Source organism: Xenopus laevis, chromosome 1L (assembly GCF_017654675.1).
Source record: "Xenopus laevis strain J_2021 chromosome 1L, Xenopus_laevis_v10.1, whole genome shotgun sequence".
Lineage (NCBI taxonomy): Eukaryota > Metazoa > Chordata > Amphibia > Anura > Pipidae > Xenopus > Xenopus laevis.
The window spans coordinates 125,108,005-125,252,183 of NC_054371.1; the positions used below are offsets into that span (position 1 = coordinate 125,108,005).

Consider the following 144,179-nt stretch of genomic DNA (forward strand, 5'->3'; position numbering starts at 1 on the left):
AATCATTTTCTCATATTTCATTGTTAGCCTTTGTTCTACCCAGCTTTCTTAGAGCCCCAAGCAAATGTACAAAAATAGATTTTTTAAATAATTTTTTTGACATTTGCACTTGTTTAGGCTCTTCATCTATATTATATCTGCACAGGTGCAGTAACCTGCAGCAAGCAATCAGCATCTTGCTTTGATCTGTCTAGTGTTATTAAAAGGAAAGCAATGTCAAAGTGGTTGCTATTGGTTACCAAACCCATGGAGCACTTATGTTTTTTTCACCTATGTTAAAAAAATTAGCTTCCATAAATTCAGTTTTAGAGTCTCACTGGGTCTTTGTGCACAATTGGGGACTGAGTTAAAACTTTTTACAGAAATACTGTCAATCATGGGATAATAGCAGATGACAATATGCACCTCTGTTTTTTATATACTTATGCTGAGCAAACCTGTCCCCGTGTAGTTACCCTTAGCATCCAATCAGTAAACTGCATTAATCTGTGCACTGCAGGTTAGAAAATGAAAAATGAAAGAAATGCTATGGATTACTGCCACAGGCGATCCTGGCCCCTTCACCACCTGAGGCAGTTTACTGCGGTCCCCCTTCCCCCCCGTGCGCTCCTTTTTGCACTGGCGGGGGTCGAAGGGGGTGCATGATGTCAGCAGAGGGGTCCACTGGGGCAAGTGTAGTCTCCGCCTAGAAGATCTGAATTTCCGGTTTGAAAACTGGAAATTTTTGCCACTCCTGGTAACTAGCCAGGTGCTTCTGCCTGAGTTGTGTTTCTTATCCTACCTCATTGGTGCAGGGTCCCTGGTTACTGCACTGGAGCAATTTGCCCAGTGTTAGTACATGGCCCTAGTACTACAAGCAAATTATAATACATAATAATACATAGCAAATTATTTCATTATTCTGTATGAAGTAAACCGATATCACCCCACCCAAAACCACACATAAATGTATTTTACCTGACCATGAAAAATAAGAAAGTACCACAATTTTTAAGCAGTCATTTGTCATTTACAGACAGGAGGGTAGGATGCAAAGTGCAAGAAACAGACAGAATCCACAATTTTTTTGCAAATGCCTAAATGATTTTCAGCATCTCTGCCCTCTGTCCTCGCTTACTTAAACGCAGTAAACACAACTATATTTTTCCGCAAGTTATCATTTCAAATATTTTCCAGCCAAATACGGCAGTCTGCTTGGAAATCATTGCGATCTTTGACGTTAACTTCATGTTAACGTACCAGCTTACGTTAATATTAATTTCAGTGTGTTTTGAATTTTCTGGCAACAAAATAAGTTTGCGAATATTTCTGCTATGAAATTGTTTTGTTTTATGACGTTTATTATGCCATTTTTTACTGGCACATTTATGGCCAGATATGCATCTTCAAAACTGATAAACTTTATTGAGTGATGTTCTATGAAGATACCAACAACAGCATACTAACAGAATAAACACATTTTATCCAATCAAACCTTTATCATATAAATCCACAATCATAAACAAGTTTTACCAATCAATCTGTTTGCATCATATAAATGCACAGTTTAATGTAGCCAATCACAAGAGCATTGATATCAGCAGCTGCACCCATGAATACAGCACTGCATTAATTTGGTAATGATGAATTCATGGCGGTGGAAGGGGGAGCCATGTAGATATATCAACCATCCTCTAAATTGTATGTCATTCAGATGCACAGTTATTGAGCAGCCAAGGACACAGGCCACAACAGGGCTTACCTCTTGCCCTTGGACAGGACTAATATGCACACAATTATGCTGCCTTCTGCAGGTCGCACCAGATTTTTTTTTATCCAGAGTTGCTCTTCGCATGAACACTGAGGGTTCATGCCCCTAAGTACTCTTGCACTTCTGCCTGGGGTCTTAGTACATTTTATGTTTTTTAATCTATTATAATGGAGACAAGTCAACTAAATGGTCTGATCTTTGTGAATTCATTTTTTGTAGTGTCAACACATTTTATATTGCTTTATTTATGTAATATAACTTTGCTTATAGAAAATATAATAAGCACTACATAAAACAAAAGTGCCCTTTTCTGCCTCTTCAATGCATGAATCACAAAACAAGTGTACTTACCATGAAGGACAGAGGACAAGAGTGAATATTGGCATGGTGAACACAGCAGTTGTCTCCATTTGCATCTTTCCAGTTGGATGGACACTCTTGCTCCTCACAAAATCTTTTAGCAGATGCTGCATCTCTAATCAACAGAGAGAAAGGATTTTGTGACCATTCTACTGTATAATATCTGGCAGTAGTGACTGATGGCTTACCGTTTGTTATACATAGAGGTTTAACAGTGCATACAGATGAAAGGAACGGAAAATGAACATGAAACTTGCACTGACTTTAAAAAAATGTTTGTTTGTGTAAATATCATGGAATGTCAAGTAATTATTATGACATGAAATATGTTTATATCATCTAGATAGGTGCCTTCAGTTTATAGTCAAACGTAAGTTTAACATTTTCTCTTTTCTAGTTGTTGCAGAACTTTACACAATTTTTTTGTTCTAATGCAGTTCAGTTTATGACTAACTTGGATTTTACATCTCATTTTTCTACATCTTACAGCAAAATTGTAACACCTTTCCCCAAATATGCCTTAAACCTTGTCATTAACACAATAAACTCCTCTTTTAAAGAAAATGGACTTATTTGCTTATATTGTTTGTATAGCTAGAGCTCAAGTTGCTTTAACACATTTCACATTTCCCTGTATTTTACACCATTTTTCTAGTGCCCTGAAAATTGTAATGTAGGGATTCTAATACATTTCTTCATTCTAATACAACTGTAAATACTTTTGTGAATAATTTTATTCAGAGCAATTGTAAATGGGGTACGTCAGGGCATTTTGTTGTCCAAGTGACTTTCAGCTGTCCAGGCAAAGCAACAAAATGCTTACCACTTATTCATTTCCTGGACCCAGGTGTGCCATTGAGAGATGATTGCTGTTCCAATTGCTGATTACTACATTAAATGAACAAAGGCCAAATCTGAGGATATTGTCACCAACCTACAGCTGGAAATCGCAAGGGTGGCAAAATGGTCCCAGGGTCCCATTGCCCTTACAAAAGAACATGACTTAATAGGTGAATTAGTATTTTTCACATTCCCATTTGTATTAGTTTAGGTGCACTGTTCCACTTCTGCTAATAATGCACGGTTTAGTCACCACTTCTGTAAATATTACATTTTATTTGGAAAGAGAAAAAAACACAGTAAACTTCGCTAACCAGTAATTTAAGATACAGATAATCCATAATAAAGCTAAATATCGGACAAGCCTACCTTTGATAAAAGATCCCGTTTGTTACAGCATAGTTATAAAAGTCATCAGATACAGTGACCGAGTAGGTCACATCAAAGGTTTCTCCACTAATGATTCTCTCTGGTGGCCTATGTACCCAAGCCATTTCCAAACCTAGGAAATACAGAAAAAGATTTGAAGAGACGTGTAACTAAACTGGTTAGGGGTGCGGAAGACTTAAATTATGAGGGTAGACTGTCAAGGTTGGGGTTGTTTTCTCTGGAAAAAAGACACTTGCAGAGGACATGATTACACTTTACAAGTACATGAGAGGACATTATAGACAAATAGCAGGGGACCTTTTTACCCATAAAGAGAATCACCGTACCAGAGGCCACCCCTTCAGACTAGAGGAAAATAACTTTCATTTGAAGCAACGTAGGGGGTTCTTCACAGTCAGGACAGTGAGGTTGTGGAATGCACTGACGGGTGATGTTGTGATGGTTGATTCAGTTAATGCCTTTAAGAATGGCTTGGATGATTTTTGGACAGACAGAATATCAAAGACTATTGTGATTCTAAACTCTATAGTAAGTATAGATATGGGTATATAGAATTTGTGTGAAAGTAGGGAGGGGTGTGTGTATGGATGCTGGGTTATCATTTGGAGGGGTTGAACTTGATGGACTTTGTCTTTTTTCAACCCAATTTAACTATGTAACTATGAAAACTACAGTTTGTTTTGCTTTTATAAAGGTCATATTTTTTAAGTTGCCTTGGACTACACTTATTTTATAGTGTCTGAATTACATAGATATTTTATATGAAAGGGATTGTTTACCTCTGTGTTAACTTTTATCATGATGTTGAGAATAATATTCTAAGACAATTTGCAATTGGATTTAATTTTTTATTATTTGTTTTTGTTTGCAACTCCCAGTTTGGAATTTCAGCGGTTATCTGGTTATTAGGGTTCAAATTACCTTAGCAACCAGGCAGTGATTTAAATGAGAGACTAGTATAAGCATAAGAGAGGACCTGGACAGAAAAAATGTTCAAGCACATGCATTCCCCTGTGCTAAAGATATTTCAGCAGGCAGGAGCAGATTAATGCACAGGCTCCCCTAGGCTATAGCTAGTGGCCCAGTGTGATCAGGGACCCATGTAGCTTGTTTCAGTTAATATTTCTATTTTCTTTTAATATTAGTTTTATTTGCGCTGCTGGTTCTGGTCGGGTATGGCTGTGAGAAGGTGGCAGATGAGGTACGCATAGATGATCCACTGACACACTGGTGCATGCACAGGGTCAGACTGGGGGGCCCGGGGTCCACCGGAGCTGATGTCTTAGGGCCCCCAACCCCTGCAGCAAAGCCCCCTCCACCTTGCGCGCTTGCATGTGTGATTCTGTGTACCTTCTTTTGCCACAACCAAAAGGATTTTCGGGGCAGCAAGGGCAGGGGGGACTTTGTTGGCAGGGCCCACAAGAGCTGGGGCCCACCAGGTTTTTTCCCCAGTGTCCCACTAATCCAGTCTGACCCTGTGCATGCCGCACCAGATATTCAAGCAAACAATCACGTGCACACCCGAGCCCTATGGAATGCTTACCCCCGGTGCTCGGACCCTAGGAAGTCGGCACTTCCTCAACACAGCCAGGAACAAAGAAAACAGGTACCGGCACACAGGGCGAATTCAAGTAGGGGACTAGCCCCTTAAGTGTTTATTAGTCAACACAACGTTTCGGGGGCAGTTCCCCCTTCGTCAGGTGACTTGTGTGCCGGTACCTGTTTTCTTTGTTCATGCCGCACCACACACAGCATAGAGAACTTGGGTGCATGCGTATCTGCACGCTTGGATCCAGCAGTAGCCTGGAAGGGGGGCTGTGGATGTAGCCTATGGGCCCCACATCTCATTAATCTGTCACTGTCAGCAGGACAGTTAACGTGGACCATTACAGAAACAATTTTCTGCTTATATGAAAGTGGATTTTTATCAAATCAAACAGAAGCACATGTATCTACTTTTGCTTATTAGCAAAATGGGGTATATTTATCTCTGGGCCAATAATACACTGTACACACTAGGGCATATTTATCAAAGTGTCACCACAGTCCACTAGTGTGAAATTCCACCACTCTCCACTCATTTCTATAGGATTTTATAGATACTATATATATATATATATATATATATATATATATATATATATATATATATATATATATATATATATATATACAGTATATATATATATATATATATATATATATATATATATAGATAGATAGATACGTTACAGCTAACTTTATTCTTTGATAAATATGCCCTAGTGTGTACAGTGTATTATTGGCCCAGAGACTGATGACAAGGTCCTGTCACACTTCAGTATTGTGCTGGACAGAGGGTGGGTCTTCAACATTTGCCTTTCACTCCAGGAGGGAGTGGATTCACTGGGAGCTTTGAGCTTAGGCCCACAATGGAATTCCGCCACTTTCCATTCATTTCTATGGGATTTTTAAAAGAGAATTTATCAATGGGTGAAAGTTCATCCTTTCAAAATCCCATAGAAATTAATGGAGAGTGGTGGGATTTAACTCTAGGTGACTGTGGCGATCTCTAAATTCACTTTTTGATAAATATACCCGTAGGAGAGATAGCAAGTGGGTAGCTCTCCCCTCAGGAATGGGCTGTAATGTAAGGATCACAGCCTAATAGGGATTAGGTTTAGTGATTTTGCTGATCCAACGTGTGGGGATCCAGGTCACGTTAAAGAGATCCTGAGGGTGCATCATTGTGGTATGCTATCTCCCCAGGGATGTCATAAGGTGCTGGCTCTGAAATGCGGTGGCATGTATGTGATAAACCTCAAAGGATTGTGAGTATGAAAAACCAGATTTGCTCTTTAAGAGAATAAATCCTGTTGCAATTTGTTTTGAACCTTCTGGCATCCAATTCCTTTATTTAATCACGCAGCACAAATGAGATGTAGTTGCACAATACCATCCTTCACCCTTTCATGTGGCAAAGGTCCATTCTGTGGAGATAGGATTAATTATAACCAGTGCTCTGCTGGTTTCCTAGCTAAACAGGGTCTAGCCTAGCCTAGATGAGGTTACAGCTGTTTTGTTTATTACACAAGTCAACAAATGTTTTGCCAGTTTGTTCAGGAAAGGCTTAATTGGCCAGCAATATCTGCCCATGCTTGTGACCAGATTTAACACAGCAAATGCAGACTGTTCCTAGTTAAATGCTCCACATGGATTTAAAAGATTTCAAATGTCTTAAGGGCACAAAGAAACAGAAACTTTAAAAAGAAATGTTATACAAGTTACAAAATAATCTTTACAGTGCTGAATATTTCTCAGGGGGGCAAAGCTCCAAACGATTGTTCTAACTGTCTAAAGAGTCTGCTGAAATTAATTACCTGTCATTTCAAGACACAGCATTATTATGATCTTGTATCTGAGCTGTCTGCCTCTTTGCAGAGCTCTGCTGTGACAAAAGTTGGGGTTTATATCATGACACCTTACAGTATACAAGACCCCAATGTTACTAAGCAATGAGTGCCTAGGGGACGCCAAAAATAAATTTAGAAGAGACCACAGCAGACCTGTGACATTCCAGCTTCTTACTGTAATTTCTTTTCTTCAAAAGTCTAGGTTTGTATGTTCTGTGCTTTGCAGCTTAACATGGTATTATTTTGTAAGAAGTTCATAATATGTATTTAGTCTGTGGCATTATAGGTTAATAGGCAAAAGCTATCAAAGTAGGGGTAATGATTGGATTTAGCATTTTTCATTTTAATTAAGTCTTGTATGTACTTGTAGGAAATATTGTAGGGAAAATTATCATTTTATATTTATTTATTTGCTTAGAGGTACAATGTTGCATTCTTTACATGTTTGTCAAAGGCAGTAATTGTAATGACTTGCTTTATACGGAGTACCACAGTGCATCTTTTAAAATGATTTTTGTAAGATAATTATAATAACAGTTAGAGAAAATTAAAAAAAAAAACGAACAGCTTGGTTTCCGTATGACTTGTTCCATATTAAAGTTGAGGTTCCTGTTGTGGTTACCCATACCCTTCCACGTACTCCCCATGGAACAAAATTATACATGGTTAATTAGGCTGTACAGCATGTCAGTGACAAAAAAGAAAGCATGAAGATTTCAATACACTCAAGGGGTGCTATTTAATCACATCAAAATTATGGATACATCACGCCCATATGGTCTAAGGTTCCGAGATACAGTATGCAAAAATTGGTCATGTTCATTATATTACTTATAAAAGCTATCTGAACAACAAAAATCTGATTATCGTTTCCTTTGATGAAGAAAATATAAATGTAATTTCGTTTCCATTTTGTTTATCATAGAGATTTTTATTTAACAAAGTACTGTAACCTAGTGAACTATTTTCTTTCTTATTTTTTTGAAAGGGGAGGGAGCTGGTGCTGGTGTTTATGGTCAAATTTTATCATTTAGCAGTATCCTCATCTATTTAGTGCTTTTGATTGACTCCTTAAAATAACTGTTATTGCTCTTAATTGTGTGTACCACATCTGTTATAATTGCTTACTTATAGATTGGACCCAGGCTGCCCATGTTTTTTCATATAGTTTAACTTTTCCTTGTTTTAGAGTTGTCTTCTATTTAGTTTGTGTTTCCGATTTCTTTTATCCATTCTTTTTTTGAGGTGGTTCAGGGTTCTTCCAATATTTCGGTATTACTGCTCTTGTGGCCTGTAACATGTGTATGACTTGCTTGTCTAAACTGAATAGAACTGTTTCTATTCAGTTTGTATATACCTCGGGCCTCAATATTTCTATTGTCTCAAACAATCCCTTCCAATAAGGTTTAATTTTCCCATAGGTATCAAATATTGTATATCTTAGGTACATTGTCGTAAATCATATGTAAAAAGTACGGATCCTGTACCATCTGCTTATCAGTTTAAAATTTGCCTCCTGGATTCTGGTTGTTCTTGTGCCTCTATGGGATGTCATCATTATTTTGTTGCAGGTGCTGTATTGTAAATCTGTATTGAGCTCTTTTTCATAGAGCATATATGATGTTTTTTCTCTGTGTTTCTCTGCAATCAATTTTTTATAAAGCTTTGAAATTGGGTGTGGTAGATTAGGTTGTTGCAATAAATTGTGTGAGGGGTCTGAATCTTTTGAAATAAATAGACATTAACATAATTTTTAAAACATTGAGTCTGCCAAACCGCGATTTAGACTTAGACTGCCATTGACTTAACATAATGTTAATTTTGTTTAAAATGGTCCTTTTTCAAATGAATCAGGGTGTCTAAGAAAAACACGGCACCAATAACAATTCCACCAAATATGGACCAATCAAACTTTCTTTCCATAATCTCTCCAGGGGGAATATATACTATTAGCTCAGCACTTATTAAAAGTTTGGTGGTATCATTCCAGATGTTTCTTCTACTCTAAGGTCTGGGATTTGTCTAATTTCTGTTTGGTAAAATGAAACATAATTATGTGCTTGGTCTGACAAGATTATTTCTTTTCAAAATCATACCTCATTATAATTATAATTAATAATAATTTGAATAACACATTTATAAAGCACCAACATGTTCTGTAACACTGTACAATTAATAGGTTTATACATTTAACAAACGGGTCAGAAGACCTTGCTCAAAAGAGCAACATTTTGCATGTAGCAGCATATAGTCTAAACTAAATCTACGCTAGGCTAGACAAGGGAAAGCTTCTTTACTGACACATTTAAGAGATCACTTAAAGGTAGAGAGATTAGGAAAAAGTCAGAAGGAAACTGGGAAGGAGAGCCAGTAAGTGAGTACTTGGAGGAAAGCTCGGAGATGTAGGTGCTGGGAAGTTAACACATTAGGAAAGAATATCCCAGATAGGCCATACAAATTGTTGAAAAAAAAATTGTTAAATAAAATGTATTGTGAAATATGGAATTGCAATTTTTATGAATTTTTTATTTAGACATTATCAGTATTCCTTCAAAATATCGCAGGTTTTATTACTATAGGTATGGGCTCTGTTATCCAGAATGCTGGGGACCTGGGGTTTTCTGGATAACGGATCCATAAAATGGATCTTCATACCTTCAGTCTACTAGAAAATCATTTAAACATTAATTGACTGGTTTTACTTCCAATAAGGATGAATTATATCTTAGTTTGGATCAAGTACAGGGTACTGTTTTATTATTATAGAGAAAAAGGAAATCATTCTTAAAAATTTGAATTATTTGTATAAAATTGAGTCTATGGGAGATGGCCTTTCTGTAATACAGAGCTTTCTGGATAACGGAAACTTGTACCATGTCTATAACAATAAAGCATTAGATAATAATTCATTATAATATGTTCTAAGACACCATCAAAAATTAGACATTAGATTGTGCTTTAATAATCTCTTCTGGTCGCAAAGAAAGATTATTTGTTACAAAATAAGAGACATTTTGAAATGCCATAAAGGTAATGCATTTATAAAAATAAATGCAATAGCTGCTATGTATGCTGAAGACAACACTATCCAACAAAAATATTACAATAACAAAACATTTACATTGGGGCAAATGAATTATTCATTTCTTTTTTTTAATCAAAGCAGTAACTTATCTCTGAGAAAAAAAAACATTTTAAGTGGCAAATGATTTGTACAAACACAGTAAGTTCCCCATAAATAGGCACAACTTTAATCTATACATAGTAATAATTGGGCACTGCTTCTGAACTCAAGCCATAGGAAACAAGTACATCCAGCTGCTCAAAGTGGTCAAATCAATTTTGCCCAATTGGCACATTTAAGAAAGTCAAAAAGGCTAGTAGTTGAAATGTTAATAACTGTGATAAAATTTGAAATGCTGAAAATCCATCAATGATACATGGTTCAAAGTTCAAATAAATATGTCATAAAGAGGATTCTGGATAATTGTTTCCTTTATAAAGAATCCTGTACCTGCATGGGTTCATAAATATATACCTGTTATTCAGAATACTTGGGACCTGAGGTTTTACAGATAAAGGGTATTTTCATAATTTGGATCACCATACTTTTAAAAAACCCAGTAGGATTGTTTTGACAGCAATAAGTACAAGGTACTGTGTTATTATAGAGAAAAGGGAAATCATTTTAAAATATTTGAATTATATGTTTAAAATGAACTCTATGGGAGATGATCTTCCTGTTATTCAGAGCTTTTTGAATAATGGTTTGCTGATATCGGATGCCATCCCTGTATGTTATACCTGCACAACTGCTGAATACAAACAAAAAAAAAACTACTTAAATTGTCATACCTGTACATTTCTAATATTTACCGGTAAATGTCGACCTTGCAGCATAAAGGGCCTATGTTTTACTCTGTAACTTGTTAAATTGTATTAAGACCCCTGTTCATTATAAATTAATACAAAGGGCAGTGTAAGGCCGTGGCTATATAAATAAAGGATGATGATGATGATGATATGGCTACTCTCACAGGACTGCATTTCCTACTTGATTACTTCAGCCTCACCTCCACAATCTATCATGTTGGCTTCATCAGGTTTCTCCAGTGGCCAGCAATCATATTCTGTATTATCCAGATCATGCCATCCTCTGGTAACCTAAAATAGAAAAGCATATTCTGAGTTATCCCAAGTAATTGCTGCCAATGAGCTATTTATTTCGTAGTGTATTACAAATCAACAAAAAAAGTTACAAATGGGCGTTTTTTTCCATTTACATGGTAGTTTAAGTAGAAAAAGGACATTGCATTCAGTCTCAAGCTCATTTAATTTCTTCTTAACCTCATTCAATAACTTTCTAACCTTAGAAACATTAGAGAATGTTTTCGATCAATTAATATAATGCTGTATCTAAAAAAGATGCAACTTAAGTTGTATATTAAACCTGCTTAAACACTGTAAAGGACAAACAAAAAGTGTGTTTGTTATAATTGTGCCACATTACTGGGGGGCTGTATTTTACTGTAAACTAAAGAGTTTAAAGGAATACTAATTAAAATATGCCCAATTAGTGGGTTCCGGCATTCTAAAAAAAAAAAAAAAGTATTTAAATGACTTTTAAATATCTGCTAAATTTATTTTATTGGTTACCCTGCTACTCTATGGATTGTCTTTGCTTGCAGTGTGTTTTGCAGCATGTGCAGAATACCGGCTAAAAAATAAATCGTTGCCACCTACCAGTAAACTCCCAGTGAAATGGAACAGAAAGAAGAATGATTTGAAGGCTTTCATAGTTGAAGAGATTATTACATCCCAGATTCAGCTCTTTAATTCAAGGTCTCTGGGGAGCTTTTCAGCATGGATACTATGCCTTAGGATCACCACCAGATGTTATATCATTTTGCTGCAGCTGCAGTTTGTCCCTGATGACTTGCAATTGGATGGTACAAAGAAGAGAGGTGGATATACTCAGCTCTTAAATCAATTTACTTTCAAAGAGTAAGAAATTCATTAATTCAGTTTAAGCTTTTGACTAAGGCTCCATCTGGTGGTTGTATGCTTAAATGCATACTTTGTTTTTTTTGTTCGCTGATGAGCATTGAATTTTTTTCATAATTTAGATAAATGTAATGTTAAGACTCTAAGGTTTCACTTCTTTATGGCCACCCAATAGCTCTTTGCTAAGTTTGTAAGGCTAGATTTGTTTTACTCTTATTTCTATAATTTTTATTAGCTATCTTTCTATTCCAGTCCCCTCTAATTCTAAAAACATTATGTGATTTATAGTGACAGAGACCCTAGTGACCAGGTAGTAGGTACAGTTATGGGACCTGTAATACAGAATGCTTGGGACCTGGGGCTTTCTGGATAATGGATCTTTCTGTTATTTGAATCTTCATACCTTAAGTCTACTAGAAAATCAAATAAACATTAAAGGGATACTGTCATAGGGAAATTTTTTTTCCCCAAAATGAATCAGTTAATAGTGCTGCTCCAGCAGAATTCTGCACTGAAATCCATTTCTCAAAAGAGCAAACAGATTTTTTATATTCAAATTTGAAATCTGACATGGGGCTAGACATATTGTCAATTTCCCAGCTGCCCCAAGTCATGTGACTTGTGCTCTGATAAACTTCAATCACTCTTTACTGCTGTACTGCAAATTGGAGTGATATCAACCCCTCCCTTCCACCCCCCAGCAGCCAAACAAAAGAACAATGGGAAGGTAACCAGATAGCAGCCCCCTAACCCAAGATAACAGCTGCCTGGTAGATCTAAGAACAGCACTTAATAGTATAAACCCATGTCCCACTGAGACACATTCAGTTACATTGAGAAGGAAAAACAGCAGCCTGCCAGAAAGCATTTCTCTCCTAAAGTGCAGGCACAAGTCACATGACTGGGGGCAGCTGGGAAATTGACAAAATGTCTAGCCCCATGTCAGATTTTAAAATTGAATATAAAAAATTCTGTTTGCTCTTTTGAGAAATGGATTTCAGCGCAGAATTCTGCTGGAGTAGCACTATTAACTGATTCATTTTGAAAAAGATTTTTTTTCCCATGACAGTATCCCATTAAATATACCCAAAAGGCCTACTTCTGCTTCCAATTAGGATTAATTTCATCTTAGCTGAGATCACGTACAAGGTACTGTTTTATTATTACAGAGAAAAAAAAAATCATTTTTAAAAATTTGGATTATTTGAATAAAATGGAGTCTATGGGAGATGGCCTTTCCGTATCCGTAACGGGTTTCCGGATAATAAATCCCATACCTGTACAAAGAAATGATGTGGCAGAATGAATTCAAGTCCCCACTTGGTACACTTCCACATGTCACTGCTGGAATTTTATTGGGATTCTTGGGAAAAATCCACTTGCAGAATCCAATAGGCAATTAAACCTGTGGCTATTTATAAATTAGAAATGTCATTTGCACCTCAAAAGTGGTGTAATGCCTTTATTCCTATGTGACACTCTACAGTCCAAATAAATTTAGTAATTTGGGTAGCTATAGGAATGGTATACCTTAAAAAAAATATTTTACATAACAAATGAACCCAGTAAGAGTGTTTTTTCACCAATATGGATTAGTGAGGCCTGGTGCTACCCCCCCCCCCCACCAATGTGCCCTAGGTATGCACCTCTTCTACTTACCCATAGTTTCGGTCCAAATATGGACTCAATGTGAGATGGCCTTCCTGTAATTCCAGCTAGAGGAACATGGCTGTGGCAAATGTAACAACGTAATATCAATGTCACGGTCGGCACCCAACACCAGAACAAACACCAGGCACCCTGGTCTCGGCTCGTGCTTCACCAGTAGTGTGACCGCCTTTGGGCCTCGGGAGGAGCCCTCGGCTTACTTGGATGCCACCTGGACTTAAACGAGAGGTGCAAGATGAGGGTTCTGGATAGGCAGAGGGGCACGACAGTAAAGCAAAGTCTTTGTACAGAAGATCGCAGTACAAGGCGTTAGGCAAAAGAGTAGTCAGATCAGGTCGGGTCGAGGCAGGCAGAGAATAAACGTTATCAGACAGGCAAGGGTCATACCAGGGAGTCAATCAGAGGGTTAATCAGAAGCGGTAGTCAATAATCAGGAAAGGGTCAGAATCCAGAAGTCAGAATAGTCAAATAGCCAGGCAGGGGTCAAAAACAGGAATCAAAACAGGTTCAGAACATAGCACAAAGCTCAGAAGCACCAGGAACTAAATCCTATCACGGGCAATGATAAAAATCCAAACTGTGCCTTTAATACTTTTAAATTTCGCGCCACTGCGCGCTGACGTCACACGCCAGCACGCATGCGCACATAAACCAGGAAGAGATGCGCCGCGCGCGCCCTAACTTTTCCCCATTTGCGGCCCAGAGGAGCAACGATGCGGGCGTCCCCGCCGAGGGGGCTGCAGGCGTCCCTGCAGACCCCCTCCCACTAGACCACCAGGTAACGTTGTTACAATCAAGTATAACAGCACAATGCAGCCATAGAAACATTTCTGAACCAAGGATTCAATTTAATTGTGCTTTGTAGTGATTTGTAATTATTATTGTATTGACCCCTGTTTCTTATATTTATTGTTCTGCTGTACAGTGCTATATAAAATTTACATACATACTAGTAATACACTGAATCCTGGATTCAGTTTGGGAGTCTTCTTTTTTCAGCAGGATCCGGTTGAATCCAAGTACCAGGCCTAAAAGAATCCTTAAAATCATGTCACTTTTCATCACACAAACAAGGAAGTACAACTTTTTTTGCCCATGCACTGCACATGTGGTTCTCTTTTGTCCTTCCTAGCCCTAATTTGAATATGCAAATTAGGGTTCAGATTCAGTTCGGTTTTCTGCCAAATCCTTCACAAAGGATCCGCTATCCAAAAATAGTGTATCTGGTGCATCCCTATTACATACTGTGACAAGCTGGCTGCCTGTACACGTAATTTTTGGGGGAAGTTAGCTATGGTAAGCAGGCAAGCAGAGGTTCAGAAGCATAAAGACAGGGACACCAGGTCTTCAAGCAAAACACAGGTTTAGTCAGGCAAACTCTTACCAACTTAAAGATAACACAGTCCAATAACGCTTAAATAGCATGCATTCAAGACTTTTCCCCACTCTGGGTTCTCGCCATTCTGGGTGGCTTCTACACTCAGGAATATTTTGGGCTTCTCACTAAGCCCTGCTGACTCTTCCCACCTGGGATATCAGCTCACCCAGGCCCGGATTTGTGGAAAGGCCACCTAGGCCCGGGCCTAGGGCAGCAGGATTTTAGGGGGGCGGCATGCTGCCCAACCACACCCACATTGGTTCAAAAACACTGGGGATGCACTGGAGATACAATAATTTTTTTAATTTCCCGTGCACCAATCTCCATTTCTCCTGTTCCCCTGGAGGGGACAGGGGCGACGAACGGTAGTGGGCCTAGGGGCGCCCACTATGTAAATCCGGCCCTGAGCTCACCAGCCTCTGGCCTGTCTCACCTTCTGGCAGCACCCCAATCACTTTAGACTCTCATTCACCAGTCACATCTCCCTCTGCTCCTTGCAATGGCAGGCAGCATCCCCAGCCCCTCTGGGAGTTGCTAACACAGACAGGTAACCTTCCTGTTCCGTGCCCTGCTCAGAGAAACCTTCCTAACATTTTCACTACAATTAAATACCTTCCACAGGACAGCCTTCTTGTGGAAAGTGAGCTCCAACATGAGAATTGGACCACAATATTCTTCAAAAAGAGAAACCATTGCCTGTTTAGTAACATCTCTTTTACAGCTTACATGTCCAATTGGAGAGAAATTAAAGGCAAAACTCATCTTTTTACACATTTCTTTGGTAACTACCACAATACATACACTATCAGGTATAACACTGCAAAATGCAGCTATAGGAAGATGGCTGTGCCAAGTGTAACATAATATTAGGTGTGACACAGCAGAGCAAAGGTAAAAGAACACAGGTGTGCCACGTGTAACAATGTAATATCAGATGTGACACAGCAGAATGCAGATAGAGGAACATGGCTGTGCTGAGTTTCACATAATATTAGGTGTGACACAGCATAATGCAGGCACATACCTCCCAACATTTGAAAAATTGAAAGAGGGAAGAAAAGATTTTATGGCCACACCCCCTAAATGCCACATCCATTTTACAACACCAGTATTTGCGTTTTTCAGCACAAACGCCAATACGCCGAGGAAACACCATATTATTGAACTCTATGGGATCCGCAGGTTCGGAAATACACTTTGCTGGAATATTTTTTAAATATTTTCAATATGGTGTCCATACTCTTGTGAGATTGATTGCACATATTCGTATTTTCCTGCATTGTATGCTGATGACGTAATTACGTTGCATATTGACTGCTACATTTTGCATGTAAATTGCTTTTCCACTTGGCTTGTGGAATTGAGGGGAGTGAGAAAAAACAGAAAAGCATCATGGGAAAAGAAAACTACAGAATGAAAAACACATACTGTATAATCATGCCTGTGTGGTTTCATTTGCGTATTTACACTCAACCTCACGTTTTTAAAAACCCAAAGTAAAGATGCCACATGTGACCTCGTCCATAAGCTGCAGGTCACAGTTTCCTCAAGAGACCTGCTTATCTTAAGTAGTTACAATTGCTTATCTTCAATTGTTACAAATGTGTCTAAGTGCAGCTGCTGAGTATTCTGAGTTCTCTGCCAAAGGCCTCTTAATTACATTTCAGAAACATTTAAAAGTAATTTTCTGGCTGTTCAGTGCAGGAGATCAAACAGAAACTGGCATATGACTGTGCTAAGTGTAACATATCAGGTGTGACACAGCAGAATGCAGGTACAGGAACATGGCTGTGCCAAGCATAACATAATGTCAGGTGTAACCAGGGTTGGACTGGGCAGGGACACTGGAAAAAAACCTGGTGGGCCCCAGCTTTCATGGGCCCGCTCCCCTGATCGGTCATTCTCTCAAAGTTAAGGAAGGCTACAGTAACACTACTGTGCCAAATGTAACAATATAATATCAGGTGCAGAAGGCTGTGTCCACTGCAAGAAACTATCAGGTGGAACACAACTGTGCCCAACAATATCAAAATCATATATATTCCTGCAGAATGCTGCTAGAGTAACATGGCTTTGCTAAATGTAATGACGTAATAGGGGTGACAAAGCAGAATACAACTGGAGGAACAAGGCTGTGCCAAGCGTAAATATATAATATAAGGTGTGACACAACAGAATACAGTTATAGGAATATGACAGTGTCAAGTGTAAATATATAATATCAGGTGTGACACAGCAGAATGCAGCAATAGGAAAACTTCTCTGCCCAGTGTAAAATAATACCAGGTAGTTATTATAGTACATGTAAGGGATCTGTTATCCAGAATGCACGGAACCTGGGTTTTTCGTGATAACCGATCTCTCCTTAATTTGGAACGGTGCCTTGGAATACAAATAGATTAATGTTTTGGCGCTTTACTTGGGGGTTATTTCATTTGTCAAAGGTCGAGTTTGGAAGGTTTCAGGAAAAACACAACTCAAACTTTAATAAATTACTCCTTTAGCTTTGTAATGAATAGGAATGAATTGGAGTGGAGTTTACAGTGTTTAGCAAAAGTCAACCAACTGGTTAATTTAAACAGTGGCAGACAGGGATAAATAACTTCCAGTCAGGGGATAATTATTAAATTTATATGGTGTTATCATATTGCATTCAACAGTTGCCAGATCACAGATCTCCAAATCAGTCAGGCTTTTGGAGAAAGCTGTCTGTGGTTTGTAGTTCAGCTAAGCCCCCAGAGAGCAATGATAGAAAGTACAGCAGGCAATGAGGAGAGAGCAAACCTTTTCTCTTTCTATGCAATGGAAGCTGAGGGGCGGGACGTAAGTGGGATGGGGAAGTGGGCAGATCGCCGTTACACTGTGTGGCTGTATAAAGGTTTTTTAAAAGCAGAAGCTTCAGATCTTGCTGAGGAAACAGCTTTCCTTCTACTACAAACCAGGCCCAGAAGCAGAGGAGTAAACCCTAGCAGGTAAAGCAATGCTGGAGGGTCTGAATGGTAGTAAATCGCATTGTGGTGCTGAGAAAACAAAATAAGTAGATCAGTTTATTCCTCAAGCTGCTGCACCGCACGTGATCACTTGCCCACTAAATATGCGACACATGAGTGAGATAATTAATCCTTACTGGAAGCAGAACAAACCTATTGGGTTTATTTAAAGGGGAGGTTCACCTTTAAGTAAACTTTTAGTATGTTATTTAATGGCCAATTCTAAGCAACTTTTCAATTGATCTTCATTATTTGTTTTTTTTATTATTTTTTAATTATTTGCCTTCTTCTTCTGACACTTTCCAGCTTTCAAATGGTAGTCACTGACCCCCATCTTAAAACAAATGCTCTGTAAGGCTACAAATGTATTGTTATTGCTACTTTTTATTACTCATCTTTCTATTCAGGCCTCTTCTATTCATATTCTAGTATCTTATTCAATTCAGTGCATTGTTGGTAGGGTCATTTGGGTATTGCTGAAATTGCAAACAACCTAGGTGTAAAGCAACCCTACATACTGTAGCAATGTAAAGCAAGATTGGACATACCTGGTGACATTATTAACCTTATAGACTGTATTGACCTAATTCCTATGGTTTTTAGTGACCCACTGGACCTACCTCTTAGTACATTACATTTCTTTGTCTCAGTTTACAGTGTTCCCTATGACTTAAATTGTAACCATGGTACACGTATATTGTACAAAGATACAAAATGATACAAAAAAATGTTGTATAAATGTCATTATTATGTGCAAAACTGCTACTTGAAATAAAGAGAAGCTTAATATAAAAAAAGTGAACAAACTCTTTAATGGTTACGTTATTTTCTAGCAGAGAAGGTATGAAGATCCAAATTATGGAAACATCCGTTATCTGGAAAACTCCAGGTCCCAAGCATTCTTGATAAGAGGTCCCATACCTGTATATAATTTGTTTTAATGAGCAGCCGCACCGTGCACACATGAATGGCAGAATGGCAGATATATCTGTGTGTGAGTTGTTTCCATTGGGTGGATGATGGAAAGCAGGCCCGGACTGGCAATCTGTGGGTTCTGGCAAATACCAGAGGGGCTGCTATACGGTCCCATAGAAAGTCCGTATTTAGTGGGCTGATGGAGGCTGTTTGGGCCTCTATGTGGGCTGATTGGGCCTCTGTGTACCTGAAATGCCAGGGCCTATTTTTAATTCTCAGTCCGGACCTGATGCAAAGGGTATTTTACCTCATTAATCTGTACCAAGACTCCTTACTCCCAGAAGTGCTGATATGTTGCATATTTTATACAGTATGATGAGATAATGGAACACTTGGATTATATGGTTTCATATATTTTGCACCAGTTTTGTTCCCAGTTAATGTGCACATTACTATTTTAATGCAGACATGGCCATTTATGAGTTGTGTATATTATATTATTAACATCATACAAGACCATGAAATTTAGGGCAACAGAATTTGTATTTTTTATTTTTTAAATATGTGACATGAAGCTGATTGTGCCACTCAGGTTGCCTTGGCAGAGTATTTCCCATCAAATGCTTCAAAACTATCATGAACTAGATATGACCTGTTGGTTGTTGTTATACTGAAAGGCAACTATTTTTGGATACTGGATGTTGTAATTGGTTCGCGTTAAGGTTAACATTTAGTATATTACAGCATGTTGTATTTCTTTTTTGTGTAGTTATTTAAATTATTAAATTTACATTCCTCTTCTGCCTCCTTCCAGATTTTAAATGGGGGAGGGGGTCACAGTATCTTGTGCTTGATCCCAATTAAGATATATCTAATCCTTATTGTTAAGAAAACAATTTTGTTTGGGTTGATTAAATGTTTAAATTATTTTTACATAGGCTTAAAGTATGGAGATCCAAATTATGGATACATCCCTTATCCAGAAAACTCCAGATCCCGAGCATTCTGGATAACTGATCCCATACATGTACTGCTATCATGTCATTCTTCAACTTTCCCTCCCCCCAGGTAAAAAGGATGGTGGTAGCTAAATCATGGACTATGGTGAGGCACTTTGAGGGTGCACCAAAACCTGAGGATTTTAAGCTGATAGAGAAAGAGTTGCCACCCCTAAAAGATGGAGGTAAGTCTTGATTATTCAGTGTTTCCTACATATAGTGCACTTGGAAAACCAATTTAGAGGTCAGTTAGAGACAGATTTGGAGTAAACGTTTCCACGTTGTCCTAGATTTTCTGATAACTATGAACTTTATGAATGGCTGAAACAGTGTATTCATAAGTTTGCAACTTTATTAAGTAAGCAAATTTTGGCCATTAAAAAAGGGGGCTTTAACAGGGTAAGTCCAACTACCACTGCCTTATGGTGTAGTCCTATGGGTTTGCAGAAATGGAAGAGTTAAAATAAATCTTAGGTTTCCACATGGGTTCGTACCCAAGTGAATGGAGATCAGAGTTCAGAGTACATTTAGTAAAACCAGCATGAAGTCCTCTTATTTGGCTACAGATCCATGGGGAAACCTGAGATTGATTGACTTGTGTGGTAAAGACTTTACTGCATGGCACTATGGCATGTTATGGGTTAATAGTCTGTGATCCAAGCAGAATTTAGAAATATATAAAAAATATTCGGGAAGGATACATTTATTTGTTTTTTCTAAACTTTATTTCAGAGGTGCTACTGGAATCTGAGTTCTGGAGTGTCGACCCATACATGAGGTAATTTGAATCTGTATAATATGTTAAAAAAAAAAAGAAAAAAAAAAGAAACATTATACACTAGGTTTCTATTTTAATAACATATCCTGAAAATTGTTCTCTTACAGGGCTCTCTTGTATTGGTTTCTGCTATAGGGGTGCTGTTACAACTGTTGCAAATATTGCCCATTTTCTAGTAACCCATAGGAGCCAACATCAGGTGACCTTTGCTGGTCTGCTAGTCACTAGGGCAAACATAGACCTTATATTTAATATTACCCTATATGTCTGTGAACAAAGTTACATTATCAGTCTGGATGTGTAACCTAGTCGTATAGTAAAATTTGCAATTAAATATGGCACTCTTGTTGATATACCTCCTCTTGCACATTGCTCAGGAGTAGATTGGCCTTTTCTCCAATGACATAGATAAGACAATGTGTGGTAGTAGCCTGTCGGTTATGGCCCAAATGTTCCCCAAACATAACTTCTAGCCTCTACTGACATGGGAAATGTTATGGTCTGAATTCATGACACTTTCCCTCAGTTTCCTTAAATCTGAGCCATGTGTAATTCTTGTTTTCTGGGCCTCCATACTGTACTGAATGTGATCCAGAAGAATAACAGGACATGCTAATGCATTGGTGGGGCTCCATTTTAAAGCCCTATGTCTGTTGATATTACCATCTGAGAAAATATCTATGTAACCTTTTGTAATATTTATGCTTCACAGGCCATATAGTAAACAGAAGTTAAAGGAGGGAGATGTTATGATGGGATCACAGGTTGCCAGGTAAATGTTGCTTTCTGACGTTTTGCTTTGTATGCCATAGTTACGGCTGATTTCTGAAATCACGAATTAAGTTACAGTTGAACAGTATTTTCCCATAATAATTTAGCAGTCTCAAGCAACGCTCAACAATTCTTTAATGGTTTAAATGGTTGTATCTACAGTTGCCTTCCAGAATGCGTTTGTCTTTAAAAAACTTACTGGGTATATTCTAGCAAGTACTGGAAATTATGTGTATGTGATATTGAAGCAGGGAAGTGTCCCTAAAAAGAAAAATGTAGGGAAGTATGTAGCCTTGTCTCAGATTTATTTCCTTATGGATTTGAACCATGTAACTTGTGGCACACGTGTGGTGTTATTACTAATCTGTGAATAGTATTCCTTTTCACTGCTTAATAAAAATGTCCAAATAAAGCTTTCAAAAGGGGACATGACTCGTGCTCAGAAATGGAGGATCAGACATAACAAAACCTTTCACAAAAGAAAATAAATAAATCAATAAAAATAAAATGAATTATATGTGGTTTGTTCTGATGATTGACACGACAATTTCTAATTAATTCTTTGTTTTTCTACGGATATCTGCATCACTGATGGCATTTGTGTTTTTTTCTGTTTATATTTCCTTTTATCAGGGTGATGGAGAGCAAGAATCCTGCTTTCCCAGTAGGTGGCTATTATGTTGCCTATGCAGGATGGACAACACATTTCATATCAGATGGCAAAGGACTTGCTCCGTTGCCTTCCAACTGGCCTGAGAACCTACCCAAATCACTGGCACTGGGGGCTGCTGGCATGCCAGGGTAGGTTACGAAATGGCTGTTAGCTGTGAAAATTATGCATCAAGCTTTTTTTTTTGTGTGTGTGTGCCTGTGATCCTCCTAGCGGCTGCCCTGTGATTGCAACAGCTCTCCTCCTCCTGTAGTGGCCAGTAATATTATGCTCTAATACAGTTCCTTTGGATTAGCCCGCACGTAGACGTGGTCTGTCTCCAACATTTCAATTTGTAGTCAGTGCACGGGTATGGGCATCAGGTGCCCCGTTTTGTTGCATGATTTTAATTTCATAAGTGTCCACAAAATGGCTGCTGCCAGCTTGATGTAATTGTGATTTACAAGACTAAAAGAAAGAAGCTTGAAATCATGTATATAGTGTAGGTGAGGTTTATTTTGCTTGACTAACATCATAAAACAGGATTTGTAATTATTTTTTAGGGTGACAGGTGCCAAGTAGAGGAAGTGGAAATCCTTAAATATTTCAAAGATATAAAGCCTTAATAGGTGTCTGCACAATAACAGCAACCGTTTATTTTACTACCTGAATTATTCCTCTCACAGTTCCTCCCCTACAAAGTGTGCTTCTAGATTCAATACAGACTACATTCCCCAGAATTCCCTTTTCTGGACCCCCCCCATCAACAAGCACATAACATTTGAAAAAAAATGGAAGGAATACAAAAGTAACTTGCAAAGATCTGTATGGTGGTGCCAAAAGTTCAGCTTTATAACCTGATTTATTCAATTACATTTTTAAACTTTATTCTAGAATATTTGAATTGTGTTTTGTTCTCTGACAGATTGACAGCATATTTTGGCCTTTTGGACCTTTGCAATCCGAAGGAAGGGGATGTTGTCCTTGTTAACGCTGCTGCTGGCGCTGTTGGCTCAATCGTGGGTCAGATTGCAAAAATCAAAGTAAGTGAAGTGATGGGAAGTTAACAGGAAAGCACAGTAAGTTGCATTTGTTAAATTAGAGCTACCAAACTTGGTACTTTCCCAATTACTTTCCCAATTTCAAAGGTTACCACTTAGAATCCGCAAAGCTATATATTAGGCTATGGGCACACAGGCAGGCTCTGGATGTTGTCAGACTGCATATTTTTGCAGGCTGAGAGAAATTGCTCCTGCTCTATTTATCTGAATGTGATCAGCTTGTGTGTGCTCCCACTTAGCGGAGCTGAAGCTGAGTTCAGCCCGAAGATGCCTCCTTTTGCTATTTTGGGCTGACCTCAGCTTCAGCTCTGGTGTGTGTGAGCGCACACAGGCTGATCACATTTAAATCAATGGAACAGGGTCACTGAGCAGATCTGTTCTCTGAGCCTGCAAAAATACGAATGTAGATAACAAAGCCTTCAGTTTGTGTGCCTATAGCCGCATTGTTACTGACACAGTATAATTAGCTTTCCTAACCTTATGACATATGGACTGCTTTGCTACATATTATTAATTGTTTGTCTTTCATAGCATGCAACTCATGTGTTTTCGTTGTTTTTTTTTCTACTTACGTCCGATAAACGTATTGACTTATGAGAGAATAATAAAGTGTTTTTGATTTGAATTGATGCTTGAGATATTTAGCTTTTTTCTTTCTCACAAAATAACATATTTAATAATATAAATGAATTTTTCCAACAGGGCTGCAAAGCAGTTGGATCTGCTGGCTCAGATGACAAACTTGGCTTTTTAAAAGAAATTGGATTTGATGAAGTATTCAACTACAAGACTGTAAGCTCCTTGGCAGAAGCTCTAAAAAAGGCCTCACCAGATGGATATGACTGCTACTTTGAGAATGTAAGCTCCCCCCTCATGTAAAAAAATAACTTGGTGCAAATTTTTCCCACTCATAAAAACACATATAATATAAACCTACTAACTGTTTTTTGCTTATTCATGAAGTGGAAACACATGATTAGTAATTATTGTCATACGATGTAAAATTACGAAAGGTGGCCATACACCTAGAGATCTGCTCGTTTGATTTCGTCAAGCGAGCGGATCTCTCCTTGATTTGCCCACATTGAGGTGGGCAATATTGGGCTGATCCAATTGTGGGCCCTAGGGCCCAACGGTCGGATCATAATGTAGGCAAACCTGGCGGTTGGATCGCGGGACTGCATCAACGAACAAATGCGGCCGTGATCCAATGTGATTTTCTACCCTGCCCGATCGACATCTGGCCGACTTTAGGCCAGATATCGATCGGGGAAGCCCATCTGAGGGCCCCGCTCATGTGCCGATAAGCTGCCAACTTAGTCTGTCGGCAGCTTTTATCGGCCAGTGTATGGCCATCTTAAGTTTGGCCATGCAAATCAGCAGGAAGCATTTACTGGTCACTTGTTTGAAAGCAAACCTCTTATTGGTTGCTATGAGATACTGCACCTGAACCAACTTAGTGCCTTTATATTACATATGATGGCTAGGCTTTTAAAGGAGAAGGAAACCCAGTCGGCGCAAAAACCCTCCCCCCTGGCCTACCGACGCGATCTTCTTCCTGCTTTGACCAGCGCATGCGCAGTAGGAGCATTTCGCCGGTACAGATCTACTGCGCCAAAAGTCACGAAGAAATCGGAAAACTTCGTGACTTTTGGCGCATGCGCAGTAGATCTGTACCGGCGAAATGCTCTTACTGCGCATGCGCCAAAACGCCGGTCAAAGCAGGAAGAAGATCGCTTGGAAGAAGGTGACGTCGGTGAACTCCGTAGACTGGACCTGCGCAGTAGGGTAAGTTACAAGTTAGGGGCATTTGCCCAGCGGGACAGGTAGGCCAGGAGGGAGGGGAAGCAACACAGGGGAGGGGGGGAGGGTTTTTGCGACAACTGGGTTTCCTTCTCCTTTAATTAACACACTAAAGTAATAATTTCATAATGTATGTCCCATATTAAAACTAGTGTTTCAATATTTTATAGGGACACCTATTGCAGAATCAAATGCTTTAACACCCTTTGCACTAGTATGAATTTCAGCATGCTAAGTATACAGCAACACTGGGCACCTATAGATTATGGAGGAACCCAGAAAAGTCTAATCAACAGTATATATATATTTATTGTATATAGCAGATTTGCTAGTGGTTTTGGTTCCAGTAAGGGATGTGGCTGTACATGTTAAAAGGAATATATACCCCCCACCATTCTGACATGAGCCTATTAAGCATGGCTCGTGAAAAAAATATACCTGATTCCATTGTTTAAAAGGAACAATGTAAGGTAAGAAATACCTCAATTCTGACCCTAATGGTCCATATTCAATGCCCAGCAGCTCTGAGTCCTCCACCCTCTCCTTGTTCCAAGTGAGGGACTGAATTGCCCACCCTTCCTCCTTAAATTTACTATCTGGTCTGAAGCTCCCCTATTTTTTTACAGAGATGTTTTCAATAAAAAGGAAAGGTTAATATCAATAAAAAATAATGATATTTTTTTCCCAAGTATTGTAGCCTTTTGATCTAGATTCTCAAATATAATTTTTTAAGGTTGGGGGAAAGTTTGCAGATGCTGCTCTGCAACAAATGAAAGATTTTGGAAGAATTGCTGTTTGTGGTGCCATCTCTTTGTATAATGATTCGGTACCCTCAACCGGTAAATATTCTTTATTATTCTGTATCTAGTACCATTACTGATTTTTTTTGGGGGATATTTCATGTGTGTACAGTTGCCAAGTAAATAATTTTATTTGTTCAAGGATATACAAGAGCTTATTTAGAAACCAAACTTTTAATGCTTTATATGTTTCTGGGCATCACCAGGGGCAGTGTAGATCAGGCCTATGCATTATTTCAGACCTACCTATAAGGCTATATGACTATAGCCTTTGACCCTGTAAAGCATGGCAGCAGGCATTAGGACTCTTTTGTATTGCATGAGGCTCATAGTCACCAAGAGTTTGTTCTAACTGGTGGAGAAATGCCTGTGACTACTTGAGATTGCTGCTACTGAATGAGACTTAATACTTTGTTAAACAAGTTAATTTGTTGTTAGGCAATATGTTATCTATTAGATTGATATTGCCATATATAAATGTAACCAAATAATTTTTGTAGGGCCCTACATTCAACCCTATATTCTGTTCAAACAACTCCGTATGGAAGGATTTATTGTAACCCGCTGGCAAGATCGATTCCCAGAAGGGCAGAAGCAGCTCTTGCAGTGGATTATAGAGGTAAGGGACAGCCTGTGTCCTCGTTTAGTACAACCCTTGAACATACATATTACTATCCATATTATAGATTTTTGTATGTGCAGGTATGGGACTTGTTATCCAGAATGCTTGCGACCTGGGGTTTTCCGGATAATAGATCTATCCGCAATTTGGATCTTCATACCATAAGTCTACTAGAAAATCATGTAAACATTAAATAAACCCAATAGTCTGGTTTTACTTCCAAAAAAGATCAATTTTATCTTAGCTTTGATCAAGTACAAGGTACTGTTTTATTATTACAGAGGAAAAAAACGAAATAATCATTATACATTTGGATAACATGGAGTCAATGGGAGATGGCCTTTCTGTAATTCTGGTTTACAGATAACAGATCCTGTACCTGTATTACTTTTCATTAGACACGTTTATCTGCATGGCTGCATCTCTTGTAAACTTAACATGAAACATGAGAAATTTTTTCTTTTTTCTTTTTTCTTTTCTTACAGGGAAAGCTAAAGTACCACGAACACATCACAAATGGATTTGAGAACATGCCAGCAGGCTTTATGGGGATGCTTAAAGGAGAAAATATTGGCAAAGCTATTATTAAAGTTTAAAAAGCTACTAAAGAATTGGATTTTCAGATGAAGACACTGGTTTCCCATTAGTATATTTCCCAGCCTCACTGCAATAGTGAGTTCTACTAATTTGATCTGAAGAACTAAACAATAAAATGTTCCTTTTCAAATTGCTGTCCTGTTACTTTTCTTCAGTCTTATTACTGGACAAAATGTTAGACTAGAGTGTTTGTAAAAGGCCCCGTAAGGAAAAGCACTTTGTCCTTAACACTTAAGCCTTGTTTTATGATGGGTGCATTGCATAAATACACTTGTGCCTGTTTTTTTAAGTTTTGAATTGATTTTTGCTGTGCATAGTTAACAGAATTTACAAAGAGGTTGTGAAGGTCAGTTCTTATTCTTCCACAAATACCAGAGGTTATATTTAAACATTCTGAACTGCCAGTCATAAACCCCAGTTGGCTTTAAAATCTTCATCCTCTTGCCAAATTAACTTTTTACTTCAAGAACCTATAGAATCACTTGACCGGGTTAAAGGATGTGAGGAGCCAACTCCAGTCTAGCATTTTGGGCATTGATCTGACCGTGTCAGGTTATACTAATAATAATAATTAACAGCAGTCAAAGGCATACCGTTGCAGTGTCCCCCAGCATAAAATATTTTTTTTACACCCTCCGCCATGTTAGCAATCTCCAACCCTACTCCTTACATTCCATTAATACGTTCTGTGGCATGGGCCCAGGGAAAGAACCTCTTGCCATTTTGGAGTTCTTTTTTTCTTAGTGTGTTTTATTCGTGTTATTTCTGCTATTTCCTCTGTTATGCCAATATTTTTGTTTTTTCTTCAATGTACTTTATCTTGTGTAGGGTTTTGGCATAGGTCTTAAGAGCTCAATCATCACTTTGTACTGTAAATACTGATTTCTGTGTGAAGGAACTTGTTGCAATCAACTATTTATGGTACAAAGTCTTTTAGGGTATGTATCTCAATGAAACAATGAAAAGGTATATTGTAATGAATAGGGATGCACCGAATCCATGATTCGGGTTGGTATTTGGCCTGAATTCGGATACGGCTGAATCTACGTGCCTGGCCGAACCATATTAGAATCAGGTGACTTTTCCTCACACAAACAAGAAAGTGAATATTGTTCAACCCTCCGCTACGCATATGTTGCATATGTTAACTAGGGTTCAGATTCGGCCCAATTGTTCACAAAGGATTCAGGGTTTGGCCAAATTCAAAAACAGTGGATTCAGTGCATTTTGTGGTGAACCATATTTAAATAATATACTGTATATCTGCTTTAAAGTCAGATGTGTGACACACACAAACTAGAGTGGGATAAACCAAAGGATGGAGTGAATAGACTAACTTTGGGGCAGTTGGTAAAAAGAAAAGACAGAACTAGTTAATGAATACCTAGTGAATAAAGACTCCCGGGAAGTTGAATTTTTGCACCCCTATCCCAAAAAACTTCCATTGTTGTTAAATTCTTCAGTAATTAGAATTTTAAGCATGTTAAATGTGTTAGAGTTTTGAATGTGTGTGGGTCTGCATGTGAGGAACTTTTTGTTAATACTGAAAGGATTTCTATTTTCTGTGCTGAGCAGGAAATTTGCAAGATCATTAGGCTATATTACAGAACATTACTATAATTCATGCTCAATCATACTTAAGATTCCATGTAAAAGTTCTGCCTGTCTGAAGGCTTTCCAGATGTTAGTGTCAAGAAAAAAACAAACCAGAACCCCTGAGCTACAGGATTTACAGGATCATCATCAGTTTATGTAGTCAGTGCATAGACATGCATATCAGGTGCCCCATTCTGGCACATAAACAAGATTTTGGCATGGTGCGAAGCTAGTATTAAAGGAAAACTATACCCCCAAAATGAATACTTAAGCAACAGATAGTTTATATCAAATTGAATGACATATTAAAGAATCTTACCAAACTGGAATATATATTTACATAAATATTGCCCTTTTACATCTCTTGCCTTGAACCACCATTTTGTGACTCTATCTGTGCTGCCTCAGAGATCACCTGACCAGAAATACTACAACACTAACTGTAACAGGAAGAAGTGTGGAAGCAAAAGGCAGATCTCTGTCTGTTAATTGGCTCATGTGACCTTACATGTGGTTTGTATGTGTGCACAGTGAATCTTACGATCTCAGGGGGCGGCCCTTTTTTTTTTAAAATGGCAATTTTCTATTTATGATTACCCAATCGCACATACTACTAAAAAAGTATATTATTATGATAATGGTTCATTTACATGAACCAGGGTTTTACACATGAGCTGTTTTACTCAGTATATTTTAATAGAGACCTACATTGTTTGGGGGGCAGGCCCGGACTGACCATGTGCCCATACGGGCAATTGCCCGAGGGGCCGCTCTGTTTCTAGCTAAGTGGGCCGGGGCGCTCCTGATCTGCTGTCCGGGAGTCACTGATGCAAGTCCCCTTCCCTCGCCCTTTTCCCTGACTGTGTGGAGCAGTGAAACAGACCTCTCTGCAGCCGTGCTGTCTCCTGTTGTATTTCTCCTAATAATCCGCTCTCTGCTGGCAAGTCTGCAGGCTGCAGACAGCAGACATGATCAGTGGATTGCAGAGTGAGCATCAATTAGAAACGGTCTGCTGTTTGCAGCCTGCCAGCAGAGAGCTGATTATTAGGAGAAGTACAGGAGACAGCACGGCTGCAGAAATGTCTGTTTCACTGCTTCACATTTAATTTAATGACATTAAACTGGCGATTCTTCTATTGATTTGTTCTGTCTGTAATACGATGGTTCTCCACAGGCCACAATAGATGATCCAATCCTAGTGCCAATGATTGATCAGTTAGAAGTACAAGGACAGTTTCTGTACTGATAATAAAAGACAGTTGCAGTTAAGGATTGGTATACTTTCAGGGTGGGGGGTATGCTTAGGGCAAACAGCACGACTGCAGAAAGGTCTGTTTCACTGCTTCACACAGTGAGTGAAAAGGGTGAGGGAAGGGGACTTGCTGGGGCATTTCTCAGAGTACTGAAAATTACAAGTTGGCAATACAACGAAAAGGGTGTGGGGCTTGGGTGGGCTGAATAGTGAATCAGAACATTACTGTGTCTATTAAAAATCACATTTGAACATTTTGCCACCCACTCGGCTGGGAATCATACATGTGTTAAACTGCTGGAACTGGCACTGTGTCCTTTAGGTGATTACTTATTTACTGTTCTGGATTCTCATGGAACTACAGCACTTAGGGGCAAATTCACTAAGATGCGAAGTTGCGCCGCGCGCAACTTCGCCGCACTTCGCCAGGCGTAGTTTCGCCAGCGCTCCGCAAATTCACTAAAATCCGAAGTTGCGCACAGGGCTAGCGTAAGGTTGCGAAGTTGCGCTAGCGTTGATTCGCTATGTATAGCGAAGTTACGCTAGCGAAGGCTAATTTGCATACGGCGCGAAATTCAAATTTCAATGGAGGAACACGTATCAGCACTACAAATGCCTAGAAAACCTTCAAATCTGCAAATAAAAAAATTATTTTGCCCTACACATGTGCCCACTGTCTAGGTAAGTTGCCATGAGTCAGGAAATGTAGGGGGGAGGAAGGGGAGCCCCAAAAATATTTTTGATCTTTTTCAGCCTATCACCCATCATGTAGAAAACACGCCAGCGTTTTTTGGGACTTAGAAAAAAAATTTACTTTTTTTGAAACAATCCCTATCTACTCTATTGCGCTTCGCCTGGTCTGAGGTGGCGAAGGAAGTGTAGCGTAAAAGGTAGCGTTCAGTACACTGCGCAAGTTAGTGAATTTGCGTAGTTACATCGCTAGCGAAAATTCGTAAAAAATGTTACTGTACTATAATGTAATAATAATAGTTTGTTAATGACTGTAATATTTTACATTAAAGGAGAAGGAAAGGTTAAAACTAAGTAAGCCTTATCAGAAAGGTCCATCTAAATACACCATTAAACGCCCAAAGTAGTGCTGCTCTGAGTCCCCTGTCAAAAGAAACACTGCATTTCTTTCCTTCTATTGTGTACACATGGGCTTCTGTATCAGACTTCCTGCCTTCAGCTTAAACCTCATTGCCCTGGGCAAGAGCATGCTCAGTTTGCTCCTCTTCCCCCACCCCTCCCTTCTCTACTGTAATCTGAGCCCAGAGCAGGGAGAGACTCAGGCAGGAAGTGATGTCACACCACATTAATTCTGAAGCTCCTATTCTAAACAAACAGAGAGTTTCTAGAGCTTTTTACTCAGGTATGGTAAAACATTCTACAGAATAAGTATAGCATTCTAGCTTGCACTATTGCAGCTAATCTATTGGCAATAAAATGCCTCCGTAGCTTTCCTTCTCCTTTAAGTACCGTTAAGCGAGAAAGGCAGCTCTTTATGCACATAATTTTTGCAGTTTTACCCCAATATATGTGTGAATGAGTATAAAACCATTGTGTGTTTACATGTGGGCTGCTTTGATTTTTTTTGCCCGGGCTGCTTTTTACTCCCAGTCCGGCCCTGTTGGGGGGTATAGTTTTCCTTTAATAACAGTGTCCACAAAATGGTGCCTTCTTGCTTGCTGTGATTATGCAATTCTAAGACGAAAAGAAACAAGTATTTAATTTACACAGTGTAAGTGAAGATTTGGAATTATTTCTTTGGGTGGCAGGTACCCTTTAAAGTTACAGAGATTGAGAAAATGTCAGAAGTAATCTGGGAGGGAGTTCCCGAGAAGAGGTGCAGCCCTAGTAAAGTCTTGATTGTAATGTGAAGTGTTATTGAGTGAGGTGTGGAGAAGCAAATCAGTAAAGGATGTAGAAAGTGATTTGGCGAGTACCTGGAGAAAAGTTCAGAGATGTAGGCTGAGTAGTTAATACATAATAAAAACGCCCCATTAAATTATTCCAGATAGGCCATAGAAATTGTTGGGAAAAAAATGACATTTTAAATAAAATGTATTTCTTTAGGTGACAGTATCAGCATCCCTTTAAAATATTATCGATTTTATTACTACCATCGATATCTATAACATAATGAGAGAGCACATAATGCTTTCTGTAAAATATTGTTTTCATTACAATATGTTCTAAGACAGCATCAAAACTGTGCTCTAATCTGCAAGTTTATATGTGGGCTGCTTTGATTCTTTTTCTGCCAGCGTTGCTTTTTACTCCCAGTCCTTTTTATTTCTACAGTATTAGCGATGGGCTTTTTATTTTAGTCCCAGTATTACGATTGATTCCTCAAGGGAGTTGCACATGCAGCCAGATTCCCATTACAATTGTGACCACTGTGGCAAGAATATGTTGCTAGCAGCATTATTCTCCAAACCAAAGGTCTGCAGAGCCTATGACTACACTAGATTGTGGGCTAATCTGGGCATGTTAATGCCACAACAATACTTGTGATAAATACTCCTCTATACTAGCTGATGCATTAAAACAGAATTCATTGCATTTTGCTGAACAATGTGCAATGTAAAAGAGTAAAGGGTGCAGAAACAAAAGGGACCCAAGGAATTAACACCTGCAAAGTGCAATTTCTAGGACTTATTTACTGTACATGTTTCTCCTAAACAAAGAGCAACCTTGCACCTAATACATCTGGCACCGAAAATATTGCCACAATGGAAATAACAGGCATCATTGCCAGAGGAAACACCAATGCAACTTGCCACTGAGATACAAACATTTGTTTATTTGTACCTGCATTACTAAATTGTTTGCAGGTTGTGGTGAATGCTGCTTTGCAGGTACCTGCTATTATGCTAGAATTCTCGGGGGGGGGGGAACTCTGCATTATTGGTAAAAACATTTTGTGTTTTGCATTAATTTTTTGAGTCTACTTCATACAGTATAATTAAGTTACTTTTTACTTGGAGGGTTTTGGAAAGTAAAAATTGTGTTTGTGTTTCAAGTTGGTGCTTGGCAGTTTTGTACTCTCAAATGCTGGCTGGACTTCTTCCATTTCTAATGACAAAGAGTTAACACCAACTGGCCTGCCCACATTCCCAAATCACAGGTTCTTGGGACAATAGGAATGCCTAAGTGAGTATATACTTGCACAGGCAGAATTATCCACTTCTGTAATAGGTGTAACAGCTTTATGATATGGACATGTCATAGATTATAATAATGTATCCTACCTGTGGGGTGTGTAGTTTGAAAGTAATTATTCTGATAAGTCTTTCAGTTTATATGAAATATTGTATTTAGTGACAAGGACATACTCTAAGGACTCCCACTGAAATATAGGTAGACTGCAAAGATATTGCAGGAAATAGTCATATATGAAGCAATTTGACCTTGTAGTTTTAGTCAATTTGGCTAAATTACCTGACATTTGCTCCTTGCCCCTGGAGTTGCAGTTCCATGGCACAATACTAATAGATCACAACCCAACTGTCCAAAAAGAACACTCAAGGAGTCATTCTCTTGAAATCTGAACAAGGTTTTTATTCAACTAGCCAAATTGTATGGTTTAATCAGACTAGTCCAGGTTTGACTGCCTTATTGGTGGTACTCGGCATGACTGTGCCTCTCCATACAGCTTAGAATTTTTCAGTAAGTTGTTCTGCACCTTTTGGCACTCAATATTTGCCTGGAAAAGGACAGTGGTTTATCTAAATAAGATTTTTTTACATTACCATCTTCCCAGGGCTAACACAGCATTTTACACTGCTCTTATCTATTTCAAAATATGTCACAAGTGTTGGGCATTCTATTTATACTAAAAGCACTGGTTTTATTAGTGAAGATATATGTTGGAGCTTGTTATGTATTTCATGAATGTACGTTCCTAATTAGAGATGTCGCGAACTGTTCGCCGGCGAACTTGTTCGCGCGAACATCGGGTGTTCGCGCTCGCCGGAAGTTCGCGAACGTCGCGCGACGTTCGCCATTTTGGGTTCGCCATTGTTGGCGCTTTTTTTTGCCCTCTCACCCAGACCAGCAGGTACATGGCAGCCAATCAGGAAGCTCTCCCCTGGACCACTCCCCTTCCCTATAAAAACCGAAGCCCTGCAGCGTTTTTTCACTCTGCCTGTGTGTGCTGAAGAGATAGTGTAGGGAGAGAGCTGCTGCCTGTTAGTGATTTCAGGGACAGTTGAAAGTTTGCTGGCTAGTAATCGTTTTGATACTGCTCTGTTATTGGAGGGACAGAAGTCTGCAGGGGTTTGAGGGACATTTAAGCTTAGGTAGCTTTGCTGGCTAGTAATCTACCTTCTACTGCAGTGCTCTGTATGTAGCTGCAGTGGGCAGCTGTCCTGCTTCTGATCTCATCTGCTGACTGCTGCAATAACAGTAGTCCTTGTAAGGACTGCTTTTATTTATTTTTTTGTTGTTTTACTACTACTACTACTACTACTATAAGAGCCCAGTGCTATTAGTCTAGCAGTGTTGGGGAGTGGGACTGGTGTGCTAATCTGCTGCTCCTAGTAGTTCAGCAGCACCAACTTTAATTTTTTTTTTTTAATATTCATTTTTTTTTATTTTACTTTTTTTTATTTTACTACCGCTGTAGTAGTGTATAAGTTGACCTTTTAGGCATTATTTGCCCTGTAGGCATTATTTGCACACTGTTTTCTTCAACCCGCCATCTAGCTGTGTGACCTTGTTCACATTCTGTCTAAATATCCATAATATTACCGTCTCCAGAAAAAACACCGGAGTGACTTTTTTCAAGCAGCCATAATATATTTTACGTAATCCGTATCCACCGCTGTAGTAGTGTATACGTTGACCTTGTAGGCATTATTTGCACACTGTTTTCTTCAACCCGCCATCTAGCTGTGTGACCTTGTTCACATTCTGTCTAAATATCCATAATATTACCGTCTCCAGAAAAAACACCGGAGTGACTTTTTTCAAGCAGCCATAATATATTTTACGTAATCCGTATCCACCGCTGTAGTAGTGTATACGTTGACCTTGTAGGCATTATTTGCACACTGTTTTCTTCAACCCGCCATCTAGCTGTGTGACCTTGTTCACATTCTGTCTAAATATCCATAATATTACCGTCTCCAGAAAAAACACCGGAGTGACTTTTTTCAAGCAGCCATAATATATTTTACGTAATCCGTATCCACCGCTGTAGTAGTGTATACGTTGACCTTGTAGGCATTATTTGCACACTGTTTTCTTCAACCCGCCATCTAGCTGTGTGACCTTGTTCACATTCTGTCTAAATATCCATAATATTACCGTCTCCAGAAAAAACACCGGAGTGACTTTTTTCAAGCAGCCATCATATATTTTACGTAATCCGTATCCACCGCTGTAGTAGTGTATACGTTGACCTTGTAGGCATTATTTGCACACTGTTTTCTTCAACCCGCCATCTAGCTGTGTGAGCTTGTTCACATTTTGTCTAAATATTGATAATATTATCGTCTCTAGAAAAACCACTTGAGTTACTTTTTTTCAAGCAGCATTCATATATTTTACGTAATCCGTATCCACCGCTGTAGTAGTGTATACGTTGACCTTTTAGGCATTATTTGCACACTGTTTTCTTCAACCCGCCATCTAGCTGTGTGACCTTGTTTCACATTTCCTGTCTAAATATCCATAATATTACCGTCTCCAGAAAAAACACCGGAGTGACTTTTTTCAAGCAGCCATAATATATTTTACGTAATCCGTAATCCACCGCTGTAGTAGTGTATACGTTGACCTTGTAGGCATTATTTGCACACTGTTTTCTTCAACCCGCCATCTAGCTGTGTGACCTTGTTCACATTCTGTCTAAATATCCATAATATTACCGTCTCCAGAAAAAACACGCGGAGTGACTTTTTTCAAGCAGCCATAATATATTTTAACGGGTAATCCGTATCCACCGCTGTAGTAGTGTATACGTTGACCTTGTAGGCATTTATTTTGCACACCTGTTTTCTTCAACCCGCCATCTAGCTGTGTGACCTTGTTCACATTCTGTCTAAATATCCATAATATTACCGTCTCCAGAAAAAACACCGGGAGTGACTTTTTCAAGCAGCCATAATATATTTTACGTAATCCGTATCCACCGCTGTAGTAGTGTATACGTTGACCTTTGTAGGCATTATTTGCACACTGTTTTCTTCAACCCGCCATCTAGCTGTGTGACCTTGTTCACATTCTGTCTAAATATCCATAATATTACCGTCTCCAGAAAAAACACCGGAGTGACTTTTTTCAAGCAGCATTCATATATTTTACGTAATCCGTATCCACCGCTGTAGTAGTGTATACGTTGACCTTGTAGGCATTATTTGCACACTGTTTTCTTCAACCCGCCATCTAGCTGTGTGACCTTGTTCACATTCTGTCTAAATATCCATAATATTACCGTCTCCAGAAAAAACACTTGAGTTACTTTTTTTCAAGCAGCATTCATATATTTTACGTAATCCGTATCCACCGCTGTAGTAGTGTATACGTTGACCTTGTAGGCATTATTTGCACACTGTTTTCTTCAACCCGCCATCTAGCTGTGTGTATTATCGTTTCCAGAAAAACCAACTGAGTTTTTTGTTGTTTGTTGTTGTTTTTTAAAAATAATGCCAGGCAAAGGCAGGCCGCCACGCAGAGGCTGTGCTAGGGGCCGTGCTGCTATGCAATCCTGTGGCCCTAGCAAATTGCCCAGTTTTAAAAAGCCAATGACCCTGAACTCCCAAAATGCTGAAGAGGTAGTTGACTGGCTTACACAGCACACCCCATCCTCTACCGTTTCTAACTTTACCACAACATCCTCCTCATCCTCCACTGCTATGGCCACCCCACGTAACACTTCCTCCACCACCGGTGCCCCTTCTTCACTGGGGTCAGAGGAAGTTATTTTCCCATGAGTTTCTTGAAACTGAGTAATGCGCAACCATTATTGCCAGAAGAAGATGAAGGAGATGAGGACCTTACACCCAGATTTAATTCTGGCAGAGACACGATAGAGATGGACATAATGAGTGATGAGGAGGAGGTCCCCGCTGCTGCTTCTTCTGTGATGTGTCAGAAGAAATTGATGCATCTGAGGAGAATGATGATGAGGAGATTGATGTTTTGTGGGTGCCTAGTAGAAGAGAGCAAGAGGAGGGTAGTTCAGATGGAGAGACGGAGAGTCAGAGAGGCAGTAGGAGAATAAGACTTAGAAGAAGCAGGGAGGACAGCCCGCAGGGATCAGTAGGGCAACAACATGTATCGGCACCTGTGTTCAGCCGGCCAACGCACCCGCCATTGCCGCCAATGGCCGCCAATTCTACTGTTACCGCCAGATCGCACACTTCCAAAAAGTCAGCAGTGTGGGATTTTTTAATGTGTGTGCCTCTGACAAAAGCATTGTAATTTGCAATGAGTGCAGTCAGAAACTGAGCCTTGGTAAGCCCAACAGCCACATAGGTACAACTTCTATGCAAAGGCACATGAGCGGCAAGCACAAAAGCACTTTGGGAGCAACACCCTCAAAGGCAACAGGCAAACTAAAAGCCACACTCCTTCTGGTCCAGCATCTTACTGCTCCTACCTCTGCTCTCCTTGACCCGTCTGAACCACCCTCCACTCCGCCTTCCACCTTGACCACCTGTTCCCATTCCCAGTCATCTGCCACCAGCCAAGTTTTCTGTGAAGGCCATGTTTGAGCGTAAGAAGCCAATGTCTGACTGTCACCCCCTTGCCCGGCGTCTGACAGCTGGCTTGTCTGCACTCTTAGCCCGCCAGCTTTTTACCATACCAGCTGGTGGACTCTGAGGCCTTCCGCAAATTTGTAAGCAATTGGGCACACCGCAGTGGAAGGTACCCAGCCGCAATTTTTTTTCTAAAAAGGGAATACCACACCTGTACCAACATGTGCAGAGCCAAGTTACCGGCATCTCTGTCACTTAGTGTTGGGCCAAAGGTCCATATGACTACTGACGCATGGTCCTCCAAGCATGGTCAGGGCAGGTATGTCACCTACACTGCCCACTGGGTGAACTTGGTAATGGCTGGGAAGCAGGGAATGGGTAGCTCAACAACAACAGTGGAGTTGGTGTCACCGCCGACGGATTGCACGCGGTTCTGCCACCACCTCTACTCCTCCATCGCTCTCTACCTCGTCTTTCTTCTTCTTCTACTCTGCTGCTGGGTCCTCCTTCTCCTCCTCCACACCTGTGCACCCCCAGCTCCCCCTAGGCTATTCGACGTGCCAGGTACGCCGTTGTCACGCTGTCTTGGGAATGACGTGCCTGGAAAGCAAAAACCATACCGGATCTGTACTCCTGTCATCTCTGCAGTCACAGGCCGATCGGTGGCTGACCCCACACCAACTGCAGATCGGAAAAGTGGTGTGTGACAATGGAAGCAATCTGTTGGCAGCGTTGAGACTAGGCAATTTAACACATGTGCCCTGCATGGCACATGTGTTAAATTTAATAGTCCAACGTTTTGTCTCCAAGTACCCAGGATTCCAGGACGTTCTCACCCAGTCCAGAAAGGTGTCGGCCCATTTCAGACGTTCCTACACAGCCATGGCACGCCTTGCTGACATTCAGCAGCGCTACAACATGCCAGTCAGGCGTTTGATTTCTGACAGCCAGACTCGCTGGAATTCAACGCTCCTTATGTTGGAACGTCTGCTGCAACAACAAAGGGCCGTCAACGGTACCTTTTTGAACTGGGTGGTAGGACTGGATCTGCACAGCTGGGGATTTTTTTCCCCCGTTACTGGGTGCTTATGCGCGATGCCTGCAGGCTCATGCGACCTTTTGAAGAGGTGACAAATATGGTCAGTCGCACCGAAGGCACCATCAGCGACCTAATACCCTTCGCTTTCTTCCTGGAGCGTGCCGTGCGACGAGTGACAGATGAGGCTGTAGACCAGCGTGACGAGGAGCTGGAAGCGCACGATTTCTGGTCGGAATCACCAGAACGAACCCAGGCACCTGCTGCAACGCAGGGAGAGGTGCCAGAAGTGGAGTCAGAGGAGGAAGGTGGCTTTGTGGAGGAGGAGGAGGAGGACCAACAGGAGCAGGCTTCCCAGGGGGCTAGTGGTGACCTTTTGGGGACCCCTGGTCTTGTACGTGGCTGGGGGAGGAGACCGTGGATGATGCAGTCCTTGATAATGAGGAAGCGGAGATGGATAGCTCTGCATCCAACCTTGTGAGAATGGGGTCTTTCATGCTGTCATGCCTGTTGAAGGACCCCCGTATCAAGAGGCTTAAGGAGAAGGACCTGTACTGGGTCGCAACGCTACTAGACCCTCGGTACAAGCATAAAGTGTCAGAAATGTTACCAACATACCACAAGTCCGAAAAGATGCGGCATTTACAAACCAGCCTGCAAAACATGTTGTACAATGCTTTTAAGGGTGATGTCACTTCAGGAACTCATTTAACATTCCAGGGGCAGAGGTGCCAGTAATCCTGCCACGAGCACACCTGCAAGGACAAAGCCCTTTGGCCAGTCTGTAACGTCAGACATGCAAATGTTTTTCTGTCCAAGGCAGCGCCACAACCCTTCTGGATCCACCCTCAAAGAACGCCTCGACCGGCAGGTAGCGGACTACCTGGCATTAACTGCAGATATCGACACTCTGAGGAGCGATGAACCCCTGGACTACTGGGTGCGCAGGCTTGATCTGTGGCCAGAGCTGTCACAATTTGCCATGAACCTCTTGTCTTGCCCAGCCTCAAGTGTGCTCTCAGAAAGGACCTTCAGTGCAGCAGGAGGGATTGTAACTGAGAAGAGAACTCGCCTAGGTCACAAAAGTGTCGATTACCTGACCTTTATTAAAATGAATGAGGGGTGGATCTCGGAGGGTTACTGCACGCCGGAAGACTTGTTCTGACTTCTATGCAGCTGTCCTTCTCTTCAAGCCTCATGACTCCACACACAGCTGTCCTTTAGCGTCCTCCTCCTCCCTCCGCCACCGTTACAAACTAGGGTGCAAACCCTACTGGTTTAATTTTTTCTGGCCTCTGTGCTTCAGTGGCTGCAACCAAAAAAACTGGGCAAACAATGTCTACAAGGTCAACGTATGGCAAAAAATGACTATTTTCAGCATTTATATGGCATATTTTTTCTGGCAACTGTGCTTCAGTGGCTGCGTCCAAAAAAAATGCATATTTTCTGCATTTATATGGCATAATTTTTCTGGCCTCTGTGCTTCAGTGGCTGCAACCAAAAAAATGCATATTTTCAGCATTTATATGGCATAATTTTTCTGGCCTCTGTGCTTCAGTGGCTGCAACCAAAAAAATTTATATTTTCAGCATTTATATGGCATAATTTTTCTGGCAACTGTGCTTCAGTGGCTGCGACCAAAAAAATGCATATTTTCAGCATTTATATGGCATAATTTTTCTGGCCTCTGTGCTTCAGTGGCTGCAACCAAAAAAATTTATATTTTCAGCATTTATATGGCATAATTTTTCTGGCAACTGTGCTTCAGTGGCTGCGACCAAAAAAATGCATATTTTCTGCATTTATATGGCATAATTTTTCTGGCCTCTGTGCTTCAGTGGCTGCAACCAAAAAAATTTATATTTTCAGCATTTATATGGCATAATTTTTCTGGCCTCTGTGCTTCAGTGGCTGCAACCAAAAAAATGCATATTTTCAGCATTTATATGGCATAATTTTTCTGGCAACTCTGCTTCAGTGGCTGCGACCAAAAAAATGACTATTTTCAGCATTTATATGGCATATTTTTTCTGGCCTCTGTGCTTCAGTGGCTGCGGCCAAAAAAACTGGGCAAACAATGCCTACAAGGTCAACGACGTTGACCTTGTAGGCATTGTTTGCCCAGTTTTTTTTGGCCGCAGCCACTGAGAGGCCAGAAAAAATATGCCATATAAATGCTGAAAATAGTCATTTTTTGCCATACGTTGACTCAACGTATATGGCAAAAAATTACTATTTTCAGCATTTATATGGCATATTTTTTCTGGCAACTGTGCTTCAGTGGCTGCGACCAAAAAAACTGGGCAAACAATGCCTACAAGGTCAACGTATGGCAAAAAATGACTATTTTCAGCATTTATATGGCATATTTTTTCTGGCAACTGTGCTTCAGTGGCTGCAACCAAAAAAACTGGGCAAACAATGTCTACAAGGTCAACGTATGGCGAAAAATTACTATTTTCAGCATTTATATGGCATATTTTTTATGGCAACTGTGCTTCAGTGGCTGCGTCCAAAAAAACTGGGCAAACAATGCCTACAAGGTCAACGTATGGCAGTTGTTTAAAGAGAACAGTAGATTACTAGCCAGCAAAGCTACCTAAGCTAAAATGTCCCTCAAATCCCTGCAGACTTCTGTCCCTCCAATACAGAGCAGTATCAAGCAGATTACTAGCCAGCAAACTTACTATCATCTGTCCCTGAAATCACTAACAGCTCTCCCCCTACACTATCTCTTCCAAGCACACACAGGCAGATTTTTCAGATACATTTTTGCCTTGATCCCCCTCTGGCATGCCACTGTCCAGGTCGTTGCACCCTTTAAACAACTTTAAAATCATTTTTCTGGCCAGAAATGTCTTTTCTAGATGTTAAAGTTCGCCTTCCCATTGAAGTCTATGGGGTTCGCGAACCGTTCGCGAACCGCTCGCATTTTTGCGCAAGTTCGCGAATATGTTCGCGAACTTTTTTTCCGACGTTCGCTACATCCCTATTCCTAATCACTGGTGAAAATACAAACTGGGTTATTTCAGTCTTATATCAGTAAGGCCATACTACCTAGTAAAATAAGATAAAGAATGAAATAGTTGACTCGTTGCTATATTTCATATGAGTTCGTATGACTGACGGCTGAGAAGGGAGGGTAGAGGACGGAGGTGTGATTGCAGATTTGGACGATGACTGACGGTAAAAGCAACCGATGCGCCACTCTGAAGTCATAGGACATCACATGAAGGATAGGGATTTCGCTGCAGGATGTCCTAAAATGCGTTACGTACTCACGTTTTGTGCTGGCTGTAGATTATAATGAATAATGCACCCCCTACTGTAATTTATAAAGATATTAAAAGTCACCGAGGAGTTACGTGACCTGTATAAAAGCACTCGGCCTGCGGGGGTGCATTATTCATTATAATCTACAGTGTTTCTATGTGCAGCATTTCAAGGAGTTCTCTGCCTCAGCTATATATTAGTCTACCCAATGCCACACTTTGTTCCCCTTGTGGTTTTGCATTTTATTATTCTGTCTCCCTGTAGCCCCTCTGTACCCTGTGAGGTATTTTTGCATGATTCTCATACCTCCCAACTGGCCCTTTTTCGGAGGGACAGTCCCTCTTTTGACAGCTCAACCCGCAGTCCCTCATTTGTACTGGAAAGTACCTCTTTTCTATGCACTGAACAGCCAGAAAAAGAAACAAACTTAATTGGCTTTTAGCAGAGAGCCCAGAACAGCTAAACAGGTGCAAATAAGATACTTTGTAACAAAACACAGTTTAGATAAGGAGAAATATTTTCAAACTTTCATAACCTGCCAAATTTTGTAAAACAAACATGGTAATTAGGGGGTGTGGCCACAGAAAGGGGTGTGGTCAAAGTAGCAAAATACAACCAACCAGCTAGTTTGAACAGTGCTATAGTGCATTTGTTTTATGTAACATGAATACCTTCCAGTCAGGGGATAGCTGCTATTTTACTGTTGGTGTGTTATATTGCATTCAACAGTTAACAAATCAAAGGTATCCACCCAGTCAGGCTTTTGGTGGATGGCGTGGTTTGTAGTGCAGCTTAATGAATTACAGCTAAATGATAAAGTCCGCAGATAGCCATGATAGAGAGTACAGCAGGCAGTGAAGAAAGAGCAGCCAGTCTCTTCTTTCATGCAATGGTCGCTGAAGGGAGCTGAGGGGCGGGATCTGAGTGGGATGGGGAAGTGGGCAGATTGGCTGTTACACTGTGTGGCTGTACAAAGGTCCCTGCATTTTAAAAGCAGAGGCTTCAGATTGTGCTTCTACTACAGACCAGGCCCAGAAGCAGAGGAGTAATATCCTTCTAGTAGGTAAAGCAATGCTGGTTTCTGAATGGTAGGCATACGGGGAGGGAAATTACACTGTGGTGATGTTGCTGAGAAAACTAACTTATTCATCACCTGCTGCATGTGATCTTTTGATCTCTGAAGTAAATGTGTGACACATGCACACCTATACTCCTGCCCTTTTTGGTACAGCCCTTAACACCACCTGTGAATGATGTACCTAAACTATTTGGTTTTTTACTTTGTATGTTCTTACCGCGCAAACATGAATGCCAAATTTGCCAATCTGCATGTGGCTTTTGCAAGAGCTGTTTGATGGCAGATAATGGCAAAAGTGTTGTTTCATTTTGTACCATGACTCCTCACTCCCAGAACTGCAAATTTGCAGTATATTCACTTTATGTAGTGTGATCAAATAATAAAACACTTGGATTATAAGATTTTGCTACTTTTGCTCCAGAGTTTTGTTCCCCGATAAATGGACATGCACATTTTTTAAAATGCTGGCATGACCATTTATAAGTAGGGGTTATTTTCAATCATATAAACGACATCATACATGAGTAGTATCCGGTTTTGACCCAAACAGCCCGGCTTTTTGAAGGAATGCCTGCCCAGTTTCCAAATAGGAAAACCAGGCAGTATTCCTGAGACTGATCAGCCAATCACTGATTGACATTTCATAGCCCCATCCCTGACATCACAGCCCACCCCTGCTACATTGCGGCACTGCCTCCCAGCCCGGAGTTAGTTGGGGTAAAGATGGCAACCCTATACATGAGCATGGCATGTAGGGCTACAGAATTTTGTGTCACATCATTTAAAAAAAATTGTTTCATTGTACCAGGAAACTGGCAGATCCGTCCAGCCATTTCCCATCTCGCTCCCCCAGTGTGCAGCCATGAGCCATGATGTCACAGAGGCAGGTGCCTCTTCTTCCTACCCCTAGTTCCGGCCCTTGTCTGTTTATAAACTAGATACTGCTGCTGAATTTATTGAAGGCAAGCATGCAATATGACAACACTCGCAAATACTTTAATTTATACAATGCAGAAAATAAATATTCAGGGTACACAGTGTGATGTCACACTTATCTGAAAAGCTAGATAAGATACTAGCAAGAAACTAGATCAAAGTGCACCAGCAAGCCTTTGCTGTCATATATTCATTGGGGATGTACTTAAGGCCTTAAAGTTGCTTTGAGCAGGGAAACATCACAAATTCAGCAGAGTCTACAAAGACCTTACTGACATCTGTGAAAAATAGCACGGCTATTACTGTAAATTTTATTACTTATATAACATACTTGGATAAAACAAAATGAAGTGTGTCGTTCTTTAACTTTCTGTTGTTTTTGCAGATAATAACAATGGTGGTAACTAAGTCATGGACCATGGTGAGGCATTTTGAGGGTGCACCAAAAGCTGAAGATTTTAAGTTGATAGAGAAAGAGTTGCCAACCCTAAAAGATGGTGGTAAGGCCTGCTTAATCAGTGGTCTTCTAGTAGGTTTGCCTATAACCCAGGTGCTAACAAAGATTTGTAAATACCATTTAACTTTTTTTCTGAATGCTTTCAAAGAAGGTCATAGTACAACTATGGGACCTGTTATCCAGAATGCTTGATTGGGGGGGGGCACAGCCTGAAGTCCAGTTAAGGACGAGAGAATAGTGAGAAGAAGAGAATGCCTTTTTGCTTTCCTTCATACAGTACCAACAAAAAAAAACAACTTAGGTCAGCTTGAGAAATATTTAGTATAAATATTTACTTGATGCCCCAGACATTCTGGTAATGGTAACTACGAAATATACGAATGGCTGATACAGCAATGTTTGTCATCAGTGGTAGCCTTTTGATGGAGTCACATGGGGGCATAAAAAGTAGTAGTAAAGGCCAGAATAAATTCCCATATGGAAACATAAGATTATTTGAATTGGATGATGAAGACACTGAACTATACTGCATGTCACTATGGCAGGGGTCCCCTACCTTTTTTACCCGTGAGCCACATTCAATGGGTGAAAAGAGTTGGTTAGCAACGCAAGGTAGAAAATAAGAGCTGTGATTGGCTATGAGGTAGCCCCTACATGGAATGGCTGTCTAAAGGCAGTTGTTTGGCAGTGTACCTGGTTTCTATGCAAATAAAACTTCCTTCTAAGTCCGCAATTCAAAAATATGCTCCTTCTTTGAGGCCACTGGGAGTAACAGCCAATAGATTTGGTGATGTTGCTCGTGAGCCACTAGTTGGAGACTACACTATGGCATGTATTTTATTAAAAAACTATAATACACTAGAATTTACAAATAAATATATATATATATATATATATATATATATATATATATATATATTATATATATATATATATATATATATACTGTATATATTTTGATTGTGAAGCAGAGATTTAACTGCTGTCTTTAAATTTTACTTTATTTTTAGAGGTGCTACTCGAATCTGAGTTCTTAAGTGTCGACCCATACATGAGGTAATTTGAATTCATGCAAGTATATGGTGTGTATACCTTACAGAGATGCTGGGAGTTGTAGCTCGACAGATTTCACACTCCAGGTGTTTCTATCTCTGGATTCACTTTTTCTTTTATTCATAGGCAGGACAAACCATAGAGTCTCCATTTGAAGCTTAAACAAATCGGGTAAATAAATAGGTTATGCAAAATAGAAAACATTTTCAATATAGTAAGTTAGCCAAAAATGTAACGTATAAAGGCTGGAGTGACTGGATGTCTAACATAATAACTAGAACACTACTTCCTGCTTTGCAGCTCTCTTGGTTTCCACCAGAAACCAATCAGTGGCTTGAGGGGAGGCCACATGGGTAATAACTGTTTGCATTTGAATCTGAGCTGCATGCTAAGGATCAATTGCAAAGTCACTGAACAGTTATGTCCCATGTGGCCCCCATTCAAGTCGCTGACTAACTCACAGTTAGAGAGCTGAAAAGCAGGAAGAAGTGTTCTGGCTATTATGTTAGACACCCAGTAACTCCAGCCTTTATACATTATTTTGCACAGCATATCTATTTACCATTTTTTATTTTAACACTGAACTGTTCCTAACAATTTCACTGTGTGCAAGGAAAACCTGATTTAATCTGCATATTAATCTCGTGTGTTTTTCTGTCCTGAAACAGCTCTCAGCTGCTAAATTTAGTCTTTTTACATTAATGGGGTTGTGTACCTTTGAGTTAACATTTAGCATGATTTAGAGAGTTTTGGTTAGTTTTGGTTAGAGAGACAATTGGTTTGCATTTTTTAATATTTGTAGTTTTTGAGCTATTTCGATTTTTATTCAGCAGCTCTCCAGGTTCCAATTTCCATCTCCAGCAATGTGGTTGCCAGGGTCCAAATTATCCTAGCAACCATTCATTGATTTGATTAAGAGATTAGAATATAAGTAGTAGAGGGGCTGAATAGAAAGATGAGTATTAAAAAGTAGCAATAACAAGACATTTGTAGCTTCACAGAGCATTTGTTTTTTAGATGGGGTGACTCCACATGAAAGCAGCAAAGAGTAACAAGTAAAAGGCAAATAATTTAAAAACTATAAAAATAAATAGTGAAGACCAATTGAAAAGTTGCTTAGAATTGGCAATTCTATACCATACTAAAAGTGAACCACCCCTTTAATCTTTAAAGGACAAGGGAAGGTAGAGTCACTGGGGGTTGCAATTTAGACTCTACTTTCTTTGTCCTTCAACTTCACCACAGCTTTTATGTTATAGCAGCCCATAGGACCTAAACATTAGGTGACCTTTGCTGCTTTTTGAAAACACATAACTGGTTGGTTGCTGTGGGTTACTATGCCTAAAGCAAACATACGTCTTTTATTTCATTTTACCCTGCCTGCAAATAGCTAGGGCACACTTGTTGATATTCCTCCTCATTAGAGTCTGTGCACTTCCATACTGTCCTGAATGTAATCCTGAAGAATAACATTCTAATGCACTGGTGTGCTGCTTTTTTCATTTTAAAGCCCTGTGAAATTGTTAAAGGGGTGTTTCACCCCATCAGTTAACTTTTCAGTTGGTCTTCATTATTTATTATATATAGGTTTTTAATTTGCTTTCTTCTTCTGACTCTTTCCAGCTTTCAGATGGGTGGTCATTGACCCCATCTGTAAGGCAACAATTCATTGTTATTGCTACTTTTTTTTTACCCGTCTTTCTGTTCAGCTTCCTCTCCTATTCATATTCCAGTCTCTTATTCAAATCAATGCATGGTTGCTAGGGTAATTTGGACCCTAGCAACCATATTGCTGAAAATGCAAACCGGAGAACTGCTTAATAAAAAGCTAAATAACTCAAAAACCACACATAAAAATGAAAACCATCTGCAAAATGTCTCAGAATATCACTCTCTGCATCATACTAAAAGTTTATAACCCCTTTAAGCTATAGCTATTGACATCAACATTAAGCAGAAACATTTGATTAACTTTTTGTAATATTTATGCTTCACAGACCTTATAGTAAACAGCAGTTAAAGGAGGGAGATGTTATGATGGGATCACAGGTTGCCAGGTAAATGTTTTCTGCCATTTGCTTTGTATGTATTAGACATGGCTAAAATTTAAGGACACAATTCATGGCATACTTTGTATTCATTATTTATTTGAATAATGGTACTTTGGCACTATTCATTTTACTGTTTCATAAAAATAGCTATATGAGGCTTGGAGTGGTGACTCTGCTCAGGAGTGGAGGATTAGCCATATTAAAACTTTTCCAATGAATTATTTGTTTTTGGCAGGATGTCTGCATCACTGATGGTATTTGTGTTTTTTTTGGTTATTTTATTGCATATCAGGGTGGTGGAGAGCAAGAATTCTGCCTTCCCAGTAGGTGGCTATTATGTTGCCTATGCAGGATGGACAACACATTTCATATCGGATGGCAAAGGACTTGATGCTTTACCCTCAAACTGGCCTGACAATCTACCTAGATCATTGGCACTGGGAGCTGTAGGCATGCCTGGGTAGGATACCCAATGGTTGATAGTTTTATAATATTTGGTGTGAAAATTATGCATGTATTCCTTTTGTCTGTGTTGTCTGTTGCTTTACAGCTACTATGTGCACCACTTTTTTAATTATTTGAAATGGTTTGGCACCTCCAGTTAATAGAACAACTTTCTCTTAAATCATGTCTTAGTTCTTTTATTTGAAGAACAACCTGCTGGTATACTGAGCAGCATTAGAAGGAACAGACTGAGTATATGCTATAATCCACAAATAAACCTTTGGTGCCTTTTTTTTTACCAAAAACTATATTTTAGAATATTTGAAATGTATTTGGTTTCCTGACAGATTGACAGCATATTTTGGCCTTTTGGAAGTTTGCAATCCAAAGCAAGGGGAAGTTGTCCTCGTCAATGCTGCTGCTGGTGCTGTTGGCTCAGTCGTGGGTCAGATTGCAAAAATCAAAGTAAGTGAACTGTTGGAAAGGTAACAGCTAAATGAAAGCACAAAAGTAACATTTGTTTGATTATAGCTACCAAACTTGCGGTCCTGCAGACACCTTACAATTAGCTTAAAATATATGCTCTGCTTCTCCAGATATTATTTAATTGTCTCTACTTCATAGCATGAAACTCATAGATCTTTCTGGTTGTGCTACAGAGTGTTTATTTTACGTCTAGAAAATGTTATATTTGAAAGCAAGATAAAGTTATTGCCTTAAATTATCAGACTAATGGGGTTATGTAATAAACTACACCAACCTTACCCATAGCAGCCAATCAGCAGGTAGCATTTACTGGTCACCTTATTGGTTGCTATGGTTTACTACTCCTGGGCAAACGTAGTGCATTTTATTACATATGGGGGTAATTCTTGTTAGGGAATAATAAAGTTACAGAGACTTAAATTGATGCTTGGGATATTAAGCTGTTTTTTTTAAATGAATATAAATGAATGCCGCCAACAGGGCTGCAAAGCAGTTGGATCTGCTGGTTCTGATGACAAACTTGGATTTTTAAAAGAGATTGGATTTGATGAAGTCTTTAACTACAAGACTGTAAGCTCCTTGGCAGAAGCTCTGAAAAAGGCCTCACCAGAAGGATATGAATGCTTCTTTGACAATGTAAGATCTCATATAAAGTATTTTATAAATAACAGTGCAAATGTTATACTCTCTCATCAAAACTGATATAATCTTACTAACTGTGCTGGTGTTTGTTTATTTACCAAGCAGAAAAGTATGATTAGCAATTTTTGCCATATTTGTATGGCCAAATACAGCAATTGTTATTAAATAGCCCTTCCAGCAGTAAACCAAACTACTAAATCATTTGCCAACTTGACCAGGATCAGAATGCTAGTTCAGAACTAGTCAAAATGGCAATAATGGCCCATGCATGGCTAGTTTGCCCTGGGGAGCTCAAATTCAGATCATGCCTACCTGGGTCTTAGATCAATGGCTTTACTATAAACTCCCTTATGAACTGAAAGGCACAATCATTTATTTTATTTTATTTTTTTAAGGTTGGGGGGAAGTTTACAGATGCTGCTCTGCAACAAATGAAAGATTTTGGAAGAATTGCGGTCTGTGGTGCCATCTCTTTGTACAATGATTCAGTACCATCAACAGGTAAATATCCTTAATTAACATTCAGTAAGATGATATTTTTGCATCTTACCGTAATTGGGTGAATATCTAATGTGTTTGCCAAGGTTAGAACATACAGGAGCTTATTTAGAAACAGAAGTCTCATTGCATTCTATGTTCCTGGGCAGCAGCAGCAGCATGGCAGCAGGAATTAGGACTCATTATTATTGCATAAGGCTCATAATCAACAAGAGTTTGCTCTTTAAATTGGTTGAGAAATGCTTCTGACTACTTGAGCTTGCTGCCATTGTCATTGCTGCCTTAAAACGCCTAGTATGTCGTGAGCCTAATGCTTTGGTCAGCAAGTTATTACAGTGTCAGGAGATATATGAATTACTGGTTTGATATTGCCTGAGGTAAATTTAACCAGATATTTTTTTATAGGGCCCTACATTCAACCCTATATTCTTTTCAAACAACTCCGTATGGAAGGATTCTTTGATAGTCGCTGGCAAGATCGATTCCCAGAAGCACTGAAACAGCTGTTGCAGTGGGTTGTAGAGGTAAGAGTGAGTCTGTGTCCTGGTCTGGACACATATTACTAGCCATGTAATATATTTTTTGTTTGTATTACTTTTCACAAGACCAGGCCCTTGTGAGTTTTACGAAAACATTAGTTTTAACTTATTATAACTTATTTCCTTTTTATTGCTTTATTTCCTTTTTATTGCTTTATTTCCTTTTTATTGCTTTATTCCAGGGAAAGCTGAAGTACCGTGAGCACATCACAAATGGCTTTGAGAACATGCCAGCAGGCTTTATAGGGATGCTTAAAGGAGAAAATATTGGCAAAGCTATTATTAAAAGTTAAAAAGATGCCAAAGAATTAACCAGTTTATCACATTTTCAGATAAAGGCGCTGGTACCTCATTACTAATCTAATCTGAAGTACTGGACAATAAAAGGTTTGTTTTCTAAATGTTGTCCTGTTATTTTTACTGTACAATGACAAAATGCTAGACTAGAGTGTTTATGACGTATTTTATACGGAAAGTTCAGTTTGAGTTAACTTTTAGTTTGAGGTAGAGAGTGATATTTTGAGACAATTTGCAATTGGTTTGAATTTTTTATTATTTGTTGTTTTTGAGTTATTTAACTTTTCATTTTTATTTTATTATTATTTTATATTTTTTATCTGGTTTGCAATTTCATCTTTCTGGTTGCTAGGGTCCAAATTACCCTAGCAACCATGCACTGATTTGAATAAGAGACTGGTATATGAATAGGAGAGGGCAGAATAGAATGATGAGTAATAGAGAGTAATAATAACAATGTATTAGTAGCCTATGGGTGAAGACACACAGCGCTAGTAGTAGCAGGAGCTACTTTTTTGTGGCTGCAAAATACCCTGCCATAGTCAATACTTAGAATTGCCTCTGCTAAAACACACTTACCTCCATATGTAATGAAAGGCACTAAGTTTGCCCAGAGCAACCAATAAGATGTTTGCTTTTAAACAGATGACCAGTAAACTCTACTTGCTGATTGGTTGCTATGGGTTACTGCTCCTGAGCAAACTTAGTGCCTTTTATTACATAACCCTCGCAGTCTCTTAGTAAAGCCAATGATCAGTTTTTGTCTATTTTGTAGCCGTGACAAGTAGCTGCTATCCCAATTTGATGCGGATAAACGCCATTGCCGCAATCGACAGGGAGACGGTGTAGCCTGCTGTGGAGATGCCTCCCACAGATCCGCTCAGGCTGTGGCCATTCACATATGGAAGAAACTTAGTTGTATCAGAGGTGCAATGAAGCAGGATGCCGGGGAGACCAAGCTTGGTATAAAACATAGAATCTTTATTAGTCCTGGACCTGGTTAAAACACAAAGTAGAAGTGCGGGCAGGGGAACCAGCTGCCCTCTTCTGGTTCCCCTGCCCGCACTTCTACTTTGTGTTTTAACCAGGACTAATAAAGATTCTATGTTTTATACCAAGCTTGGTCTCCCCGGCATCCTGCTTCATTGGTGCCTCTGACACAACTAAGTTTCTTCCATACTAGTAGCTGCTACTAAGAGCTCTGTGTGCCTTTCCTTTAAGGAGTATTTGTTTTTAGATGGGGTCAGGGACACTTATTTTAAAGTTGGAAAGAGTCAAAAGAAGAAGGCAGATAGTTAAAAATAGTTAAAAAAAAACCTTTAATAAACTAATAAGTAGAACTGGCAAATCTATAACATACTAAAGGTTCATTTGAAGGTGAACCACCCCTTTAAAGTAGTGTTTCACCTTTGACTTAACTTTTAGTATGATGTAGAGAGTGATATTCTGCGACACTGGGTAAATAGATAGCCTTTGTAAAATAAAAAATATTTTGAATATAGTTAATTAGCCAAAATGTAATCTATAAAGACTGGAGTGAGCAGATATAACAGAACAGAACCCAACTTCCTGCTTTTCAGCTCTCTAACTTGCGCATATACGTATATACAAGATATGCGCATATACATGCAGGCACAAGGAGACGGGGAGGACGACGTGGAGGTGACACAGAAGGGGAGCAACTTACTTGAATGCGGCTGGGCTGCATACCACCCCTTAATTTCTGCCGCCCTAGGCCCAGGCCTTTGTGTTCTGGCCCTGAACAGGTTATATTATATAATATTGAAATAGTTCCTGCTCAATCATACTTAAGATTCATGTGACAGTTCTGCCTGCCTGACAGCTTCCCAGAAGTCAATGGCAAGAACAACACAAACCAGAAGGATCTTCCAAAGTTTGGTCCAGGTTGTTTGGGGTGAATATACAGCACTTGATAATTTTGTCATCTGAAAGTATATCATAAAATATCTCAAACAGACACAAGGATTCAAAAACAAATATTTAATTCGTTCTTTTGAAATCTTGTGATGCTGGGTATGATGTGATTAATTTGATACGATAACTGTTATTGTCATTCATTTGTATGCTTAAAGGCTAGTTGGTTTTAAACAAGAGAGAAATCTTATACTTGGCAAGACAGACCTGTGAATCAGGACTCCCATACCTGTGACTTCTCATGCCATGATTATGTTAGTTGGGCATTATCTTGAGGTCAGACAACAAGGCTATGCTACATGGTCTTATGCCACATTTATCTTTAAAATAGGTATGGTGTAAATTAGGCATAAATATATATCCCTAACTGTCACATCATCTTTCTGTCTCATAAACCCCATCTTTAATACAGGTAAGAACACCACTCACCCTTTCACCACTAGGAAACAGTGGTTCAGTCATTCAGTGTGATCTAAGTGTGAGGCATTTAGAGAATGTAGGATTTTCTGGGATACAGGGAAAGGGAGACATGGCGAGTTCTATAAAGGTGGGGTGAGAGTAAAGTGACAAGGAAGAAGTGAGTGAGTGGTGTCAGTATAGTAGAAAGGATTGCTGTTATATATCAATGTAACAATTATAAGAATCGGTAGAATGAAGGATGGAAGGTTATTAAAGGAGAACTAAACCCTAAAAACTAATATTACTAGAAATGCCATATACTTAACATACTGCACCTACTATTATAGTAAACAATTTTAAAATTTGTAACAAGAGCTTGTGTCAGAGACACTTATATGCTCTGTGTGCTCTGGGAAGCATTTGAGAAGCTAAGCCTGGAGGTTGTAGCAAATCAATTAGAAAATGAGGTTGATCTGTCATAGAAGCTGATTCTACAGGGTTGATTTTTAAATGCAGGTGCAAAAATGCAATGGTTTCAGAACTGCGATAATTACTAAGCCTTGTATTGTGACTTTTGTAACCAACATTGAGGATCACAGAGGGTACTACAGAAAGATTTTAGTGCTTTAGGAGGAGAGGTTTAATGCAAAGTGCTGCATAGTAGCATTCTTACAGCTATCAACTGGTAAAAAGAAAAACCTCCATTTCCCACCTCCTCGGAAAACAAAACCAAACAATGCAAAAAAACTGGTTTATCAGCATCAGGGTTATTTGCATTAACTGTAAACCAGGCATAGGCAGCTTTTAGCAACTTTTACTGACATGACACAATACTACCGTCCCTCTCTCTGTGTCTCTGCTAACAGGTGGTTCTGGCAGCCCTAAAGGTGATAATTGAAAGGTGAACCACCTCGTTTTGTGCATTACATAAATACTTACAGCCTTGTGCTGTTTATTGATTATAACACTTGTGTTGCTAGTGTTATTTTTGTTTTGCATAGTTAACAGAACATACAAAAGAGAAAAAAGGACAAGGAGAAACAGAGAGAAGGTTGTGAGTTAAGGTGGTCATACATGAAAAGATCTGCTCGCTCACCATAAGAAATTACACCCATTGACTTTCATGAATTTGAACAAAAAAGTTGCTGAGAAAAAAAAGTTGCCACAAGAAAAAACTCCCGTTAACTTTAATGCATTTGGAGTGAGAAAAATTGTTTTTGACTTTTAATGGGTTCTGTGAATTTTTTGCAATTTCACAAAATTATTCAGGGGCAAATTCGCTCATCACTAAAGGGCAGAGTGTGTATGGATTTCACACAGTGTCAGGTTATAGCACTTGTTGAATTAAAATATATTCATAATTAACAGTATTCAAGTAAAAACTTTGCCGCATCCCCCAGCAAAACATTTATTATCTTATCTCTGGCCTAATTTTTGTTTACATGAATATTATCTGCTATCGCTTGTAGGGTTTTTGCATAGGTCTGAAGAGCTCAATCACCTTTTAAATACTGATTTCTGTGTGAAGGAACTTGTTGCGATCAACAGTCTATTTATGATGCAAAGCCTCCTTAAGGCATGAATCTTATGAAAAGGTATATTATAATAAATAAGAAGAATGCTGAGTACAATTTGTGGCAAACAGTATTTAAAAGCACTTGGCCTTTGGTTTTGTGTCTTTATATGGTCATGGAAATCCTGTGGGACTTGAAAAAATCCTTATATTTTACAATAGGGGGTACATTATTCACTATATAAATCTTATATCAGCTGGTTCATTTTATCCCAAGAATAAATATATAATCTCTTATTTAAAGCTAGATGTATGCCAGACACAAACACACTAAAATAGAGTGGGTCATACCTAAGGATGGAGTAAATGGATTAAGCTTGGTGCAGTTGGTAAAGAGAGAAGACAGAAATGGACACTGTTATGTAAATGAATGAGCCCCCAAAAATTACCATTGTGGTAAAACTCTTCAGTGATTGTAGCTGCAAGCAGGGCTATTAAAAGAGAGGTTGTGTGTGTGTGTCTCTGAGGAACATTTTTGTTAAGGGACAGTTCAGTGTAAAAATAAAAACTGTAATAGATAGCCTTTGTAAAATAAAAAAAATGTTTTTTTAAAATAGTTATGTTATGTTTAGGGTAGCCGAGGATGAGTAGAGTATAACAGTGCTTTATTAGCAGAGTCATGAAGGCATTACACAACAGTAAGCTTTTACTTTTAAGCTGACAGGAAGTATGCACGGTATGTTTGAGCACAGTGACATCTACAGGCCATTTGTATAAACATCACAAGTTAGTTGGGCAAAAATGTAATGTATAAAGGCTGCAGTGACTGTATATCTAACATAATAGCCAGAACACTACTTTCTGCTATTCAGCTCTCTAACTCTGAGTTAGTCAGCCAATTTAAGGGGGGCCACATGGGACATAACTGTTCAGTGAGTTTGCAATTGATCCTCAGCATGCAGCTCAGATTCAAAAGCAATAGTTATGGCCCATGTGGCCCTCCCTCAAATCACTGATTGGTCACTGCCTGATCACCAGGGTAACCAGTCAGTGGAAACCAAGAGAGCTGAAAAGCAGGAAGTAGTGTTCTGGCTATTATGTTAGACATCCAGTCACTCCAGCCTTTATACATTTTTGGCTTACTAACTATATTGGAAACATTTAGTATTTTGCGTATTTTACCCAGTTTTTATTTTTACACTGAACAATTCCTTTATCATGGGTGCAGCATTTGTAGCACTTGTACTGAGCAGCAAATTTGCAGTCAGCAGAAAATTTGCAAAGTCACCAGGTTACATTACATAACATTACAATAGTTCATGCTCAATCATACTTAATTCCATGAGAAAGTTCTGCCTGCCTTCCCAGAAGTCACTGGCAAGAAAAACACAAGCCAGAAGCATCTTCCAAAGTTTGGTCCGGGTTGTTTGGGGTGAATATATATATATATATATATATATATATATATATATATATATATATATATATATATATATATATATAAAGGGCAGCCAAGTTTGGGAGTTTTACTTTGAAAGCAGCTAGTAAGTTGCAGGTAAAACGTATTCGTCCCTTTTATAAAATGTATAATTAAACCATAGAATTCTTAATGAATCAGATGAAAATTGAGCATAGGACTGGCCAGAGATGGGATGACTTTGACGTAGTTGGCCAGCTTAAATATATTGCAATATATGGACAAACAATCCCTGTTTTGTTTAAAGGGTAAGGCATTTTTCAGTAGCAGTATGCACAAAATGTCGCTGTCTTAAATATATTGATAATGGGTTGAGTGCAGAGGAATCTTGTATTTGTCTATATGTATTTGTGGTGCACACCCTCATTGCACCCCGCCTAATGTTTTTAAAAACTAGTGGTGAGCACAACTTTCCCTTGTTTGTTATAGTTCTACAAGAGCAGTGACCAGCTCCATGTTGTAGCTCCCACCCCCTCCAACTATAGTCAGGTGATCCCACTGGTGTCTAATAAAAGGGCAGCCAAGTTTGGGAGTTTTACTTTGAAAGCAGCTAGTAAGTTGCAGGTAAAACGTATTCGTCCCTTTTATAAAATGTATAATTAAACCATAGAATTCTTAATGAATCAGATGAAAATTGAGCATAGGACTGGCCAGAGATGGGATGACTTTGACGTAGTTGGCCAGCTTAAATATATTGCAATATATGGACAAACAATCCCTGTTTTGTTTAAAGGGTAAGGCATTTTTCAGTAGCAGTATGCACAAAATGTCGCTGTCTTAAATATATTGATAATGGGTTGAGTGCAGAGGAATCTTGTATTTGTCTATATGTATTTTGTGGTCACACCCTCATTGCACCCCCGCCTAATGTTTTTAAAAACTAGTGGTGAGCACAACTTTCCCTTGTTTGTTATATATATATATATATATATATATAAACAAATCCCAATAAACCGCACAACACAGGACTTATTGATGCAAAAAGATGTATTCAACGTTTCGGTTCAAATACAAGAACCTTCCTCAGGTGGGGTACAAAGTGCACAGCAAACAAACTGAATTTAAACACAAAAATGGCGCCAAACACCCAGTCAGTGACGTCATTTAATCATTAGTGAGTCATGGTAGGAGTGTATAAGTATATCTACCACTGGGGCCACTTCCCCTTATAGTGCCACAACGCATATCCAATTATCAATGTTGGTAAGCAGTGATTATATACTGTTCATATAACCAGTGAATATGACGGTGCTCATATCATTAGTCTGACTGTAATTGCTTAAAACATAGTGGTGTTTAAAATATGTCAGGGGAGCCAAGCGCCATGGGTTAGCCTTGTTCAACTTTGGCCGTCCTTCTGTTTCTCCTCCTCCACTAGCTCCCCCTGCTGTTGTCAGTGAAAAACAAAAAAATCAGAGGTGGTTAAAAACATAAGAACTAACAGTATCGTAACAGCCCATTCATTATAGAGAAAGGTTACACAATATTGTTGATGTCAAATCAGTACTTGCAACTGTTTCAACTGACACGTGTTCTAATGTATCCTTATGTTACAGACCTGGGGGTACTATATTCCCAATTTCTCAGGGTGATCAGGAATAACTCAAACCGAGAGACAGCGGAAACGCAACTTGGCATACTAGCCACACAATTTTCCTCGAGGGGTTATACAGACTCTATGATAATGGAACAACTTGAGAGGGCTCGGACACACAAACAGGAAGACTTACTCCAGGAGAAGGTGACACGTCAGAGGGATAATACAGATCCGATTTTTGTGACACAATGGACTGATGTTTGCCCTAATGTGAAAAGGGCATTAAGAGAGAGATGGGACATAATTAAAACAGAAACTGACTTACCTTTTTTTGGCAAAAAAGAGCCAATGATGGCTTACAGAAGAGGACGCAATCTAAGTGATATTCTAGTTGTGAGAAACCTAACAAAAAGTCCCAAAACCACATGGTTGGATCGCCCACTGAAAGCAGGGTGCTACAAGTGTGCTTCCTGTTTGACCTGTGGTGGTATGAACCAAGGCACCCATTTCGTACATCCTAGGACTGGGACAAGATACAAAATACAGCATAGGGTCACATGTACCTCAGATCACATAGTTTATATGGCCTGGTGCCCCTGTGGACTTTATTACGTTGGCAAAGCTACTACAACTTACCGAGAGAGAATGAACAACCACCAGAGTGCCATACGGAATGCTCTAGCTACAGGGAAAGCAGATCAACCAGTGCCTAGACATTGGCTCAAGGAGCGACACACATTGCCACAGTTTTGACACATGATCATTGATCATGTGCCGGCCCCGAAGAGAGGTGGAAATAGAAACCTTCTACTACTTAGGAGGGAAAGCATGTGGATATTTACCTTGGATACTTTGTCCCCTAAAGGCTTGAACGAAACCTTACCGATGTTCCCATTTTTTTAGGACAACGGCTGGCCTTCTGGAACTGTGTGGACGGGGGGTTGACTGAGGGATGGTGCATTGGTGGAGGAATGTCTTTGGTGGATACGGATTACGACTTGAACAAACACAGGACACACACCATGTTTTCCTTGAATTATATTTTATTTTATTTTTATGTTTGATGTGTATTGTTTATGGAGTCTTTCGAATTTTATTCTGTCGACCGTCTTTCCTCAAATACTTTGGGACATATGTGGCAGTCAGAGTTATAACCTTGTCCATGTGTTTTCTTCAACAGCAGGTCTGTAACATAAGGATACATTAGAAAACGTGTCAGTTGAAACAGTTGCTAGTACTGATTTGACATCAATGATATTGTGTAACCTTTCTCTATAATGAATGGGCTGTTACGATACTGTTAGTTCTTATGTTTTTAACCACCTCTGATTTTTTCATTTTTCACTGACAACAGCAGGGGGAGCTAGTGGAGGAGGAGAAACAGAAGGACGGCCAAAGTTGAGGAAGGTTCTTGTATTTGAACCGAAACGTCGAATAATTTTTTTACCACTTTTTGCATCAATAAGTCCTGTGTTGTGCGGTTTATTGGGATCTGTTTGTATGCATGTAATTTAACCAGCACCCAGGCAGTTGCTCTATATGAATAGTGTGCTCCAGTCCAGGACTTATATATATATATATATATATATATATATATATATATATATATATATATATATATATATATATATCTCAAACAGACACAAGGATTCAAAAACAAATATTTAACTAGTTCTTTTGAAATCTTGTGATGCTGGGTATGATGTGATTAATTTGATACGGTAACAGTCATGCTTAAAGGCTAGTTAGTTTAAAACAAGATAGAAATCTTGCCAAGACTGACCTGTAAATCAGTGTTCCCATACCTGTGACTTCTCATGCCATGATTTTGTTAGTTGGGCATTATCTTGAGGTCAGACAACACTGCTTCAAGGCTATGCTACATGGTCTTATGCCACATTTATCTTTAAAATAGGTTTGGTGTAAACTAGGCATAAATATATATCCCTAACTGTGACACCAACTTTCTGTCTCATAAATCCCATCTTTAATATAGGTATGAACACCACTTACCCTTTCAACTAGGAAACAGCGGGGGGAAACAGGGGTGGCCCGAGCCGCGGGGTCTGCAGCACTAAAATCAGCACTCTTTAAAAGAAAATTCTGCATTCACACTGCATAGACCGGACGCGCAACCTCAAGCAACATGGTGGGGGCGGGGAGCAGAGGGGGACTGTGTTACTATGCGCGCTGGGCCCCTTACAAGATTTTTGGAAGGGGGGCCAGGCAAGCACTTGTTATGCCACTGGCTGGGACCCTACACTCAGCTAAGTTACAGCAGCACAGAGCATGTGCAGTGAATCAGCAGTAAAGAAGATGGGGAGCTATTTAGAAAATACAAAAATATTGCCCTGTTAGCAGATCTCCGTAGCTTGATCACATTTGCAACCAACATTGAGGATCACAGAGGGTACTACAGAAAGATGTTAGTGCTTTAGGAGGAGAGGTTTATTGCAAAGTCCACTTCCCACCTCCTCGGAAAACAAAACCAAAGAATGCAAAAATACTGGTTTATCAGTATCATGCTTATGGTACATGTTTGAAATTCTTAGTTATTATTTGTATGAACTGTAAAGGCATAGGCAGCATTTAGCAGCTGTTATTGATATGACACAATATTACCTTCCCTCTCTCCATGTCTCTGCTAACAGGTGATTCTGGCAGAACTACCCCCCTCCCACAGCTAAAAGCCCCCATTCGCCTTCTCCACTGGCCCCCTCCCTGCTTCCTCCCTGTATAGTGTTCAGCAAGTGTCCCATCCAGCCACACTGACCTAAATTTGCAGAGCAGCACAGCAGAGCTCAGATGCCCCATGTTCTGTTGGTTCTATATCATACAGTATATGAATAGGATAATTCCATGGTATTGTTCAGTCTTTTCTCCCATTCTGGTTTGATCATTTCTTGGTTGATTATCATTTTTTGGATAGTTTTAGGTGTTCTCCTTTCTCTCCTACCGCTTCCCAGCTTGCCTTTTTAAATATCTGGTTGTTGAAAGTCAGTGACCTAACAGCCAAAACACTGTTGATTTTATTATGCATTATTTTTAGGTAGGCCTCAGATTTTGTATTATTTTAGGTTCAATTTGTTTAAAAGGCAGTGAAATCGATTCGAACTGCAGTTCTGCAAGACATGTTGAAGACAGTATAATTACTGCTGGAGGAGGGAGTAGAGATGGGCGGAATCACAGGACATAGAGTGAAGGGGAGGTGGGAAAAGAGGTTGATCATTGTCCCAGTACAAAAGTTTCTGTTTTTCTCAAGCTAAAGCTACAGTACACAATAAGAAGTGCTGGGAAAATATTGCCTTCTACAGCTGACCCAGAAAGAATACAATCTATCCAACAATCAGGTAAATCAATGGAAACCTATAGCTAACCACTGATGGCAAGGGAGGAAATCATAAAGTGATACTGCAAATTACATGCTAGTTGCTGCAGAAAATTGTCTGTGGTCTGTCCTAGTAGATCTGTGTGTACTATTATATTTTGAGATATGCATTGTTATTTAAACATCTGCCATCATATATAGAAACATATTCTGAAATAAAGTACACTGACAAGGCTTTCCTTTAGAAAGAAATGTAAGACATGGACATTGCTTGAAAACAAATTCCATACATTGCAGTGAGGTCTTAAAGGAATTGTTCAGTGTAAAAATAAAAACTGGGTAAATAGATAGGCTGTGCAAAATAAAAAATGTTTCTAATATAGTTAGTTAGCCAAAAATGTAATGTATAAAGGCTGGAGTGATTTGATGTATAACATGTCAGTCAGATCACTACTTCCTGCTTTTCAGCTCTCTTGGTTTACACTGACTGGTTACCCTGACTACCAGGCAGGAACCAATCAGAGACTTGAGGGGGGGCACATGGGTCATTTCTGTTGCTTTTGAATCTGAGCTGAATGCTGAAGATCAATTGCAAACTGAATGAACAGAAATGTACCATGTGGCCCCCCTTCAAGTCGCTGACTAACTCAGAGTTATAGAGCTGAAAAGCAGGAAGTTGAATTCTTGCTGTTTTATTAGATATCTGTTCACTCCAGCCTTTATATATTAAATTTTTGGCTAACTAACTATATTAGAAACATTTTTTATTTTGCACAGCCTATCTATTTACACAGTTTTTATTTTCACACTGAACAGTTCCTTTAAGGAAACTTGCATAAAAGTTGCATAAAATTTTTTTGATACATACTGACCCCACATGGTCCATCTTAAGCATTTCATACCCACCGGTACTTAGTCATAGCTGTCTCTATTAACAGCATGTTCAATTCGAAATTTAAACCCTGTTACTCAAAACCTATTTTTTGACCCTCATATTGTTTAATTAGTAGGTGGTATTAATCATTGTTTACCTTTTCTCTTTATTACCTACTTGTTTGATGGGCTTACTCGTGTGCTGGCATGCGGGTACACCTACATCGTAGCTTATTTGCGCATTTACACGATGAAGTGTATGTGGTTACGCATTTATACTGTTACACATACACATGTTGATACGGGATATAATGTATAATTACGCATATGCTTACGCGTGTGTTCACACAAGCACTTACGCAAACTATACATAGAATATGCGTTTCAACTCAATCACTGACAGAGTATTGTTACTAAACCCGTAACAGAATATAAAACATATTGTGATATATATTGCTCATTACTTATGTATGTAACTCACTTACGATTAATAACTCAACATTCAAATTTCGTTTTTCAACATTTACATAATCTATGGATTGTAGATGTATGGTAATAACACTCTTTATTTTGTTTTGAAGATCTATACTGTTAACGTACATTTTGTATTTGATTTTAATGACTTTACCACCAAATACATTATTGTATATGTTATATAATCTAAAAATTCCAATGAAAACGATTGAAATTGTAAACCCTGTTACTCTCTACCATTTTATTTTAAAACAAATCGAAATACAAAGGGAATTAACCCTATATGTTTACAATACACATTCAAAACCGCCTCTGCGGGGCCTATGTATCTAATCATGTCATGTATCCCAAGTTTAAAATTGCATATTGATCAAAGTAATGTTAATCAAACACTTATATAGCATATTATATTAAAGTATATAAAAGTATCAAACATGATTTATTTCAATCTCTTTGCACATATTACTAGCTATAATAGCCATCACAAAAATCCTTATGTTGAAAATATTCTAGTAAAAATATTATGGATAATAGCAGCAGATCTCTGTACAAACTTGTTCAGGTAAAGATATTATGGATAATAGCAGCAAATCTCTGTTCTAACTTGTTCAGGTATACATGTAGCAAGTAACATCAAACTCATAGTTAAGTCCCAAAGGCAACCTTGTCCCCAAATGAAAGATCCAATACACCTCCCTCCTCTCCAAAAGACTCAAATGATCACCCCCTCTCACTCCCAATCATACTCTCTCTATTCCTTGGATGGAAAAGAAATCTGTATCGCCCCCATTGCATTTTACGAAATGCCTAGTGAGATTACTTTTTTCTGCTGTATCTGGCTCAGGTGTTCCCTTGCCCTTTCCTTCAGTTTCCTCGTCATGCAACCCACATATTGCTTCTGGCACTTTGAGCAGGTTATCACATAGATCACAAAGGTGGTATTGCAATTAATGTATCCCTTAATCTCAAATTCCTTCCCTGTCACTGTCGATTTGAATTTCTTGGATACTTTCATGTGGCTGCATGTTATACATCTACGGCTCCCACATATATAGTTTCCTATCGATGTCAGTGGCCCTAGGTCCCGTTTTTGACCCCCTGATCTAAAATGACTAGGTGATAGCATATCCTTCAGGGTATGAGCACGTTTGGGGATAATATTGATTCCCTGGCTCAATACCCTGAAGAAGTGCTCATCTCCATAGAGGATAGGTAAAAACCTTTTAACAATTTTAGAGATCTCAAAAAATTGCTTATACCTAGTAGTAAGCGCCACTTTTCCTGACCAATCAAGACTCTTATTTCTAATTCCACTGCCTTTAAGCAGCTCCTTTCTATCACTCTCCTTAGCTCTCTTAAAAGCTTTCTATATTGTTTCTGCTTATAGTCCCTCTCCAGAAATCTATCCCGCATGTCTCGTGCCTACCATCTAAAGTCCCCATTCTGCGAACAGTTTCTACGAAGCCCCAAGAACTGCTCAACAGGTATGCCCTCAATTAACTTCCTGGGATGGCAGGACAAGGCATGCAGAAGGGTATTGCCACTACAGGGTTTGCGATAAATACTCATATTTATCACATTCCCTTCCACTGATAGTGTTAGATCCAAAAATTCAATCTTATTAGGACTAAACTGGCTGGTGAACCCTAAATTCAAGTTATTCCTATTGATATCCAATTGAGTTTGATGTTACGTGCTATACCTGAACAAGTTAGAACAGAGATTTGCTGCTATTATCCATAATATCTTTACCTGAACAAGTTTGTACAGAGATCTGCTGCTATTATCCATAATATTTTTACTAGAATATTTTCAACATAAGGATTTTTGTGATGGCTATTATAGCTAGTAATATGTGCAAAAAGATTGAAGTAAATCATGTTTGATACTTTTATATACTTTAATATAATATGCTATATAAGTGTTTGATTAACATTACTTTGATTAATATGCAATTTTAAACTTGGGATACATGACATGATTAGATACATAGGCCCCACAGAGGAGGTTTTGAATGTGTATTGTAAACATATAGGGTTATTTCCCTCTGTATTTCGATTTTGTATATCAAAAATTTTTTATGCAACTTTAAATAAAATTATATTTTTTTTACCAATGAAAAAGCCTGGGGACACATATCCTTGGATATAATTGTGTTTATGCTAATCACATGTTTGTCAGCATTTGGAAATTATTAGACTAGGGCATGCTAAAGGGCACCCATTCCATAAATAGGGATGTAGCGAACGTCGGAAAAAAAGTTCGCGAACATATTCGCGAACTTGCGCAAAAATGCGAGCGGTTCGCGAACGGTTCGCGAACCCCATAGACTTCAATGGGAAGGCGAACTTTAACATCTAGAAAAGACATTTCTGGCCAGAAAAATGATTTTAAAGTTGTTTAAAGGGTGCAACGACCTGGACAGTGGCATGCCAGAGGGGGATCAAGGGCAAAAATGTATCTGAAAAATCTGCCTGTGTGTGCTTGGAAGAGATAGTGTAGGGGAGAGCTGTTAGTGATTTCAGGGACAGATGATAGTAAGTTTGCTGGCTAGTAATCTGCTTGATACTGCTCTGTATGGAGGACAGAAGTCTGCAGGGATTTGAGGACATTTAGCTTAGGTAGCTTTGCTGGCTAGTAATCTACTGTCTCTTTAAACAACTGCATACGTTGACCTTGTAGGCATTGTTGCCCAGGTTTTTGGACGCAGCCACTGAAGCACAGTTGCCAGAAAAAATATGCCATATAAATGCTGAAAATAGTATTTTTCGCCATACGTTGACCTTGTAGACATTGTTTGCCCAGTTTTTTTGGACGCAGCCACTGAAGCACAGTTGCCAGAAAAAATATGCCATATAAATGCTGAAAATAGTCATTTTTGCCATACGTTGACCTTGTAGGCATTGTTTGCCCAGTTTTTTTGGTCGCAGCCACTGAAGCACAGTTGCCAGAAAAAATATGCCATATAAATGCTGAAAATAGTCATTTTTTGCCATATACGTTGAGCACGTAGGCAAAAAATGTATTGCCATTTAATGGCATATTTTTTGTGCAGCCACTGAGCATTCAGTGGCTGGCCAAAAAAACTGGCAACAATGTACAAGGCAAGTCGTTGACCTTGTAAGCATTGTTGCCAGTTTTTTTGGCCGCAGCCACTGAAGCACATGAGCCAGAAAAAATATGCCATATAAATGCTGAAAATAGTCATTTTTTGGTCAGCATATTTTTTCTGGCCTCTGTGCTCATGGCTGGCCAAAAAACTGGCAACAATGCCTACAAGGTCACGTCGTTGACTGTAGGATTGTTTGCCCAGTTTTTTTGGCCGCAGCCACTGAAGCACAGAGGCCAGAAAAAATATGCCATATAAATGCTGAAAATAGTCATTTTTTTGGTCGCAGCCACTGAAGCACAGTTGCCAGAAAAATTATGCCATATAAATGCTGAAAATATGAATTTTTTTGGTTGCAGCCACTGAAGCACAGAGGCCAGAAAAATTATGCCATATAAATGCAGAAAATATGCATTTTTTTGGTGCAGCCACTGAAGCACAGAGGCCAGAAAAAATTATGCCATATAAATGCAAAAATAATTTTTTTGGTGCAGCCACTGAAGCACAGTGCCAGAAATATGCCATATAAATGCTGAAAATATATTTTTTGCACATAAGCTGACCTTGTAAGAACATTGTTTTTGCCCAGATTTTTTTGGTTGCAGCCACTGAAGCACAGAGGCCAGAAAAAATTAAACCAGTAGGGTTTGCACCCTAGTTTGTAACGGTGGCGGAGGGAGGAGGAGGACGCTAAAGGACAGCTGTGTGTGGAGTCATGAGGCTTGAAGAGAAGGACAGCTGCATAGAAGTCAGAACAAGTCTTCCGGCGTGCAGTAACCCTCCGAGATCCACCCCTCATTCATTTTAATAAAGGTCAGGTAATCGACACTTTTGTGACCTAGGCGAGTTCTCTTCTCAGTTACAATCCCTCCTGCTGCACTGAAGGTCCTTTCTGAGAGCACACTTGAGGCTGGGCAAGACAAGAGGTTCATGGCAAATTGTGACAGCTCTGGCCACAGATCAAGCCTGCGCACCCAGTAGTCCAGGGGTTCATCGCTCCTCAGAGTGTCGATATCTGCAGTTAATGCCAGGTAGTCCGCTACCTGCCGGTCGAGGCGTTCTTTGAGGGTGGATCCAGAAGGGTTGTGGCGCTGCCTTGGACAGAAAAACATTTGCATGTCTGACGTTACAGACTGGCCAAAGGGCTTTGTCCTTGCAGGTGTGCTCGTGGCAGGATTACTGGCACCTCTGCCCCTGGAATGTTGATGAGTTCCTGAAGTGACATCACCCTTAAAAGCATTGTACAACATGTTTTGCAGGCTGGTTTGTAAATGCCGCATCTTTTCGGACTTGTGGTATGTTGGTAACATTTCTGACACTTTATGCTTGTACCGAGGGTCTAGTAGCGTTGCGACCCAGTACAGGTCCTTCTCCTTAAGCCTCTTGATACGGGGGTCCTTCAACAGGCATGACAGCATGAAAGACCCCATTCTCACAAGGTTGGATGCAGAGCTATCCATCTCCGCTTCCTCATTATCAAGGACTGCATCATCCACGGTCTCCTCCCCCCAGCCACGTACAAGACCAGGGGTCCCCAAAAGATCACCACTAGCCCCCTGGGAAGCCTGCTCCTGTTGGTCCTCCTCCTCCTCCTCCACAAAGCCACCTTCCTCCTCTGACTCCACTTCTGGCACCTCTCCCTGCGTTGCAGCAGGTGCCTGGGTTCGTTCTGGTGATTCCGACCAGAAATCTTGCGCTTCCAGCTCCTCGTCACGCTGGTCTACAGCCTCATCTGTCACTCGTCGCACGGCACGCTCCAGGAATAAAGCGAAGGGTATTAGGTCGCTGATGGTGCCTTCGGTGCGACTGACCATATTTGTCACCTCTTCAAAAGGTCGCATGAGCCTGCAGGCATCGCGCATAAGCACCCAGTAACGGGGGAAAAAAATCCCCAGCTGTGCAGATCCAGTCCTACCACCCAGTTCAAAAAGGTACTCGTTGACGGCCCTTTGTTGTTGCAGCAGACGTTCCAACATAAGGAGCGTTGAATTCCAGCGAGTCTGGCTGTCAGAAATCAAACGCCTGACTGGCATGTTGTAGCGCTGCTGAATGTCAGCAAGGCGTGCCATGGCTGTGTAGGAACGTCTGAAATGGGCCGACACCTTTCTGGACTGGGTGAGAACGTCCTGGAATCCTGGGTACTTGGAGACAAAACGTTGGACTATTAAATTTAACACATGTGCCATGCAGGGCACATGTGTTAAATTGCCTAGTCTCAACGCTGCCAACAGATTGCTTCCATTGTCACACACCACTTTTCCGATCTGCAGTTGGTGTGGGGTCAGCCACCGATCGGCCTGTGACTGCAGAGATGACAGGAGTACAGATCCGGTATGGTTTTTGCTTTCCAGGCACGTCATCCCCAAGACAGCGTGACAACGGCGTACCTGGCACGTCGAATAGCCTAGGGGGAGCTGGGGGTGCACAGGTGTGGAGGAGGAGAAGGAGGACCCAGCAGCAGAGTAAGAAGAAGAAGAAGACGAGGTAGAGAGCGATGGAGGAGTAGAGGTGGTGGCAGAACCGCGTGCAATCCGTGGCGGTGACACCAACTCCACTGTTGTTGTTGAGCTACCCATTCCCTGCTTCCCAGCCATTACCAAGTTCACCCAGTGGGCAGTGTAGGTGACATACCTGCCCTGACCATGCTTGGAGGACCATGCGTCAGTAGTCATATGGACCTTTGGCCCAACACTAATTGACAGAGATGCGGTAACTTGGCTCTGCACATGTTGGTACAGGTGTGGTATTCCCTTTTTAGAAAAAAAATTGCAGCTGGGTACCTTCCACTGCGGTGTCCCAATTGCTACAAATTTGCGGAAGGCCTCAGAGTCCACCAGCTGGTATGGTAAAAGCTGGCGGGCTAAGAGTGCAGACAAGCCAGCTGTCAGACGCCGGGCAAGGGGGTGACAGTCAGACATTGGCTTCTTACGCTCAAACATGGCCTTCACAGAAACTTGGCTGGTGGCAGATGGCTGGGAATGGGAACAGGTGGTCAAGGTGGAAGGCGGAGTGGAGGGTGGTTCAGACGGGTCAAGGAGAGCAGAGGTAGAGCAGTAAGATGCTGGACCAGAAGGAGTGTGGCTTTTAGTTTGCCTGTTGCCTTTGAGGTGTTGCTCCCAAAGTGCTTTGTGCTTGCCGCTCATGTGCCTTCGCATAGAAGTTGTACCTATGTGGCTGTTGGGCTTACCAAGGCTCAGTTTCTGACTGCACTCATTGCAAATTACAATGCTTTTGTCAGAGGCACACACATTAAAAAAATCCCACACTGCTGACTTTTTGGAAGTGTGCGATCTGGCGGTAACAGTAGAAGTTGGCGGCATTGGCGGCAATGGCGGGTGCGTTGGCCGGCTGAACACAGGTGCCGATACATGTTGTTGCCCTACTGATCCCTGCGGGCTGTCCTCCCTGCTTCTTCTAAGTCTTATTCTCCTACTGCCTCTCTGACTCTCCGTCTCTCCATCTGAACTACCCTCCTCTTGCTCTCTTCTACTAGGCACCCACAAAACATCAATCTCCTCATCATCATTCTCCTCAGATGCATCAATTTCTTCTGACACATCACAGAAGGAAGCAGCAGCGGGGACCTCCTCCTCATCACTCATTATGTCCATCTCTATCGTGTTCTCTGCCAGAATTAAATCTGGTGTAAGGTCCTCATCTCCTTCATCTTCTTCTGGCAATAATGGTTGCGCATTACTCAGTTCAAGAAACTCATGGGAAAATAACTCCTCTGACCCCAGTGAAGAAGGGGCACCGGTGGTGGAGGAAGTGTTACGTGGGGTGGCCATAGCAGTGGAGGATGAGGAGGATGTTGTGGTAAAGTTAGAAACGGTAGAGGATGGGGTGTGCTGTGTAAGCCAGTCAACTACCTCTTCAGCATTTTGGGAGTTCAGGGTCATTGGCTTTTTAAAACTGGGCAATTTGCTAGGGCCACAGGATTGCATAGCAGCACGGCCCCTAGCACGGCCTCTGCGTGGCGGCCTGCCTTTGCCTGGCATTATTTTTAAAAAAACAACAACAACAACAAAAACTCAGTTGGTTTTTCTGGAAACGATAATACACACAGCTAGATGGCGGGTTGAAGAAAACACTGTGCAAATAATGCCTACAAGGTCAACGTATACACTACTACAGCGGTGGATACGGATTACGTAAAATATATGAATGCTGCTTGAAAAAAAGTAACTCAAGTGGTTTTTCTAGAGACGATAATATTATCAATATTTAGACAAAATGTGAACAAGCTCACACAGCTAGATGGCGGGTTGAAGAAAACAGTGTGCAAATAATGCCTACAAGGTCAACGTATACACTACTACAGCGGTGGATACGGATTACGTAAAATATATGAATGCTGCTTGAAAAAAAGTAACTCAAGTGGTTTTTCTAGAGACGATAATATTATCAATATTTAGACAAAATGTGAACAAGCTCACACAGCTAGATGGCGGGTTGAAGAAAACACTGTGCAAATAATGCCTACAAGGTCAACGTATACACTACTACAGCGGTGGATACGGATTACGTAAAATATATGAATGCTGCTTGAAAAAAAGTAACTCAAGTGGTTTTTCTAGAGACGATAATATTATCAATATTTAGACAAAATGTGAACAAGCTCACACAGCTAGATGGCGGGTTGAAGAAAACACTGTGCAAATAATGCCTACAAGGTCAACGTATACACTACTACAGCGGTGGATACGGATTACGTAAAATATATGAATGCTGCTTGAAAAAAAGTAACTCAAGTGGTTTTTCTAGAGACGATAATATTATCAATATTTAGACAAAATGTGAACAAGCTCACACAGCTAGATGGCGGGTTGAAGAAAACAGTGTGCAAATAATGCCTACAAGGTCAACGTATACACTACTACAGCGGTGGATACGGATTACGTAAAATATATGAATGCTGCTTGAAAAAAAGTAACTCAAGTGGTTTTTCTAGAGACGATAATATTATCAATATTTAGACAAAATGTGAACAAGCTCACACAGCTAGATGGCGAGTTGAAGAAAACACTGTGCAAATAATGCCTACAAGGTCAACGTATACACTACTACAGCGGTGGATACGGATTACGTAAAATATATGAATGCTGCTTGAAAAAAAGTAACTCAAGTGGTTTTTCTAGAGACGATAATATTATCAATATTTAGACAAAATGTGAACAAGCTCACACAGCTAGATGGCGGGTTGAAGAAAACAGTGTGCAAATAATGCCTACAAGGTCAACGTATACACTACTACAGCGGTGGATACGGATTACGTAAAATATATTATGGCTGCTTGAAAAAAGTCACTCCGGTGTTTTTTCTGGAGACGGTAATATTATGGATATTTAGACAGAATGTGAACAAGGTCACACAGCTAGATGGCTGGTTGAAGAAAACAGTGTGCAAATAATGCCTACAAGGTCAACGTATACACTACTACAGCGGTGGATACGGATTACGTAAAATATATTATGGCTGCTTGAAAAAAGTCACTCCGGTGTTTTTTCTGGAGACGGTAATATTATGGATATTTAGACAGAATGTGAACAAGGTCACACAGCTAGATGGCGGGTTGAAGAAAACAGTGTGCAAATAATGCCTACAAGGTCAACGTATACACTACTACAGCGGTGGATACGGATTACGTAAAATATATTATGGCTGCTTGAAAAAAGTCACTCCGGTGTTTTTTCTGGAGACGGTAATATTATGGATATTTAGACAGAATGTGAACAAGGTCACACAGCTAGATGGCGGGTTGAAGAAAACAGTGTGCAAATAATGCCTACAAGGTCAACGTATACACTACTACAGCGGTGGATACGGATTACGTAAAATATATGAATGCTGCTTGAAAAAAAGTAACTCAAGTGGTTTTTCTAGAGACGATAATATTATCAATATTTAGACAAAATGTGAACAAGCTCACACAGCTAGATGGCGGGTTGAAGAAAACACTGTGCAAATAATGCCTACAAGGTCAACGTATACACTACTACAGCGGTGGATACGGATTACGTAAAATATATTATGGCTGCTTGAAAAAAGTCACTCCGGTGTTTTTTCTGGAGACGGTAATATTATGGATATTTAGACAGAATGTGAACAAGGTCACACAGCTAGATGGTGGGTTGAAGAAAACAGTGTGCAAATAATGCCTACAAGGTCAACGTATACACTACTACAGCGGTGGATACGGATTACGTAAAATATATTATGGCTGCTTGAAAAAAGTCACTCCGGTGTTTTTTCTGGAGACGGTAATATTATGGATATTTAGACAGAATGTGAACAAGGTCACACAGCTAGATGGCGGGTTGAAGAAAACAGTGTGCAAATAATGCCTACAAGGTCAACGTATACACTACTACAGCGGTGGATACGGATTACGTAAAATATATGAATGCTGCTTGAAAAAAAGTAACTCAAGTGGTTTTTCTAGAGACGATAATATTATCAATATTTAGACAAAATGTGAACAAGCTCACACAGCTAGATGGCGGGTTGAAGAAAACACTGTGCAAATAATGCCTACAAGGTCAACGTATACACTACTACAGCGGTGGATACGGATTACGTAAAATATATTATGGCTGCTTGAAAAAAGTCACTCCGGTGTTTTTTCTGGAGACGGTAATATTATGGATATTTAGACAGAATGTGAACAAGGTCACACAGCTAGATGGCGGGTTGAAGAAAACAGTGTGCAAATAATGCCTACAGGGCAAATAATGCCTAAAAGGTCAACTTATACACTACTACAGCGGTAGTAAAATAAAAAAAGTAAAATAAAAAAAAAATGAATATTAAAAAAAAAAATTAAAGTTGGTGCTGCTGAACTACTAGGAGCAGCAGATTAGCACACCAGTCCCACTCCCCAACACTGCTAGACTAATAGCACTGGGCTCTTATAGTAGTAGTAGTAGTAGTAGTAAAACAACAAAAAAATAAATAAAAGCAGTCCTTACAAGGACTACTGTTATTGCAGCAGTCAGCAGATGAGATCAGAAGCAGGACAGCTGCCCACTGCAGCTACATACAGAGCACTGCAGTAGAAGGTAGATTACTAGCCAGCAAAGCTACCTAAGCTTAAATGTCCCTCAAACCCCTGCAGACTTCTGTCCCTCCAATAACAGAGCAGTATCAAAACGATTACTAGCCAGCAAACTTTCAACTGTCCCTGAAATCACTAACAGGCAGCAGCTCTCTCCCTACACTATCTCTTCAGCACACACAGGCAGAGTGAAAAAACGCTGCAGGGCTTCGGTTTTTATAGGGAAGGGGAGTGGTCCAGGGGAGAGCTTCCTGATTGGCTGCCATGTACCTGCTGGTCTGGGGTGAGAGGGCAAAAAAAAGCGCCAACAATGGCGAACCCAAAATGGCGAACGTCGCGCGACGTTCGCGAACTTCCGGCGAGCGCGAACACCCGATGTTCGCGCGAACAAGTTCGCCGGCGAACAGTTCGCGACATCTCTATCCATAAATTCCATTCTGAGCTAAGCACAGCTTTTAGATGCTATAGCCTGTGACATGTGTAGCTGCTTTCTCCTTATTTCTACCTATCAAGTGACCTAATTGCATTCTCTTAATGAACTTTTATTAAAGCTCAGTTCCAAGATTTCCCATTATGAACACAGGCAATCAGCAGCCTCTGTAGCACAGATGTTTAAAAGTACAGTATAAAGTTACCTCCTTAATATATTATTTTATTGAAATGCACAGTCATCATTAAAGGTCCTTTAATGTAAAATGTGAATGTGCCCTATAAAAAGATTATGTCCAGTTAGTGCGGTCTGTTTTCCGTGCAGCTCATGAAGTTCAGGGCTTCTAGTCCTCTCTTTTAGTATACTGAGCAAACAAAAGCTGCCTCTGCGCTCACATTTCATTTCCCACATAGCTTAATGCCAAGTCGTTTTGTTGTGGATGGAAACACAGGTATCATATAACTTGTATTTCCAGTGAGCTAGACTATACCTTGTAGAGGCCAGCCAGGCACATATATTTAAAGTTTGTAAACTGAGCAAAAGTTATTGTGAAGAGTATTGTCAGCACTGTTCAGCAAAAAAAATGGGCATCCTTGAGAACATCCTTGCTGACATGCAGCAGTATGGTGACTACATTCTTAGCAGGCTCAGTGTGAGGTAATGAGGTGCAACATCCATTAACCTTGTCCATATTGCTGGATTTGAGGTATAAAATGTGCCTGTCTGGTAGATTCAGGCTGTCCTCAAGAGAACTTCTGCAGACGGCAGCATTTACATATAAATTTGCAAGTACAAAATACAATTGCGGACCATGCTGCAGTGCTATATGTGGAAACATTTTTGGCTGTAAATTAAAAAATACATGGTTAAATATACACCAAAAAACAGGAAAAGAATAGCTTGGGGGTACGTTTTGGCAATACAAGGTATGACACTATTTTAGATACTTATATTAGGAGACACATTTATAAGAGGTAAAGACACCTCTATTGCTCAATCCTGACTAAGATAAACTATCAAGAGAAATCCCTTGTGGTAGAATATCTGAAGTCCACTGCAGGGGAATGCGTGTAAAAAAGCATCTGTAGGAGCCCTTAGGCTAATGGCACACAGGACTGTTGAGAGTATGCATTTTTGCAAGTAAAATCTCTCCATGTGTGTGCTTAAAGACTAACGCTGTGTCAGACAGAGAAAAGGCGATCATCAGCCCTGTGTATTAGTCATGTGAGTGACGGCCCGAAGCACGACTACCGCACGATGTCTTCGGGCCACGGGCAAGTTTGGGCTGAACTTTAGCCCCCTTTCGCCCCCACCCACGGCCTTCTTCTGCCCCACTTCCATCTCTGCGTGCAACAGTTTATATGCTCACAGTTTGACATCACAGTGAGGCAGGTGCGAGTATATAAAGAGTGGAGTGTGCTGAGTTAGGGTTGGATGCAGGTAGAGGAACAGCGGGCTAGGGTCAAGGTTTTCTTGACCCGCACATCAGTACTGTGTATTGTTAGACTAAGGGTGTAACAACCAGGTATATATCTCTGAGGTAATGTAAATGGTTCCTCACTGATATGTAGGTGAGGATATAGATTGCATTGTCCAGTGATGTTGTGGTGTCAGAATGCCATAAAGGAATAGGAAAGTGTAAATCATTGGGGTGTGCCAAATGTTGTTTTTTTGAAACAATCATTGTTATTCTTTACACAATAAAGAGGCCACAACTTTGGATTTACAGTGAGATGGTGGGAAAAAAGAAATTTGATGTTTTTAAATCTGAGTGCAGATGGAACTGCCTGTATTTGGTGCTTGCTTGAACCACACTGAGTATGAACTAGTAGAATTGACTGACCTGCATTTCTTCCTGCATTCCCCTGTGGTGGAATGCATGAAATCTCCACCTTAGTGAACATAGGCATAAATGTTTATGTGTAAGAGCCCTAAGGAGAAATTATTATTAAAGGGACATTGAATACAGGGTAAGTACAGGGCTCTGTAATGGCTTGTGTTTATCTGACTTGCCATTTGAAGACAAGCAAGTTAGTGGACAGGAGGCCTGCTGCTTGTGGGTACAGCCCTGATAAGATGGAGAGCAGACACCTGTTGCAGGGTGCAAATTGCAAAAAACATAACAGATTGTGCTTGCTTTTTGCATTTTGTGCTGATTTACCACTTAACAGGGGTTGTATGCCTTTAAATAAACTATTAATGTGATGTAGAGGGAAATTTTCTGAGACAATTTTCAGTTGGTTTTAATTTTTTATTATTTGTGGTTTTTGAGTTATTTAGCTTTTTATTCAGAAGCTCTCCAGTTTGCAATATCAGCATTCTGGTTGCCAGGGTCCAAATTACCCTAGCAGCCATGCATCGGTTTGAATAAGACTGGAATATGAATAGGAGAGGGCCTAGCTAGTTGAACCACCCCTTTAAGGGAAACCTTTACTCCCACTTTAGGATAGTAGTCTTTTTGTCCTTTAGTACATAGAAGTGAATACCAGAGGGGTTTGGATGATTTCTTGGAGAGACATAATATCAAAGGCTATTGTGATACTAAACTCTATAGTTAATATAGGTATGGGTATATAGAATTTATGCGAGGGTATGGAGGGGTGTATGTATGGATGCTGGGTTTTCATTTGGAGGGGTTGAACTTGATGGACTTTGTCTTTTTTCAACCCAATGTAACTATTATGCTCTTTGTTTATACTAAAATTATTTAGCTTGTTTTGACCTTTCTCCTAGGTCAACTAGTCACCTATCATTAAACTTGGACTTGAATTGAGTCTATTAAAAGCAAACCTTCATTAACTGGCTCCTCAGAGGTGTAAACCGAAAACAAGAAGCAGTTCAAAAGTTTTACCAATATCCATCAACCATTTTGTTTTATTATGATACCATGAGCCCCACACCCTTCTGCTTCATTTACATGTTAAAAAGTATTTTGGGTTTTTATTTAGTTGTCTAAACAATAACGTTTCCATCCTTTGTGGCATACTCAATTACTTACTAACAGTTTCAAATGGCTCAACTAAATTGAATATTATTAATTTACTATTTTGTTACAGTTTTTTCCTAGTGGCCAAAGGCAAATCTTTATTTTTATCAGATAACTTTCTACTTCTGTACCTTAGGAACAGCATTCTATCTAAATGATTGAGCATGCCCCATCCCCCTCCATAAAATTGTTCAGTCTGTCAGTTTTTTTTCCTTTCCTTTCCTTGCAGGCAAAAAAGATGGTGGTAGCTAAGTTATGGACTATGGTGAGACACTTTGAAGGTGCACCAAAACCTGAGGATTTTAAGTTGGAGAATAAGGAACTACCGCCCCTAAAAGATGGAGGTAATTGAAAATGAAAGTAATATTGAGGGAAATTTCTTCACAGAGATACTTTTATATTTTATCAGACATTCTTTTAATGCCTGGATACATGTGTGCAGAATCCTGTTGCACAGAAACCTTTTTTTCCATAAACTCTGGTATTTCAAAAAATGCCACCAATTGCAAAATGTATAGATATATGCTCAGTGAATCACATTATTATTCATACATATGTTGTGGTTTGCTGGGTCTATTGAGAGGTGCGGTGTTAATCCTTCCTTCGTAGCTATTTATCTACTCATTTAAACAGCAATGAAATTAATTCAGATTTATGTATTTTTTCAGAATTACTGCTGGAATCTGAGTTCTTGAGTGTTGACCCATACATAAGGTAAATGATTAGACACGGAGTAAGAGAAAGTCCAGGCATGGATCTATATATTCAGATGTTTAAACTGTGCCATTAAGTTACCAGGACAGCCAAGACTCTTGCTAGAAGGACTGTACTGATAGCAATTTCTTTTAAATGCAATCCGTACAACATGCATTTATTAGAAATGCCCCTGGATTTTTAAGCAATCTGGTAATTTTAGGGTAAAACTACATGGGAGATTTTGATCAGATTTTGTGGGTCAGATTTTATCTAATCTTGCAATGTAATATCAACAGCACATGATATGAAATCTGACCCCCCTCCCTATAGCTAGAATGTAGTCCGATCATGTATAGTCAGAGGTTGTGGATTGTTCAGGCATCTACATCTGGCATTCAGTGTATTTCAATGAGAAAAAAATTGGTCCGACACCATCAGATTTTATATTGTCGGATGTAAGTCGTGTTGCATATGATTGAAAATTTGCCATGTAGTTAACACATCAGATTTTTGTAGTGGTCACATTATATTTTAACCCACGTCAGTGGAGTAACTAGACGTATATAGAATAGAGAAAGGAGGCGCACACCCTCTAAATGAAATACAGGGTTCTAATCCATAGGAGGCTCCCCATGAGGGTCTCCAAAAATAACTAAAGATAACCAAAAAATTAACGAAAAATAAATTTATTACAAAAAAGTGAGCCCAACGCGTTCCAACCTTAAGGGTCTTCCTCAGGGGCACAAATAGTAAAGAAATCAAAAAAGGCAGGACTAACTACATCTAGAGTAGCTAGATGTAACCGGGACCCACAGCAAATACATTTTAGTGCCCCAAACACATGCAGAGATTGTCTTGTTTTACCAATATATATTGAAGTTGCTCATTAATTAGGGCCCCTATACCTCCTAGACCCCCCTGCAGCTGCAGGGTCTGCTTCCTCTGTAGTTATGCCTCTGACCCATGTGACTACATCCTACTTGTAGAATGTGTTTTGTTGATTCAACACCATCCTACAATTCTGCTATGGAGTTTAGCCCGTAGGTTGCAAGGATTACCAAATCAGGAAAACTATGACCATCACCTGGTTTAAAGACAAAGGTTAATTTCCATTAATACATCTTGATCACACAAGGAGAACACCATGATACCTTCCTTAAAGAGTAAAAATTAGGACTTTGTGGTGCAGTAAAGATTAAAGGTCACTGTACAGAAACTGAACTCAAATGGACATAATTAACTGCTTAACAGGCCATACAGTAAAGAGAAGAAGGAGGGAGATATTATTCTTGGGTCACAAGTCGCCAGGTAAGTGAGATTTCTCTGCCTGTCTTCCACTGTATCTGTCTCTGCTTTAATGCCTTAAAGGGGTGGCTCACCTTTAAGTTAACTTTGAGTATGTTATAGAATGGCTCATTTTAAGAAACTTTTCAACTGGCCTTTATGTTTCCTTATAGTTTTTGAATTATTTGTCTTCTTCTTCTGACTCTATCCAGCTTTCAAATGGGGGGGGCCCCTGACCCATCTAGAAAGAAAGAAATGCTCTATAAGGCTACAGATGTATTGATACTGCTACTTTTTATTAATCCTCTTTCTAGTCAGGCCCTCACTTAGTGATATTTCAGTCTCTAATTAAAACCACTGCATGGTTGCTAGGGCAATTTGGACCCTAGCAGCCAGATTTCTGAAACTGCAAACTGGGGAGCAGCTGAATAAAAGCTAAATAATACAACAACCACAAATAAAAAATGAAAACGAACTGCAAATTGTCTCAGAATATCACTCTCTATATCGTACTAATAGTTAATTTAAGGATGAACAACCCCTTTAATAAAAAGAAGGAACATTAACACTGTTGTTTGTTACAAGTGGACTGGGCACGTCTTCTATTACATTGTAATTGTTGGCGCACTGCACTGAGCCAACAATCTCAAACTATCCTATGACACAGATAAAGACATTGCTCAGAATTTGGCAAGTTTTTACATATTAGTTAATTAACCTTATTATTTAATTTAAACGACTGTGATTTTGTAGCACTTAGAGATTTTTCATAATTGGCATTGGACACTTTTTTATTTCACATGGACACACGCACATTAACCTGTTAGTATGGTTAAACCCAGGTTTCCCTAGACAAAGCACCTACTTAACCTTCCCTCTTCAGGGCAGGTTCCCTTTTCAGACCCTAGTCCTTAATGCTTCGATTGCATCTATTTTACCAATATATTTTTCTGTATCATGAACACTCCTTTCGAACACTCTTTGCCCCTTCTCTTAAAATTCTTCCATGTCATTCGTATTTCTGTTCCCGCTTTTACAAATGCGATTCCTTTTGCTAGCAGGGCAAAAATATTTGTCAGACTTTTGAACCATTGCATTTCTATCCAGAACAGTTATATCACTTCTTCATGAGAGCCAATGTTCCTACATCACTGCTGTTCTGTGTGTTTATTTCCCTTCCTATCAGGGTGGTGGAGAGCAAGAATTCTGCCTTCCCAGTAGGTGGTTATTATGTTGCCTATGCAGGATGGGCAACACATTTCATATCAGATGGCAAAGGACTTGATGCTTTACCCTCAAACTGGCCTGACAATCTACCCAGATCATTGGCACTGGGAGCTGTAGGCATGCCAGGGTAGGTCACCTTGCAAAATAATTAACTCTTCAATGTGAATAAAGCTTTTTTTCATATTTTCATGTACTGTAAATGGTCATATTGAGTAATATGCCAGCAATGTTTTGAACCAACTAGGCTCACACCTCACACATACCTCACTATGCCATGTGAGTTCTAAGGCTAGACAATGGAATTTATGAAATTTTAGTCAACACAAACAACCAGAGCAACAATTGTCCACAAGGACAAATTTGTATTTGTATTGGAAAAGTTACTTAGAATTCGTTTTTTTCATTAGTGAACATTTTGTTTTTGTGTTTCCCTTTGTTAGAAGAAAGATATATGCTGCAAAAAGCAGGAAATACATAGGTAGATCCAATTTTTGGGGGGCAGATCTTTGCCCAATTTGGCCACAAGTTGTGAGCAAACTTGGGCTGTCTGGATAGTTTGGTCCCCAGGCTAAATATCTGATAACCTGGAGAGCCCATACAAACCCAATGTGAGTCCACCATATCCACTACCTAACGCAGTCCTCATCTATTGGAATTTTCCAGCCTTCCCAATATATATCTGCTTCAGCCCTTAACAGATTTTAATTGGGGAGGTTATTGATTTGGTCTCATATGAAGGCCAATTTTTTCTTTGTGTATGGTCAGCTTTAATAAACAAGCATGGTGGCAATAAAGAAAAAGTTAAACATAGTTTTTAGCATTTTATAAGAGGTTTTTGTTTCCTATAAAATATTTTTCCTACTATGAAAGGTAAATGTAAAAACAAATGTATTTTTTGGCAGTGTAACCGCTTATTATGGCCTGTTGGAAATCTGCAAACCGAAAGAAGGGGAGGTAGTCCTTGTTAATGCTGCTGCAGGTGCTGTTGGCTCCCTTGTTGGCCAAATTGCAAAGATCAAAGTGAGTGAGTCTATGGAAAGGTATATGGTAGTGTCTGCATGGTTAGGCTAGGAAAGGCTTAAACTCCAGCTCTTGACTGAGATTCAAAATAAGCCCTGCCATTTCAGGTACACAGAGGCCCATACAGTCCCTCACCAGCCTAATAAATAGTGGCACCAATAAAAAGCACTTTACAGCAGCCCCTCTAGCATTTTTCTATAATCCACAGAGACTTATACCATATTCCCTGGTTTTGTGTATATGCAGATATTCAGTACAGCCCTGTGGAATTCATTTTTACATGCATTTTTAATAGTAAATGGCTGCAAAAGGCACAAATAGAATCAATCATGAGTATCACAGTGGGTCGGTTTATGGGTGAGTTTCCTGGAACTGGGACATCCAGCAGCAACTTTTCAATTTTTTAAAAAAAATATATGTTAATAGCAATGGAGGCTTGAGGTAAGGAGTTAATTTACTACTAGGCTTGGGATAAGGAGTTCATTTAATGTCTCTACACAGCAGAAAAAGGACAGTGATTTAGAAGCAAGCGCAAAATGCATTTAATTTTCGTTCACCAGACACGCAAAGTTTATTAATCTAAATGAATGTTTCTAACAGGGCTGCAAAGTAGTTGGGTCTGCTGGCTCAGATGAAAAGCTAACCTTTTTAAAAGAGATAGGATTTGATGAAGCATTTAACTACAAGACTGCAAGCTCCTTGGCAGAAGCACTGAAAAATGCCTCTCCGGAAGGATATGACTGCTACTTTGACAATGTAAGCCCCCATATCAACTTCGTAAACATCTGCTTACAAGAATATTTGACTATTCAGATAATTTTAGTATTTATTTTACATTAGACGCTATGAGAACATAGGGTACTGAGATGGTGGGAAACCCTAGGCCAGGCTATACATAAAAGAGTGCTAGCTTGGTGTGAGGCTTCCATAGTCTCCTGGTATGATTTGGAGCGTTATTAAAGCCTCCTAAAGAAGGTTAGTTTTTTTGAAAACCAGTAACATTAAATCTGCAAAAGCTTGTGCTTATAAGATAAACCCAGTTCCGATATCCCTGATTTCTTCACTTTTTTTTCTTTATTTTTCTATACTGAAGGCCAGGGTGCACTAATAGAATACTATGTTTAATATTGCCTGCACATAATATTCCCTGTGTTTGCTAAACATACATTTTCTTATTCAGAATATCAGCTTTTCAGGAAAACTTTCAATGATGTGTAAAGTGATATTGTGAGACAATTTACAATTGTTTTTTTTTTCATTTATTTGGGGCTTTTACATTATTTAGCTGTTTATTCAGCAGCACTCCAGTTTGCAATTTCAGAAATCTGGTTGCTAGGGTCCAAGCAACCATGCATTGATTTGAATAAAAGACTGGAATATAAATAGAAGAGGACCTGAATAGAAAGACGCCAGGGGTGCTTCGCCAATGAGGCAAGTTGAGGCTGTCGCCTCAGACGGCAGCGCCCTACTAGGTACCAGGGGCAGCAAAAATGCTGCTCCTGGTACTTTAAGAGCGAATTTCCGGGGGAGGGGGGGCAGCAGCACCTGCTGCTGCCTCAGGCGGCAGAGGGGCCAGGATCGCCCCTGAAAGACGCGTAATACAAATTAGCAATAGGAATAAATGTGTAGCCTTACAGATCATTTGTTTTTAGATGGGGTCAGTGACCCCCTATTTGAAAGCTGCAAAGAGTCAGAAGAAGACAAATAATTAAAAAAACTATTAAAAAATAAATAATAAAGACCAATGAAAAGTTGCTTACAATTGGCCATTCTATAACATACTAAAAGTTAACTTAAAGGTGAAGCACCCCTTTAAATACATAGCTGATATGCAGAGCAACCATGTCTAGTGCTGTATTAAAGTCAAGATGAAGTACTGAGCTTTTAAGACAATAATACACTGGCTAGAACAGTGTTCCCCAACCAGTGGCTCGTGAGCAACATGTTGCTCCCCAACCCCTTGGATGTTGCTCCCAGTGGCCTCAAAGCAGGTGATTATCTTTTAATTCCTGGTTTAAAGTTTTAGTTGCATTAAAACCAGATGTACTGCCAAACAGAGCCTCCTGTGTGCTGCCAGTCCACAAATACCAAATAGCCGACCATATCCTTTTTTGGCACCCCCAGGAACTTTTTTCATGCTTGTGTTACTCCCCAACTCTTTTTGCATTTGAATGTGGCTCAAGGGTAAAAAAGGTTGGGGACCCCTGGGCTAGAATATAGCTTGTGTCTGAAACACAACCAATTTTCATTTTTAGTCTAATGTTGTATACATTTTCACTGACCATATCTTTGTTAAGGTTGGGGGAAAGTTTTCAGATGCCACCCTGCAGCAAATGAAAGATTTTGGAAGAATCACTGTGTGTGGTGCCATTTCCCAGTATAATGATGCTGTGCCTCCGACAGGTAATGTGCCTAATTGTTAACCTGTCCAGTCACTACATGTCATTTTATTGTATTGCCATTAACTATATACAGTGCTGTAACTTGATGTCATTGTGCCCCACAGCAAATTCATTTTAGGACCCCTAACATATCCAGAGGTTGTGCTGTTTTTACCAATATATATTGAAATTGCTCTTTATTTGGGCCTCATGGGGCCCCTATAACTTCTCGGCCCACCTGCAGCCGCAGGGTCTGTTCCTCTGTAGTTATGCCCCTGACTATATAGTGGATTACGTTTCATACAAGGTTATGGTTTCTCTCTTAGGGCCCTATATTCAACCCTATATCCTCTTCAAACAACTCCTTGTGCAAGGTTTTCTTGTGTGGACGTGGAAAAATCGATACACAGAAGCACAGAAACAGCTCTTGCAGTGGATTGCAGAGGTGAGAGACAATGGGTCCTGATGTGCTTTTTATTAATCGTCATGTGTAGTTAGAGTTGCTTTTTACAAGGAAATTTCACTGCACACTGTATAATTTGTATTTGCTAATAAAGGTAATCTAATTCAGTATTCAGCAAACCTGGCCAGCACTTTGTACTAGTAGATAGTTGCACAAATAGAAAGCTTTTGGAACAACAATGCCTTTTTTTTATCTTCCAGGGAAAGCTGAAGTACCATGAACACATCACAAGTGGATTTGAGAACATGCCAGCAGGCTTTATAGGGATGCTTAAAGGAGAAAATATTGGCAAAGCTATTATTAAAGTTTAAAAATCTAATGGAGGGGAACATCAGTATGTTTCAGTTGAAGCCCCCACTACAGCCTCATTGCATTAGGGTGTTTTTCTGTAACTGGAAACTTTGAACAATAAAATATAATTTTCTAAGTGTAAACTATTTCTGACTTTAAGGGGCCGATTCACTAACTTCGAGTGAAGGATTCGAAGTAAAAAAACTTCGAATTTCGAAGTGTTTTTTGGGCTACTTCGACCATCGAATGGGCTACTACGACCTTCGACTATGACTACGACTTCGAATCAAACTATTCGAACTAAAAATCGTTCGACCAATCGACCATTCAATAGTCAAAGTACTGTCTCTTTAAGAAAAAACTTTAACCCCCTAGTTCGCCATCTAAAAGCTACTGAACTCAATGTTAGCCTATGGGGAAGGTCCCCATAGGCTTTCCTAAATTTTTTTGATCGAAGGATTTTATCGTTCGATCGAAGGAATAATCCTTCGATCGTTCGATCGCACTATTTGTGCTAAAATCCTTCGACTTCGATATTCGAAGTCGAAGGATTTTAATTCCCAGTCGAATATCGAGGGTTAATTAACCCTTGATATTCGACCCTTTGTGAATCGGCCCCCAAGAGGCTTATTTATTGTGCTCTGTAAAACAAAATTGACCAAAGAACGGTATAAAATAAATGGCAAATTTATATACAGCAGGTGTGTTTTTTATGCTGAAAAGCCTGGTGATGTGTGGTGAATTTAGTCGCTGTTTTGTACACTGCATAATAAATCTACCCCTAAGGGACATTTTTGGAGACCAACCAATGAGATTGTTGCTTTTGTTTTCTAACATGTAGGTGACTGTTTAAATCTAATTGCTGTTTGTTATTACAGTTTTTATGAAAGTAAATTGCCCTTTAAGCTGCAAGTCACAGTTTTTTATTTATTGCAAGTTCAAGTGTGACCTACTATAATTGAGCTTGTATTTATGCCATTCACAGAGGTTCTTGCACCCATACATGCCCCTTAAAACTTCCATCAGCACCAATGCACTTACCCAATTTGTTCTGATAAACTATCACAAGCATGCTCATTGATGCAAGGAACCCTGGAATATTTACCACTCTGAGCCTAGCTGTATTCCCAAAGTACCCTTAGGGCTGGGACACACTGGGCGATTTGGGGAGATTTAGTCGCCTGGCGACTAATCGCCGCGACTTTCCACGACCAATCTTCCCCGAATGCTTCCCCTCTCTCTGCGCCTGGCTAAAATGAAAAATCGCCTGCGCTAATCACACGCGGCGATTCGTTTTCCGAAGTCGCCCGAAGTTTCCTAGTGAGGCAACTTCGGGCGACTTCAGAAAACGAATCGCTGCGTGTGATTAGCGCAGGCGATTTTTCATTTTAGCCAGGCGCAGAGAGAGGGGAAGCATTCGGGGAGAAAAGTCGCTGCGATTAGTCGCCAGGCGACTAAATCTCCCAAAATCGCCCAGTGTGTCCCTACCCTAAGGATCAACAATCCCAACTAATTTTCAGCAAGAGAATTGCAAACTATTTTTATTATTAACTTCTATTAGCACATTGCATGCAAATTGTGATGGCTTCGTATGACTACACTGAACGTCTCGTTTTGTCAGTTCCTTTCACTGTCATCATATTATTCATTTATACTGAATTCACTTATATCTTATATCACTTGTATTTTGTGGGTCTGGAAATTAATTGCTATTAGGGTTTAAGCCTCTCCCCTTGAAATTGAAATAGGAACCGATCTCTTTGGTGATTTAATTTGGTAGAAAATCCTCCTTTATGCCAAACTCACATTCATCCATTGTACAATACTTCAGATATTGCTGCTTTAAGAATACTTGGTAATTATGATTCCTCTTGGTCTGACCTCCATAATTTCAGCTTCAGATGAATAAAAGTGGTTGTGCTGTAAATTAAAAAAACAAATGAAGAGCAAAGGCTAACTCTTCTCTTGATACTGTATAACAATCACAAGAAACTGATTTTCCTAAAAACATTTACACCATATCACTAATGAACCACCAGCTTTATTAAAACCCATGCAGTAAAATGCTAAACAAAATCCTGAATCTTGTTGGAACTCAGTGGAATATCCTAGAATGAACTCTGGTGGGATGTAAAGATAAATAGTTTTTATTAAGCAGTTTTTTTATTGAGAAAGAGATTCCTCACAGACTGGAAGTTCTCATCAATATCCCAAAATATTGTTGTAAGCAATAATGTTTCTAACTAAAGTTGATATGATGGAGAGTGCAGTTTTCTTGTGGTTATTTAATAGTTTAAAGCAATTTATCTAAATAAGGAATGCACCGAATCAAGGATTTGGTTTTGGGAATCGGCCAGGATTCTGCCCTTTTTATGATTAGGTACGGATTAAGGAGCACCAGTCATCAATTGAGAGAAACAGTGGATGGTGTGCAGGGTTAAAGATATAAATGCTTGACAAAGAGTGTAGTGCCACTCGAAACGTTGTACTACCATGCTGCTGTCCTACATACAACAAAGACGGTTTTATTGAAGCTGGAGTGCTGTCTATTGGGTGAGAATTTTGAGAAACAGTGGAGCCCTAGTGAACAGGCTACATGACATGCACCCAAGGATAGATTGGCCTAATCAGTAAGTGCGGTCTAATTAGAATTGTAAATAGTCAATGGAGAGAGAAAAAGCTAACCCTTAAAGTTGCACCTCCCCCTCATAGGATCTGATAACTCAAGTAAAACTTTTACAAAAAAATTACATTAAAACCATGAGTCCAGGAAAATATTTAAAATAAGATTAGGAACAGGGAGATGAATAAGCTAAAAATAGGTTAAGCGATATATGCAGGCAGTGAAGTAGGTCTTAGACCAATCTGTTAGATCTGCAGTGGAGCACTAGAGTAATAACAGAGTAGAAATAAAGACAATGTGAGCTCCAATACGTGAGCTGGACTACTGGATCCGAGTACCCTGCTTGTATCCTGTCCCAGAATACTCGAGTCTCCAGGACCTGGCCACCAAAGTCTTTAAACAGAGAAACCGTTCTCTGTTTATAAACACCCTTCCTGGCGCCTACATCTCCTACTGGGGAAAAGGAGAACTGGAACTGGAGAAAGGAAAGCCACACCTTTTTACCCATTTCCTTGGTTACTCTACCACAGTATGTATGTTTGTATGTATATATATATATATATATATATATATATATATATATATATATATATATATATATATATATATATATATATATATATATATATATATATATATATATATATATATATATATATATATATATACTGTATATACTTCTCTCCAATAATAAAATGGTAACTTGCATAAATCTAAATAGATCGCAAAACAATCCTGTTTTTAGTTTTTAAATGTTTTAATTAAAAACTAATTAATTTTTCCAAATTACAGAAACCGCTTTATCTGAATTCCGGATACAGCAGTAATACAAACAATATAGTATAGATTATATACTGGCACACTTAGAACTGCTTGTTGAAACTTAGTTAGGAGTTAGGAGCCTTCAGAAAGATCAGAGTTTGCCAACTGAATCTTTTATATTATGAAATAACAATTAGAAATGTCAATAGAACACCTACTTAAAGCACAGTAACACCCATGCACACCCTTCAAACTGTACATGTTACAAGCGTAATCAGATTTGGCTGAACAAAGCAAAATTATTACAATTAATTGCAATAGTTGTAACATGCAAGTGCAACAGAACATGGTGTTTTCAATTTTAACTACACAAACACCTGTCTCTGAGGTAAAGGAGTATACCCTGTTTTCGCCAATTTCAGCATCTAGTGGGGCAAATGGATGAAGACAAATTCTTTCCTGACCAACCCCCAACACATGCTCTAACAAGAGGCTTTAGTAATTCACCATAAATAAGTACATATGCTGCTAAAAAATACATGGATATGATATAGCTAAAGAAGAAAAATCTGAAAGTCTCCATGACTTACGTATGACTCAATAACGTCAATTAACTCTTTGAACCCCAATAAAACACAAAACAACATTTTATGGGTGGAAAAGGCCACAGCTTATTTATTAACAACTCACCAAGCGTAGGGAAACCATCCACCAACATGCCCATAATATTAATCTTAGTGTAACAAATGCATAACAAATGGATGAGCTGTGACATATAAAATAATAGCCGCTTAAGGCTGCATAACATTCAACAGTATCTTATAATGAATTCACATTACTCTTCATAATCAACCCATTCTCAAGCCTCCGTCCTGTTTCCTCACTTACTGTGCCTCCTTGCCCCTAAGCCTAGCCCCAGGCCAATCTCACCTTAAGACTCCAGCCCCCCTTATTTGGCTACCCATTAGGGCAGCCCTACACTGCCAAACAGGCCCGGACTGGCAATCTGTGAGTGAGTGAGGGGCTGCTATAAGGTCCCATAGAAAGTCAGTATTTAGTGGGCTGGTGGGGGCTGTTTGGGCCTCTATGTGGGCTGATTGGGCCTCTGTGTACCTGAAATGCCAGGGCCTATTTTAATTCTCAGTCCGGACCTGCCGCCAAAGCTGCAACATTGTAACCCCTATCCTCCCTTATGGGCGGACGGGTGGGAAACACTGCCTCCCTTGACTTCTGGAAAAGGTAAGACTGCTCTCCCGCACTTTTTACCACCCTTTATAGGCTCAGACCTGCCTACAATCCCCACAATGTACCATTCAGACCTCCCCTTAATTTACTATTTTTCCCCTCAGTCATGCCTTACTCCGCTCCACCTGTTCCAGGGTCCTTCCATAGGCCTCTTAATGACAACTGCAGTTTTTTTTTAAATAAAAGTGTATGTACCACATACCTTTAAAACTAAACACAGTAATTATTATTTTTGTTATTCGTATTAACAACTATTTAGGAAAACTGAAAAACTGAAGATCATATACAGAAGCCATACAAATACAGTAGTGATCTGAGATACTAGCGCAGTAGATGTGCCTCCTGTAACCAGTGAATAGTAATTCAAAAAACACCATTAGGTAATTAAAATACTCAATTAAAACCCTCCGAATAATTGTCTAATCACTGAATTTTAGATATTTTGTTAACGCCACCTTAAATCTTAAAGGAACAGTAACACCAAAAAATATAAGTGTTTTAAAGTAATGAAAATATCATGTAGTGTTGCCCTGCACTGGTAAAACTGATCTGTTTGCTTCAGAAACACTACTATAGTTCATATAAACAAGCTGCTGTGGATATAACTAATGGATCAAAGATAACACCATTAGACAGACAGAGCTTATCTGCTATCTGCTGTCTTTTCTCCTTTGAATAGCTGCCCCCATTGCTACACAGAATCTTATTTATATAAACTATAGTAGTGTTTCTGAAGCAAACACAGCATTTTTACCAGTGCAGGGCAACACTGCATTATGTTTTCATTACTTTAAAACACTTTTATATTTTGACGTTACTTTTCCTTTAAGTCACATTTTGTTTTTTCATTTATTTGTATTTTCATTTCACTGAGTGTGTGCATTTCCTCATCCCCTGTAATAAAAGACATGTAATACGGGGTCTGTTTATAATGTGGTGTAAAAAAGGAGTGAAGCATTACCATTGTTGATTGGTTTCTATAGGCAACATCACTGGTGATGCTTCCCTCCATTTTTCACATAGCATGATAAATAGGCCCCCAAGCTTTCCCAGGCGGAGTAACTAATAGCGTCCAATCAGCAGGTAGAATTCACTGGTTACATGCCTAAAAGCAAGCATCTTATTAGTTAGTATAGGTTATTGCACTTAAAACCTATTACCTTTTATTACATTTGGGGTTATAAGATCATAAATAAAAAAAAGGTTACATTTTAGGTTTATTGTTACCTTTTATACCATGTCTTTCTATTCAGGCGTCTCCTTTTCATCTTCCAGTCTGTTGTTTAAATCACTGCCTGGTTACTAGGGAATATTGGACCCTAGTAGCCACATACCTGCTAAAGTCTTAAATTGGAGAGTGGCTGAGCAAAAAAACAAATAATTCAACAACCACAAAAAAAGGAAAAAAGAATAACAATTGCAAATGGTCTCAGGAAGGAGTTGTAACAGTTATAAAATCCATAAGGGCTCCTTAGTTCTGCCCCCCACATGTGGTCTTCTAATTGAATTGTTTTAGTTAAAGAATAGTAAAACAACATAGGCCCTATTTATTGGGTTTAGGTGCAACAAAGGTTTGTGTTGCCCCTTGAGCCACATTACAAAGTAAACGAATACAATTAAGCTAGGAATTTCTTATTCTTTAAAAATAAATGAATACTATAAGCTATCCCCTGAAGCTCATTCACTCCATGGATTTTCTTGTGTTATTAGCAAAGTAAAATTTGTTGCACAATTAAACTGCACATTGTCTCAAACCCCACTTTACTCCAGATTGTTAGATAGCTAATTTTCCTCCAGAAAGCAATAAAATAACATTCATTAAAGCTTTTTAATTTGAAACAGTCCTTTTTTTTAGCTCACACAGAGACATGCAATATGTTGTTGCTTGCTGTAAATAATTGATGATGCACAAACCATGGGAAACTTTTGGAATTAAAATGTAATGATATCCTGCTCTTTCAAAGGTGCAAAGCAGAAGTTAGTTATCTGGCACTGAGTGGAAGGGGCAATATTGCAGCCCTTTATGGATATGTTGTACTCAAAGGATGCTAAATTAAAATATAAATTCAATTATTTTTATGTTGTCTATTCCGTTATGAGACGCAGTAGAATTGCATTAAAAAATGCAAGCACAGGAGACAATTAGGCCATTTCGGTGGGAGAAAACAGAAAAAAGGAGCAAAAACAACCTTATAGTAGAGGCTCCAGGATTTTAAATTTAATTGAATTAAACCCATTTTTTAATAGAAGATGCAAAATAGTGTGCTTATTTTTTCTTAATCTTTAGAGATTTGCTGTGGTTAAGGTGTTAATTAAAAACCAGGTCCTTGTAAGCTGCCATGACAGTATTGTAGGACGGCCATCAGATAGTAAGGGACATTTACAAAAGCAGTGCAAAGTGCTATTTTCAGATGTAAATCACCAACCGATGAAAGCTGTAATTCCCCAACCAATAATTGTTTTTTTTTCTCAGAAATCCATCAGAATTGTGACTGCACTCCAAGTTGCTTCCACCACAATTACGCCTGATGTGTTGGGTGAAATTTGCAGCTATGTTTTCAGAGTAAGTATTATGTAATTTCCAAAGCATAACTGACAGCAATATCGACTGTTGAGACTAGTGGCGCAAGACGTTGTGGGAACCCTGGAATTTCCACATTCACAGCGATGGTAATTCCAAGGCTTTCTGTGTCGGTAGGTGCACTGTAAGAATCACTTCAATAAATGTACTAATTTGTGTCCATTTAAGTGCACCACATTTGTGGTTGCAGCCATAGATGGGGCTTTCTGTCTAGGAGAATCTCACTATAACTAACATGCATAGGATACAATTTCTGGCATATGCACACAGAAGTAAACTTTTCAGAGCCATGTGCATTTGAGGCAATGCACAAGTTAGCATTTATTTTGTACAGGTATGGGATCCGTTATCCAGAAACCCATTATCCAGAAAGCTCAGAATTCCAAAAATGGAAAGGCCATCTCCCATAGGGGCAAATTCACTAAGGCGTGAAGTGGCTAATGCTAGCGCAAATTCGCTAGCGAAGTAGACCTACTCTAGCGCTACTTCGCACCCTTATGCCAGACGAAGTTGCGCTATGGCGAATGGGTAACTACGCTAATTCACTAACTTGCGCATTTTACTGAACGTTACCTCTTGCGCCAGACTTGCCTTCGCCACCTCAGACCAGGCGAAGTGCAATAGAGTAGATAGGGATTGCTTCAAAAAAAGTTGAGATAAGTCCCAAAAAACGCTGGCGTCTTTTCCTTTTTTAAGGGTGATAGGCTGAAAAAGATCATACATTTTTTTGGGGGTACCCTCCTTCCCCCCTACATTTCCTAACATATGGCACCTAAACTATACTGTGGGCACATGTATAGGGCAAAATAACAACTCTATTTTATCTTATGAAGCTTTCCCAGGCTTGTGTAGTGAAATGTATTTGCTGCTACATATACGTCCATTCAACTTTAACTTGGCGACGTATGCAAATTAGGCATCGCTGGCGTAACTTCGATTTGCTTGACGAATTAACGCTAGCGCAAATTCGCTACCGTTGGCCTCCTTGAGCGCAACTTCGGATTTTAGTGAATTAGCGGCACCCTGGAAAAACTTCATCTGGCGAAGTGCGGCGAAGTACGGTGAAGGCGTCGCTATCGCATTCTCGCTGCTTAGTGAATTTGCCCCATGGACTTCAGTTTCAAATACAAGTGTGGGACCTGTTATCCAGAATAATCAGGGCTTCTTTCCGTAATTTGGATCTTCATACCTTCAAGAGATACTGACATCAGAAAATAACCTTTTCAATTATCTATCATAACATTGTCTTTGAATGCTATTTATAATTTTGCCATAAAAGTATTGCCGTAGTCAATCAACATGACCTATATGTAACTTTTAATGTAGATTAATATCTTGAAAAGAACATTTTTAGTGTCAGTATCACTTTAAGTTTACCATAAAATCATGTAAACATTAAATAAAGCCAATAGGCTGGTTTGCTTCCCATAAGGATTAATTATATCTTAGTTGGGATCAAGTACAAGCTACTATTTTATTATTACAGAGAAAAAGGAAATCATTTTTCAAAATGTGCATTATTTGTATAAAATGGAGTCTGTGGGAGGTGGCCATTCTGTAATTCAGAGTTTGGTGTAATTCAGATTTTTAAAAATGATTTCCTTTTTCTCTGTAATGATGAAACAGTACCTTGTACTTCATCCATACTAATATATATACTTAATACCTATTAGATGCAAAATAATCCTATTAGGTTTATTTCATGTTTAAATCTATTTTATGTAGACTAATACCTAATACCCTTCAGTGGAAGACATATTTTTAATTAATGCAACCACCCCCCAAAGCCATGGTTTAGCAAAATTCCCATTATACCATTACCTAATATTAAAAATATAAACCAAATCATGTAAACCAATATAGCATGAAGGTATATGCAGTACCATTCAATCTCTATACATTGCCCTGCCTCATTTATCTGGCTCCATTCCTATTATGTTACCTTGAATTCACCTTGAATAAACTTTCTTGACTGGATACTTTCACTAAAGTGAAGCATGAGGTAAGTTGGGAGAAACAATCTCCATATTTTACAATAACAATTCTGCAGTTGCCTGGTCACTAAAATGTTCCCTTGAAAAATGTAACCTTCTATTTATTTAAGAATGATCAACTCTAGGTCAATTAAGGGCGAATCTTGCAGTGACGCCTCTGCTTGTTTATACTAATTGTTCACTCTTGCCAAAAAGTGTGAACTGTATATTTTTGCTTGGAGATGGGATTTAATTCATACAATGCTATGGTCAAATGTTTGAAACTACTAAGGAACTGCATTGCTGTATCTTATAAAGTAATGTATTAATTCAGGGCTGTAACAATAGGCACAGCAGATGCAGCAGCAGCAGCTGAATGGCAAAAGTGATAAGCAGATTGTTCACAGTTCTCAATGTATCCTTTATAAAGCACTGACACATTTAGAATTTGTTTTAAGATATTGTTTATTGTTCACCCTGGTCCCCATGGAGCATACAATCTAAGTTCCCTACCAGATAACACCCAAAGATTGATTTAACCAGTTATCTGGCCTGAATGTTTTTGATGGGTGGTAGGAAACTGGAGTACCCTGAGAAAGCCCAGAGTGCTCCATCTGGAACATCTGGTGTGGGCAGACTTCACTCAAACGGTGGAATGTAAAAAGAAAATTCTTTACAAAATTCTATTGGGCTACTTTCCTTTGGGGAGCCCGGATTAAAGGCATGTAAAGATGAGATTTTGGTTCTTCTAGATACTTTAGAACAGTGATCCCCAACCAGTAGCTCACTTAACCCTTGGATGTTGCTCCTAGTGGCATCAAAGCAGGTGCTTATTTTTTAATTCCTGGCTTGGAGGCAAGTTTTGGTTGCATAAAAAACAGGTTTAATGACAAACAGAGCCTCCTGTAGGCTGCCAGTCCATATAGGGGCTACCAAACAGCCAATCACAGCCCTTATTTGACATCCCCATGGACATTTTCATGCTTGTGTTTCTCTCCAACTCTTTTTTACATTTAAATGTGGCTCATGAGTAAAAAAGGTTGGGGACCCCTGCTTTAGAAAGTCAGATACTTAGGGGGTTATTTACTAAACCTCAAATTTATCTGGTCTGGCTTTTCGGGGCAAAAATACTTAGTGAAAAAAAACAAAATTGTTTTGACATTTATTATTCCCCGATGCTGCAAAAAGCCTATATCTGAAAAATCCATCATCTCATCTCTCAAGGTCATGTATAAATCAATGGGAGATGTCCCCATCCCATTTTGAAGATATCATGGTCTGTCAGTCTTTAGCCTGATAATCCGATAAATTTGAGGTTTTTTTAGGCAAAAAAGTTTGTCTAGATCAGAAGTAAAAGGAGTTGGGGAGCAACACTAGTATCAAAAATATTCTTGGGGTGCCAAATAAGTGCTGTCATTGGCCATTTAGTAGCCCCATGTGGATTGTCAACCTACATTGAGGCTCTGTTTGGAAGTACATCTGGTTTTTATACAACTAAAACTTGCCTCCAAGCCAGGAATTCAAAAATACGCTTCTGTTTGAGGCCACTGGAGAGCATGATGTTGCTCACGAGCTACTGGTTGGGGGATCACTGGTCTAGATCCCGCTACAAAGATGCAGGATTTTAAGCCTTTAGGGGATAAAGTGTAATTTTGAGATAAAATGGTTACATTCTGTCTAATGCCGACTAATGGATATTTGCTTTATTTTAACATTGCATATTGCGCTCCACTATTCATTAAAGGGATGGCTCACCTTTAAGGTAACTTTTATTATGTTATAAAATGACCAATTCTAAGAAACTTTTCAATTGGTTTTCATTATTTTTTTTTTTTATAGTTTTATAATTATTTGCCTTTTTCTTTGCAGCTTTCAAATGGGCGTCGCTGACTCCCTTCTAAAAAACAAATGCTCTGTAAGGCTACAAATGTATTGTTATTGTTACTTTTTATCACTGATCCTTCTATTCAAACCTCTCCTATTCATATTCAGTCTCATATTTAAATCAATGCATGGTTGCTAGGGTAACTTGGACCCTACTTACCAGATTGCTTATGATGCACATTGAAGAACTGCTGAATAAAAAGCAAAATAACTCAAAAACCACAAATAAATAAAAAACGAAAACCAATTGCAAATTGTCTCAGAATATCACTCTCTACATTGTACTAAAAATTATATCAAAGGTGAACAACCCCTTTCAGTCTCACACAGACCATTCTGTTGGTTTTGACCACATAAGGAAGTCCACATGGACATTGCAATAGATTACATTTGTTGACAGGCATGTATAATACCCCAATATTCTGATCTGTGTACCTAATGTAGGATGGGAAACAGTAGCCCCTTTAATAATGCTATTGCAATTCTGGCATGATAAAATAGAAATATGTATTACAGGGTTACCAAAAAAATCTTTGTTTTTTTGTTAGTTTGGCTGAATTAATGGGTTGTTCATTTTTAAGTTAACTTTTAGTGTGCTGTAGAGTATCCTTCTTTAGCAACTTTTCAATTAGTCTTCACCTTTTATTATTTATAGGTTTTCGATTATTTGTCTTTTTCTTCTGCCTTTTTCCAGCTATCATATGGGAATCACTGTCCCCGGGAGCCAAAAAACGATTGCTCTGTGAGGTTACAATTGTACTGTTATATTTTATTAAGTCTTTATCAAGTCATCCCTCTCCTATTCATCTACCAGTCTCTCATTAACACCACAGCTTGGTTGCTAGGGTAAAATGGACCCCAGCAACCAGACGGGTGCTGAAATTCCAAACTGGAGAGTTGCTGAATACAAAACTAAATATTTTAAAAACCATAAAAATGAAAAGCAATTGCAAATAATCCTAGAATATGAATATCAACATCATACTTAAATGTTAGTTTAGTAGAGGTAAACCTCCCTCTTTAATTTTACTGTTTATCATGCCAGAATTGCATTATTGAGGAGTCCCCCACCCCATTTTAACTTTGCCATTGGTACCTATGTGTACTAAGGCTGCTTCCTCAACCTCTTCCAATATTTTGTCTACTTGCTCCTCCACATGTTGAACCCTAGCACCAGGCAAGCAACATAACTATAACCTGCCTTTCCTTCCTAGTACTCCTCCCCTCACCCCTATTAGAGATACTGCCCCCCCAGGGTGCTCTGAGATTCAAACCAGTTCAGAGCTGTCCTCCCCAGCATATTCACACAAAATGGCAATGGTTTTGTGGACCCCTTTTTGTTATGTTTGAGAACCTTCTGGCGTTCAGTTTCTTATAGTCACACAGCATAAGTGAGTTGTAGTTCAACTACACCTCTCATGTAGCAAAGGCCCATCCTGTGGAGAAAGCGTCAAATGTAACACACTCCTGTTTCCTAGCTGGACAAAGCCTAGCCTAGATGGGGTGGGGAGTTTTTTGGTTGTATGTACTATTAATTTACTCTGGAGCCTTAGTCTAACTAACACAAAACAGAAAGAAATCACCAGTGCTCTGTGTAACCCACGCTGGGGGGTTTCTGCCCATTTTCTTTTTTCTTGTTAACTAAAGGCTCAGGAGGTTTTGCTATATTTTTTGAGTCCATAGGCAGTGCTTGCATTAAATGGATCATGTCTCCAGTATAAATAGAACATATGTTCTTTTCCACCAAAACACTTTACACACACATTTATACACAATCTATATGAACTATAACATGTTTGAATTGTACATACCCAAAAGCATGCTTGTTATATATAATTATACAGCTTATAGTTGAATAGAGTTCTTTCAAGGGAAAAAAGTACACCAGTAGATTTTGAATATTTATATAAATATTGAAACAATAATTCAAAAATTATTGGTCTATATTGCTCTTTCCCTTATGCTAATTTTCCAGGAGATATACATATAACTTGTGGGGGGTTGTCTCTGTTGTCACCCTGCTATACAGGGTTGGACTGGTGGGTGCAGGGCCCATACAGGGGCCACTGCCATCCACCATCCCCCGAGCACACGTAAAATAAATTTGTCAGGGAGGGAGATCAGCCATCTGAGGTAGCGCAAGCAAGGTTTGGGTCTGGGCTGGCCCAATCCAACCCTGCTACTATAGGTGCCTCAAGGTGTAGGTGGACTCTTGCAAAGATGGTCATTAGGCTAACTGGGCATTATAGGGGTGAAAGAATTGCAGATTCTAAGCAACTTTTTAATTTGTCTTCATTATTTATTTTTTTACAGTTTTTGACTTATTTGCTGCCTTCTTATAATTCTTTTCAGCTTGTAATAGGGGGGCAAATATCTCCTGTGCCTTACCCGTTGTTAACCCTTGATGTACCACCGAACTTTTGTGTGCGGGAACTCTTGAGTGAAGCACACCAGGAAGAGAGTTGTAGTTCAATCGTGTTCTCTTTATTTGTCACGGCCTTCAGCACATTCACAGGGCTCAATCTCCCAGCTTTCCATAGGATACTTCCTGTAACTGCACACTGGGGGGAGGACATACGCTCACAGGCTTGGGTCCTGGTCCGCTCACTCTCCAGATCTAGCCTTTCCTCTTATGCCCTCGCTGGCGGGATTCCCACTGGGAACTCTATGCCCACTAATTCCTAGTTGGAGGCATAGCTCCCCATGCTAGTTACCTAGCTCTCCTTAGAGTGTACTATTACACTACTAGGCCTCACACTACCTAGCTCACTACCTCTTCTAGGAGATGACTCTACTGCTGCAGAGCCCACTGCTCAGCTTTCTTCCGATGATGCATCTCTGCCTCACTTCCTCAAAACTTCCCTTTTGTAACCTGCTATTTTCGACCCACTGGGAACTTTCGCTTACTCCTGTTATCCTTTAGCTCCCCCTAGTGGCCAACCTAAATATATGTATTAACCATTACTTAAACATTTATAGTAAACCATTAACATTTTATCCTATTATAAACTTTCAAATGGGGGTCACTGACCCCATCTAAAAACCTAATCAGTTCGGCTACACGTGTATTGTTATTGTGATTTTTTATTGCTAGTTTTTCTATTCCAGCTCTTTCCTATTGCTGTTCCAGTCTCTTATTCAAATCATTGCATGGTTGCTAGGGTAATTTGGTAAGATTGCTGAAACTGCAACCTGGAAAGCTGCTGAATAAAAAACGAAATAACTCAAAAGCCACAAGTAATAAAAAAATGAAAACCAATTGCAAATTATCTCAGAATATCATGCTTTACATCATACTAAAAGTTAACTCAAAGGTGAACAACCCCTTTAAGTGTGACCTCTACCTGCAACACCAAGAATTCCTGAGAATGAGACCAGGGATACCTGTATAACAATAGGGAATGCAGTGTCTGTGACTCCTGGTCGCCCAGTAGGACCTTGACTAATAAAAATATGTAAGATATGCAAACAGTTCAGGCATTTGTCCTGCAGACATTTTGCAGATTTGATTATGTTTTTGCATGAAGATTTAACAAAGACCCAAGCTGACTTTACATGTTTAAGGGCAATAACACACATGATGTTTTGCCTCCCATATTATGTCACCATGTCAGTGCTATATAAATAAAGGATGATGTCGCCATACATACACATGTAACAGCAGTGAGTCGCAGACTGCAGTTTCCTATCAAGCACTGTATAAAAGTAATGTTACTCTAGTGTGCCCATGCAGAGCTGCCATGGGAACATCAAACAATTATCTGACCAATATCACTACATCCAGAACCATGCACTAAGTATAAGGTATATATTGGAACTCACTGGAAATATTTTCCAGTAATACAGCTGTCCATTAGGTTATCCACAGTAATACACACAGACAAGTAGCATATTACATTTTATTGAATGGAAATATATATATATATATATATATATATATATATATATATATATATATATATATATATAAAAGAAAATAGATATACTAGATATACTCAAACAAAAAGTGCTATTAAGAGCTTGTACAGTAATAGGTATATTAAAAGAGTGTTTCACTTTTCAATATGCGAAAGAATGACTAATTCTAAGCAGCTTTTGAATTGGTCTTGACTATTTATTTTTTATAGTTGTTTTTATTTGACATCTACATCAGACTCTTTCCAGCTTTGAAATAGGGTAGTGACTGACCCCATGAAAAAAATACTCTGAAACGCTACAACTTATTATTATCACTCATCTTTCTATTCAGACCCTCTCCTATTCATATTCCAGTCTCTTGAGTCAATTATTGGTTTCTAGGGTAATTGGAACCTGCAGAGCTGCTGAATAAAAAGCTAAATACGGTAACCCAAAACCCACAAATAATAAAAAAATGAAAACCAAATGCAAATTGTCTTAGAATATCTCACTCTGCATCATACTAACATTAATTCAAAGGTGAACAGCACCTTTAAAGAGCCAATGCAAACAGCACAATGCCAGGTGCCCAATTGTAGCTGTAGTTCACAGGATGCCTTGGGATATAAACTTGAGTATTGATAATATTTGTGCCTCCAGAAGGATAACCCCTGACCCCCCAGTCCTACATGAAAAAAGGAACAGGTCTCCCTGTTCACAGAATCTGAATCCATTGTGATCCATTATTACTAATGATAGTGACAAATTCCTATGAATTATAGGGAGTGTCAGTATCAAACCACTTGCCACCAAGTGCCCATTTCTTTCATTCTACATCATACTGGATAGTACTTGTCATCTTCCATATTAACCGAAGGTTCTTGTACAAGAGTACTGATTGGAGTAAGACATCATTTAGTGGCCAAAAAAGCATTACTGGTAAATATATTACCCTATAAAATCTGACGTCTGCAATACTTGCTACTACACCTAGATGTCAATGTTGGCCATGTTATAATTAAATTTGCGTTTACACTATTTGTGATACTGAAAGCTGTGGTGATTGAATAGTATGTGATCATATCATAAGGAGTTTACTACTCTTGGTTTCAGAAAATATTCACATCAAAGGAAACTGTTAAACACCATTTACATTGCCTATAGCATAAAAATGGGCCATTCTTCAAAAAGTAAAACTGTGTAGCATCTGACCATTGAAGAAGATGCAAAACTGTACACTTCTTGTTGTTCCATATTTTTACATAAAGGTTAATGCTGTTTAGTTGTCATATTCTGAAAGGTACTGAAAAGGTTTTACATTTTATTGTAGTGCTCATGCAATTTGTATGGAAGCATTATTGTGTTAACATTCAGAGGAAGCATTGTTTACATCTTGGGGTGCAGTTGGTAATCTTAAAAGGAGGCAGCGAGCACTGGGTAGTTCCTTATAATACAGCTTGTAAGCCTGATGTATATAAGCAGATGTATACTGTACAAGGCACTATATTTGTTTAGAAGAAGTAAGGGGTTATCTTGTAATAACAGGTGCTAAGTTTGTTCTGCTTCTAGTAACTCATAACAGGTAGCATTTGTTGGTTTACCTTTTAATTTTATTATTTTTACATTTTTTCTACCTTTTTTTTTACAGAAGTATTGCTGGAAGCTGAGTATTTTAGTGTGGATCCTTACATGAGGTGATTATTCTTCTGTAGACATTGCTTTATTTAATTTTTATATTTATGTTCAGTATAATATCTTTGCACATAGGCAAACTCAAGATCCTGACTAAACAATCCATAAGCAAAATCTCTTTGTACATTTCTGTTGCTAATTAATAATTACCCATGAATAAAGTGACTGCATTATCTACTAATACAAATCATAGAAATAATAAAAATGTTGATGTAATGACAAAAGCCAAATCATTTCTTGTCCTCTGATGAAGGTCAACTTTGCTTTATAAAATACTAGCCAGAAGCACTGATGCATCAATCATTTTGTGAATTGTGCATTGATCAATGGATCAATAAAAATAACGTTTTTATATTTGTAGGCCATAAAGTAAGCGCATGATGAAGGAAGGGGATGTCATGATTGGGAACTCAGGTTGCCATGTAACAAAGAAATTGATTTTTTTTTTCTATGGAAGGGTTAAACACTGAGAGCAAAGAGGGGGGGTTATAACAATAAAGACAGAGAAATTAAGGAAAAAAATATTACAGTAAAGACACACGCAGCAAGTTAAGGTTTAAAGACATTAACATTTACTGCAGTTTAATGGGCTGGTGGAAAGCTCAGTTGAGGTTTTTGGACATTTTTGGTTTGCTGAAAAATTTGGTAACACATGTAGATTACAGATATATAACATTCTTGATGTAATTGTCACTCCATTGAGATGCAAGAATATGATAAATAAATATGCAGATTTTTCCCTCAAATTTTCCCTTTGTTTGCTGTGAGGCTGGGCCACCCCTTTGGCTGTTCTAGAGGCCACTAGGGAGGCCACAATTTGGAAGCCATTGAATAACAATGCAGAGGAGGAATTAATACTGCAGACTGATTGAGAGGATGCTGGGGTACATGCCACAGTTTATTGGAGAAGGAAAATGAACACTTGCTGTAGGTGAGATGACATAATTATGCTTTTGTTCTTACTTTTTCTCCTCCAAACAAATTCCTTGTGGTTATCGGTCTTTCCACATTGCTAGCATCTTATCTGTTTGGGAACAGGTCATTCCCATTACAATTTTGAGCATTGTGGCAAAAACATGTTGCTAGCAGCATTATTCCTCAAACCATAGTCTGCAGAGCCTATGACTACATTAGATTGTGGGCTAATCTGGACATGTTTAATGGCAATCACAAGGGTAATAAATGCTCTTCTGAACTTGATGATGCATTACATTGCAATTAGTTGCTGAATACAGTGCAAATAAAGGAGGAAAGAGTGCAGAGACAAAAGGGATCCCCCAAATTAACACTTGCATTGTGGAATGATATTTTCAGGGTTTCTATTACATGTTCCCCCTACACAAAGAACAACCTTGCACCTAATGTATCACACTCTATTGTTTCTGGCACCACCAGCATTGCTGTGGTGGAAATAACACCTATGCAGCTTGTCAGTAGTATACTATTTCTTTGCACCAACATTACTAAATTGCTTGCAAGATGTGATGAATGTTATTTTGCAGGTGCCTGCAATTATGCTAGAATTCTAGGGGGAAATTCAACATTATTAGTAAAAATATTTTGAGTTGTACTTTGTTTTTTGGGTCTAGTTCATACAATATAATTAATAACATTTTACTTGCAGGGTTTTGGAAAGTAAAAATTCAGCGTTTCAAGTCGCAATTTTGTTCTTTCAAATGCTGGCTGGACAACTCATTCCATTTCTAATGGCAAAGAGTTAACACCACTGTTTGTCAACTGGCTTGCTCACATTCCCAAATCACTGGCTCTTGGGACAATAGGAATGCCTGGGTGAGTATATACTTGCACATGAAGAATTATCCACTTTTCTAATAGCTGACTTCCAGAATGTGAAACAGTCTATTTCCACAAGCCATCAAGTATCTCAACTCCCAAGGACTGATCTGAATATATTCATAAGGAACTGAAATGTCCACTTTGCCCAGCATGACTAGAGTTGTTGTATAGCACCGGGGGGTTCTGGAGGAACGTCATTTCATTTCTACTATGTACTGTATATGGCTGAAATGACAATTAAATCCACTTGACTTGACTTGGCTTGAGGTGTAACAGCTTTATGATATGGGCATGTCAGCTATTATAATGATGTATCCTACCTGTGGGGCATGCAGTTTGAAGGTAATCATTCTGTTAAGTCCTTCAGTTTATATAAAATATGGTATTTAGTGGCAAGGATGTACTCTAGGAGCTCCCACTGAAATCTAGGTAGACTGCAAAAAAATTTGAAGTAAATGTCTATTTAATATTGATAAATACAATGAAAAGTAGTTTAGTATGCATAATGGTGCACAGTCCATAGTACTCACTGCCTAGATCAGGGGTCCCCAACCTTTTTCACCCGTGAGCAACATTCAGATGTAAAAAGTGTTGGGGAGCAACACAAGCATGAAAAATTTTCCTGGGTGCTGCCAAATAAGGGCTGTGATTGGCTATTTGTAGCCCCTATGTGGACTGGCAGCCTACATGAGGTTCTGGTTGGCAGTACATCTGGTTTTCATGCAACCAATACTTGCTTCCAAGCCAGGAATTAAAAAATAAGCACCTGCTTTGAGGCCACTGAGAGCAACATCCAAGGGGTTGGGGAGCAACATGTTGCTCGCGAGCTACTGGTTGGGGATCACTGGCCTAGATGGTCATATTTGAAGCAATATGATACTTGTAGTTTTAGTCATTTTGGCTAAATTACCTGAAATTCGCTCCTGGCAGAGGCCCCTAGAGTTGCAGTTCTAAAGCACAATACTATTAGATCACAGCCCAACTGTCCAGAAAGAAAACTCCACAAGAAAAGGGCCACACTTTGTCCTTCTCTTGAAATCTGAGCAATGTTCTTATTCAATTAACCAAACTGTATGGGATACTTAGAATAGCCCAGGTTTGACGGCCTTATTGGTGGTACTCAGCATGACTGGGGCTCTCCATACAGCTTAGAATTCTTCAGTAAGTTGTTGCACCTCTTGGCACAAAAAAAAATGGCACTCATCAAAAAGAAACTCACCACGCGGGATACATTTTTTGACGCCCATAGACGTTGGCGGCGAATTTTTGGCGAAACAAAACGGGTCAAGCCTAGGTGCTACAAACAAATGAACAGTTGTTTTACCTTACTGCAGAAAACCTCTGCTAACTAGAGGATTACAAAGAGGATTGTGAGTGTACTCCAAGTCAGTTTGTTTCCATTTATGTAAATGGGAAATGGGACACATTGCTGCAGCTGTAAAATGTGAAATCATCAGTTATGGGCCCCATTATCCAGAAAAGAAAAACTTACACTCGCACACCCTGGCCGTCCGAAATCACACGAGTTCCAGGTGCTAGATGTGTAGAGGAATTGGACAACCTCGAAAGCAGCATAGACACAAGACACACCAGCACAGCATGGATACTTCTAGCAGGATTAGACCTTGCTCGTTTATTTGCGGATGCAACGTTTCGGGGCGTGACCCCTTTCTCAAGCATTGCTTGAGAAAGGGGTCACGCCCCGAAACGTTGCATCCGCAAATAAACGAGCAAGGTCTAATCCTGCTAGAAGTATCCATGCTGTGCTGGTGTGTCTTGTGTCTATGCCCCATTATCCAGAAACCTGTTATTCAGGAGGCTCTGGATTACGAAAGAACCATTTCCCATACATTCCATTTTAATCAATTCAGATTTTTAAAACCAATTTTTTTTTCTGTAATAATAAAACAGCACATTGTACTTGATGGTAAGTAAGCTGCATGGATCCATATTGGTGACAAAACAATCTTATTTGGTTCATTTAACTTTTAAATGATTTTTAGAAGACTTAGAGGTATGGAGATTCAAATAACGGAGAATGTTAATAAATTGGCCTCCCAGTGTTTCCATTTAAAAACATTTAGGGGCCCATTTACTTAGCTCGAGTGAAGGAATAGAATAAAAAAAACTTCGAATTTCGGATGTTTTTTATGGCTACTTCGACCATCGAATTGGCTACTTCAACCTTCGACTACGACTTCGACTTCAAATCGAACGATTCGAACTAAATATTGTTCGACTATTCGATAGTCGAAGTACTGTCTCTTTTAAAAAAAAACTTCGACCCCCTACTTCGCCACCTAAAACCTACCGAGCATCAATGTTAGCCTATGGGGAAGGTCCCCATAGGCTTTCTATAAATTTTTAGGTCGAAGAAAAATCGAACTATTTGCGAGCTAGGCCAGCAAAATATTGGTGATTGACCAGTTAGGTCAGCTCAGGCTAAATAGGCCCAGCTGGTCAGCCTGTGGCTTTTCACTGTGTTGCAGAGTGCAAGAGCCCAAAGGGGTGCAAGCGAAAGCCCAAATTTGAATGCAGATACCTGCAGCAATTTATTTAGGCTGGAAGGCAGGGTAGGGAGCAAAGTGCAAAAAAAGCCAGTTTTACCTGTTTTTTTTATTTGATTTTCTCTTCATGTCACTTTGGAAAATAGATAAATAAGAGACCCTTGAATTTGCTTCTGTATCCCTGTGTATAATACTATTTTAATGTAGGTTGGAGGTGAGTTTGCAGATTTGCCTTTGCTGCAGATGAGGAAGTATGGAAGGATTGCTGTATGTGGAGTTATTTCCCTGTACAGTGATACAGTCCTAAGGAAAGGTATGCATCTAGCTATGTGCTCATAAGTGGATTACACATCTTTACATTACCACATGCAATTGGTTATTGTTATTATTTTGAAAAACAAAGTATTCTAGCTTTTGCTATATTATTAGTATACAGTACTGAAATTGATGTATAAACCCATGGGGAACTGATAATATAAAAAAAAATATTTTAGATTTTTCCTGTACAAAATGTAGCCCCAAGTCCATGAGTGTTGGCAATTCAATTTTTCCAGCATAAACATGTTAAAAAATGATTAAAAAGAATTGTTCACCTCTGAGTTAACTTTTAGTATGATCTAGAAGGAGACAATTTGCATTTGGCTATCATTTTTATTATTTGTGTGTTTTGAGTTATTTAGTGTCTTATTCAGCAGCTCTCCAGTTTGCAATTTCAGAAATCAGGTTGCTAGGGTCCAAATTACCCTAGAAACCATGCATTAATTTAAACAAGAGACTGGAGTATGAATAGGAGATGTCCTAAATTGAAAGATGAGTAATAAAAAGTGGCAATAACAGAGCATTTGGAGTCAGTGACCCCTATTTGAAAGTTGGAAAGAGTCAGAAGAAGAAGGAAAATAATGAAAAAGCTATAAAATAAATAATAAAGAGCAATGGATTACTTAGAACTGGCCATTCTATAACATTCTAAAAGTTAACTTAAAGGTGAACCACCCCTTTAACACAATTAATATGTATGTATAAAGTTCAATGTAAATGTGTACAATAAATGGCTGTATATATTGAACATAGATAAAAAATGCAACAGATAACCAATCAGAAAGTTAGAAAGGTAAAAATCAGATGGCTAGGAACTGAGCTATGTGTGTCCCTTTACGGGCAAATATTCCACAGTAAGTTGTAAAGAGTATGAAAACAGGCAAAGCCTTTATGAAACTTAAATGCAATAAAGGAACACACAAAGCCAAAGGTTACCACTCACCTTTCTTGTTATACTGGACACTGTGTGTGTCAGACATATGCAAGTGCAACGCTACTTGTCACCGTAGAGCAAACTAACTGCAATTAAATACATAAAATTAAATACTTGCACTTGTATCTTATTGTATCTTGCTTTGAAGAAAATTAATGCACTGGCCTAGGAAGAAGTGTAGGATGTGCAATTTAATACCAGCTTTGTTATTAGCAATTTAGTTGGACCTTGTGGTAACTTGCAGTTCAGTCACTTTAAATGGTTAGCTTTTTCCACAGGGCCATATGTCCACTACCCTTTAATTTTTAACTTTACCTCTTTTCGCCACCTCAAACCAGAAGAACTGATAAAACTAAGCTAAATCTTCCTTAATCTTATGTCAGTGACATCATATGGCGACTTTTTAAACTAATTTGAGGGGCATGCCACATTTGTTTAAAGATGGGCTTATGTCTAGGGCATTAGAGGATCTCTTCTGTCTTTATTATGGCTCATTGGACATGTGTTTTAAAAAGTGACCACTTCAAGCATTGCACCAACATTACTAATAAAGAAGTCTATACAACTTTTATGTAACCTCCCTATTCAAATTAAGCTAATCGTAAGAATGCTATTGAAAGGGGCAGATTTATGGAGCTTCACCTATCAAGGTTTGGGCAAGCAAATTCTGAAGCTATGAGTGAACCGCTGAAAAGCAGGTGAACTTTTTATTTTTGTCAAAAATAAACCCATTCATATATAATCATGAGATGGGAAACATAAACAACTGCAAGTCAGCTGCTAGTGCATTGCCCTACCAAAACTTTTAGATTTAGAGAATCCTTAAACCATTTACAGCCAGGTCGTTTTGCCAGGACAGTCCTCATTTATGGAGATATGCACGAAGATGAGGCATAACAGTTTGTAACTTAGGGGCAGATTTCTGAAAATGTGACATTAGAATCACCATACAAAAATTCACCCACTTTCTTTTCATTTCTATGGTATTTTTAGAAGTGCATTTATCAATGGGTGAAGATACAGGTCACTCTTTGATAAATATGCCTCTAAAGAATAAATAGAAAGAGGGTGATTTTTTTGTGGTTAGTTCTAATCTAACATTTTCATAAAACTGCCCCTTAATCTTGCCCTGAAGTTTTTTGTCCATTCAATAAATCCAACGTGATTGTTCTTCATATACCTACTTTGGGATTAATATCCTATTGTATCTCATTAAACAGGGTAAGCTAAAGTATCGTGAACACATCACTAAAGGGTTTGACAACCTGCCGCCTGCTTTCATCGGAATGCTTAAAGGAGATAATATTAACATAATTACTGCTAAATAAGGGGTAGAGGAGCAAGAATCTGTAGCATTGAGCAAGTCAAATGCTTCACTGTGCAAAATGAACCATGCATTCACAGCACCTCTTAATTATGTTTCAATAACACATTTATCCAAGATGATGAAACCATTTTTTCCCCAATAAAATTAGATTATTCCTTTCTTGTTTGTGTACAGCACCTGACCTCCATCTCATAACACTGATGCACAATGCAGTCCTACTGTCTTAACACAAGTCCTTTAAAGGAGAAGGAAACCCCCTAGGCACAAAAATCCCTCTCCCCTGTGTTGCCCTCCCTCCTCCCCCTTGGCCTACCTGTCCCCCCGGGCAAATGCCCCAAACTTGTTATTCACCCCTCTGGTCCTGTCCACGGAGTTCACAGGCGCCATCTTCTCCCGAGCGGTCTTCTTCATGGATTAATCGGCAGCTTCTGGCGCAAGCGCAGTAGGAGCATTTACCGGTACGGATCCACTGCGCATGCACCGAAAGTCACGTGCATGCTCCTACTTCGCATGCACCAAAAACGCCGGTCAAAGCAGGAAGAAGACTGCTCGGGAGAAGATGGCACCTATGAACTCCGTGGACAAGATCTGCGCAGAGTAACAAGTTAGGGACAGGTAGGCCAGGGGGGAGGAGGGAGGGGCAACAGAGGGGAGGGGGAGGGATTGTTGCGCTTAGTGGGTTTCCTTCTCTTTTAAATGTTGTTCTTTGTATTGTGTCTCTCTCTTTTTCCTAACCTCTCTCTCAATAGCTCTTTCTCTACATATATGAATTGCTGAATGCCGGCACAACTCGTATGAAGGTAGAAAATGCCTGGGTGCAAAAAAGCTCAAACAAATCTTGATAAGCCCAACAAAAGCTTGCACTGTACTCCAAAAAGTATATTCTAGGATGAGTCTTGGTTAAGAAGATTTGTGTGGATTCTGAAATGATGCTTTGTGTTAGCGCTGGTTGTAATATTGCGTCGACCTTCCTACCAGCAGTAGGGTCTGTTTTTAATTGTGTGTAGACAGTCGAGTCACTTAGTTGTTTTAAGATCTCGGATCTGCAGTCAAAGTAGTTCACTATTACTACCCGCCCCCTTTATCAGCAGGTCTTATGACTATGGTGGGTTTGGTTAGTTATGTAATGGCTTCTGTTTCCATCCTTGTCATGCTTGATCTGAATTCCTTATCTCTAAGTTTGAGCAATTCATCGATGATCAGGCGTGCAAATGCAGCAATTGATTTGGGGGTATTTGGCGGTTTGTAGGTACTCTTTTACCTGAACAGTGTTATATCCTTGGTGTTTCTAACTCTAAAATGTTCTTTGAATTTCAAAGTCCGTTAGAATTTATGGATGTCAATCATAAGATCTAGTGGGTTAAGTTGGTAAGTGCTGAGGTTGAGATTGAAGACTACTTCCTCCTGGGGTAATTTGAGTATGTTGGTCTTGTGTCTGGTGCCCCCCCGCCTCTTATGTGGGCGTCCCTGGTTCTTGAGAGGGTGGTAGAACCTAAAAAATGTGTGTTGGCACTGCTGGGAGTATTTATACTGTGATCAGTATTTGTTATATTTTTTGACACATGATGTACTTATGAACTATGTATCAATTGGGATCCAGATTATTGTTACTCTGTTTTTAATTATGGCTGTAGGTTTTCTCACATATTTTTTATGTTTTTGTATGTTTAGCACTCTGTAATAACGTCACTGGCGTTCTTTTCCCGCCACTGGGGCTTTAAATGGTTGCTGCTTGTTTGTTCATGTACTTTGAGAAAGGCTAATACTTTTTTCCAAATAAACACCTTTTGTTCATTCATAAGCCCTGTGAGTGCAAGATTTTGTTGTGCTTATATATATACACACACACACACACACACATATATATATATATATATTTATATATATATTTGGGTTGTGGACAGCACTCCGTTTAGAAACAATACCTTGGTGCACGGTAAAGATAAATTTCTATATATATATATATATATATATATATATATATATATATATATATATATATATATATATATATATATAGTCAACTACAAGAGGTCCTCTGCACTCAACCCATTATCAATATATTTAAGACAGACATTTTGTGCATACTGCTACTGAAAAATGCCTTACCCTTTAAACAACACAGGGATTGTTTGTCCATATATTGCAATATATTTAAGCTGGCCAACTACGTCAAAGTCATCCCATATCTGGCCAGTCCTACGCTTAATTTTCATCTGATTCATTAAGAATTCAATTGCTTAATTATACATTTTACAAAGGGACTAAGTTTTACCTGCAACTTACTAGCTGCTTTCAAAGTAAAACTCCCAAACTTGGCTGCCCTTTTATTAGTTTGGGAGTTTTACTTTGAAAGCAGCTATGGATTTCAGAATTCTGCACTGAAATCCATTTCTCAAAAGAGCAAACAGATTTTTTTATATTCAATTTTGAAATCTGACATGGGGCTAGACATATTGTCAATTTCCCAGCTGCCCCACGTCATGTGACTTGTGCTCTGATAAACTTCAACCACTCTTTACTGCTGTACTGCAAGTTGGAGTTATAGCACCCAAGGGCACCCAAGGGCAGCCAAGTTTGGGAGTTTTACTTTGAAAGCAGCTAGTAAGTTGCAGGTAAAACTTAGTCCCTTTGTAAAATGTATAATTAAGCAATTGAATTCTTAATGAATCAGATGAAAATTAAGCGTAGGACTGGCCAGATATGGGATGACTTTGACGTAGTTGGCCAGCTTAAATATATTGCAATATATGGACAAACAATCCCTGTGTTGTTTAAAGGGTAAGGCATTTTTCAGTAGCAGTATGCACAAAATATATTGATAATGGGTTGAGTGCAGAGGACCTCTTGTAGTTAACTATATGTATTTTGTAGTCAGACCCTCATTGCACCCCCGCCTAATGGTTTTAAAAAATAGTGGTGAGCACAACTTTCCCTTGTTTGTTTTATATATATATATCTATCAGTATATGTTTCCATTCAGCTGCAGGAGTAATAGTGAGTTTGGGCCCTGATGTACGGTGATTAGGCCTGGATTACAGCTGGCATTATGATTCATCCCACATTTTTTATTTGGGTAGAGGCAGGGCATTACATAGTTAAGAACACTGTGTTCCAGGCATCTGCCTTGTTCATTACTCAAGAGAACATTTTTTTACTACTCAAGAGTAGTTAAAAAAACCATGTTACCAACAAATATTGTTTGCTCTTAGGTTGTTTGCTATACACTTCACGGGGGCCTAGTAGCAGGCAACTCATCTGTCAGTGCTGTATTTTCTATATAGGCACATGCCTTATAAATATGCCACTTGCCTGTTTTAGTCCAAATTACAAGCTACTATTTCTCACTTCATATCTCTCAGCTATTAAAATACCAATACATTCTTTAGAGGTGTACATATATCTTTTATTTTACTCTCAGAGACAAGTCACTGAAATGTTGAATGACTCAAGGCTTGTGGCTGGCACACCTTGTTTTCTTTTACAGAACCAGGTCCCAGCGTGTTAGGTACAGACACACACACACCCATATTCACCGTCATCTTTTCATCTAAAAATCAACTTGGTGTGTTATTATGCTTACAGCAAGTTTGCCAGAAGCGGCATTACTTTGCAATTAGATTTCCCTCAGTTGGAGGTGGATGGAGTTTGATTAGTGCACCTCAACAGAGTGTTTAAATAGAACCCCTGAGACTCCAGTGGAGCTTGCTCTAGTGCAGGGGTCCCCAAACTTCTTTTAACATGAGCAACATTAAGATGTAAAAAGAATTGGGGAGCAATGCAAGCATGAAACGTGTTCTTGGGTGGTGCAAAATAAGTTCTGTCATTGTTGTTATTGGTGGTAGCCCCTATGTAAACTCAGCCTACAAGAAGGTCAGTTTGGCAGTACACTTGGTTTTTATGCAACCAAAACTTGCCTCCAAGCCAGGAATTCAAAAATGAGCACCTGTTTTGAGATCACTAGGAGCAACATTCAAGGGGTTGGTGAGCAACATGTTGCTTACAAGCCACTGATTGAGGATCACTGCTCTAGTGGATAGCTGCTATATAGGTGAGTTCTCTTTAAGTGGGTACTCTGTAAAATTAAAAAGGAGGTTAAAATAAAGGTGGAACAAGGTAGAAAGTTTAGAATGTATTAACCTAAGAGACTGCTGGCAAAGTGATTCCACCGTATTTCATCTAATGCGACTCCCTTTTTGACACCTTGTAACACCAGTCTGCAGATAAATTGCATTTCCCTTGATACAATATAAAGCAGTATAAAGTGGAAACAGCTGTCTCTTATTTCTGCAACTGTGTTAACAGAGGTCTATTTGTGTACTTAAAGGGATTTTTATCAAGGATCGAATTTCGAAGTAAAAAAAACTTCGAAATTCGACCATCGAATTTGAGTACTTTGATAGTCAAAGTATTTTTTCCAGCGAAAACAGGCGTATTCAATCGAAGAACGATCAAAGTAAAATTGTATGATTGAACGTTTTAACCCTTCGAATCGAACAATTCAAAGGATTTTTCAAAAAACCTTCAACTTCTCAAAACTTGCCCAAAAGCCTCAGGTTCTAGGAGGTCCCCCATAGGCTAAACAGCAATTCGACTGGTTTAAGGAGGGGATGTGTCGAAGTTGAAGTTTTTTAAAGAGACAGTACTTCTATTTTCAAGTGGTCAAATTTTTGAAGGTTTTTCAATTCAAATTGAAGTCGAATTAGGCCTATTCGATGGTCGAAGTACCCAAAAATTACTTAGAAATTCGAAGTTTTTTAATTTGAAAATTCACTTCACACAAGTCATGCACAGTGCTTTTTAATATCCGAGCCAACAGCGGCATAGCTAGAATGTCCTCCCAAAGTTTATGTGGCACCAGTTAGAATCCACACAAGGCCCAATATTCTTCTTGTGGTTCCTGTGGCAGATTAAGACCTTGAGTGTCTCCATGCAGCACTTAGCCCACCCTTCTTCTACAGTTCATTAGAAATTGCAGAAATCATCTGCACCCTCTGACCCTAAAGGGTTCTGTTACCAGTGGACCTGAGCTTGATGCACTAGGAAAAACTTAATATCTCTATTGTTGGACACACATTGAACACACACTAAATGCACACACACTCTGTTTTTATGGGCTTGTCATTAGCCTTTAGTGATGACATCCTTCTGGAAGCTTGCCTTTGCTATTGTTAATTGATCTCTTGAATGAAAACCCCTTATTTTTTTGGACCTTTGAGAGGGGAATTTCTCAAAATCTTTGATCAGAGTGGGTGAATTTTTCTAATCAGTCCCATTAAAATTAGTATTAGCTGTAATGGCAGTTAGAAGGATTTCCATAATGAGTATAGGAGACAACTTACCTGCACCCTAGCATTTGGGAAGTTATAAACTGCCTTTATTCTTGTTAATATAATTTTTCTAAAGCCATATTCTGTCCCAAGATATGTTGAATGCCTGCATCTGTTATTAAAAATATAGAGGAGGTTCATTTATATTTGGAATTCTCAGGACTTGGGGTTTTCCGGAGAATGGATTCATACCTTGAGTCTACTAGAAAATAATTTAAACTTTAAATAAACCAAATAGGCTGGTTTTGCTTCCAATAAGGATTAGCTATATCTTCGTTTGGTTCAAGTACAAGCTACTGTTTTAGTATTACAAAGAACAAGAAAATAATTTTTTAAAATTTATATCATTTGGATAAAATGGAATCTATGTGAGACTGCCTTTCCAAGTAATTTGGAGCTTTCCGGATAACAGGTTTCCAGGTAACGAATCCCATACCTGTAGTATTATTCTTCCCTTTCTGTTTAGAAATGAATCTGGTTTGTTCTGGGTATTCTAATTGAGGGATACATTTCCAGAGTCTAATTGCTATCAATTTAGCATATATTTTAGTATCTACGTTAATCAGAGATATTGGCCTGTACTTTCCACATTGTATCTGTACACACTTGCGCACACTTCCATGTGTAGAAAGTGTGCAAGTGTGCGCAAGTGTGTCAGTCAAGTGTAAGGTACCAAAGCTGGTGGAGTTTGAACAGACTGTTCTGTTACTCACGGACCAATAGCGGCAGTTTGCAATAACGGCAGTTTAAGTGCCAGGTTGAGATCGCTGCCACGTATTACTAAGCCCTTAGTGAATGCCTCCAATTCTTTAATGAACTTGTTTCAGATGGAAACTTGCCCTGAATTCAGTTCAAAGATATTTGCAATTGTAATTTTAACAATTTACACTTAATAATAACATATATGCCTTCTACAAATGTATTTTAATCAAGGAATGTGAAAGACAAATTTTTATGCAACAAAGTCATAACCATTTAAGTTTTTATCTGGGCTATTGCATGCTTAAAATGTATTATAAGCAGGATATCCTTACAAATAAGGTTCTTGGAGCAGCACTATTATTTTGCTCCTATTTTATTTCATTTGTTGAAAACGTGTGCCCTTTTTTTTTGGTTCGTTCACACCATTAGCATTTAAAGGATGTATTACACATTTATCCAATATCCAGTGACGTAACTAGAGAGGGGCGGGCCCTGGCGTGGGACGCGCTGCTGGGCCCCCCTCCGTACACCTGGAACCGCCAGCCGTACACCCGGAACTGCCGGAATCGTGGCGCGTGAGCTGCCAGGGGGGCCCTGAGGGGGTGTGGGCCCTGGCCCAATCGCACCCCCTGTTCCCCCGGTAGTTACACCACTGCCAATATCATTCTTAACTATTTATAAAATACATTAACCTATATTCACATTTAGAGAATATTTTTCTGCGTTAACTTCTATAATTATTGACTGGGGGGCAATATGACCTGAGGAGAGAATAATCACAAGGCACATAGTTAGGATTAAATGAACAGAAAATGTTAATAAATGAAAGGGAACTGCTGCACCAATAGGGTTTAAGAAATGAATTTACCTGGAATAATGTAGGACTGAAACATTTGGGGGGGGGGAGGCAGAGCTGGTGGTAACTTTGTACAATGGTTGATTCAGTATTTACATTTTAGTAAGGGTAGACCTGGACCAACTTAAAGAAACAGTAACACCAAAAAATTAAAGTGTTTTAAAGTAATGAAAATATCATGTAATGTTGCCCTGCATTGGTAAAACTGATCTGTTTGCTTTAGAAACACTACTATTATTTATATAAATAAGCTGCTTTGTAGCAATGGTGGAAATTGAAAAAAGGCTAAATAGTGGATAACAGATAACACCCTTATGTTCTACAGAGCTTATCTGCTATCTGTTGTGTAACCTGAGCCTTTTCTCCTTTGAATGGCTGCCCCCATTGCTAAACAGCAGTTTATTTGCGGTATATACAAAAAACTGAAGCAAACAGCAACAGAAGGATTGAATGTGTCAGTACCGACAGATTTGCTTTGTCTAATGTCTAAATGCTCTTTGTACACAAAGAAAATATTTTTGTATGTATATCTTGTAATGTTTACAGGTATGAGGTCCCTTATCCACAAACGTATCCAGAAAGCTCTAAATTATGGAAAGGACAAATCCTACAGAGTCCGTTTTAAGCAAATCTAATTTTTTAACAATTGATTACCTTTTTTTCTGTAACAGCACCTTGTACTTGATACCAGCTAAATTGGATAAAAAGAATGAAGATACAATTATTTCATATTGGAGGCAATACAGTCCTATTGGGTTTATTTATGTTTCAATGTTTTTAGCAAACTTAAGGTATGGAGATCCAAATTTCAGGAAGATATCTTGTCTAGAAAAGCCAAGGTCATGAGCCATCTGCATATCAGATGTCGTGCCTGTATATCAAGTATGTCCAAGCAGAATGCCAGTGGATTTTGAAGAAGTGGAGGATAAGGCAAATGGAGGAAGGGGAATAAGAGAAGGTGGGTGAGCTGAGAAAATTACTCCAAAAACATAGGGAATGAAAACTAGTACAGGGAGATGTTTCTATGGGGAAAAAAACGATTGAGAAGGATAAGAGATGAGCAAGAGGAGAAAAGAAGGAGAGTAGAAGAGAAAAATTAAAGGGGAGTAGAGAGAGGAAAGTACGAGAAGAAGAAATAGGGGGAAAAAACACAGAAAAGAAAAACAGGCAAGTCATAACAACAACACAGCAGACCCCATGGAAAAGGGGGCCTGGATCATTGAGTCTGTTGTATGGTTCCTCCTCCCCAGCCACTTCTGCACTCTATATGGTGCTGCCCCTGTGTTTTCTGTGGATGGTAGGGGACTTGAGGGTGGAGACTTGGCCATACAAACAATTATGGGGGGGGTCACTGAAAAGGGGATTTAAAAAAGAGCACATGAGATTTTGGAAAAAAGCAGAAAGCAAAACAGAGGTGATTTGGAGAAAGTAATGTGAGAAGAGGACAGAATGTGGGACTGAAGTGGAGAAGAAACTTTGCTTTTGGGAGAAAAGGGTGTAGGAGAACCAAAGGAGTTAAAAAAGAGCAGAAAGGCAATGGAGGAGAGGAGCAAATAGGCATATGCAAGATATAAAAAGAAAAACAAAGGGTGAGAGATTGAAGGTAGAGCAGTGTCATACTGGGATTCCTGGACCTGCCAGATAATCTGACAGCAACAATTAAATATAGACATTGCTTAAAGTTTTAGGTGCTACATTGTCCTAGGCTGGAAATAGGAAAGGGCTTATGGGCATTGTACTTGCCCATTAGGAACTGGGCCATATTATTTATATTTGACCCATAACAAACAATTACTAATGATAAAGACGTTTTTCATGTGTGGCAGGATGGCTAAGCGTGTAACAGTCGATATGGGATAATGGAGTTAGTTTGGATAGACTGGCAAGGTTTGAGCAGGACCAAGCAATCCACAGTTTTGGGATGAGCTGTACAGAGCTCTGTTTTTTACATTTATTCTATTTGTGACATTGCCCTCTTTTTTGTGAAGCAGCAAACAGCTCCAGCACATACAGCTGTCAAATTCTGGGCATCCAACAACGCTGAGGTATGTGTCTTTTGGATAGTACTTGATAGAATTCTGACTTCTAGGATTGAGTCTGCATTGACAAATCTCAAGGTATAAAATGAGCCTGTCTGTGAGACTGTCTTCTTAAAAATGTGACTGATGTATAGCAGAGACAGCCCCCAGTGAATAGACATTGGAATATGAGTGTAAAGAAATTTTACCCCAATGGGAGGCCGGCGGGGACGCCACCGCCGCACTCCAAGCGGGGACACCCGCCATGATCTTCTGCGCCGGTTCCTACCGTCTTAAAGGCGCGGGTGCCCTGACGAAATTTAAAAATTTAAAGGTACATTTTATTTTATCACATTACCCATTATAGGAGTTTGTTCCTGGTGCTTCCTGAGCTTTAGCTATTCCTGTTTTGAACCTGTTTGATTCCTGTTGTGACCCCTGCCTGGCTTTTGACTATTCTGACCTCTGGACCCTGACCCTTGCCTGAATACCGACTATTGGCATTTGTTCTGGTGTTGTTTGCCGACCGTTACAATGAGTCTTTAATTTATTTGTAATGAGAAAAAATAGATGGGAACTCAGTTCTGTTCTCATTGCCCATTCATATAATGTAGGTTAGGTGATAATGATGTTTAAACCTGTTCCATGGTTCAGTAAAGCTATATATTTCCTTCTTTTAAGATGATGTCTGTCTGTAATTCCATGTCCTTATAACTAGCTTTCCCCATCTCCCTACATTGTTACTCTGCTCAATATTGTTGAGCCACTGGATATGCCATCATACACCATTTCAACCAAATCATCTCCCACCTTTCCTTCATCTCATACATTCATATAAAGGCAAAGTAAATGCAAAATATTTAATTTTGCGTAACAAAATAAGTTGTCATTCTAAAACACTTTTCAATATACATTAATTACAAACTTCATATGGTTTTAAACGTATTTGTATATATAATTACAACCCTGTTTGTTCTGTCTTTTTATACTATGTACTGTAAGCCAGCTGATTAACAGCTCTTTATAGATGCAGGCAAGGCTGACGTCTGCTACCTTATTTAAAGACAAAGAACCAGAATTACATTTGAAAATAAATTGCAGAGAATAAAAAAGATTGAGTGTAGGAACCAATGTCCAAAAAGTAGCCTGTCACTAACTCCCATTGAGTAAAACTACCAAGCTCCTTTTATATTTTATATAAAACTTGCTCTAAGTTAGCCTAGAATCCAGGAAGGAAAACTAGCTTCCACTGAGTGTGACTGGCTTCCATTGACTGAGACCAACTTGTTTGGTTGGGCCTGCGACACTATACACTATATTGTAGTTATGAGCCTGCCCATTTTAGCCTTTTTTGTTCTTTGTTCACATCTTTTCCCCTTTTTCAATACCCACTGGCTTTCTGGTGGGCCGCGAGTTGGGCATGCTTGATATACATGTACAATAAGGGATCTTTCAATAATTTGGATCTCTACACCTTAAATCTGCTAAAAACATTTAAACATGAAATAAACCAAATAGGATTATTTTGCCACCAATATGGATTCCTGTAGCTTAGTTTAGATCAAGTACAATGTACTGTTTTATCATTACTATAAAAAAAGAAGGAATCATGCCATTGAGTGAGACTGCCTTGCAGGTTTTTAAGTGTAACTAGCTTCCATGAATGAGACTCGTTTCCATTGATTGAGACTAGCTTTCATTGAGTTTGACTAGCTTCCACTGATTACTACTAGCTTCCACTGAGTGAGACTTATTTCTGTTCAATGAAACTATTCTTAGCTGAGTGTGACTAGTTTCCATTGAGTGCGACTAGCTTCCATTGAGTGTGACTAGCTTCCATTGAGTGTGACTAGCTTCCACTGAGTGAGGCTAGCTTCCTTTGAGTGATACTACATTGCAATGAGTGGAACTTGCTTTCATTGAGTGTGACTAGCTACCATTAAGTGTGAGTAGCTTCTATAGATTGTAATTAGCTTCCTGAATGAGACTATCTTACACTGATTAAGGCCACACCCCAACCTACCATTAAAGAGGGCATAAACCTTTTGTAATGGTTTCTCTTTTGTGGCCATAAATATGGGGGGGTTGTGGATGCACACCTGAGGCGAATTTCAAAAAGTATAAAGCCCTGTCTAAGTAATTCAAGTAAATATGCCAGTGCATGTAATTTTGAAACAGGGTTTTTTTTGTTACAAAGTTATGATCATAATATTGATAAGCCACCATACCACGTCAAGGTAAAACCCCACATGGTGGTCCCTAACTTATTTATCTTTAGTCATAGTAAAAAAGGTACATTACCTCTCTGTAGTAACAATTCTTTATGTAAACATCTCCTGTGCTTTGGTTTCAAACTCTGTGCTAGATCCTCCCCCGCCAACTGCTGAGCGGCTTTTAAGAGGGAGAGACTGCCTTAACCAACGCCCCTTTTTAGAAAAGTAGAAGTCAGGTGTTGTAATTAAAAACAAAGTAGAGTGATATGTGCAGTTGCACAATAGTGTGTATACATGTGTAAGTGAAATGTGATTTACTTGAATCATTTAGACAGGGCTTTAAACTTTTTGAAATTGGCCTTAGGTGTGCATCCGCAATCTCCCCTAGTCTCTTTTGTGGCCCCCAAGATTCCCGACCCTCACAGTTAATCTATATTTGGTTGCTAGTTTCAAACTCGTACGTCTTAAAGTGCAACTCAAAAAGAGTCATGCTTCATTATGTGTGATTTATTGTCAGTGCCTGTCAGCACTACATAATATATGGGCCACATGTGGATGGAAAGTCACCTGGCACGCCCTTATCGTATATGTCCTCTGAACCCCAGAGGACATTAGAGGCAGACATTAAAGGTGTTGCTCACCTTCCAAAAACTTTTTCTGTTCAATTGTTTTCAGATTGTTCTCCACCCCTCCCAGAGCTGCTTTAGAAAGGTAAAAAAATTAGACTTTACACTTCAATATTTGAAAAACATAGAAAATAGAAAGTAATTGGAAAAAGTCTTTTTTTCTGAAAAAAAGCCAACCAGTGTTGGAAGGTGAACAACCTCTTAAGTACATTGCATCAGTGCAAGCTGCACCTTGAATTTGATTTGGAATCTGGCTCAATGTTGCTTCTACCAATGAACATTGTTGTGTGTATGGGCCTTAAGTTGCTGGCGTGTGTCTGATACATTACAAACCTGTCTGTAAGTTTAAAAATATGACTTATCAGGCTGTTTGTGTGCGATTAAACCAGTGGTTCTGGATGTTCTGGCCACAGGGACATTCGGCAATGATTTGCTTGTCTCTGCCCATAACTTTTGGTTTTCAGGCATGTTAATAACTTTTGTTACTTTAGTAAACACAGTATATTGCCCACTGGTTCATCTTCAAAATGTCCTGTTTAGGCATACATATCATCTTTTAAATTGCTTTGACACCACAGCTCTAGATTATACTCACAAATGCTTTGTTCCAAATATGTTATACATGTTCAGGGCCTGCCTTTTGGGGTCCATAAGGAAGGGGGCACCAGATTGGTTATTATTCTTCTGAATATTGACTCAAAACACACTAATAACACTGAATTGACCTTTCCTATGCTCTTTAATAGATACTGCATAGAGACTGCCTAAAACAGAATTCCATGGAGGAAGAATACACTGTAATCAAGTTTGTAGCTGGATCAATTGCACAATCTTCTTAGTTCTTGTATCTTCTTCCCCAGAAATTCTGTATTGGCTCCTTGAAAAAAGTATACCTTTACAAAAACAAGAAAGCAAATTAGAATTATTAATATGCAATACCATAAAAGTACAGTAATGACTGGTATCATTCCACTATGTGGAACTTTAAAAAAACTGAGAATAAAATAGTACTGTATACTATTTTAGTAATTCAATAATTACTCAGCAAGTCCAGTTGTTGATGATTCTTTAAAATAAAACTGCAGATTGTGTCAGTTGAATAGCAAAAAAAACGGAATTCTCAAAGTTGACCTATATTTTAGTCTCTAGTGGCACTAAACCTTATGTATTAATGTGCAAATCCACCAAATGTCTTGTGTCCCATTATGTGTGCATTTCTGTTAGTGGCTGCTAGCACTGCATATTATGTGAGCTTGCATGTGAATGGTGAGTGCCCTGCATTTCCCTATCTTATGTGTCTTCTTATGCCCCAGAGGGCATTGGGTTTCTCTTCAATTTACCATGTGGGTTCTGCTCATCTTGTCATGATTATCTGCACTCTGCATCTATGAATGCATCAGTGTACTGGAGTTACATGCAAAAATATTTAGGCTTAAGCACTTACAGTATAGCATTTGATCCTGCAAAAGTATATGTGCCCTTGAACCTCTGACCTTCCCTACATGACATACCCTGTTATTGTTGTGGAAGAAATGAAAGGCTGGCAATCCAGTACATTTAAACTTCTCCAATAATTCCTAGAAGTAGCAAAGAGAAAAATATTACAACTAAACTGGAACTGACTGTAGATTGGTTATCTGTAAAATATAATGTATTTCTCTGCTTACCTGAGATTCAGACACATCAGCTTTAATGAAAACAACATCAGGCATGTGTTGAATCAGCGACTGTGAATAAACACAGAAAGGTTTTAGAGACCACAATTCATACGTTATATACCCAGTCGCCAACCTTTCTTTACCTCTGAGCCACATTCAAATGTAAAAAGAGTTGGGGAGCAACACAAGCATGAAAAAAATTCCTGGGGCTGCCAAGTAAGTGTTGTGATTGGCTATTTTGTAGGTGCTATGTGGACTAGCAGGCTACAGGAGGCTTTGTTTCTCAGTACACCTGATTTTATGCAAACAAAAGTTGCCTCCAAGCCGGGAATTCAAAAATAAGCACCTGTTTTGGGGCCACTGAGAACAACATCCAAGGGGTCACTGAGAAACATGTTGCTTCGGAGCCACTGATTGGGGATCACTAACTTAAGGGGTCACTTATGAAGATCCTGGGCAGGCAGTAAGGACAGGTCCCCAATGCAGTTGCACATTCCGCTGCTTCAGACATGGAAGATAGAAATGGCCAAGGGGACACCTACGTGCCTCCCTACCTGCCTCTCTTGCATTCTGTGCTGACTAACACAGTCAGTGCTGGATCCAAAAAAGAGGCCTGTGGCTATTTCCGGGCAGTCAACACATCATGCAAAATGTCAGACAGCTGCTTTTTTTTGCACTTTGCACACAGCGTGAGCTTACCATCTGCAATAGGAAGTAAGCTCTTCTGCACCTTGCATGTACTGGCAGTCTATTTTAGGTTTAAACCCAACAGCCTGACAAGAGACTGTCCTGACTGACATACATGTTGGCCTGTCATAGGCTGCTGCATCAAAGCCCCAGATCTGATGCAACCCATCTGCCCCTGACTAGGTGAAATAGCTAGCCAATAAGGACACCATATTTTTAGCATTTTGAACCCTGCTCCTTGATTAGTGCGAGAAGGAACAGCTCCCTGAATGTTGTGCAAGGGTCGGCTGTAGCACATGGGCATCCTCTTGGATTCCCTCTAGCTTTTGCATATTTTAGACACACAAGCTAAGGAAACCTATCAGCCCCCAAAGAATACTGTCCAAGTATGGCAGGTGTTAAGTAGCTTATGCATTGTGCCCGAAATCTCTGTGCTCTGCAATGTGCTCAGCCAGCACTGAAAACGTGCAGGTTCATTGGAGAGCCCAGTAGTAAATCAGCACTTTAATCCCTTACTGAAAAACACAATAATTTATAAGTGTATATTAAAGTAGTAGATACAAATATTGACTATTACCCAATGACAATATTTATCTTACCTCAAGGTAAGGTGTTGTTAATTTGCAGTAGCCACATCTTTTAGAACTCAGAGCCACCACTACAAGCTTTCTTCCAGACTTTTTCAGGACACAGTCCAGCTCATCCTATAAAGTAAAATGTGAGACTCTCAGATTTGCCTCCTCCTCTTAGCCTCCCTTTTAGGTTCAGTTAATTTTTTCCTAAAAACCTTTGGAATATGGTTTGCTCGTACTATATTTTACAAATGAAGACTCCCAGACTTTTCCTGTAAAAAAATACAACTGTAACTCCTACTAGAGCATGTGTTACGCGTGACTCTATTACTCAGGTTGTACCTCACTGTACAAGTGGAGGAAGGGTTAACCACACTGTATCACACACAAAGTTGATCTTGGCTGCCAGTGATTCTTAAAGCAAAATGATAACTGTGTATTTCAGAATATTACACAATCTCTTTGTGGTGCTACTTAGATAGCCCAATCATAAATCATGAGATAAATCTTTTAGACATTTTCATCCCTTGGATTGTACTCTTAATAAATCCTTTGTTCTGGCATGCATTATCTTTATTATACACAAGAGCAAGCGGGGTGCAGTTGCACAACATTAGATTTTACATTTACATTTTACTCTTCCACTTAGCGAAGGCCGATCCTGGGTGAGAGAGTCTAATGAGAGCTGCGTTCAGTCGTAACCAATTGAACAAAATGTTTTAAGCCAAGGTTACACTTACACTCACAATTAAAATTACACAATTTACATAGAAGGTGATGTAATTTACACATCAAACAAAAACAGCTGCAGAACAACATGACAGGGGCATGTTGAAGAGTAGTGTATAAAGTTAAGGCAAACACCCCATGCCAACAATGAATTAAAAACTTACGGTAAATTACACTGACCCCCCCAATGAATTGATTGACAAATTCATTTTATTGAATTATTTGTATGAAGTACTTATTATCGAGTAACATTAGCTGTTAATATTGGGATTGATTTATTGTATTGTATGAGTGTCTTCTAGATTAACTTTTTTGCAGTGGAATAACTAGTCGTTGGGCCCCACAGCAAGATCATTGGACCTCTAAAGTTTGGGAACAATGTATTTTTCCATAAACATATATTACAGCTGCTTATCAGTCACAGGCCCACTGAGCTCCTTACAGTTTGTGGGCCCCCAGCATCACCAGTGTCAGTTTTTTCTTTAGTCACTCCCTGTTTTTAATAGTAAAATAATTTGTTTTTGCATCATAGTTGCTGTGCTTGAAGAAAACAATAAAAATAAATAAACATCCGAAGTGTCCTAGCAAAACCTACCTATTAGTTGATTTTACATATAAGGGGCACGTCCAAATATTTTGTTACAGTTTTGCGGGTGTTAATGGGAAGCTCCAAGATTTCCGATGGCTGCCTGGGCTCGAACTTACCTGATATTCTCAGTAAACAGTATATAATATAAAATTCACAATACATTACATGGCAGCATGCTAACTAATATATTCAAACCATGTTTTCGTTTTAGTTATGCATTTAGTATACTGTTTATTGGCACCAATCGTGGTTATGAAATGCACCATGATGCACATAACTATGTACAGGAATTATTGTTACATGTTTCAGCAAGTATTAAAAGCCTAATGTACCTGCTGTAGTTATAAAGCAGAATAAAAATTATATGATGCCACCAGAAACTAGACAAGTTTCCAGACAGCTGTCATAAATGCTGACTAGAAGACATGCACCTACAGGGAAGGGGAGTAAATAATAGTGTGGCAAGAAGACATGCATGGAGACTGGAGGGAAGAGGAGGTTCACCATCAGTAACGGAAGGTTTTGCCAAGAGAAATTACAAAGGATCCTCTTAATAATAGGCTGCAATGTAGCTTTTCCCCCTGCTTAATGTGAAAAGCATTTTGTCTGTTGGACACAGTTTATAGTTTACTTTATAGGTGGGGACAAATAAATATATGCTGATGTGAATGTACAATGTCTGTTGCGGATATGTGTTGGCGATATGTAATTAACACATTATAATAACAGTCTCTTCAAGTAAAACCAGACTAAACCAGACAGAGCTGTTATGTTAATGTTGTTCCATGATTTAGAGTTCTTCCTTCTTGAAGTTTATCAAAGTTGATAACCACTCAATGAAAAAAGGGATTTCATGTATTGATATTGGTGAGCCAGTGTGGAAGAATATTGCTAGAATTCTTAATTCTACACTTGCAGTTTGCTGCTGCTGGACCATAGCTTGCATGGCCAGCTTAAAAAAAATATTGCATGGGCCCAACTAAGTACATGGCAAACTTACATTGTATTTACAATATGTACATTAATAGATAGTCAAGCTGAAAAAACAGATCATCTGCTTACTGCCTCCTCCATCTATGTGCATAGAACATTCTGGCAGTTCTATGATTAATCCAATCTGTGTGTATGTGTTCACGCGTCAGTCCTGTGCCTGATAATGCATAAAGATGGAGGAGATGGTAGGCAGCATGTTGGTTTAGAATTTTGGCATAGAAAACAGCACATGTGCCATGTCCCAGGAAATGTTTGTACAATGGCCTTTTGTAAAACGATTGTTCAAATAGACAGACTGTCAGCAGTAATTATCATTATCTCCTGTTATTTATACAGCACCAACACCTTTGCTGTACAGAGATTATCTCTTCATATCCTTCATATCCATCCCTGCCCCAGTGGAGCTTAAATTATAAACTCCCTATCAAATCTCCAATATGATCAATTTTTTTCAGGAGCCAATTAACCTACCTGTCTGTATATTTTTGGAGTGTGGGAGGAAACCAGAGTACACGGTTGAAACCCACGCAGACACAGAACGAGCATACCAACCCACATCATCAACTGTATGTTAATTTTTAACTATATCATTTTTTAAACATAAAATTAATAGCAACAATTAAATTGTGGCAGCTAATGAACCTATTTTATTCCTGCACAACAGCTTGTGTCACAATCACTGGTGCACACATTGTAGAGATTAACAATTTAGTCAAATCAAAGAGTATAAAACATTAAATATTGCAACTTACACAGTCATTGACTTGATTCATAGTGAAGAGGAAGCTGTTCCTTTAGCTCTTCCAATAACAAAAAGAGACTAAAGGACACAATGATCTGTTCTTATATGTCTGCTGATCTTTCCAAAGTCCCTGGGGCATTTGGCGGATCCCATGTTGCAAAACTAAATAGAACAATTCTATGTTCTTCCAAGTCAGGAGTGGCAAGAATTACAGAAATTAAATTGCATGACTAATATGATGCAAGTAAGAACTAAGCTCTCAGTAACTGCAAATAACTAAAATATAGATAAATACTACCAAACGTAGTGCCCATAGCGCTATCATGAATTTCGTTTGTCACTGATAAATAAACAAATGCCCCATGTAGGTCCATGATACCCAATAGGCACTTCCTAATGAGCATTCAGTGGAGACACTAATATGAATTCAGTGCTGTTCAGACTGGCATAAGAATGATCTGCTTACAAAAATATTCAGTGAAAAAATATTTAAAAAAATAAAGCAACAGAAATTAATTATGTCGACCAAAATTGGGATCGTACTACGTTTTCAAATTTGACACCCGAATCGTATGATCTTTAAGAGTAGTCGCCCGAAAACCTAGGCTTTATCGGACTATCAAATGTGGTCACTATGTCAAGAAACATCTTCAGGGACATCTGCCATTGACCTGCAAATATAAAATGGCATAAAATGAGCATAATTACCTACAGGCTTAAAGATTGGTTTTGAGTGTCCCATAAAGTAATCATAAATACGTAAGTCCTTTAAATATTCTGTCCCAAAAAAAAAATGGGTTTAAAATCTGTAGACGGAGGTGAATCCTCCATTCCAGTAGGCCGCTCCAGGAGAATTGGATTCCCAGACAGGTAGCTGCATGGTGATTAGGCTGCAGCTGCACAGGGGTTGGCTCCCTAAGAAAAGGATCTGGGTTTTTCAAAGAGATAGGGATAAATTCACTAACGGGCGAATATTCGCCAGAAACGGCTTTGCCGCATTCGCCACACTTTGCCAGGCGCAACTTCGCACAGACAACGCTAATTCACTAAGTTGCGAAGATTCGTCTCCGCCGCTGAACGTTTGCGAAGTTGCGCTAGCTTTACTACAGCATACGGCGGGAAGTCAAATTTCAATGGAGGCATATATGAAGCAGCAAATACATTACACTACACAAGCCCAGGGAAGCTTAATAAAATAAAATAGAGGTGTTATATTGCCCTACACATGTGCCCAGTGTATAGTTTATGTGCCATATGTTAAGAAATGTAGGGGGGAAGGAGGGTACCCAAAAAAAAATGTACAATCTTTTTCAGCCTATCACCCTGTAAAAAGGAAAAGACGGCAGCGTTTTTTGGACTAAGAAAAAGACTTTATTGCACTTCGCCTGGTCTGAGGTGGCGAAGGCAAGTCTGGCGATAGAGTTAACGTTCAGTAAAAACAAAAACTTGGTGAATTTGCGTAGTAACACTCTTTCGCCAGAGCAAAAATATGCCTGTCATTAGAGTGTGAAGTTGCGCTTAAGTCTTTCTCCTTCGATAGTGCAAATCGGCGAAGTGCCGAAATGACGTTACGCTGGCAAATTTTCACCAGTGTTAGCCTTGAACCTTGGAGAAAGCTGGAGCTGCTGTTCTGTGTGTTCTAACAGCCTTATACATAAGTGTGGAAGATGTATTAGTGCATTTATCATTGTAAGAGATTGGGGTGCAAGGTTAGATTTGTTTTTTTTTTTTTTGTATTTAGTTTTTTCACTTTGGAAACATACTGGCTACAGACCAGGACTGTCTGTGCCTCTGTATGTCTGGAAATGTATGAAAAAGATCTATTCCCCAGTGCGACCATGGTACAATTACCTGAAATCGCTACAATGGAATCACTGAATAAGAAAGATACAAATTGTAATTACACATTAACATATATAGTTTTTGGTAGTAAGTATAAATGACATTAATGGAGTTCATCTGGGAAGTAACAGTGGACAGTAAAGTAGTGAATGTCTATGGGAATCTGTTTGAAAGGTTCTACAGATTGTTCATTTACTTCCTTTAATCAGAGCCACCATTAGAAATCACAGGGCCCCATACAACAACATTTTTGTGCCCCGTGGACCCCACCATGCCCGTCCCACCCCAGCCCCACCCCCACCCAGATCCCGCCCACTCCCCACACAGTTAAAAGACCACACAGACATCAGCGCTAAATACGGTAACCCCGCCCCACACGTATTGTAAAAAAGCTATTGATGGTCAGGGCCCCCTTATAAGTTAAAAAAAAACTGGAGCCAGGGCCCCCCATAAAAGTTTTTTTTTTTTTAGAAAAACATTGACACTAGGGCCCCAGAAAATGTTTTTTAAAAAAACATTGGTGTCAGGGGCCTATAGAGTATTAAAATAATACATTGGTGGCCAGGGGTTGAAAAAAATAAAAATGAACTCACATTGGTGTTCAGGACTTCAACTTCGGCTGCTTTCATGACTTCGGGTCATTTCACCGCTTTGGGACTTTAACTTCGGCTTGGGTTTTTTCGTGGCTTCCGGACTTTGGCTGTTCAGCTTTTCGGCTCTTCGGGACTTCAGGAGAGGCGGCACGGCTTTGGCACTGTCAAGGGGTGCCCAGCTATTTCTGGTACAGCAGTACCCCCTGTGCCCCTCTGATGGCGGTCCTGCCTCTAATAATAAAATAACAGATATCCTAAAACATGTAGGGATACACCCCTTGGGATAGAATGGTCCCTTTTTTTGGTGGAATTTGACTCATTGCAAACACATACAAGGACACCAGCAGAAGGGACTGTGATTGTTGAAGCAAGCCTGCAGTCTGTGCAGTGGAATGGTCCCATGTACAGATAAGTCTGGCATCACTATATACTGGGAAAGTCTGGCATCATTATATATGGAATCGAATTGTTCATTCTTTTGGTGCCATTGGGCTCATTGCAAAGTTACAGCACAGATGAGGATGACAACAGAAGGGACTCTGAGCCTTTGATACAGTGGTTGCAGCAGGCTGCAGTGGAATGGTCCAATTTTGGGCTATTTTCCTGTAGTTTGTGTCATATACTTGAGAAAAGCTTATACATATAGGGGCCTGTTTTTTATGCTATGTGAAACAAAATTTGCCATAAAAATGGTGTAAAATACATTTATCAAGGTCTGTTTTATTTTATACCATTTACGTCAGATTTACTGCCATTATTTTACACCACTTCAGACCTTAAGTAAGTTCCGGCAGAAGTAGCTCTAAGAAAAATTGGCCAGTTCTTCAAGGCAAACCTGGCCCCATTTTATACACTGCAGTATATAACTGCTTCATATTGTATACTGCTGCTACATTCCATGGAGAGACCTGATAAAGGCCACACGTAGCGGATCTCAGCCTGTGGATAATCATCTGCATTCTGCATCCTATGACAAGAATTAGCACCTTCTTTGCCTGCACCAGGTTCCATAGTGCAGGGCTGGGTTCAGGCACACGCAGTAGATTTCCGCACCAAAATGCAAACTCTAGTGTTTCGCCTGCACCTTGGCTGATACAATGGTTCTGGGTACAGGAAAGAAAGGGGCTAAATCTCGCCGTAGGAGCAGATTCTCAGACTGCATTAACTGAATATACTTTACATGTTAATGTTGATATAGCTGAATTGCTCTGAGATAATGTTTTGCTGACTAATGCAGATAAAGTTTCACAAGCAATAGACAATCTATCTTCATAATGGAAGTATGATTGCTGGAACAACTGTTCTCATCTTATTTGTGAAGAAACGCAAGCATAGCTGATGGCGTAGTTTTGACATCTGATGCCTCATCAGTTACAATTGAAAGCCCCTGCCCATGATACTGTAACCATTTGATTAAGTTAATTTAACTCATATTTTCACTAAACTTAGTCTGGAGCAGGGGCGTGGTCTAGCGTGCAATGGAGTAGGACGCACAAGCCAGGAGCTCCGCTTCATTTGATCCTGAACGACTGCTTTTGGGACGGTTTCCCACTTTTACTGGTCACATCAGTTGCCTCTCTTTATTGCCCAGCTGGACTACTATGGGAGGTAATAAGAAAGGAGCCGAAACGGCGACGAATAAGATGGACAAATTTGTCCGCCACCAATCCCAAGATGGCGCCCGCTCTCAGAGAGGTAATGCCTCCTCGGCGCCGGATTCGCAAGATGTGTCGGATGACCAAGGCCCAATTGAGCCCACTTTGAAAGAGGTGCTGCAAGCTATCCGTGATACTCGACAGGCTGTCGAAGTCAAGATTGATACCCGTGTGGAAGAGGTAAAAATTGATATTGCACTTCTACGACAAGATTTGCAGTCCCTCAGAGAGAGAACTACAGAAGCTGAGCGACGTATTTCAGACCTGGAGGATGTGACGAGAGAGTTGCCTCAAAGCATACGGGACTTACAGGCGCAGTTGCGCACTTGTAGGGCGAGGGCTGATGACCTAGAGGGCCGTCAACGACGCAACAATATCCGAGTACTGGGTGTACCCGAGGGTGCAGAAGGCCTCAATCCAGAAATATTTTTGGAGACCCTGATTAAGGGCAAGATGGCGGCTGGCCAACTCTCCGAACACTTCCTTATAGAGCGGGCTCATCGGATTCCATCCCAACGGCCCCCTCCGGGAAATTTGCCTCGGACGCTGATCGCCAAAATCCTGAATTACCGCGACCGAGACGCTGTTCTCCGTTACATGCATCAGGAGGAACCAGTGAAGTTGGGCGAGGCCACCATTTTATTTTTTCCGGATTACACTATTGAGGTACAAAAGCTACGGGCCAAGTTTACAGAAGTCCGGAAGAAGCTTCGTGAGAAGGGTATGGTGTACTCCACCCTGTTTCCTGCAAAGCTGCGAGTGGTTGATGGCAACAACACAAGGTTTTTTACCTCCCCGCAAGAGGCCATGGACTGGATAGAGCGGCATTAGCAGTCTGACTTTCCGTGGATCCGTGAGTAAAATCTTAGGCTGGCATGTCCCTTGCTAACATCCCTTTATGGGGACTGGGCCCATTGGAATGACTTTGGCTCTAGTAATCCAGGACATGGTGGCGGTCCTATGGACAACTTAAGGGCGTTGTGTTAATATCACTACGTTTATGTGACTTTTGTTGGTTTTACCGTTGCAGAGGGATTAGTCTCTCCTGTTCATATATGGAAACCTCCTTCTACTAGCGGATCTGGCTAGTTTGGACCTTGTTTTAGTAATACACCTTACTCTATTGGGTTAACCCTGCTCTTATGCAGAGGCATTTGTTTAGTTTGGGGATGAGGCTTGCCCGAGTTGGGAATGTAAGCAGGGTGGGTTGGAAGGGTATTTGCATTTCACTGTTTTCCCTTATCTCTCTTTTCTTTTCCCTGTTGGTACAATACTTCATGAATGTACATTTCATATCTGTTGCAATATGTCAATGCTCACTGTTGCCTCTTGGAACGTAAGAGGCCTGAACGACAAGGTTAAAAGAGCTCTATTGTTTGCCTCCCTTAAGCAGTACTCCCCAGCAGTGGTTTGTTTACAGGAAACCCACCTGACAGGTCAGAGGGTGTTGGCGCTTAAGAAGTCCTGGGTAGCTCAAACTTACCACTCCTGCTTCTCCACCCATGCAAGGGGAGTCTCAGTGTTGGTTAAAAAGCAGATTCCTTTTACTCTACACCAAGTTATGACTGATCACTGGGGCCGATATGTTATTCTGCATTGTACTATTTTCACATGCGAGTTCATTCTGATCAATGTCTATATTCCTCCACCGCTGTCTTTTGATCTGTTGAACCTGATTTTACGTAAAGTGGCCCTCTTACCGCCTTATCCTCAATGCTGGGTGGGGGATTTTAATGGCTATTTGCAACCCGATATTGACAAGCTTAATGCTACTGATAATAGGCCTACCAAGCTGGCCCAATGGGTAGATTCCGTTGGTTTAAAGGATGCTTGGAGAGCTAAAGATCCTGACTCCAAAGCCTACTCTTGCCATTCGTTGTCACATCAGTCAATGTCGCGCATTGACTTGGCCCTGGTATCCCCTGAATTGTTGCCAAAAATTTCTCATATTGAATATATTACTAGATCAATCTCGGACCATTCCTTACTGTTAATTAAACTCTCACTTTCTCCGGGTACGTCTGCTAAGAGATGGCGCCTCAGCCCGTTATGGTTGAAACAGACAGAGGTGCTAGAGAAAGCTCGAGACTCAGCTATTCACTATTGGGCTGACAACCAGGGCTCCGCTGCACCATCGGTGCTATGGGATGCATTTAAGGCAGTTAACAGGGGGGCCTTAATACAGGCGATTCACACAGTTCGAACTCGCACTAGACAAGAAGTGGATTTGGCACAGTCACAGGTAGAGGAGTTGGAATCTGCATATATACGGTCCCCTACCAGTGAGAATCATGACCTGTTGGTTCAGGCGCAGGGGAGGTATCGGTGCACACTCACTAAAACCACCCAAAAGAAGTTACTCTATGCATCTCAATGGGGTTTTGAGCAGGGGGAAAAATCGGGTACTCTGTTGGCATACCTGTCTAAAATCTCCTCTCCTCAAACGGTTATTTCTGGAGTTAGGGATGAGGTGGGAAACTTTATTACTGACCCGGAACGGATGGCGGCTCATTTTGCCTCATTTTACGAGTCCCTGTATAATACGAGAGTCACTTACAGTTTGGGAGAATTAGATGCCTTCCTTGATGCTTTCCCCTTCCCACGGCTTCCTGGGGACCATGCCCAATACATGAACAGACCTATTTCCTTACAAGAAATAAGAGATGCTGTTCACTCTATGGCCACATCTAAATCACCGGGTCTCGATGGGTTACCTAGCGAATGGTATAAAGCCCTAGGAGAAGAGATTATTGGCACACTGCACACTATTCTTACTCAATCATATGAGCAAAACCAACTTCCACAGTCGTTTTATTCAGCGTTGATTGTGTTGATACATAAGGAGGGCAAGGATCCAGAACTTTGCGCCTCGTACCGGCCAATATCTCTTTTAAATGTTGATGCAAAAATTTTGGCCAAGGTGCTGGCTACTCGATTGTCCTCAGTGATTTCTATGTTGGTTCATTCTGATCAGACGGGATTTATGCCAGGCCGTTCGACTGATGTTAACCTAAGGAGACTTTATTTTAACCTACAGGTACCTCATGACAATACAGGCTCGAGGATAGCTGTGGCCTTAGATTCGGAAAAGGCGTTCGATTCGATCGAATGGGACTATTTATGGGTGCTTCTCAGGAAGTTTGGGTTAGGGGATCCGTTTATTACATGGATACGACTTCTATATAAGCATCCTAGTGCACAAATTAAAGTAAATGAAGTAATCACACCTCCATTTCGGTTACAACGAGGCACACGTCAGGGTTGCCCACTCTCCCCAATGTTATTTGCATTGGCGATTGAACCCCTTGCGTTAATGGTACGGGATACCCCTCTGATTAAAGGATTAAGATATGGCAACCTAGTGGAGAAAATATCGCTGTATGCTGACGATGTCTTGTTGTATCTGGAAGATCCTGGCCCTTCGCTACAGACAGTCCTAAAGATCTTTAACTCATTCACCACCTTTGCGGGGTTACGTATAAATTGGACTAAATCTATTATTTTCCCTATAGACCCGGTAAGGTGCTCTGATCTGCTTGCGGATACTCGTTTACAATGTGTGGAGTCCTTTAAATATCTGGGCATACACATTCATCGTGAGCCAGACCAATTTGTACCTATGAACGTCACCCCTATCACTCAGAAACTTAAATTGGCCCTCTCGGTTTGGGGATCTCTGCCACTGACGTTGTGGGGGAGGGTCAATTTGATTAAAATGGTTTACTTACCCAAATATCTCTATGTGTTTCATAATAGTCCACTCCCACTCCATAAGGAGATTTGTACTGGAATCCAGTCCTTGATTACTCCATTTTTGTGGAACAATAAGGTGCCACGGGTCTCCTCTAAGGCTCTGAATGTGCCCTATGATAAGGGAGGTCTTGGGTTACCTAACTTTCTCTACTACTACCTAGCATCGCAAATAGTCTATATTCATTGGTGGCTCACGCAAGATCTAGATAATCCTAATGTCTTACTTCAGGCTCATTGGGTAGGCTCGCTAGAGGCACTACGGAACTGCCCCCTTCGGAAATTGAAAGACCACCCAAATCTGCCCCCTTGTATGCTGGCACCCTATCAGGCTTGGCAAAAGGCTATGAAATTGCTTGGTGTTAAGTTCCCACTCGAGTCCCCTTATCTTCCACTATGGAATAACTCCTATTTGCCACATTTCCATGAAGCTGATGCGGTCGGTTATTGGGCCCCCAAGAAGCTTAAGTATTTAGGAGAATTAATAGTAGACAGTCTTTTTGTGGACAAAATTAAATTGGAACAGGAGTTGGACATCCCTACGATTCCCATGTTTCGTTATCTCCAACTGAGGCATATGTTCCACTCACAATTTGGGGGACTATTGGGGGACTTGTCAGAACCTGTCATACTTACCTATTTAAGTCAACTTCATCCTCCTAAAATGATTTCGTATGTGTACACTAGTCTTCTGCTTATTCTACCTTCTCCATTTGGAAGAGCATATGACACGTGGAAGTTAGATTTGCCATCCCTTTCTATCGATCAATGGGAGGAAGGGACAGGTCACTTATATAGCTTTTTAATTTCAGCTAGAGACAGGTTAATCCAGCATAAGTTTCTCTTGCGTACCTACCTTACTCCTAACAAGCTAGTTCGAATGGGTAGATTGACTGAACCACGGTGCCCACTCTGTCGTGTATTGGATGGTTCCTTCTGGCACATGGTATGGACCTGTCCGACAATTGTGGGCTATTGGAAGGAAGTGTGTGTATATATTTCAGAAGTCCTAGAGGTGCCTAATATGTATAACCCTGAAAGCTGCCTGTTGGGGATAGTTGAGGATCTCCTGACGGCTGCCCATGTTAGACTAACGGTGAGGACATTACTGTTCTATGCAAAAAAAATGTTGGTGATGCACTGGATCTCTCCTGATCCTCCGGTTAAGAGGGAATGGATACAATATGTTAATAACATGCTTCCGTTAATAAAACTCACTTATGAGGCTCGAGGGTGTCCGGGTAAATTTCAGAAGATGTGGGACTTGTGGTGTGATATTCACTTAGGGGCTTCTTCGCATTGATGTATTGAAATTTGCTGTACATTTGATTGTATGCTGTGTGTGATATGATGTTATTGTACCTTCTTTTCTTTGCTTTCCCCTCCCTCCTTTTTGCTTTCTGTATCCCTAATTTTTTGAAAATAATAAAAAGGAAACCTGTTAAAAAAAAAACTTAGTCTGGAGCAAGACTGTTTGGACAATCAGTATTTATCGCAGGCAGCATAAATACCTGGTCAAGTAATTTAGATATTTAACCCCTGTAATTCACTATTAAACTGCATTGCTTGTTATATTCCCCACACCAATATTCTGCTTCTTTGATTATGATCTTGGAAAGCAAGTAAATAAAATTGCTGGGACCCATAGGTTGTTGCATAGCCAAAACTATGAAATGGGGTGGAAAAATGATCAAGGCTGGCGGAGGGGTCTAGCTGTGTGTGGAATGAAAAAACATTATAAAAATGTGTTTTCATTTTCAAAACGAGCAAATATTAGGAATATAAGGCAAAGATAGAAGCATTAGTTTGCACCATTAATATCTGTTTAATCATAATCTAAATAATATATATATATATATATTGCTGATTTCTGTGCTAGTAAAGTTACAAGGAAATATTACAGTAGAGAGAAGAAAAATGAATTCATAGAGCTAGAAAAACTGTGTATGGCTTTTACATTGCTTGTCACATTAGCAAATTAACCTTGTATCTGTATTTGTGTTTTTGTTAAGTATTGTTCTTATATCAAATTTGGCAATCAACCTTGACTTTTTAAAATTACATGGATGTGATCAAATTGGTTGGATCATTAGGCAAAAATACAGGGCAGTGTAACTTACTAATGATCCCACGTATGTGTTGTAAGGGCATGGGCTCTCAGCCTGAACATATTTGTAGGCTGAGAGAAGCTGATCCACTCCATCTCAACTGATTTGAATTATGTACACTTGTGTGTGTGCTCACAAGCAGTGGAGCAGAAGCAGAGGTCAGTCCAAATACACAAAAGGAGGCATCTTCGGGCTGACCTCTGCTCATCACTGCTGGGTGTGACTACATGCAAGCTAGAGTGGCTTAGATGAATGGGGCAGGGGCATGGAGGGTATCCGCTTCTCTCAGCCTGCAAAAATACAGGCTGAGAGCAATGGAGCATACACTCGGTGTGGCCTTGACCTAACTGGTAAGTTTTGCCTTTTTCACCTATCAAACTTGGTGCAGTCAATAGCCCAGGCCCCAGACAGATCTTCAAAGGGGAACTATCGCAAAAATTTTAATTTAATATAAGCTTCATCATACTGACATAAGAAACTTTCTAAATACAATCAATTAAAAATTCTGTACTGTTTCTGAAATAATCACTATTCCTCTCTCAGCATCTGATTTTCCTTATTCTGTCTTCATGCAGCAGTTGGGTGTCAGATATTCATTGACAGATAGATCCAATATATCTTATAGGGGGGCTCCTTTTGCCTAGAAAATGTATTAACTCTGTTAAAATCACCAGACATCATGTCTCTCTACATGCAGGATTTGTGCAAAAGGCAGTTATTTTGTTAGATTTTGTTTGTACTGGAATCAGTTATTTGAATGAGCTCTGATATATCTGCTAGGAAAGAAAGCCCCCCCCCTATAAGATATATTGGATCATTCATCTGGCACCCGACTGCTGCATGAAGAGAAACAGATGCTGAGAGAGGAATAGTGAAGATAAACTTGATTATTTCAGAACCAATGCAGAATTATTAATTGATTGTATTTGGAAGGTTTCTTACTTCAGTATGAGCAAGCTTATATTAAATTTTCATTTTCGTAATAGCTCCCCTTTAATTGCAGTGACAGTTGCACATTATTTGTCAAACTGTGTAAAATTATTTACATCAGAAAAATGGTCTATTTGTAACGGTGATAACTTTGCACCTTCGGATGATTTAACCACAGGCAACAACTTTCTGTGTGCTATGGCTCTAAGGGTGTGTATTTTCTGACCAAATGCTGTAAAGGTATGGGACCTATTATCCAGAAAGCTCTGGACCTGGGTTTTCCAGATGAGGGATCTTTCCGTAATTGTCTCCCTAAAATGAATTTAAACATTAAATAAACCCAATAGAATTGTTTTGCATCAAATAAGAATGTATTATCTTGGGTTGGATCAAGTTTAAGCTACTGTTTTATTATTACAGAGAAAAAAAAATCCATTCTAAAAATATGAACTATTTGATTTAAAATGGAGATGGCCTTTCTGTAATTCAGAGCTTTCTGGATAACAGGTTTCCATATAACGGATCCAATACCCGTATTTTTAAACACTTTTTTTTTACAAGCCATTAAAACTTAGGGAAAAAATATAAATAGCAGCAATGGATGAACACCACTGCTTTTTCAACACAATTGTTTGCCACAATCTTAATAAATATATATAATATATATTATAAATATATTATATAATTAATTTTTTTTTGCCAATATCAGACAGATGTATACACTTATACAAGAAGTCAAATGTTTTCTGAGAAAAACAGATAAAGAAATAAGCATTATATTTGGAAATAGTTCTGTAAACATTGACGGTTCAGCAGAACATCTGAACTGAATTCCTTAGTTTCATTGCATCAGCGCCAGTGAACTCTTCAATCTGAGAGGGAGAAAAAAAAAATATAGATATATTTCTGCATTTTCTAAAGAACAGTTTTGGCTTCAGCATAAAAACAGTGGTGCTTTGTGTATAAACAATGAGGATTATTAACTATTTTTGTCCATCCTTGTACAGAATATTATTAACCCGTAATACAGTATATGCCTCCCAAGCCAGCCACCAGGGGGCCACATCACTAGAGCAGAGAGCGCAATTGCGCAAGGAGACTAATTTCCAGTAACTAAATTCTTGGTAACATACGGTACATATTCTGCTGCCTGTAGCAATGTTTTCACCTTGCCTCACTGCAGGACCATCACTAATTTAATACAATTAATGATGATTCTTTTTATATCAATTGGATGTTCAATTTCATATTCTAGCACCGGTTTTTTTAGTGTAAACAACGCTTTCAGCTGCAGTGTGAGGAAGACCTATACAAGATGCCGCTTCTCTGCATATTACTTTAGTAACATTGCTTATTATTTAAGTTTTAAGTCATAAAATATAAAGGCATTGCTTGCTCTTTTTTTTGTTATTTTGCTCTTGAGTTACTGCATGGGAGACCATATTAGTAAATCAGCTCTGCTGTAAAAACTACCTTTTGCAGACCCTTGTAGAAAATGAATGTTGGCACAGATCGGATTTGATATTGTTGAGACAGAATCTGAAAATAAATAAGAAATTAATGAAGATTAGGAGACAGTCATAAGTGAGGACAAGTTGTTCTGGGTAAAACAGTTTTGCAATTGACAAATATTGTCTAATAGTAGTGATGCAACTAATCCAGGATTTGGTTTGGGATTCGTCAGGATTCAGCCTTTTTCAGCAGGATTTGGTTTCCTTCTGCCCGGACGAACCGAATCCACATACTAATTTGCATATGCAAATTAGGGACGGGGAGGGAACTCGCGTGACTTTTTGTCACAAAACAAGAAGTAAAAAATGTTTCCCCTTCCCACCCCTAATTTACATATGCAAATTAGGATTCGGATTCAGTTCGGTATTCGGCCGAATCTTTTGCAAAGGATTCGGGGGTTCGGCCGAATCCAAAATAGTGGATTTGGTGCATCCCTACCTAATAGTGTCAAGTCTCCAGCATATGCCTTTACCATGTTTTGGGATTTCCTGATTCTCATGCTGTCGGCTCCCTCCGTTGGACACTTGCTGTAACTACACAAGACCATTTCCTATATTCATTTTACACCGCCATAAGGCTTAATGGCAGAATTTGGACTAATCAGGCTACCGTACGCCCACCATGTGACCTAGAGCAATGCCTTGTGGGAGCCAGGACTCCATTTTACAGACCATACTGCTGGAAGAAGCACACAGTAGAGTCCTGCGCGGGTCCATTTTTTGGGACCCGAACCCGACCCGTACCCGCAACCTGCAATCCGCAACCCGGACCCGCAACCCGCATTCTTACCCGCTTGGACCCGCTACCCGACCCTACCCGCAAGTACCTTATCCGCAACCCGGACCTGCGACCCGCTGACCATCAAGAATCAGGAAGTGCTGTCATTGTAAACCGGAAGTGACATCATCGGAAGTAGACGTGATCAGAAAAAAAAGGAGTAAAACAGGAAGTGCTGTCATTGTAAACCGGAAGTGACGTCATCGGAAGTAGACGTGACCAGAAGAAAGGAGTGAATATCGATATTGAGAAGACCCGTGGCCCGACCCGCAACCCGCAGAACCGCTGACCCGCGGGTATACCCGCACCTGGAACTTCTAAACGCAACCCGCAGGGAACCGCAGGTTTTTGCGGGTAACCCGCGGGTACCCGACCCGCTGCAGGACTCTAGCACACAGTTCTGCATCTCCCTTATGATAGAATCACTGGTAAGGAAATAGTTACACCAAAACACCTCCACAGCTGCCAGAAACCCCAGAGACATTGCTACAGAGACATTTATGCCAGTATATATATTTTATGCTGCAGTTATATGTTCATTTGCATGTTTTTATATAGTTCATTGCAAGCATACTTATTATATTTTCTGCTGTTTGTATTACAGTTTCACCTCTATTCCACTTGTTTATCCAGTAAAATCTACAGACTCCAAGCTTAGTCTCTTTATTGGATTGTGGAAATGTTTAGCTGCATGTCAAACTACACACTGCCCCAGGATAATACGTAGCGAGGACAGAACAAATAGCCTAGTGACAACACTTCTACACTTAGCGAGTTAGTAAATAGTGTGTGATTCTGGAAGCATGAAAAAAATTTATATTTTTAATATTTTCCAGTGGGAGTACATTATTCCCAATACATTGTGCAACAGAAGTTTCCTATAAAGTATATACAACTAGTGATGGGTGAATTTGGGGCGCTTCGCAGAAAAATTTGCGAATTTCCCGTGAAATTTGCAAAATGGCGAAAAATTCGCCCATCACTATATATAACACAGTAATAACTTACTGATGCATCATCCACATCTACTTGGCAAAACACAGTGCCAGGATAATCACGAATTAGCTTCTGTAAGAAAAAGCACAATAAAAATAGGTTACACCAGTGAAAAACTAAACGGTGTGTGTCAACAAGGATATCTATACAAATGGGCAAATTTGCTCTTTGACAAGAACCTATAGCAACCAATCATTGATAAGCCTTTTTAAGTCAACTGCAGTTAGAATAATGAAAGCAACAGTGTGATTGGTTGCCATGGATTATGGCTGAGATGCAGATTTGTCCAGTGATATCATAGATTGTTAGATTTACAGTAGAAAAATAAAAAATATTTATCTAAATGGACATACACAAAGTTTTTCACTAAAGAGAAAGCATGAACTTTCAATTTGAATGAATAGAACAATGCCATTTGACAATCACTTTGCATCGCTAAAGGCCAGTGTCTACATATACGAACCAGTCGGTCACATAACTCTGAAGACAGCCCATGTATAATCACTTTAAGATGGGTTAAAGTGCTGTGAAGCTTGTTCTGTGTATAACTTGAAGTTTTTAGGTTCCATCCTAAAGTGCAGGCACAAGTCACATGACTGGGGGCAACTGGGAAACTGACAATATGTCTAGCCCCATGTCACATTTCAAAATTTAATATAAAAAAATCTGTTCGCTCTTTTGAAAAATGGATTTCAGTGCAGAATTCTGCTGGAGCAGCACTATTAACTGATGTGTTTTGAAAAAAACATGTTTTCTCATGACAGTATCCCATTAAAAACATCAAGGCTTTGTTCTCTGTCAGTGCCTCAGGGCCTCATGTCAAACTACCACATTGGTAAACTGGATTAGTCAAATGGATTATAGGATCTTGACAAACTGGCAATCTGGGCAGCTAAGTGGCAAATTAGATTCAATGTTGATAATAAAAATATCCAAAGAAAAGATTCACCGGCACACAGGTATTGCTGGCAGGGTGAAAAACCCTTGCTTTAAAGTTTAATGGTGCGACATAGCATGTCGCACCATTAAACTTTAAAGCAAGGGTTTTTCACCCTGCCAGCAATACCTGTGTGCCGGTGAATCTTTTCTTTGTACAGTTGCGGGGTTACCGAAGCCCCTTTTTTCCGAGCACCAGTGTTAGTATATACTCGAGAGGGCCTGGGTGTGCGTGGGCAGTTTTGATTTTTTCAATAAAAATATCCAAGCCACTTATACCCTTAATGGGACTGCACTAGGCAAATCCATTATGGAAAAGGACCTTGGAGTCCTTGTAGATGATAAACTTGGCTGTAGCAAGCAATGCCAGATAGCAACAAGGGCAAATCAGGTCTTGAGCTGTATTAAAAGGGGCATTGATTCACTGGTAAGGTCCCATCACTCAAACAGGACATTATTGTATTAGAGAGGGTACAGAGAAGGGCAACTAAGCTGGTAAAGGGAATGGAAAATCTCAGCTATGAGGAAAGACTGGCCAAATTGGGGATGTTCACGCTGGAGAAGAGGCGCTTAAGGGGTGATATGATAACTATGTATAAATATATAAGGGGATCATATAATAATCTCTCTAATGTTTTATTTACCAGTAGGTCTTTCCAGCTGATGCAAGGTCATCCATTCCGATTAGAAGAAAGAGTTCTGCTTAAATATTCGTAAGGGGTTTTTTTTACAGTGAGAGCTGTGAAGATGTGGAATTCTCTCCCTGAATCAGCTATACAGGCTGATAGATTAGATAGCTTTAAGAAGGGGTTGGATGGCTTTTTAGCAAGTGAGGGAATACAGGGTTACAGCTCATAGTACAAGTTGATCCAGGGACTAGTCCAATTGCCATTTTGGAGCCAGGAAGGATTTTTTTTCCGCTCTGAGGCAAATTGGAGAGGCTTCAAATGGAGTTTTTTTTGCCTGGCAGTTAGGCAGGTTAAAAAGTTGAAATGTTGAACTTGACTGTTTGTTTTCAATCTAATTTGCTATGTTCATATGTTATATATGTAGCTGGATGTGCTGAGAACAGTAACATCGCCATACAATATGCATTGTTCTGTTTTTAAAAAATTTGTATATCTTCAATATTCCTTGTTTGCCAGTGTGGTAGCATGTCCAATCATTCCTTAAGAAGGCAATATAATCGCATATAATCCTATGATTAAGGGGTGTTTTCGAAATATGCTAAGCCATCCATTTCACAGCAGCCATCTGTTTTATAATGTTATAATAAAAAGTGTTTTTTACTTTAAGAGGTGGTATGGCCTCAATCGTTTTTGGTCTTTGATAATCACACTGAGTGGGCACAATGAATCGTCTGCAGTACGCCTGTGATATGTAGTGAAGGGAGCAGGGGCGAGTCTGAATTGTTTTGCTGAACCATTACAAATGATCACATATAATACACAAACCTATGTGATAACCTTCACCAATGGAGAAATATTTTTTTATTCTATGATGGCAGTGGGATCTCACACCAGATAAACACCTATAGTAAACTCTGCAATTGTACCTAAGGTGCCAGTTTTCCACACCATTAACATTAAATTGCATTTTCTTGGAAGAATGCAGCAGTTTTCTTTTCATTGTTGTGCCAAGCTATTTTAGAACTTGATTTACCAATAAGCTCTGAAGCTGTACTGGTGGCTTTTGGTGGCAGAATAGACCTCAAGGCATTTCATAGCAGTGTTTTCTTATTTTGCCAGTTAAATGTATGTTCACATACAAAACACATTTTAGACCACTTACTTCAAATTCTGGGGCAATTCTTCTACAGTTGCCACACCATTGTGCAAAAAACTTAATTACCACAAGTTTCTCACCAGATTCTTGGAGTGCACGTTGGACTTCCTCCTGTGAAGAAAATACACTTGCATAATAAGTAGTCACTGATACACAAAAATTAAAACATTTTTAACAGGAATTTATCAGCATCCTGACCAATTTAACCTTATTAAACTAACCCCCTACCTTCTCCCACTGGCCTTACTTGTGTCAACTAGCAACATATTTTTGTCCAATACTATCCAAACAGCGACATTAACTTGGGGAGCAGGGCAAAGACCTGACACACAATGATGTTAAAATATGTAATATTGAATTGACTGTGGGGAGGCAGTCACTTGTGTGTCATAAACCATTACCATTGCAGCAGATTTAGATAACATTATTAACAATAAAAGCAGAAATCAGGACTGTTGGGAAATTTAAAATGTTAAAGCCTTTGCAGGACTGGTGACTCCATAGAAATAGCAGAATTGCATCTTTGGGAACCTGCTTTACTTGTATATTGGTGCTGCCACCCAAAAAAAGTCAGTGTCTAATTAAGATATTGGGAACTCCCTAGCACAGTAATCATACGTTGTCTCATTTGTAGTGATGGGCGAATTTGGGGCGTTTCGCTGAAAAATTTGTGAATTTCCTGTGAAATTCGCTAAACAGCAAAAAAATCGTTGAAACGCCGATGGCGTCTCGTTTTTGACGCCGGTGAGTTTTCGTGGTGGTTTTGCCAATTTATTCGCTGGCTTTGAAACGTGGAATTTGCTGCAAATTCGCGCCTGGCAAATAAGTTCGCCCATCTCTATTCAACTGCACCATAACACTTTAGTTATGGTCCATCCTTTTAACTTTATTGCAGAATATCACGTAAGTAAACAGTTGAATTCAAAATTCAGAAAGTCTCTTCAGTATATAATTAAACTGGGATAATAAAATGAATTCATCAGATTTTCATATACCTGCACAATTACCTGGGTTAATTGATGTAGGATCTGGACCAATAGAGTGATTTTAGAGTTTGAGAATTAGAGTAACATTATGACTTGCATAGAAAAGTCTGTACTGTACACATGAACCATTACATTCAGACCAAGTCTGGAGCTTATTAACCCCTCTACCAATGGCATTCCTTTTTGATGACTACCTACCTTCTATGATTTACCAAATCATCCTACAGGGTGTAGTGGTCTGTAAGTTTGAACAAACTCTAGTGTATCCAGTGGCATAACTAGATATTACTGTGCCCCACAGCAAATTATTTTCCAGGTCCTCAAAATGTCTAGAGGTTGACTTGTTTTACCAATATTTATTGAACTTGTATATGAATTAGGGCCTCATGGGCCCCTTCTTCTGTAGTTACGCCCCTGAGTGTACCATTTCACCAACTTCCCTGCAGCTCACATTTATGTGAACTTTCAGAATGTTCTAAAATGTCTTATTGAAATTAACTTTTCAGTTGGTCTTCATGTTTTTTTGTTTTTTTTCCGTTTTTGAATGTTCTACCTTCTAGTTCTGCCTTTTTCCAACTTCTAAATGGAATATCTAACCTTGGCAGCTAAAAATCTATTATTCTTTGAGGCCACAATATTATTTTATTGTTACTTTTTATTTATTCACTGTCTATTCATGACCTTATCTATTCTGAACATTATCTATTCATATTAAAGTCTTTGATTCAAACTGCCTGGTTTCTAGGGTACAATAGAACATCGGAGCCAGATACAGTAGCTGCTAAACAAAAAGGAAAATGTTAGAAATACCAAAAATATGAAGAACAATTGCACATGGTCTGGGTATATTACGCTTTACATCATACTACATTTACAGTAGTACATTTAAAGGTGAACTACTCATTTAATATCAGTAACCAAATGGTCATGAGGCAGTCTGTGTAGGGTGAAGAAGCTACACTTACCATGTTTTTGATGATTCTAACCATCTTCACGTCAGTTTGCTCACTTTGCAGATTAAAGTCCTTAGCCTTGTGCTCTTTAATATACAGAAACATTAAAGGTGGGGCTTCCGTGACTAACTTTTTAGTTCCTTCCTCCTCAGAATGTGAGGTGCCTAGCATGTAGGGTGTAGGTAAGCTCCCAGTAAATGGCTGTAGTTTAGGTTTGTGGATTTTTGGAACACGCCCAAAGAAATTAAAGAGACAAGCTCAGAATTACTGCAGGCATGTGTATGGCTAGGTCACAATTATAAACATTTAGGACTTAATTTGCTAAAACTATTTACATTATGGATTTTAAGTAGAAATTGCAATTGTTTCATGTATATTTAAAGTAAAGTTTGGGAAATATGGGCATCCACAGGAAATTTTCCAGGGGTGGTTCTCCATTTATTTAATTTGTTAATTTATTACTTGAGATGTGCAATGTAAATGATGTATCAGTGTTTGCAGATGACACAAAACTATGCAGGTAATTAAATTCCATCCAGGATGTGTCATCCTTGCAGCAGGATCTTGACAAACTGGCAATCTGGGTGGATAAGTGACAGATGAGCTTCAATGATGATACATGTAAGGTTATGTATGGAATGTAAAGCTATGCAGCCACTTATGCCCTAATGCAGGGGTGTCCAAACTTTTGGCTTGCCGGGCCATATTGGAAAAAGAAAAAGTATCAGGGGGCCACACATGAAATACACAAACAAGTTTGATTTGTAAAAGTAAAGGAAATACACAGAAAAGAACTACAATGCCAGTTGGATAACCAGATGGAGCTATACACTAGAATATGGGAAACCTGGATAATAAATAGACATATTATTATATTATTATTACTAACTGGGCAATGGGCAGAGTCCCCCCTCCTCCTATTTCCTCGGGAACCAAGCGCTTCAAGCTGGGCCGCATTCATATGCATCCTGGGCCGCATGTGGCCCTCAGGCCGCAGTTTGGACACCCCTGCCCTAATGGGACTGTGTTGGGTAAATACAAAACAGAGAAGCTATTTGTGCATAAGAAACTTGGCTGTAGCATACAATGCAGTCAGCAGCTGCAAGGTTTATATATATATATATATATATATATATATATATATATATATATATATATATATATATATATATATATATACAGTGGTGTGAAAAACTATTTGCCCCCTTCCTGATTTCTTATTCTTTTGCATGTTTGTCACACAAAATGTTTCTGATCATCAAACACATTTAACTATTAGTCAAAGATAACACAAGTAAACACAAAATGAAAATGCAGTTTTTAAATGAGGGTTTTTATTATTTAGGGAGAAAAGAAATCCAAACCTGTGTGAAAAAGTAATTGCCCCCTGAACCTAATAACTGGTTGGGCCACCCTTAGCAGCAGTAACTGCAATCAAGCGTTTGCGATAACTTGCAACGAGTCTTTTACAGCGCTCTGGAGGAATTTTGGCCCACTCATCTTTGCAGAAT

At 39.4% G+C, this 144,179-nt stretch overlaps 5 protein-coding genes across 7 annotated transcripts; 3 read left to right on the top strand and 2 right to left on the bottom strand.

Annotated features, from left to right (window-relative positions):
• The first annotated feature begins 17,657 nt into the window (after positions 1 to 17,657).
• ptgr1.1.L (prostaglandin reductase 1, gene 1 L homeobox) lies at positions 17,658 to 26,896 on the top strand. Its single transcript, NM_001093560.1, is given in 10 exon segments — positions 17,658 to 17,754; positions 19,756 to 19,870; positions 20,418 to 20,463; positions 21,176 to 21,235; positions 21,868 to 22,035; positions 22,809 to 22,926; positions 23,647 to 23,802; positions 25,481 to 25,586; positions 26,048 to 26,166; positions 26,655 to 26,896. Coding segments are annotated over 9 exon segments (990 nt in total). The 5' UTR covers positions 17,658 to 17,754; positions 19,756 to 19,764; the 3' UTR covers positions 26,766 to 26,896.
• Positions 26,897 to 29,373: 2,477 nt separating this feature from the next.
• Positions 29,374 to 50,217, top strand: ptgr1.2.L (prostaglandin reductase 1, gene 2 L homeolog). 3 transcript variants are annotated; one of them, NM_001095265.1, is given in 10 exon segments: positions 29,374 to 29,443; positions 44,032 to 44,146; positions 45,114 to 45,159; positions 47,154 to 47,213; positions 47,500 to 47,667; positions 47,999 to 48,116; positions 48,618 to 48,773; positions 49,175 to 49,280; positions 49,683 to 49,801; positions 49,999 to 50,217. In NM_001095265.1, coding segments are annotated over 9 exon segments (990 nt in total). In that variant the 5' UTR covers positions 29,374 to 29,443; positions 44,032 to 44,040; the 3' UTR covers positions 50,110 to 50,217.
• A 10,003-nt stretch (positions 50,218 to 60,220) lies between these two features.
• Positions 60,221 to 82,733, top strand: ptgr1.3.L (prostaglandin reductase 1, gene 3 L homeolog). The gene is made up of 10 exons (XM_018257172.2): positions 60,221 to 60,324; positions 75,458 to 75,572; positions 75,897 to 75,942; positions 77,176 to 77,232; positions 78,395 to 78,562; positions 79,338 to 79,455; positions 80,056 to 80,211; positions 81,753 to 81,858; positions 82,163 to 82,281; positions 82,500 to 82,733. The coding sequence occupies exons 2-10, from the start codon at positions 75,467 to 75,469 to the stop codon at positions 82,608 to 82,610; spliced, it is 987 nt and encodes a 328-aa protein (XP_018112661.1). The 5' UTR covers positions 60,221 to 60,324; positions 75,458 to 75,466; the 3' UTR covers positions 82,611 to 82,733.
• A 35,862-nt stretch (positions 82,734 to 118,595) lies between these two features.
• LOC108696842 (thioredoxin) lies at positions 118,596 to 123,962 on the bottom strand. Its single transcript, XM_018226523.2, has 5 exons — positions 123,856 to 123,962; positions 120,820 to 120,924; positions 119,543 to 119,602; positions 119,387 to 119,452; positions 118,596 to 118,768 (listed from the first exon to the last, which is right to left on the bottom strand). The coding sequence occupies exons 1-5, from the start codon at positions 123,874 to 123,876 to the stop codon at positions 118,694 to 118,696; spliced, it is 327 nt and encodes a 108-aa protein (XP_018082012.1). The 5' UTR covers positions 123,877 to 123,962; the 3' UTR covers positions 118,596 to 118,693.
• Positions 123,963 to 134,775: 10,813 nt separating this feature from the next.
• Positions 134,776 to 142,782, bottom strand: LOC108695339 (thioredoxin). The gene is made up of 5 exons (XM_041563441.1): positions 142,681 to 142,782; positions 140,736 to 140,840; positions 138,021 to 138,080; positions 136,197 to 136,262; positions 134,776 to 135,595 (listed from the first exon to the last, which is right to left on the bottom strand). The coding sequence occupies exons 1-5, from the start codon at positions 142,771 to 142,773 to the stop codon at positions 135,533 to 135,535; spliced, it is 387 nt and encodes a 128-aa protein (XP_041419375.1). The 5' UTR covers positions 142,774 to 142,782; the 3' UTR covers positions 134,776 to 135,532.
• Between the last annotated feature and the right edge of the window lie 1,397 nt (positions 142,783 to 144,179).

Bases quoted from the DNA above. Each gene is read 5' to 3' on its own strand.
- LOC108695339 (XM_041563441.1), bottom strand. From the start codon at position 142,773: ATGTTTCTGTATATTAAAGAGCACAAGGCTAAGGACTTTAATCTGCAA. The intron at 140,841-142,680 runs GTAAGTGTAGCT...TTTTCTTCACAG, and splicing joins TTAGAATCATCAAAAACATG to GAGGAAGTCCAACGTGCACT. The intron at 135,596-136,196 runs GTAGTTTTTACA...TCTCCCTCTCAG, and splicing joins TCTACAAGGGTCTGCAAAAG to ATTGAAGAGTTCACTGGCGC.
- ptgr1.3.L (XM_018257172.2), top strand. From the start codon at position 75,467: ATGGTGGTAGCTAAGTTATGGACTATGGTGAGACACTTTGAAGGTGCA. The intron at 81,859-82,162 runs GTAATGTGCCTA...TTTCTCTCTTAG, and splicing joins TGATGCTGTGCCTCCGACAG to GGCCCTATATTCAACCCTAT. The intron at 82,282-82,499 runs GTGAGAGACAAT...TTTATCTTCCAG, and splicing joins TCTTGCAGTGGATTGCAGAG to GGAAAGCTGAAGTACCATGA.
- LOC108696842 (XM_018226523.2), bottom strand. From the start codon at position 123,876: ATGAATCAAGTCAATGACTGT. The intron at 120,925-123,855 runs GTAAGTTGCAAT...TTTACTTTATAG, and splicing joins TGAATCAAGTCAATGACTGT to GATGAGCTGGACTGTGTCCT. The intron at 119,603-120,819 runs GTAAGATAAATA...GTTTATTCACAG, and splicing joins TAACAACACCTTACCTTGAG to TCGCTGATTCAACACATGCC.
- ptgr1.2.L (XM_041582337.1), top strand. From the start codon at position 44,041: ATGGTGGTAACTAAGTCATGGACCATGGTGAGGCATTTTGAGGGTGCA. The intron at 44,147-45,113 runs GTAAGGCCTGCT...CTTTATTTTTAG, and splicing joins GCCAACCCTAAAAGATGGTG to AGGTGCTACTCGAATCTGAG. The intron at 47,214-47,499 runs GTAAATGTTTTC...ATTGCATATCAG, and splicing joins ATGGGATCACAGGTTGCCAG to GGTGGTGGAGAGCAAGAATT.